This window comes from Mercenaria mercenaria, chromosome 19, assembly GCF_021730395.1.
Source record: "Mercenaria mercenaria strain notata chromosome 19, MADL_Memer_1, whole genome shotgun sequence".
Taxonomy (NCBI): domain Eukaryota; kingdom Metazoa; phylum Mollusca; class Bivalvia; order Venerida; family Veneridae; genus Mercenaria; species Mercenaria mercenaria.
This window is the reverse complement of record NC_069379.1, coordinates 15,926,487-16,055,441: the sequence shown is the minus strand read 5'-3', so window position 1 is coordinate 16,055,441 and position 128,955 is coordinate 15,926,487. Positions and strand designations below refer to the sequence as shown.

At 36.4% G+C, this 128,955-nt stretch overlaps 4 protein-coding genes across 4 annotated transcripts; 2 read left to right on the top strand and 2 right to left on the bottom strand.

The window, feature by feature from the left end:
- Positions 1-2,779: 2,779 nt before the first annotated feature.
- Positions 2,780-15,678, bottom strand: LOC123542376 (uncharacterized). The gene is made up of 3 exons (XM_045328199.2): positions 15,252-15,678; positions 10,761-10,958; positions 2,780-4,121 (listed from the first exon to the last, which is right to left on the bottom strand). The coding sequence occupies exons 1-3, from the start codon at positions 15,661-15,663 to the stop codon at positions 3,523-3,525; spliced, it is 1,209 nt and encodes a 402-aa protein (XP_045184134.2). The 5' UTR covers positions 15,664-15,678; the 3' UTR covers positions 2,780-3,522.
- Positions 15,679-38,129: 22,451 nt separating this feature from the next.
- LOC123542185 (zinc finger protein 184-like) lies at positions 38,130-39,905 on the top strand. Its single transcript, XM_045327884.2, has one exon. It carries the CDS (start codon positions 38,130-38,132, stop codon positions 39,903-39,905), a length of 1,776 nt encoding a protein of 591 aa, XP_045183819.2.
- A 9,700-nt stretch (positions 39,906-49,605) lies between these two features.
- On the bottom strand, positions 49,606-89,317 carry LOC123542895 (uncharacterized). The gene is made up of 16 exons (XM_053530857.1): positions 89,178-89,317; positions 87,609-87,737; positions 86,817-87,029; positions 76,280-76,428; positions 70,923-71,031; positions 69,413-69,570; positions 68,869-68,994; positions 67,788-67,899; positions 66,502-66,662; positions 66,048-66,149; positions 60,337-60,411; positions 54,746-54,869; positions 53,923-54,038; positions 52,465-52,641; positions 51,660-51,978; positions 49,606-50,236 (listed from the first exon to the last, which is right to left on the bottom strand). The coding sequence occupies exons 2-16, from the start codon at positions 87,724-87,726 to the stop codon at positions 50,040-50,042; spliced, it is 2,256 nt and encodes a 751-aa protein (XP_053386832.1). The 5' UTR covers positions 87,727-87,737; positions 89,178-89,317; the 3' UTR covers positions 49,606-50,039.
- A 1,645-nt stretch (positions 89,318-90,962) lies between these two features.
- Positions 90,963-122,138, top strand: LOC123542598 (uncharacterized). Its single transcript, XM_045328524.2, has 16 exons — positions 90,963-91,099; positions 91,906-91,991; positions 92,718-92,924; positions 93,797-94,033; positions 95,404-95,564; positions 101,326-101,448; positions 102,866-102,971; positions 107,231-107,391; positions 111,122-111,223; positions 112,867-112,944; positions 114,149-114,266; positions 116,305-116,429; positions 118,206-118,272; positions 119,816-119,925; positions 121,042-121,131; positions 121,831-122,138. Exons 1-15 carry the CDS (start codon positions 91,083-91,085, stop codon positions 121,120-121,122), a joined length of 1,779 nt encoding a protein of 592 aa, XP_045184459.2. The 5' UTR covers positions 90,963-91,082; the 3' UTR covers positions 121,123-121,131; positions 121,831-122,138.
- The last annotated feature ends 6,817 nt before the right edge of the window (positions 122,139-128,955 follow it).

Genomic DNA, 128,955 nt, shown 5'->3' with positions numbered 1-128,955 from the left:
ACCAGGAAAAAACTTGCCAAAACTCACATCTGCTAATTTTAAAATATAATGATCTAGTCCATTTGTGCAGTTCAAATGTGATCCCACGAGTTCACCACAACTTTTTGTATTCACTTAGGCATGAAGATAATTGACATGGTGGACAAATGTCAGAACTGTTGAAAAAGAACTGTGCAGTTTTACTGCCATGTACACCAAAAATAGATTTTTATGTTTTGATATTGTACAGCCATAAGGTTTTAACAATTTCATTAAAATGCTGCATCATTAAAACAAAGCATCAGAAAAGGAAGTATTAGTATACTTCAATACATTTGAATCAGTGTTCCAAGGACATTTTTGAGTTTTAGGAACGTTTGCAACATACGCATTAGGTTGTTGAATGTAAATTTAATGTTTATTTTGAAGTTTTTATAAATGCACAGGAGCATAGAGAAATGCTGACACTTTTACTTCCAGTGTACCGGGGTATATGGCTGTTGTGAATTCTTTCCCTACTTTTTTTATTTTGAGTTGTTTCCAATTAATAACAATTATACTTGAAAAAAAAAGATCAGATAATTAAACACATACTGGTACATATACTTGTAAATAACACTCTTACTATTGTTCTACCTTATAGATATAATAAGTACAGTATAAATGATTTTATGCTTTGAATTATCATTTTCAGGACATTCTTAATGATAGAACGGTTCTTGTTTTAACTGAGTGCATTTGAAATCATAAACTGAATTAATTTCAGAAATAAAGAAATTAAAGTTTACTTTCTTTTTTCTTGTTTTGTGTCTTTATGCTATGCAAGATAAGTTTATCTGCATTAACTTATTGACCTGCTATAGAAAATTACAGTGCAAAATAGATGGACCTATTTTGCACTGAAAACCCTGGTACAAAGTAAGTCCAAGTCACAAAAGTAATATTTCCATAAAAGTTAAAAAATAATTGTGATTAGGAATGGAATCCATTCATATTTGTTAGTGATATTTCTTAATTTAAGTCAGTTTCATCTTTTTCTTAAGAAAAGAAACAGTTTTTTGCTTCTCCTGTAAAATTTCAAAAAGTGTTTTGGGCCAAGCCATCAATATAACATGTGATCCCCAGGGCATAGATTGAACAATCGTATTAGAGATCCACTAGGTAGCGCTACATACATTTTTTGTACCAAATATCAAAGGCTTAGGACAAGAACATTTTTCCCCCTAAATAAGTCTATATTAAACTTGAGCCCCCTAGGACAGAGCCCTTTTCACACCTGGGGCATAACTTGAAAACTTTTGGTACAGGAATACTAGGCATGGCAACATACCAAATATCAGAAGCCTATGCCTTGCAGTTTCAGACGTTTTATCCTATATACGTCTATGTAAAACTTGAGACCCCGCTCCACACCCCCCCTCCCCACCCCCCCCCCGCCATGACAGGGCCTCTTTTCACCTCCAGTAATAATTTGAACAATTTTGGTAGGGGACCACAAGGCAATACTACATACCTAATATCAAAGGCCTAGGTCTTGTGATTTTAGACAAGAAGATTTTAATAATTTTTTCCTATACAAGTCTATGTAAAACTTGGGACCCCGGGGGCGGGGTCTCTTTTCACCTCAAGGGCACAATTTGAATATTTTTGATAGAGGACCATTAGATGATGTTAAAAGCCAAATATCAATGCTCTACGCCTTTCGGTTTTGGACATGAAGATTTTTAAAGTTTAAAGTCCTTTCAGTTGCCATAGCAAGCAGAGTTCTGCATGGAGCTCAATTTTTTTGAAAAGTTTTGAAAGGGGGCCACCCAAGGATCATTCCTGTGAAGTTTGGTGTAATTTTACCCACTGGTTTTCAAGGTTTTTTTTAGAAAATGTTGATGGACACACAACACACAACGGACATTGAGGGGTCACAAGAGCTCACCATGAGCCTTCGGCTCAGGTGAGCTACAAAGTTGTTAGGAGACGTTTGTACATACAAAAGCCACTTTACATGTACATGCATTAGAGAGAGATGCCAAAATTTTAGAATTTTCGAAGATAGATTGAAATACATTCAACTAAAAGTCTAGACAATGATTTATAAGTCCTTCAAATGACCAAAAATAATTTTACAAATGCAAAATTTATGATAGTTTTGTTTATGTCAGTAACAGAAGTTTTAATATTTGATTTTGGCAACTCTTGCCTTAAGCCAGTTACAAGCAGAGATATCTATTAGTTTACTTCCCTTGCAATTACACAAGTGAGTGGAAAATGAAAACGGTTTTAGACACAATAACATCATAACTTTTCGCTGAAAAAAACATTTGGGACATATTCGTATATTTGATTTAACCTTTAAAACCTGCTTCAAATGTTTTTGTCAGATTACTTATGGTAAAAAATTAACTTAAAATGTACTGATTTGGCTAAATATAATTTTTCTTGCAAACTGAAGTTTCGTCATATTATGAACATAAGAATATGAGCCGCAATAAAGACGTTTTCCCATCTTCGTAACCAATATCGCAATAGCGGAATTAGTGAATTATGACTTCAAACTACAGATATTTATAATCAAGACAGGTTATAATACACTGAGTAAAGCGTTTTAAAGCAATCTTAAGAAATATAGCATTTATTTCCAGATATCTAAAAAATATTTTTCTTTGTTGTCGAACGATCTGGAGGTAAGTCCCTTTAACCAAGCCAGTAATAAAATGAAATACCAGAAGTATTTTATTGTGGTGAAGATAATATAGTTTTGCTTGTATCAAAATGGAACAGGTTTTGTAATACTGGACAGGTAGGATTAGTAAAGACCTGTGCAATTTTATTGATCTCTATAAAGTATTGTTACATCGACTATCAAATTATATCATTAAGGCATTTCAACTTAGGGATAGGAGTATAAATGTTCCTGTATAAATGACACAACACTTTGTTTACACTCTCATGTATATGTATATATATTTGTACTTGCCATTCATTATCTTTTTGCATGTCATTTGTTTAATATGTTATGGAGACAGATGATAAGCTGTAATGCTTAAATCTAAATAAATTATCTGTTCTGTTCTGTTCTACTTCCTATGCCAACATCAATGACCCTTACACTAGGTATACTATAAGAACATGGTCATGAATGAGAATATATACTAACCCATGTAATGTAGATGAAAGCATAAAATATGTGATATGAAATATTGAGACAATGTGACTGGTGCACATAATTCCGATTTACCAAATTGTGGGTATTAGTTTAGAAAAACTCAATTGAAATGAGTTAGTACATTTGCCGGGCATTTATGATTTACATGTTGATCTCTTCCTAGCTGACCTAAAGTCATCCAAATTTGGGACCCTGCCTATTACTGTAACACACACAGAGTATTTACATGAATTAACACACCCTTTTTCACTTTAAATCATGCAGACACCAAAGTCTTTTATAGTGCAGCTCGAACCCACATCTGTGAGAGGTTAATCTAGGTCAATGTGCTGTAACAACCAATACTAATTGCATTAAGAATAACACAACTTGTCGCATCAGAATTATAAATCGTAGATGGATTTAAATGTTATCGCTTGTTTTACTGCTTCTACATCAATTATATCTTCACCTGGCACTTTTGGAAGCCTTTTTTCAGTCGGCAATGGCATGGCATGACACGGAGCCATCACATTGCTCCTATATGTGGGAATATACGACTGAAACACTCTGTGAAACTGAGATGTATACGGCTCTAGACTCTCCGGGGTATCTGAAAGGAAGTATCTGTAATTCAGTGTCAACCATATGAGCACCACAGCGTGTAAACTCAGATTCTTTTCATACGAACACAAGTCCAGGGCACGTGTTTCCAACAGTACATCATTCACACTATCGTAAAATCGGAACACAATTTTCTCTTTGGAAATTCCTATACTTGGTACAAGAAGTTTTCCAGAGTGATGTCTGTTTTGATAAAAACCGAAAACAATAGCCTGCGCTCGCATATGAAATTTCATCTCTAATGTTGTAAGTTGATCAGGGGATGCTTCCGCCTCGGAACTTTCTGACTCATTGTCTGATGAATCAGCGCAATGGCTTACAACTACAGGAACTGCTTCAAACAGGATATCAACCTTCCCATGCCACAGGTTTCTACAACCTGAAACACAAAATAGCAAAATTGAACAAGAGCACCGCCTTGCAGATGCAGACATTCATCTGATTTTTTAGTCTCTGTATATTGTCCTACCATGATTTTCTAAGTCCAAAAAGGGCCATAATTCTTGCAAAAAGCAATGTAGAGTTATGGTACTTGTTGTACAGGGTCAGCTTTTAATGGCGAACAACAGCTCCAAGTTTTAAAGCAATAGCTTTGGCCTTTAAGGGGAAAAGTTGACCAAAACATAAAACTTAACCAAGAAATGTGATATTTTCTAAGTCCAAAAGGGGCCAAAATTCTTGCAAAAAGCAGGATGGAGTTATGTTTCTTGTTGTAAAGAGTCAGCTTCTGATGGTAAACAAGTGTTGCAAGTTTCAAAGCAATAGCTTTGATAGTTTAGGAGAAAAATTGACCTAAACATAAAACTTAACCAAGAATCTGATATTTTCTAAGTCCAAAAGGGACCATAATTCTTGCAAAAAGCAGGATGGAGTTATGTTTCTTGCTGTACAGAGTCAGCTTTTGATGGTGAACAAGGTTGCAAGTCTTAAAGCAATAGCTTTGATAGTTTAGGAGAAAAGTTGACCTAAACATAAAACTTAACCAGGCAAAGCCAACGCCGACCAATAACTCACTTTTTTCCCCCAAAAAAATCAGATAAGCTAAAACCTGTTTACAAGGAGTGTCACTGTCATATTCCATGAAGTGTACATAGCAGTGACCCAGGGCTTTACTCTATGAGTCAACGGAAACATTAAATGGCAAAATTGAACAAGACCACCACCTACGAGTGCCATCACTCGTCTGCAAGTGCTGGACAGTATAAAAGAAAAGAGTTATAGTTCAGAATTTCTAAGTAGAACAAGAGGGCCAAGATGGCCCTAGGTCGCTCACCTGAAAAACACATCATAACACACCATAACAGTGTAAACATGTTTGACCTAGTGATTTCACGGAAAAAAATATTCTGACCAATTATCATTAAAATTGGAGCAAAAACCTTGAGTATAAACAAGTATTTTCTTTGATTTGACCTAGTGACCTAGTTTTTGACCCAAGATGATCCATATTCGAACTTGACCTAGATTTCATCAAGGCTATCATTCTGACCAAATTTCATGAAGATCAATTGAAAAATACAGCCTCTATCGCATACACAAGGTTTTTCTTTGATTTGACCTAGTGACCTAGTTTTTGACCCTAGACAACCCATATTCGAACCTGACCTAGATTTCATCAAGGCAATCATTCTGACTAAATTTCATGAAAATCCAGTGTAAAATGCATCCCCTATTGCATACATAAGGTTTTGCCTTGATTTGACCTAGTGACCTAGTTTTTGAACCCAGATGAAAAATATTCGAATTTGACCTAGATTTCATCAAGGCTATCATTCTGACAAAATTTCATGAAGATCAGTTGAAAAATACAGCCTCTATCACATACACGAGGTTTTTCTTTGATTTAACCTAGTGACCTACTTTTTGACCCCAGATGACCCATATTCGAACTTGACCTAGATTTCATCAAGACAATCTTCCTGACTTAATTTCATGAAGATCAGTTGAAAAATATAGCCTCTATCGCATACAATTTTTTTTGTTTGATTTGACCTAATGACCTACTTTTTGACCCCAGATGACCCATATTCAAACTTGACCTAGATTTCATCAATGAAATCATTCTGACCCAATTTCATGAAGATCGATCAAAAAATACAGCCTCTATCGCATACACAAGGTTTTTCTTTGATTTGACCTAGTGACCTAATTTTTTACCCCAGATGACCCATTTTCAAACTTGACCTAGATTTCATCTAGGCAATCATTCTAACCGAAATTCATGAAGATTAATTGAAAAATACAGCCTCTATCGCATACACAAGGTTTTTCTTTGATTTGACCTATTGACCTGGTTTTTGACCCCAGATGACCCATTTTCGAACTCAGCCTAGATTTCATCAAGGTAATCATTCTGACCAAAATTCATAAAGATCAGTTAAAAAATACAGCCTCTATCGCATACACAAGCTGAATGTTGACAGACGACAGATAGACGCCGGACATTGAGCGATCACAAAAACTCACCTGAAAAGGCCTTGATTTTGACAAAATGCATATCAGAGTTATGGTTCTTGGCATACAAAGTCAGCTAATGATGATAAACAAGTGTACAAAGTTTCATGAAGACTAATTGAACAAGAGGGCCAAGATTGCCCTAGGTCGCTCACCTGAGAAACACACCATAACAGTGTAAACATGTTTGACCTAGTGATTTCATGAATAAAATATTCTGACCAATTATCATTAAAATTGGAGCAAAAACCTTGAGTATAAACAAATATTTTCTTTGATTACCTAGTTTTTGACCCCAGATGACTCATATTCGAACTTGACCTAGATGTCATCAAGGCTATCATTCTGACCAAATTTCATGAAAATCCAGTGTAAAAGGCAGCCCCTATTGCATACACAAGGTTTTGCCTTGATTTGACCAAGTGACCTAGTTTTTAAACCAAGATGACCCATATTCGAACATGACCTAGATTCCATCAAGGCTATTATTTTGAAAAAAAAACAGCCTCTATCGCATACACAAGGTTTTCCTTTGATTTGACCTAGTGACCTACTTTTTGACCCCAGATAAACCATATTCGAACCTTACCTAGATTTCATCAAGGCAATCATTCTGACCAAATTTCAAGAAGATCAATTGAAAAACAACAGCCTCTATCGCATACACAAGGTTTTTCTTTGATTTAACCTAGTGACCTACTTTTGTCCAAAATGACCCATATTCAAACTTGACCTAGATTTTATCAAGGCAATCATTCTGACATAATTTCATGAAGATCAATTGAAAAATATAGCCTCTATCGCATACATAATGTTTTTCTTTCATTTGACCTAATGACCTACTTTTTGACCCTAGATGACCCATATTCAATCTTGACCTAGATTTCATCAATGAAATCATTCTGACTAAATTTCATTAAGATCAATTGAAAAAGACAGCCTCTATCGCATACACAAAGTTTTTCTTTGATTTGACCTAGTGACCTAATTTTTGACCCAAAATGACCCATATTCGAACTTGACCTAGATTTCATCTAGACAATCATTGTGACTAAAATTCATGAAGACTAATTGAAAAATACAGCCTCTATCTTATACAAAAGGTTTTTCTTTGATTTAACCTAGTGACCTAGTTTTTGACCCCAGATAACCCATTTTCCAACTTGGCGTAGATTTCATCAAGGCAATCATTCTGACCATAATTCATGAAGATAAATTGAAAGATACAGCCTCCATCGCATACACAAGGTTTTTTCTTTCATTTGACCTAGTGACCTAGTTTTTGAACCAAGATAACCTATTTTCAAACTCGGCCTAGATTTCATCAAGGTAATCATCTTGATCAAATTTCATGATGATAAGTTGAAAAATACAGCCTCTATCGCATACACAAGCTGAATGTTGACAGACGACAGACAGACGCCGGACATTGAGCGATCACAAAAACTCACCTGAAAAGGCCTTGATTTTGACAAAATGCATATCAGAGTTATGGTTCTTGGCATACAAAGTCAGCTAATGATGATAAACAAGTGTACAAAGTTTCAAAGCTTTAGCTTTTAGTTTCTGAGAAAAGATGAACCTAAACAAAAAATTTAACCAAGAAACTCAAATTTTCTAAGGTCAAGTGATGACAATACCTCGTAGTGTGAACAAGTGTGTACAGAGCAATTTTTATAATTCCAGGGAAATAATTCTGAAGTGCCTGGGCCAATATGGCTAGTTATCTAACTTGGTTGAGGACTACATTTTGTTCAAGTTTGGTGAGGATTGGATGAGAAATATTTGACTTAGAGTGCGGAAAATTGTGTACAGAGCTATTTTCGGTTATTCATGGACCATAACTCTGAAGTGCCTGGGCCGATTTGGGTAGTTATCAAACTGGCCGAGGACTTATTGTCAAACACATTTTGTTCAAGTTTGGTGAAGATAGATGAGAACTATTCAATTTAGAGCACGGACAAGACTTGTGACAGACACACAACACACATGGACAGGAGAAATCAATATGTCTTCCACACCACTGTGTGATGAGAGACATAATAATAATCAGAAAATCAGAAAAATAGCTGAAAAAATGGCACTGTAATTGTAATAATACCTTTAGCTTAACCGAAAAATCAAAAATCAAGCCTGGTAGAGTTATGAGTCTGTTAGAGTCTTGTACACAACATTTCCCTTGATATCCTCCATTCTTGTATGCAGTTTGAACTAGAAAGTGTTTTTGTCACAAAAACATGTCTCCCCCCTATGTATACCTTTAGCTCTGGCGGCAATTTTTTGCAGCGAAGCGAAACGTGTCAGCAATATGCACAACTTGACTTGGTACTGATCACTCCTGTGCAGTTCTGTTGAAATCTGGCCAGCAGTTGCACCTGTGAAAGCCGGACAAGATTTTTCTATTTTTAGATCTTGTGGCCATTTTGTGCAGCGAAGTGGAAAGTGCCAGTGATATGCACAACTAGGCTCGGTACTGATCACTCCTGTGAAGTTTTGTCGAAAACCGGCCAGCAGTTTGACCTGCCTGACAAGCTTAATGCGGACAGAGGGCCAGATGGCAAAGGCAAAATGTCTCCACCACCTATGGGGGCGACATAATAAAACCCATATAATAACTCAACACTTGTAAGACTGGAGTTATTGCAGTAATGCAAGCTATTCAAATTTTGCAATATTATGCTACCTGTGATAACTCTGTGAAAACTGTTATGAGTACATCATATTGAACATTCTAATATGGCTATTACAATGCTTTAATCATCACAACATTGTTATGATGATGTCACGTCAACGTGATATTTAGCGCCATGTACGCATCAAGAAATAGCTCTTTCAAATTTCATGATTTATTTTACTTAATAAAATGCTTTAAACGAAATGTCACATTGCACAAATGATTTGATTAATTTATACATGTATACTGAATTAGTTATTCGCATTGCTGCATAGTTCGCAATAATTTTCGCTCGAACTGAATTCTGCCGCAAGACGTTTTGCCGCTTCCGGTCCTGGCGTGTTTTAACACATACCTACTATTAGCGTCATGCTTGCGCGAAGAAACAGTTCCATCATATCTGATATAAATTTTACAATAAAGAACATATTAGAATCAAAATAATTTATAGCAAAACAGTGCTTTATCACTATTTATACACTCGGGCGGTTATACGTCGTCCAAAATAATTTCACTCGGGCTGCACCCTCGTGAAATTATTACGCCCAACGTATAACCCCCCAACGTGTATAAATAATGATAAAGCACTGTTTTGCTATAAATTATTTCTTAAATAAAAACAAGAGGGTCATTGACCTTAAAGCGCTCACCTGTGTACAAGTCTTCAAGTGTGTTTGTATAAGTACAGAGTTAGGTTTCTTCTATGTTAGCCTATATTATATATATGTCACACACATTTTTGAACCTAGGGCAATAATTTGAATAATTACGGCAGACATTACAAAACTGATATCACACGCCAAATATCAAGGCTCTAGCTATTATAGATTCAGAGAATAAGATTTTCAAAGTTTCTTATATATAAGCCTATAGTAAGTACATGTCAGACACTGGGATGGCCATTTTATTGACCTTAGGGCAATAATTTGAACAATTATGATAGAAAGACAAAAGTCAAACACTTATATCACATGCCAAATATCAAAGCTCTAGAGAAAAGGATTTTTAAAGTCTGTATGTTCAATGAACCGGAACCATTTAACAACTTTGAAAGAGGGCTACCAAGAGATCATTTGTGTAAAGTTTCATCAAAATACATTCAGTAGTTTGTGACCACACCCTCTAGCAGCAATGTTTTTTGACGAATCTGAAAAATTTTGAACAGTATTTGTAGAAGGTCACACAAGGACAATTTGTGTGAAATTATTTTAAAATCAGGCTAACAGTTTTATACAAGAAAATTTTCTACTAATTAGACATAAAGGGAAAAGTGACCACGCCCCTGGCAGCCATGTTTTTTGACGAATCAGAATAATTTGAACAATCTTGGTAGAGGGTCACACAGGAACCATTTGTGTAAAATTATTTTAAAATCAGTCTAGCAGTTTCACACAAGAAGAATTTTAAAGTTTCCACTATATACATAATAGGGAAAAGTGACCACGCCCTCTGACGGCCATGTTTTTTGACGAACAAAGTACATGTAATTTGAAAAATCTTGGTAGAGGGTGACATAAGGACCATTGTGTTAAATTATTTCAGTTTAGGAGATGTCGTTTGAAGATTTTTCTATTTTTAGCTCTGGCGGCCCAAATGGAACCGTTTGAATAACTTTGGTAGAGGATCATCCAAGGAACATCCATGCTAAGTTTCATCAAAATCCATTCAGTGGTTATGGAGGAGATGTCTTTTAAACACAATTGTTGACGACGGACGGATGGACGCACGACGGATACAGCGTGATCACAATACCTCACCATGAGCATTGCTCAGGTGAGCTAAAAATCATTAAACTTCATAAACATAAATGATAACATTCCTATTATGATGAAATAATGAGTACTTGTCAATGTGGCAGAAAGGAAGTTAATTAGACACACTTCAACTTACCAAAGCTGGTATCCCCAAATGTCCCACGGAATTCATCTTTTGAAGAGCAAGGGCACGTTGACAGGCCACTTTCTTCATAACTGTTGTCAACTATGTAGCTTTCTGACGTAGACAGCGGAGCAAATAAATGCTGCGCAAGTCTAACACACCATTCTGCTTCATTTTCTTTTTCATTCCAGTCAAATAAACCAGAAAAATCTGAAAAATATTTTTTTTTTCTATCAGAAATGTATAGATATGGCCTTTTTTTGTGTGCAGAGGTGCTGTTTTGGGGCCATATATGGAAATGTAGGTTGAAATTCTTTGCATAATGCTTAAGTACTGACAATTTATTATACAATTTTTCTGCTATTTTGAAGGTTTTAAAATTACACTGATTATTTAAGTGACTACCAATAATTATTTATTTCGGACAGAATGATCTACAGGTAATAAACAGCAAACATAATACAGTGTATTACTAAAACTCCGACAAAATATAAGCTATGAACACTTTTGCCTCTATACAAGGCTGAAGCTGCATCTGCAAGGCTTGGGAACATACTGTGAAATCATTAATATTCATGGGGGGCTAATTTTCATGAATTTCGTAGTTGAGTCAATCCGCGAAATTTAATCCCAACGAACAAGTAAATTCCCATTCATTTTATGTTCAGAAGGTGAAATCCACGAATTCATATCTCCACGAAATTGCCGTTTTGACAAAAACCACTAAATTTCATGCCCACAAAATTAAATGATTTTACCATGTTTACAGTACAACAGAATACAGTATAACAAAATGCCTTGCCCGAAACATTGCCCTTGCGACATGTGCAAAGCCTGAAATACCCTTGAAACATTCTGACTTGTTTTAAATCATACTTTCAACCTCTCTGTGCTTTTGATTTTCATTTTTGCCCGACTATTGACTCCTGATTTTATCTGTGGCCAAAGTTCATACAATGGATTTGTCCAAAAATTGTGAGAACTGTTAACTTTCCAGTTCTTATTCATCAAGTTACCTTGTGCAAAATCACACGAGACCCGAGACCAAGAGCCAATCAGAACAAATGAATGATGTTAAATTTAGAAGAAATTTTCAAAAACGAAGAAATCGAGAATTTCATTCTTAAATTATTTTATCACCTCATGTCAATCAGGTCATTAAACAGTCTGTAAATAAACTGTATATGCAATTGTTATATTCGAATCAACAATTTCTATGGACTTGAGCTTGTTTTCACAAGTAATTATTGCCTACACTCAACAAAATTCCTAATCGGTCAGTTTTTATTGTATTACTATTTTGTTAATAATGAAAGTATTTACACGAAATTTCACATACCGACATTTAAATAGGTACTGCTGCTAATTATTGAATTATTTTTGACCGACTTACCGCCAAAGTAACTGCTTAAGGCGTTTTGGCCAATTTAGCATATTTTGCACGTGCATGGCATGTGCACCAATATGCACATGTTAATGAACACTTTTGGCATTACTGACAAAAGTTCTACAAGAACAAGAGCTGTCCGTAAGACAGCCAAGCTCGACTATTCGAAATATTGTCCCAGAAGCAGGAAAATATTACGCAAAAAGGTTAAATATCAAAAGAGTTTTAAGTTCAAAAGGGGGCATAATTTGACCAAAATGCATATCAGTTATGGGACTTGCTGCTATCAACTAGTTTTATAACCCCGAAGGCACATGTGAAGTTTCAATTCAATATCTGCATTAGTTTTGGAGATAGAAACTCGCATGTAAAACTTTAACCAGAATTTTCAAAGTCCAAAAGGGGGCATAATTTGCCCAAAATACATGCCAGCGTTATGGAACTTGACCCAGTGAGGTTGGTAATTGATCTAGAAAAAGAAAAAATAAGTTTCAAATCTATATGCCTTTTAGTAATTGCTGTATGTACTTGCACGCAAAACTTTAACCAGGATTTTCTAAGTCCAAAAAGGGGAATAATTTGCTCAAAATACATGTAAGAGTTATGGGACTTGATCCAGTGAGGTTAGTAATTGATCTAGAAAAAGAAAAAATAATTTTCAAATCTATATGCCTTTTAGTAATAGCTGTATGTACTTGCACACAAAACTTTAACCAGAATTTGCTTAAAGTCCAAAAGGGGGCATAATTTGGCCAAAATGAAGGTCAGAGTTATGGGACTTGCTGCTATCAACTAATTTTATAACCCCGAAGACACATGTGAAGTTTCAAATCAATATCTGCATTAGTTTTGGAGATAACTTGCATGTAAAACTTTAACCAAAATTTTCTAAGTCTAAAAGGGGGCATAATTTGCTCAAAATACATGTCAGAGTTATGGGACTTGACCCAGTGAGATTGGTAATTGATCTAGAAAAAGAAAAAATAAGTTTCAAATCTATATGCCTTTTAGAAATAGCTGTATGTACTTGCACGCAAAACTTTAACCAGAATTTTCTAAGTCCAAAAGGGGGCATAATTTGGCCAAAATGAAGGTCAGAGTTATGGGACTTGCTGCTATCAACTAGTTTTATAACCCCGAAGACACATGTGAAGTTTCAAATCAATATCTGCATTAGTTTTGGAGATAGTAACTTGCATGTAAAACTTTAACCAAAATTTTCTAAGTCCAAAAGGGGGCATAATTTGCTCAAAATACATGTCAGAGTTATGGGACTTGACCCAGAGAGGTTGGTAATTGACCTAGAAAAAGAAAAAATAAGTTTCAAAGCTATATGCCTTTATTTGATGGCTGTATGTACTTGCATGCAAAAACTTAACCAAGGTGTGACGCCGACGCCGATGCCAGGGTGAGTAGAATAGCTAGACTATTCTTCGTATAGTCGAGCTAAAAACACATATCATCGTTAAACTGACACAAGAGCAACGCGCCCGAGCTGTCGGAATTATACAACAAAATTCAAAATCGGTCATTTCAATAAATTGTACTTTGGTTAAATTTTAAAAAAAAAAGAGCGCGGATGGTAGATAACCAACGAGTGAAGGTTCTTGTAAATGGAAATAAGGTTACAAATGGAAATAACCATCAAAGTAACAGAACTTTACAAACAAATAACATCAAAATTCTATTGAAATTGTTAAAACAATAACACACTTGCCGTAAATGTGTCCCAGCTGGCAACATTCCGACAGCTCGATCCCATTGCTCTTGTGTCAATTTCACCGTAATATGTGTTTTTCTAGTTGGACTTTCGCCAGTAATGCCAAAATTGTAAACGAATACGAGCATGTTGGTGCACATGCACTGCACGTGCAAAATATCCAATATTAGGCAAAACGCCTAATGCGGTTACTTTGGCCAAGAGTCACCAAAAATAAATTGATAATTACCTGCAGTACCTATTCAAATGTGGGCATGTGAAATTTCGTGCAAATACCTGCATTATTGACAAAATAGTAATACAAATATAAACTGACCGATTAGGAATGTTGTTGAGTGTATTCACAGTGCTACTCTATGAGTAGGGGTGGGCGATATACCGCGGTAGACCGGTTATTGCGATGTTTTTTCCAACGATACAATATTGTGATATGATTTTCGAATACTGGTTATTTTAAAACATTAAGTAACACTAACGTAAACCAAGAAGATTCACCAAAAACCATCCTTTTCTTGCCAGCACGATTCAACTTTGTTTTCATTTTTGTCCCTTCATTTCCGGTGCAGGTAGCAGACTGGTTTACAGCTATTTTAAGGACCCAATTCCACATAATAAAACTAATAAGAAAATTTAGATAAATATAATTTCGTATTTGTCAGCGACTCATTAGTAATTTTTCTATCAACTAGAATTTATTATTCATAGAACAGCGATACCACTTTCCTCGTTTATAATCGGTGAATTAAGCAACCTGTGTTATATGATTGTATCCGTAAACCGAATGTAGTGCCACAAAATAAACTAAATAATATTTTGACGCAGTCTACTTTCGCTTTTGAATATCCGGTTAAGTAATCAACAGTAATAGTATTTGTGTATGACAAATAATAATCTAGTCAAAACTTTTATTTTTTTGTTTACTGGTATTTTTATTTATTGATAAGGTCGAGCAAACACTCGTGTTGTTGATACTAGTCATTTTACTCATTTTTAATTGAATAAATTTGAAAACAGTATGATTCGTCATGTTTTTATTCATTAAATAACTGGTACAATATATCGCAGTATATTGCAATATCCACATACAATATTGCAATATATCGCAATACCAATTTTCATGGCAATACCCACCCCTATCTATGAGATACAGTTACTATAGAATATATAATTATGTGTCAAAGTGGTAAATAAAAGACCGGTATATAAATGCACCAGCTGGTACATAAATGGCAACATCAGTTGTGGGCCACTATCAAGCTGAGTGCAAGGTTCTGTCAAGGCCGCAATATCGCGACAACCCTGGAGTGTTGATTTTTACATTAGTGTATGCACACATAGAATCCATAATTAACATAATAAGGCACTTGGGTCTAACTGGGGACATATAAACACTTGCCATTTATGGTTAAAAATTCTATCAGCCTCTTCAAAGCTCTTCTGGATTCTTCATGTTTTGGGACCCTTTTGTTTTCAAAGAACTCCATCAAAACTGCACATCCTGACTCAAACAAAGAGCCAATATTGATAGTAAATGGCTTTGTTGGGTCGTTGATTTTCATGTAATACTCTGTGAGACAGACAGCACTTCTAAATGACCTGGTCAAATTGGCATTTGCCCCTGTGATTTTCAGTGGGCAGACTATCAGCGGTTCTATTCCACTACCACTAATTAAATCTGTTACGACCCTTATTAAATTTCTGCATTCTTTTTCTTTGTTGGCAAAGTTTGAAAATATGTCTTTCTCTTCTGTTTTCTGTCTTTTAGACTTGCTTTCTGTTTTTTGAAAATTTCCAACATCGTCAGCCATGTTGTTGTTGTTGTGATTTGCAGTTGTTCAGGACTATTTCCTGTACTGTACACGTACTTGTACCGTAAAGGATTTTCTATCTATCAATATATATACTGCATCACTCGAGTATTACGTGACGCTGCGCGCCTGTACAAGAGATAAAAGTAATACACGATGTGTATTGCAAGCATGAAATGCAGTTGATAGTGTTAAAAAAAGAAGGATTTGTAAACAGATAAAAGCAGTTTAAAAACAGGTCTATTATGTTAAGCATCAATTGTGTGCAAGTTTAGTAACACCCTGCTTAAACTGGTTTAGGCCCGGGTGGGGGCTTGCACAAGTTGAGCTGGAAGGGAATTCCAAAGCACTATGGTGGCTGGAAGAAAAGAGTACTTATAGTTATTACAGAGTGTGGGAGTCTTGTTAGACGGGGTGGTGGACTGAAGGAGGAAGTGGTACAAGTGGTTACAGCATCCAAACCGTTCACTATTTTGTAAAACATAAGGAGGCGTGAATCAGATCTCCTATTTTCAAGGGTACGCCATCCCAGCTTGATTTAGCTGATTTAGCATGTTTGTGTCACTGCTGTAAGGGGAGTAATCATGGTTAACCCATCGCGCTGCCCCCCGCTGAATCATTTCGATCTGGTGAATGTTATGTTCGGTATATGGGCCCCAGACGCAGTAAAGATAATCCAGCTGTGGCCTGACTAGAGCTTTATAAGCTAATTCCCGAACATGTTTAAGTTTTCCAGTACAACAAGTGGCGTGTAATTTGCTCAAGAAGGATACCCGAAATCGGACCAAATTTTGTTGAAATTTATGGACTGTGCTTTTCAGGAAAACGGAAACCACTGCGGTCTGTGTGCGATCGCAAATGCCACTGCAGAAGCTAACGGAATAGACCCATGTACTCAAAGGTATAATGTGGAACTTTTGCGAGGTCATTTTTAAAATTCATTGTTTCGAAAAAGGTAAACTAACACCATTTCTTGCCGGGTCTAGGACTCTTGATCATGCAAGTGGTGTTAGATACCCAGCTTATTTAAAAGTATTTTGTACGTGTAGAATGCCGGAAGATGGTTTGTATGTGGTATGTGACAAATGCAAAATATGATACCACCCTGTGTGCAAGGGACTGCATAAAGACGACATACCGGCAGATGACGTACACTACTTTTGTAAAAAAATGTACAGACCCCAAAAAGCAAAAACGAAAATACATGAAAAGAAAGCAATTGTGTATTTTAATATTTGTTACTGTTATAATTGTTAATAAAAATGTCAATCATCAAGATTTTGTGGTCAATGTTGAACCAAATATAAAGAAACTAATCATCGGAAACCTACGAAATGTTCCGTAGATCACCGAGTCCTGTCCGTCAATTGTTACACGGAGCATTCCGTTGTTTGCCGAATACGATCGTTTTTTTTAAAATAGATAGCGTCACGGGGTTTAGTAGCCCGTCACGGAAAATTCAATTTGTCACGGATATTAGGTGTATATGTCATGGATTTATGCCGTCACGGACATCACGGAATTCAAGATTGTCACGGGTTTTAGGTGATCCCAAACTTTTGGGTTTTTGCATGGGATATTTCGCTTAATGAAGTTAAGTGTTCGGGTAGCTTTGGACGTGACTAGATTGATGTGTTTATTCCAGTTAAGATCTGGGGATATAGTGACCCCAAGATACTTTGCATCAGGAACTGTTTCCAATTAAATCTGAAAAGCATATCCCTCGGAAGCACCGAAAACAAGGCAAACAGTGAAAATTGCAGACTTGGTTTGATTGAGTCTGTTCATGAGCAGTAATGGAAAATGCAACACTGCCCACGCCCCCTAGCACCGGCTTAAGCAGTATTCAGTCTTCAAATCTAAATGAGTTGAAATCAATGATCCCGAAGGACCAGAAAATATTAACAACACTCGACTTGGCCATCGAGTATATACTTTGATTTGAAAGGTTTTTTTGACCTTCTTGTGTTTATAACTGTGCATTCTGAGAGATTAAACTCAATGTCCCACTTACTTTCCCAAAACTGTAACCTATTCAAGTCTTGCTGGAGGACGTTTTCTTTTGGAGGACTATTTACAGTTAAATAGACAGCAGTGTCATTGGCGAATAATCGGACCTGTGAAATCAGATTTTCAGGTGAAATCTGATGCTTCACCATTCACAAGGACGGACTGGCGCCTGCCAATCAAGAAAGACTTGACCCATAGCAAAGTGGTGTCCTGGACACCATGTTGATGAAATTTGTACAGAAGTTTCAGATGGTTTACCTTGTCGAATGCTTTAGAGAAGTCCAGAAAGATTAAGTCTCCGTCTGGTGGCCTTGAATTAAGTTTGGAGATAGATCTTCTACTAGTTCGAGTAACTGAGTTTCGCATGACCTTGTGATATAATGGTTTCAAAGAATCCATTTTACCAAATACTTCTTAGGCATTCTTTTCAGATAGCTTTTCGGTCAATAATAAGTCATGTACTTTAAGAATATATTTCGCATTCCTTTTCACACTTAGCTTTACGGTCTAGAAATTAGTCGTGTGCATTAAATGACAGGTTACATTATATCGCCCAGTTAATGCATTGTTCGGCAATGCATGTTTCAAAATTACTAATTGTTTTGACAACTGACTAACTGGATAAATGACAGGGTAGTTATACAACACCCGGTCTTTTGATCACGCCGCATGACTCAAGTCACGAAACATTTCTTTCATAAGCAGAAGTTTTGAGACAAAACTTCAGTATCATTCTGGTACTCAGTTAGGTTAGATGCGTATGTTCGATACAAGCAAAATGAATTAGTTCGATAAAGACCGAGGCAATTAACGTTGAAGTATTATGTCGAAGAATTGAAGTTCTTTTAATAACTGTGAATATGTTAGAAAATTATGGTAGAGAATTATGAAGAAAGACATTGATGTTTATATATTATCTTAGAACTTAGTACAATATTAAATAGTAGATATTATAGAGAACAGTTGTTGTTGTTGCTGATAGCTAGTAGAGTGAACCATTAGACCCTGTTACACCACAACCTTTTCTCTCTAAACCCATGCTGTAGGTCAAAGAAGATATTATTAACCTGGAAATTATGTGTTCCAGTAACATACAAAGAACACAAGTTAAGGAAATAGGCCGTTCATTTGCAGTATTGCTTTTGTCGCCCTTCTTAAATAGAGAAAAGACATTGGCCTTGAACCAGTCAGCTGGGATAATGCCCGTGTCAAGGGACCTTTTCATATTTTCTTTCTTATTCATTTTATAGATAATATCATTCATTGCTACTTTTCTTTCATAAAAGTAAACACCATATTTCTTTCTGTTTTTCTAAAGTAGCGATATAGTTCTTTATTTGAATATAAGTCTCTGAAAATTTGATATGCTGAACAATGTCGCATAAGTGGATTTTATATAAAATAAAGAAGGCAGTGGCTAGGGGTCCGGTAACTTGACCTCTAGACACGGAGTCCAGGTACGGTTACCGGACCTCTAGACAATCCATACAGGCATACAGACACTAAATAGAACTGTGGGGCGAAAAAATGGTAGCAGCATAATGGCGGATACAAATAGTCCTCAGTTTTAATTTTGCTCTGTGGAGCTATTTCCCTATTTTCTTTGCATTTTTTCTTTTTGCTAAAATCACATGATAGAACTATGCAGACATGTATGTAGCATTTTTATAATGAAATAACAACATGGCAATTTGGGGTCTCATTTTAGCTGATTTTGCAGTGAGTGCGTTTGACTGAAAATAATTTTCTTGCATCAAAACATGACCCCCACTTTTTTATTTTCATTTAGCACTGACAATATTCTTAAAAAAAATGTAAGTTACATACATTTAATATGACCCTGGTGTGTGCTGTCGCCATTGGAAATATCAGTTTTATATAATTTATCAATAAAGAAGAGCAGCTATTTAGTGTGTTGTAACCTACAGGTGAGGCTGGAGGTCCGGTAATCAATATGAATACCGAGAATTGTATTTACAAAGAGCAGACTATATTTTAAAAACGGAAAATGATTTCAAAGGTTTGTTCTCGTATTTTTCTTGTACTTGTTTTATATACATGGTAAGTCGCGGGAAACAGAGGTATTTATGGTCGAAGGGAACTAACTGTTTTCCCATAGACTTACATTGTAATGTTTTGGGTTATAGCCATTTCCTTACATTTAAACTTTTGATGCCACCTACCCAGGGTGAAAGAACTATTCAAGACCTAAAAGAAAACAGCCAGAAATATACATGTTGACCATCATTTTTGGGCACTTTTTCACCCGCAAGTCAGTAACCCCCAGTCCGGCAGTTAATTTTTGTTTACATTTCATGAAAATACCAAATCACTAAAACAAGCAAAACTTTCAAACAAAATACACCTTCAAATATTTTTCCTCCATTAATCATGGCTTAGAACTTCAATTTACGAAATAAAACAGTTTTCAAACATATTCAACAGATATTTCACCAATGAGAGACCACTTTACATCTTAAATATTTGTCTCGGAATACCATATACTTTTTCAACCAATCAAAGGCCCTGTTAGTTATTTCCCTTTGACCGATGCTTTAATCCCGGGAAAAATACGATCGCGAATTCGGCAAATAATTGATAGCAGTTTGTACGTCGTAATCAAAAGCGTTTATTGTTTTTCTTATTTTACTTGGGACTGATGAATAAAATAATAAACTTTTAAGTTTATTTCAGTATTTTAAGACATGGATCTTGCTCATGAATTGTTTAATTCATTTTACTGCTAGAGTAAATAAATAGCGGTGATTGTCGGAAATCGCTGTTAAAATTCTTCACTAAAATAGATATGCCACGAACCCGAATGGGATTTATTGTTCCTTCTCAAGGGAATGAACACTTATGGTGAACATGTCACACTTGACTGAGCAGGTAATGGATACAAGGGTATCATCAAAGGCATCCGAATTCCGGTAGGGTGCCGCCATCTTGGACTCATGCATATTCATTACAAACAGCCTCTTTGCCAATGTGTGTTTACGCATCTTTAAGTCAATCTTTAGTGAAATACAACTACGTAATCACAGACCTACAAGAAACAATAATATAGTTTAAATCATATAACTCCTATATCTAACATGTCATAATGTAGAATCGAGATTAAGTAAATGAATAGGAAGTGGCTATTCTTACGGTCCCGTAGGAATAGCCTCGCAGGCTATTCTTACTGCTCTCCAGTAAGAATAGTGAAAATCCCGCAGGTGTCTATTTCTACGGCAGTTTTGTATTACAATACATTGTTCTGAAGTCAATCAACTGATATATTTTCAACCGTTTTCAGAAATTACATGTAGTCACATTTGGTCATTGTGTTACAAATAAAATGTCAGATCTGAATTGATGCAAACATGATGAAACATTTGCATGTATATACACGAAACATAGATCAATAAACTGGTTTAGTTGAAAACACTTGGTCAATATTTTTAGTGTTTCTATATTAATATAGTATGTATTTACATCAGATCTACACCTGTACAACCAACAATCATTTTCCGATTTATTTAGAAGACAAATTTCAATTAAAATAAGTATTTTACACTTACAATAAATTCGTTGTATTGAAGTGTTTGTTTATGTAACAAATGGAAGTAATGAAATGTATGAAATGCGTTATACTAGGGAAATCACTTCCTTTTTTTGCCTTCTCTGGATTTCCTTGAAATTATATCAGTGAAATGAATTCAGTACGATGTGTAACACAAAACTGCCGTAGGAATAACCACCTGCGGTCTTTTCATAATTCGTACAGGAGAGCCGTAGGAATAGACACCTGCGCGCTTTTCACTATTCTTACGGGAGAGCCGTAAGAATAGCCTGTGAGGCTATTCCTACGGGACCGTAAGAATAGCCACTTCCAAATGAATATGCATCATCTACAAATAGACTCCCGCCCAAACATATCGTCAGCTATTATTCTTCTTGGTTGCATTCTTTGCTTCCACAGGATCATTTTACAGATTTTATTTCATATCAACTATATTATTTTGACATTAAGTATAACCATCAAAACATAATACTGTACTGTGAATAGTGAAACATCAGAAGAAGTTTCAGTAACGTCCGGAGTCCCACAGGGCTCCGTCCTAGGCCCTCTTCTATTCTTACTCTACATTAATGACCTGCCTGAAAATCTGATTTCACAGGTTCGTTTATTCGCCGATGACACTGCTGTCTATTTACCTGTAAATAGTTCTGCCCAAGAAAACATCCCCCAGCAAGACTTAAATAGGTTACAGCCATGGGAAAGTAAGTGGGACATGGAGTTCAACCCCTCAAAATGCACTGTTATGAATATAACAAGGTCAAAAAACCCTTTCAAATCAAAGTACACACTCCATGGCCAAGTCTTGGAAACAGTTCCTGATGCAAAGTACCTTGGGGTCACTATATCCTCAGATCTTAATTGGAATAAACATATCAATTTAGTCACGTCCAAAGCTACCCGAACACAAAACTTCATCAAGCGAAATATCCCATGCAAGAACCCAAAAGTTCGAGAAGTAGCTTATAAAGCCCTAGTCAGGCCACAGCTAGAATATGCTAGCTGTGTTTGGAACCCCTATTACATCCAACAAAACATCCACCAGATCGAAATGATTCAGCGGAGGTCAGCGCGATGAGTTAATCATGACTACTACCCTTACAGCAGTGTCACAAACATGCTATGTCAGCTGAGATGGCGTACCCTTGAAGATAGTAGATCTGATTCACGCCTCCTTATGTTCTACAAGATAGTGAATGGTTTGGTTGCTGTGCCACTTCCCCCCCCCCCCCCCCCCCCCCCTATGTCAGCCCCCCATCCCGTCTAACAAGACATATGCATTCCCACTCCTATACTCAGATCCTCACTCCCTGTAATTACTATAAGTACTCTTTCTTTCCAGCCACTTTAGTGCTTTGGAATTCCCTTCCAGTACAACTTGTGCAAGCCCCCCCCCCCCCCCCCCCCCCCTTAATGAGTTTAAGCAGGGTGTGACCAAACTTGTACACAATGCTTAACATGATAGACCTGTTTTTAAACTGCTTTTATCTGTAAATCATTCTTGTTTTTAACACTATCAACTGTAATACACACCGTGTATTACTTTTATCCTCCTATCCAATTTATTTTAAACTTCTTGTACAGGCGCGCAGCTGCACATAATACTCGCAGAGAGGAGTGTCGCAGTATAACTAGATAGATAGTACTTATAATAAAGTAATTCGAGAGTTTTCGCTTGTCTGTTAATGCTATTTGCACGCTACGCACCGTCACCGTATAACAACATTTCAATTACTTCCCTTGTTTATATCCAGAACTGTATAATGCATTTTTTTCACTTTATTGAGCTGTAAAATGTTTCGAACTCTGTAATTTTTTGCCTTTTGATAAGTTGTTTTGTAAGATTCAAGCTGTGAACTTTTTGTACGCATTTTCTCAAACCCATTAGATTGTTGGTGCCGACTTATATATAAGCCCTTTTTCTCCTGGCTTAACTGTTATGCGGTCAATCTTTATGCTTCATTGTGTCCGAAAGGGCAGAAGGACTGTTTTTAAACTTAAACACTGACTGACTGCTTAACTTTTATGGCATAGCTAAAAATGCTATACTAAGTCCAAAAGGGCGGATGGAACCCTATTAAACTTAAATAGAAGACGAAGCTTAACTCGCTAAGCACGGATCTCGGGGTCGTGGTCTAGTTCGAGCCCTGGGCGAGGCGTATGTTCTCCGTGACGATTTGATAAAAGACATTGTGTCTGAAATCATTCGTCCTCCACCTCTGATTCATATGGGGAAGTTAGCAGTTACTTGCGGAGAACAGGTTTGTACTGGTACAGAATCCAGGAACACTAGTTAGGTTAACAGCACGCCGTTACATAACTGAAATACTGAACATTGAAAAACGGCGTTAAACCCAAAACAAACATGACGGCCATATTTCGTTCTGGAGCTGGAAGTATCAATCATGCGATGCAATTTGCATTTGGCAGCACTTTTCTGTCCATCTATGTGAAACTTTAAATTTACAAAGATGTAAACATATGCCCAAATTCCGATCTACGTAATTAGGTGGATTCACGAAATTTTGATAGAATGATGGTCTTTATTATTTATTGTCCGCTGATAATATTTAGGTAGAATTGTTTATCTAAATGAGTTTGATTATTATTATAAGTTAAATAAATGTTTGTGTGAAATAACTTTAAATATTTTTAAAAGATATGAATTCACGTAAACAAAATACATTTTTCATTATTGTTTTATTAAACATCTGTACACCAATAATCGACGCAAAAAAAAAAATTGACTCCATTACGCACTTTACATCCCATTGCGCACCATTGCGCACTTTACTTCGCACTATAGGCATACAGACTCTAAATAGAAAAATGGCGCGAAAAAAATGGTAGTCGCATAATGGCGGACACAAATAGTCCTCAGTTTTTTTGCTCTGTAGAGCTATTTTCCTTATTTTCCTTATTTTCTTTGCAATATTTTTGCTAAAATCACATGACAGATCTATGACTGACATGTAGGTAGCATTTTCATAATGAAATAACAACATGACAAAATTTTTCATGGAAACTTAGATCATACACCACTAGTATAATTTGGGGGTCTCATTTTTTAGCTGATTTTGCAGTTTGTGTGTTTGACTGAAATTATTTTTCTTGCATCAAACATGACCCCTACTTTTCTTTTGATTTTTCTTTAGCACTATCAATATTCTTCAAGAAAATGTAGGTTACAGACATTTTTAAAATGGGTCCTGGTGTGTGCTGCGGCCATTGGAAATAGGTCAATTTTATATAGAATAAAGAACAAAAACTATTTAGTGTGTTATAACCTATAAGCGTAGACTACCAGTTTTCAGTTTCAGTTTATTTTTAATATAAGGCCCATAAGGGCATCTGCATGGCATAATACCATAACAATTTCCACAAAACAGTTCCAAGACAGTTCAAACATATTCAAAATGATAATTCTATCTAAGTGTGACTAGACATGTGTAAAATGATTGAATGTAAAGTTACATTTAATGGAAGGTGGTAATATTACCTTACCTTTTGCATAACATTTTTAAGAAATATTGCAAGTTTTAATAAAACAGTCCTATCCGAGCTTTGAAATTTTTTTGAAAAGATACAATATTGCGTATTCTTAATTCTTTTGGAATGTATTTTTTCCTTTCTGAAATAAAGTGTACACAATCAAAAATATAATGGAATTCATCCCCTATAGAGTTATTATTACACAAATGACAAGTTCTCTGACTAAGATCAATATTATATCTTACACCCTTTTCTACTGGTAATTTATTGTTACGACATCTAAAATGACAAAATGACAAAGCCAAGTCTCTTGGAAGTAAATTAAAATAATTCTCAAAAGTGAAATCTGTTTTAAATATTCTGTAGTTAATACATTTGTTAGATGACTGTAACTGCTCATTCCATTTCTGCATAAACTGATCTTTGATTATTTGCTTAATAATAGTACTAAAATATTTTGGGCTAGGAGCCGACTGATTAATGTGATCGGTCCGAATCAACCACGGTCCGAATCAGACTGTTTCCTAATTACCTCCCCTTTTAAATTGTACACCATTTGTACACATAATTAGGAAAAGTTCTTTTTATGTACAGTAGTAGTTATTTTCTTGTCAGATCATAGGTACACATTGTATTTTTCTACATGCCAGACACTTTAATCCCCAATAAATAGGATGGTTCCAAGTGTTGAGAAAACACCGTGTTGACACCTACTAGACTAGTCTAGGCAGGGCACTAGACAACTTTTGGGGACAGGTACCCATACCCTTAGGAAGGGGAATTGTTCGTTTTTTAAAGACAAAAAGGGGAAGTTTTTAGCCATATATATGTTACTACTTTTCACGCTTATTAATACTGTTTTCAATAATTTCTAACTAATGCAACAGCAACCATCCTTAGAGACACTATAAGTAAGCTGAAAAAGAGTTCATATCTAGTTGTGTCAAACAACCTATTATCAGAGGAATTTTCTTCTGAGAAAGGGGGGAAAAAAACATACTATTTTATGAGGGGAATGGGGCCCATATTCGGCCCCAAGAACGGCCAAACGAGTGCCCTGCTAGGTTACGGATCCCCGTCCGTAGTTCTGGCTACCATAACTTAAGGTTTTTTGTTTGTTTGTTTTGGGTTTAACGCCGTTCTTCAACAGTATTTCAGTCATATAATGGCGGGCAGTTAACCTAGCCAGTGTTCCTGGATTCTGTACCAGTACAAAACCTGTTCTCCGCAAGTAACTACCAACTTCCCCACATAAATTATCAGAGGGTGAATGATTTCAGACACAATGTCTGGTATCACGTTTTGAATTTCCTGTGAATGATGAAAAAACAAAGAACATTCAGTTATGTTATAATTCAACCAAAGGAGCAACAAAAAAGTTTCCTTTGTCTACCAGGAAGGAACAATTAATTCTTTTAGGAAGTGGCTAGGTAGCCGGTTCTAGTCCTAGAAAATTATCTTTGCTGGATTTTACTAGAAATTGAAGTACATGTAGGGTTCACTTGCATTTGTAATATTTAATAGGATTTTATATATTAAAAATGCAATATATGGCCACCATGGATGAGTGTTTGCCTGGAGACTTTTCTAATGAGACACTATGAAATATGTTATGTGAACTCGAAGTCGAAAGAAAACTTTATTAATTACAGAAAATTCTTACTATTGTATAAGAACTGTGATTTTGGAATATACAGATCCCCAGGATCCGGACAAAATACCCTCCTGACAAAACCCCCTTTGCTCATTTTCAGTCAGGGGTGTAACTGTTTTAAGTTATGTAACCTATTTCAGTTATTTTTTCAAGCATTTTATAACGCGTATTAGTTATAAAATATAGATAGCCCAGGTAAGTTATTAAAAAAAAGCCTTTTTACTGTTCTCACAAAGTGACCTTTAAAGTGTAATTAGTAGCAAACTGTGGTTAATCAAATTCTCTTTTAGTCTGATCATGACCTGATGAGCATAATGGGATGTTAAGTGTTTTATAGCTTTAAAACCATTTGCGTAAGACTTTATCAGCCTTGCGTAAAAAAATTTACTGCATAGCTGGAAAGATAAAAGGCCAAGGATTCTTGAAATGATTGCATTAGTCACATTCAAATTGAGGAATTGACACAGGAGGGCTTTGTAATATTTTATGATAACTGAAACAAGTTACGAAAGTAAACGCAATAACTCAAATGAGTTATAAACTGTGATAACTTGAAACAGTTACAACCCTGACTGATTTTTGCATAGGCAGACAAAGCCCCCTTCAGTTTTTAGCTTACCTGAGCAATGCAAGATGTCAGTGGTCTGTCATCTGTCTATCAACATTTAGCTTGTATATGCAATATAGACTGTATTTTTCAGTTGATCTTCATAAAATTTGGTCAGAATGATTGCATTGTAAATATCTAGGTCAAGTTCGAATATGGGACATTAGAGGTCAGAAACTAGGTCACTAGGTCAGATCAAAGAATAAGCTTGTGTATGCAATAGAGGCTGTATTTTTAGCTCGACTATTCAAAGAATAGTCTAGCTATTCCGCTCACCCTGGCGTTGGCGTCGCCGTCGGTGTCGGCATCACACCTTGGTTAAGCTTTTGCATGCAAGTACATACAGCTATCATTTAAAGGCATATAGCTTTGAAACTTATTTTTTCTTTTTCTAGGTCAATTACCAACCTCACTGGGTCAAGTTCCATAACTCTGACATGTATTTGAGCAAATTATGCCCACTTTTGGACTTAGAAAATTCTGGTTAAAGTTTTACATGCAAGTTACTATCTCCAGAACTAATGCAGATATTGAACTGAAACTTCACATGTGTCTTCAGGTTATAAAACTAGTGATAACACAAAGTCCCATAACTTTGACCTTCATTTTGGCCAAATTATGCCCCCTTTTGGACTTAGAAAATTCTGGTTAAAGTTTTGCGTGCAAGTACATGTACCTACAGCTATTACTAAAAGGCATATAGTTTTGAAACTTATTTTTTTTCTTTTTCTAGATAAATTAACAACATCACTGTGTCAAGTTCCATAACTCTGACATGTATTTTAGGCAAATTATTCCCCCTTTTGGACTTAGAAAATCCTGGTTAAAGTTTTACATGCAAGTTACTATCTCCAAAATTAATGCAGATATTGAATTGAAACTTAATATCTGTCTTCGGGGTTATAAAACTAGTTGATAGCATCTAGTCCTATAACTTCGAACTGCATTTTAGCCAAATTATGCCCCCTTTTGGACTTAAAAAATCATGGTAAAAGTTGTGCGTTCAAGTACATACAGCTATTACCAAAAGGCATACATATTTGAAACTTAATTTTTCTTTTTCTATATCAATTACCAACCTCACTGGGTCAAGTCCCATAACTCTGACATGTATTTTAGGCACATTATGCCCCCTTTTGGACTTAGTCTAGAAAATCTTGGTTAAAGTTTTACATGCAAATTACTATCTCCAAAGCTAATGCAGATATTGAATTGGAACTTCACATGTGTCTTCAGGGTTATAAAACTAGTTGATAGCATCAAGTCCCATAACTCTGATATGCATTTTGGTCAAATTATGTCCCCTTTTGAACTTAAAACTCTTGATATTTAACATTTTGGGTAATATTTCCTGCTTCTGGGACAATATTTCGAATAGTTGAGCTTGGCTGTCTTACGGACAGCTCTTGTTCCATTGATCATCATGAAATTTAGTCAAAATGTTTGCCTAAATAAAATCTAGGTCAAATTTGAATATGGGTTATCTAGGGTGAAAAACTGGGTCACCTGGTCAAATCAGAGAAAAGCCTCATGTATGCAATAGGGACTGCATTTTACTCTTTATGAAATTTGATGGATGAAATCTAGGTTAAGTTCGAATATAGGTCATCTGGGGTCAAAATCAGTTCACCGGGTCAAATCAAAGAAAAAAACGTTGTACGCAATAGGGGCTGCATTTTACACTGGATGTTCATAAAATTTGGTCAGTTGCCTTGATCAAATCTATGTAAAGTTCGAATATATAGGGAATATGGGGTCAAAAGCTAGGTCGCTAGGCCAAATCAAAGAAAACATTGTCTGTGCGATAGAGACTGTATTTTTCAAATTTCAGAATGATTGCCTTGATAAAATCTAAGTCAGGTTTTAATACGGGTTATCTAGCGTAAAAAAATATGTCAACAGGTCAAAAGAAAAACATTGTGTATGCAAAAGGGACTGTATTTTACACAGGATCTTGATGAAATATGATCAGAATGTTTGTCGGATGAAATCTAGGTTGAGTTCGAATAGGGTTCATCTTGGGTCAAAACAAGGTCACCCAGTAAAATCAAAGAAAAACTTTGTGAATGCAATAGGTCCTACATTTAGGCAGGATGTTCATGTAATTTGATCAAAATGTTTGCTTTGATGAAATCTAGGTCAAGTTCAAGTATTAGTCATCTAGAGTTAAACACTAGGTCAACAGGTCAAATCAAAGAAAAACTTATGCAGTAGGGGCTGCATTTTTCAGTGGATCTTCATGAAATTTGAACAGAATGTGTTTTGGTGACAGGTAGGTCGATTTCAGATATGGGTCATTTTGGGTAAAAAACTAGGTCACCTAGTCAATTCAAAGACATACTTTTCCTTTGCCAAAGGCCTTAAGGGGCCACATTTTTAGCAGGATATTCATTAAATCTGAAAGCTGTTTTCAGGTGAACGAATAGGACCATTTGGTTCTATTGGTTACTATGAGGGCAAAATCCCCGTCGCTGAATTTTACAAGGACAAAATCCCCTTCTTGTTAGCTGAGTTATTGTGATCGCTCGATGACCGTCATCTGTCTGTCTGTCGTCTGTCTGTCAACATTTAGCTTGTGTATGCGATAGAGGCTGTATTTTTCAACTGATCTTCATGAAATTTAGTCAGAATGATAACCTTGATAAACTTTAGGCAGAGTTCGAAAATGGGTTATCTAGGATGAAAAACTAGGTGACTAGGTCAAATCAAAGAAAAACCATTGTGTAAGCGATTGAGGCTGTATTTTTTAATTGATCTTCATGATATTTGGTCAGAATGATGACCTTGATGAAATCTAGGCCGAGTTTGAAAATGGTTCATCTGAGGTCAAAAACTAGGTCAGTAACTAGGTCATTAGGTCATATCAAAGAAAATACTTGTTTAAACTCAAGAGACCACATTTTTGGTCCAATCCTAATAAAATTTAACAAGGTCAAACATATTTACACTGTTCTTGTGTTTCTCAGGTGAGCGACTTAGGGCGACCTTGGCCCTCTTGTTTTTTTTTTGTTTTTTTTGTTGTTTTTTGCAAGTATGACAAAACCCCCTTTGCTTTTTTTACAAGGAGGACAAATCGGCCTTCATCCAAGTATCAAAAGGGCAAATAAAACATTTTTATGATTTTATTAATACAGTTAATTTCAGATTTAACAATAAAGACAAACACAGACAAATAAATCAGTGTGTGACAATATGTTCAATTTATTTATCTGTAATCCACACTGGGATTTTCTAGCCGTCCTGTAACCGGACGACTAGAACGCAGGCTAGGCGTCGGGTAACAGAACGGCTATTTTTTCGGAACTCCTGTTTTATTTTTTATCCATGTCAAATTTTTCAAGTCTGTTTTGGTGCCCCCGCCCCCTCCCCCCCCCCCATGAGTGGTGGGGGCATATAGATTTGGACTTATCCATACGTCCGTCTGTCCGAAGTTCGTGACGCGCCTAGCTAAAAAAGTATTTGATATAAATTGATGAAACCTTGTACGAGTCTTTATCATGACATGAACTTGCGCACCTCCTATTTCCAGAGTTATGGCCCCTGAAATTTCAAAAATGCACACTTTCACCTTGTGACACGCCTAGCTCAAAAAGTGTTTGATATAGATTCATGAAACTTTGCATGAGTCCTAATCATGATATGAACTTGCGCAACTCCTATTTCTCATCAGGGTCCGCCCCCTATTTCCAGAGTTATGGCCCCTGAAATGGTTTAAAATGCACATCTTCACCTTGTGACGAGCTTAACTCAAAAAGTATCACATATTAATTGATTAAACATTGCATGAGTCTTTATTATGATATGATCTTGCGCACCTCCTATTTTTAGCTCGACTATTCGAAGAATAGTCTAGCTATTCTACTCACCCTGGCGTCGGCGTCGGCGTCGGCGTCGGCGTCGGCGTCACACCTTGGTTAAGTTTTTGCATGCAAGTACATACAGTCATCAATGAAAGGCATATAGCTTTGAAACTTATTTCTTCTTTTTCTAGGTCAATTACCAACCTCTCTGGGTCAAGTCCCATAACTCGACATGTATTTTGAGCAAATTATGCCCCTTTTGGACTTAGAAAATTTTGGTTAAAGTTTACATGCAAGTTACTATCTCCAAAACTAATGCAGATATGATTTGAAACTTCACATGTGTCTTCGGGGTTATAAAACTAGTTGATAGCAGCAAGTCCACCATAACTCTGACTTTCATTTTGGCCAAATTAAGCCCCCTTTTGGACTTAGAAAATTCTGGTTAAAGTTTTGCGTGCAAGTAACATACAACTATTTCTAAAAGGCATATAGATTTGAAACTTATTTTTTCTTTTTCTACATCAATTACCAACCTCACTGGTCAAGTCCCATAACTCTGACATGTTTTTTGAGCAAATTATGCCCTCTTTTAGACTTAGAAAATTTTGGTTAAAGTTTTACATGCAAGTTATTATCTCCAAAACTAATACAGATATTGATTGAAACTTCACATGTGTCTTCGGGGTTATAAAACTAGTTGATTAGATCAAGTCCCATAACTCTGACCTTCATTTTGGCCAAATTATGCCCCCTTTTGGACTTAGCAAATTCTGGTTAAAGTTTTGCGTGCAAGTACATAAAGCTATTACTAAAATGCATATAGATTTGAAACTTATTTTTTCTTTTTCTAGATCAATTACTAACCTCACTGGATCAAGTCCCATAACTCCTGGCATGTATTTTGGGCAAATTATGCCCCCTTTTGGACTTTGAAAATTCTGGTTAAAGTTTACATGCAAGTTTCTATCTCCAAAACTAATGCAGATATTGAATTGAAACTTCTCATGTGCCTTCGGGTTATAAAACTAGTTGATAGCAGCAAGTCCCATAACTGATATGCATTTTGGTCAAATTATTCCCACTTTTGAACTTAAAACTCTTTTGATATTTAACTTTTTTGGGTAATATTTTCCTGCTTCTGGTCAATATTTCGAATAGTCGAGCTTGGCTGTCTTACGGACAGCTCTTGTTTGTCTGCCTCCGCTCCTTACTTTCAGAATTATGGCCCCTGAAAATAGTCAAAAATGCACATTTTCACTTTGTGACGCGCCTAGCTCAAAAAGTATATGATATAAATGGATAAAAACTTGCATGAGTCTTTATCATATTTTTAGCTCACCTGTCACATAGTGACAAGGTGAGCTTTTGTGATCATGCAGCGTCCGTCGTCCGTCCGTGCGTCCCTAAACTTTGTTTGTGACCACTCTAGAGGTCACATTTTTTGTGGGATCTTTATGAAAGTTGGTCAGAATGTTCATCTTGATGATATCTAGTTCAAGTTCGACACTGGGTCAAGTGCCTTCAAAAACTAAGTCAGTATGTCTAAAAATAGAAAAACGTTGTGACCTCTCTAGAGGCCATATATTTCACAAGATCTTCATGAAAATTGGTCAGAATGTTCACCTTGATGATATCTAGGTCAAGTTCGAAACTGGGTCATGTGCGGTCAAAAACTAGGTCAGTAGGTCCAAAAATAGAAAAACATTGTGACCTCTCTAGAGGCCATATATTTCACAAGATCTTCATGAAAATTGGTCAGAACGTTCACCTTGATGATATCTAGGTCAAGTTCGAAACTGGGTCACGTGCCTTCAAAAACTAGGTCAGTAGGTCAAATAATAGAAAAACCTTGTGACCGCTTTAAAGGCCGTATTTTTCATGGGATCTGTATGAAAGTTGGTCTGAATGTTCATCTTGATAATATCAAGGTGAAGATCGAAACTGGGTCACGTGCGGTCAAAAACTAGGTCAGTAGGTCTAAAAATAGAAAAAGCTTGTGACCTCTCTAGAGGCCATATAATTCAGGAGATCTTCATGAAAATTGGTCAGAATGTTCACCTTGATGATATCTAGATCAGATTCGAAAGTGGGTCACGTGCCTTTATAAACTAGGTCAGTAGGTCAAATAATAGAAAAACCTTGTGACCTCTCTAGAGGCCATATTTTTCATGGGATCTGTATGAAAATTGGTCTGAATGTTCATCTTGATGATTTCTAGGTCAAGTTTGAAAGTGGGTCACGTGCCTTCAAAAACTAGGTCAGTAGGTCAAATAATAGAAAAACCTTGTGACCTCTCTAAAGGCCATATTTTTCATGGGATCTGTATGAAAATTGGTCTGAATGTTCATCTTGATGATATCTAGGTCAAGTTCGAAACTGGGTCACGTGCCTTCAAAAACTAGGTCAGTAGGTCAAATAATAGAAAAACCTTGTGACCTCTCTAAAGGCCATATTTTTCATGGGATCTGTATGAATGTTAGTCTGTATGTTCATCTTGTTGATATCAAGGTGAAGATCGAAACTGGGTCACGTGCGTTCAAAAACTAGGTCAGTAGGTCTAAAAATAGAAAAACCTTGTGACCTCTCTAGAGGCCATATATTTCAGGAGATCTTCATGAAAATTGGTCAGAATGTTCACCTTGATGATATCTAGGTCAGATTCGAAAGTGGGTCACGTGCCTTCATAAACTAGGTCAGTAGGTCAAATAATAGAAAAACCTTGTGACCTCTCTAGAGGCCATATTTTTCATGGGATCTGTATGAAAATTGGTCTGAGTGTTCATCTTGATGATATCTAGGTCAAGTTTGAAAGTGGGTCACGTGCCTTCAAAAACTAGGTCAGTAGGTCAAATAATAGAAAAACCTTGTGACCTCTCTAAAGGCCATATTTTTCATGGGGTCTGTATGAAAATTGGTCTGAATATTCATCTTGATGATATCTAGGTCAAGTTCGAAACAGGGTCATGTGCGGTCAAAAACTAGATCCGTAGGCCGAGTGGTTAAGGTCGCTGACTTCAAATCACTTGCCCCTCATCGATGTGGATTCGAGCCTCACTCGGGGCGTTGAATTCTTCATGTGAGGAAGGAAGTGGGTCACGTGCCATCAAAAAGTAGGTCAGTAGGTTAAATAATGAAAAAAACGTTGTGACTTCTCTAGAGGCCATATTTTTCATGGGATCTATATGAAAGTTGGTGTGAATGTTTATCTTGATGATATATAGGTCAAGTTTTAAACTGGGTCAACTGCGATCAAAAACTAGGTCAGTAGGTCTTGAAATAGAAAAACCTTGTGACCTCTCTAGAGGCCATACCATTGAATGGGTCTTCATGAAAATTGGTCAGAATGTTCATCTTAATGATATCTAGGTCAAGTTTGAAACTGGGTCACATGGCTTAAAAAACTAGGTTAGTAGGTCAAATAATAAAAAAAACTTGTGACCTCTCTAGAGGCCATACTTTTCATGGGATCTGTTGGTCTGAATGTTCATCTTGATGATATCTAGGTCAAGTTTGAAACTTGGTCAACTGCGGTCAAAAACTAGGTCAGTAAGTCTAAAATTATTAAAATATTTGACCTCTCTAGAGGCCATATTTTTCAATGGATCTTCATGAAAATTGATCTGAATGTTCACCTTGATGATATCTAGGTCAGTTTCGAAACTGGGTCACGTGCGGTCAAAAACTAGGCCAGTAGGTATAAAAATAGAAAAACCTTGAGACCTCTCTAGAGGCCATATTTTCACCTTGATGATATCTAGGTAAAGTTGAAAACAGGGTCATGTACCTTCGAAAACTAGGTCAATAGGTCAAATAATAGAAAAACCTTGTGACCTCTCTAGAGACCATATTTTTCAATGGATCTTCATGAAAATTGGTCAGAATGTTCATCTTAATGATATCTAGGTCAAGTTTGAAACTGGGTCACATGGCTTAAAAAACTAGGTTAGTAGGTCAAATAATAAAAAAAACTTGTGACCTCTCTAGAGGCCATACTTTTCATGGGATCTGTTGGTCTGAATGTTCATCTTGATGATATCTAGGTCAAGTTTGAAACTGGGTCAACTGCGGTCAAAAACTAGGTCAGTAAGTCTAAAATTATTAAAATATTTGACCTCTCTAGAGGCCATATTTTTCAATGGATCTTCATGAAAATTGATCTGAATGTTCACCTTGATGATATCTAGGTCAGTTTCGAAACTGGGTCACGTGCGGTCAAAAACTAGGCCAGTAGGTATAAAAATAGAAAAACCTTGAGACCTCTCTAGAGGCCATATTTTCACCTTGATGATATCTAGGTTAAGTTCAAAACAGGGTCATGTACCTTCGAAAACTAGGTCAATAGGTCAAATAATAGAAAAACCTTGTGACCTCTCTAGAGACCATATTTTTCAATGGATCTTCATGAAAATTGGTCAGAATTTTTATCTTGATAATATCTAGGTCAAGTTCAAAACTAGGTCACATGAGCTCAAAAACTGGGTCACTATGTCAAATAATAGAAAAAACGACGTCATACTCAAAACTGGGTCATGTGGGAAGAGGTGAGCGATTCAGGACCATTATGGTCTTCTTGTTAAAGTTATGGCCCTGAGAGAGTAAAACAAATGCACATTTTCACCTAATTATATGCCTTCCTCAAAAAGTATTTGATGTAAATGCATGAAACCTTGCTTGAGACATAATGTGACCTTGCACACTTGGCATTCTTCTTGAGAATCTTAGCACTTATTACAGATCTCGAGTTATGGCTCTTGAAATAGCCAAAATAGTGGATTTTTATCTCGACTATTCGAAGAATAAGTAGAGCTATCCTACTCACCACGGCGTCGGCGTCGGCGTCACACCTTGGGTTAAGTTTTTCGTACCAGTCCACATTTTGACAGTCTTTTGAGATAAAGCTTTGAAACTTTCAACACTTGTTAACCATCATCATGGCCAGTTATAGGCAAGAGCACATAACTCCGTCAAGGATTTTGGCTGAATTATGGCCTCTTTTGACTTAGAAATCATGGTTAAGTTTTTCGTACCAGTTCATATTTTGACAAAGTCTTTTGAGATAAAGCTTTGAAACTTTCAACACTTGTTTACCATCACCATGTCCAGTTATAGGCAAGAGCACATAACTCCATCAAGGATTTTGGCTGAATTATGGCCCTTTTTGACTTAGAAATCTGGGTTAATATTTCGTACCAGTTCATATTTTGACAAAGTCTTTTGAGATAAAGCTTTGAAACTTTCAACACCTGTTTACCATCACCATGTCCAGTTATAGGCAAGAGTACATAACTCCATCAAGGATTTTGGCTGAATTATGGCCCCTTTTGACTTAGAAATCTTGGTTAAGTTTTTCGTACCAGTTCATATTTTTTGTAAAGTGTTTGACATATGGCTTTGAAACTTTTATCACTTGTAGGAAAGAGAACATAACTCTGTCATCTATTTTGGCTGAATTATGGCCCTTTTTGGACTTTGAAATTGGTTCTGTTTTCATACAAGTCCATGTTTTGTCAAATCTATTTGACATACGGCTTTTAAACTTTGAACACTTGTTTATCATTATGATTTCCATCTGTAGGCAAGAGTACATAACTATTTTGACTGAATTATGGCCCTTTTTGGACTTTGAAATTGGCTCATATATTGCCATTTAGTGCAAGACTTATCGAAATCAAAGTAATACAGGAACATTGTTTGTCTAATCAATTTGTTTCTTTTTTCTGAATATCCGTGGAAATATTTTGACCCCATTCTTCAATCAGTTCTTCGAATAGTCGTGCGCGAAGTCATCAGACAGCTCTTGTTGTTTGTGATGCTCATAGCTCAAAAAGGATATGGCCTAGAATAATGAATCCTTTTCATAAAATGTTTGTTGAGGCTATACCCCATTAAGACTGCAAACATTTGAATTATTTCCCCTTATTTGTGACAAATGTAAAAGTGGGGGGCATACCCTGTGTCCTACAGACACATTCTAGTTGACAAAAGACACGTGTGGCGTGCAAAGTAGGTGAGCACTAACACATTTCAATTTAAAAGTACTTTGTTCCATTTCAGACATCAGATGTTATATCGGAAGGAAAGAAGACAATTTTACATTACAGCAAGTTTAAGATGTCGTAATGCCTAGTTAGGATAGTAGCTTTCTTCGGCAGAGATGAAGATTTTTTGCTACATGACAAAAACCTCGAAAGTAGTGACAGGTTTCCAGAGAAGAATTATTAATTAATACAAACATTCATTCAAACATTAGCGATATAACAACCGAGCAAAGTTGCTGCATACAGAGCCTAAAAATGAGACTTCAGTTGAACAAAAAGTCCAGTTTGAGTCACACATACACTAATCTGAACTATGGGATATTTCAGTGGAACAAAAAAGTAACAGACATAAACACACGGTAGAAATAAGTGATATTGATGTGGAGCAATCATCCAGTTCAGTCACATACTTTTCACAATATACATGTAGTGCCTTTTTTGTGGAGCTAATGTTCAGAAAAGTCGTATACACCTTTTAGAATAAGATAACATTACACTGGAGCAAAAATTAATTTCAAATCAGATACACTTTTCAGAATTAAATGATATTTTAGTGGAGAAAAAATCCAGCCAACGTCAGATACACTCTTCAGAATTAAATGATATGTCAGTGGAGCAAAAATCCAGCCAACATCAGATACACTCTTCAGAATAAAATGATATGTTAGTGGAGCAACAATCCAGCCAAAGTCAGATACACTCTTCAGAATTAAATGGTATGTCATTGGAGCAAAAATCCAGTCAAAGTCAGATACACTCTTCAGAATTAAATGATATGTTAGTGGAGCAACAATCCAGCCAACGTCAGATACACTCCTCAGAATTAAATGATATGTCATTGGAGCAAAAATCCAGTCAAAGTCAGATACACTCTTCAGAATTAAATGATATGTTAGTGGAGCAACAATCCAGCCAACGTCAGATACACTCTTCAGAATTAAATGATATGTCATTGGAGCAAAAATCCAGTCCACGTCAGGTACGCTCTTTAGAATTAAATGATATGTCAGTGGAGCAAACATCCAACAAACGTCAGATACACTCTTCAGAATTAAATGATATGTCAGTGGAGCAAAAATCCAGCCAACATCAGATACACTCTTCAGAAGTAAATGATAATATTATGTCAATGAAGCAAATATCCAGTCCACGTCAAATACACTCTTCAGAATTAAATGATATGTTAGTGGAGCAAACATCCAGTACATGTCAGGTACACTCTTCCGAATTAAATGATATGTCAGTGGAGCAAAAATCCAGTCAAAGTTAGATGCACTCTTCAGAATTAAATGATTTAACAATGGAGCTAAAATCCAGTCCACGTCAGGTGCACTCTTCAGAATTAAATAGTATGTCAGTGGAGAACAAGTCCAGTCAAAGTCAGATACACTCTTCAGAAATAAGTGATATGTCGGTGGAGAAAAAGTCCAGCCAAAGTCAGATACACTCTTCAGAATTAAGTGATATGTCAGTGGAGAAAAAGTCCAGCCAAAGTCAGATACACTCTTCGGAGTTAAGTGATATTACGATGGAGAAAAACTCTGGTCCAAGTCAGATGCATTCTTCAGAATTAAGTGATATTACGGTGGAGAAAAAATGGAGTCCAAGTCAGTTGCGGAGTCCAAGTCAGATGCACTCTTTAGAATTAAATGATATTACTATGGAGCAAACATCCAGTCCAAGTCAGTTGAACCCTCCAGAAGTAAATGATAATATTATTATATCTGTTGAGCAAAAGTATTACCCAAGTTACATAGGCTCTTCAGCAGCGACAGGTGTGCATAATTCAAGTTTAAGTCAAATAATTTCTACGGATAAAGACAACAAGAATAGTGTGATAGCGGATGGGAAGAAGTTGGATAGTTCTTTATTGCCTCCGAATGACATTAAGTTTTCCTTGAAAACAGATTCAGGCTTAGAAATCTCGGCAAGACGGAAGAGAAACTATAGATGTGATAGTTGTGGGAAAAGCTTTGAATACGAAAGTGTTCTTATAAGACATGTAGCAACTCATTTGTATAAAACATCTAGACGATTCAAATGTGAATTTTGTGAACTATCATTTTCTGTTCCAAGGAGATTGAGAGATCACATGGTTAGTCACACAGGAGTTGTTCCTTTGGATTGTAAATACTGCAAAGAAACATTCACAGATGAAAGTAAATTTAATGATCACATGAAATTACATGATGGTTATAAGAAATATTTTTGTAAAATTTGCAATAAAAGGTTCGGGAAAATCGGTCTTCTTGCAAAACATAAAAAAGTCCACTCAGACATAAAACCTCATGTATGTGAGGTCTGCCAGCGTGCATTTAAACATAGCTACCATTTAAAAAGACATCTTAGTTTACATTACAAAACAGGACCAGTCGTTTGTGATATATGCAAGAAAAAACTTTCAAGTAAAGATACACTGAGATCCCACCATATTAGATGTCATGGCGATTTAAAGAAAGATTACGTGTGTGACCTTTGTGGGAAAGCATTTTTGTGTTTTTCACATGTAACAAGACATATAAAGTGTCATCTTGACTTCAAAATTTACTCGTGCAATATGTGTGATGTGTCGTTTGTAGAACAGTCAAGTTTGAAACTTCATTTAGTAGTTCATAACAAAAACAGACCAAAGAGTTTTGTTTGTGGCATTTGTGATAAAAGTTTTAGCCAACAAAATGTCTTGACTGAACATGTAAAGCGGCGCCATGCAATGGAAAAAGATACGGAATGCAAAGTGTGCGGCAAATTATTCAAGAAACACAATCTAGCTAAACATATGTCAAGGCATTCTCAGTATAAACATAAGTGTGATGTATGTGCAAAAAAATTCGCAGTATCTGGCGATCTCCGTAGACATATGAATATTCACACTGGAGAAACACCATATGTATGTCCATTCTGCAAAAAGGCATTCAATTGCAGCTCAAACCTATCCAGACACAAACAGTACTATCATACACCAGACAGAAAATTTGTGTGCAAAGTTTGTGACAGAAATTTCAAAACATCCAGTGATTTGCATCAACATAAACAATCAAAGTTTCATAAACAAACAGTTGATAAGCTAGAGAAATGAAGCCAGTAGTAGTATAACGTCAGTTTTTCTCTTCAATTTGTATAAAACGTGTGATTATGCACGAGTAGCAACCTAAGACCATATTTTGAAGTAATGCATTTTTGTTAATGATTTATTGAGCTTATTTATAAATTTGTTCGGTTTAACATAGCACCGACACAGTTATAAGTCATATGGCGACTTTCTAGTTTTTGATGGTGGAGGAAGACCCCAGGTGCCCCTCCGTGCATTATTTCAGCACGAGCTGGTACCTGGGTTGAACCACCGACCTTCCGTAAGCCAGCTGGATGGCTTCCTCACATGAAGAATTCAACACCCCGAGTGAGGCTCGAACCCACATTGATGAGGAGCAAGTGATTTGAAGTCAGCGATCTTAACCACTCGGCCAACTGATCTTCATGAATTTTGGTCAGAATGATTGCTTTGATAAAATCGAGGGCAGGTTGGAATATGGATCATCTTTAGTAAAAAACTAGGTCACTAGGTCAACTAATAGAAAATCCCTGTGTATGCGATAGAAGCTGTATTTTTCAATTGATCTTCATAAAATTTAGTCAGAATGATTGCCTTGACGAAATCTAAGTCAGATTTGAATATGGGTCATCTGGCCTCAAAATCTAGGTCAGTAGGTCATATCAAATAAATACTTGTTTAAATTCAAGAGACCAAATCCAAGAAAAAACTTGTGTATGTGATATAAGCTGTATTTTTCAACTGATCTTCATGAAATTTGGTCAGAATGATTGAATTGATAAAATCTAGGTCAGGTTAAATGATGGGTCATCTGGGGTCCCAAACTAGGTCACTAGGTCAAATCAAAGTAAAACCTTGTGTATGCGATAGAGGCTGTATTTTTCAATTGATCTTCATGAAATTAGCCAGTATGATTGCCTTGATGAAATCTAGGTCAAGTTTGAATATGGGTCATCTGTTTAAAGTAGGTCACTAGGTCAACACAAAGAAAATCTCTGTGTACGCGATAGAAGCTGTATTTTAAATTGATCTTCAAAAATTTGGTCAGAACGATTGCCTTGATGAAATCTAAGTCAGATTTGAATATGGGTCATCTGGCCTCAAAAGCTAGGTCAGTAGGTCATATCAAATAAAATACTTGTTTAAACTCAAGAGACCACATTTTTGGTCCAATTCTAATGAAAATTGGCCAGAATATTTTTTTCCATGAAATCCCTAAGTCAAACATATTTACACTGTTATGGTGTGTTTCTCAGATGAGCGACCTAGGGCCATCTTGGCCCTCTTGTTTCAAAATTATGCCCTCTTTTCGACTTAACAGTTTTGGGTTAAGCTTTTGTATCTGGTATCTCAGTATCCACGCATGGGAAAGAATTGAAATTGTGCACACTTGTTCACTCTCATGATATGACATGCATTGCAAAGATTCAATAACTCTTCTTTGCATTTTAAAAAAATTATGGCCCTTTTTAAACTTAACAGTTTTTAGCTCGACTATTCATAGAATAATAGAGCTCTCGGACTCACCCGTGCGTCGGTGTCCACGTCGGCGTCCCGATTTGGTTAAGTTTTTGTATGTAAGCTGGTATCTCAGTAACCGCTTGTGGGAATGGATTGAAACTTCACACACTTATTCACTGTGATAAAATGACTTACATTGCACAGGTTCCATAACTCTATTTTTGCTTTTTTTTACAAAATTATGCCCCTTTTCGACTTAGCAGTTTTTGGTTAAGTTTTTATACGCCCGTTTGAAAAACGGGACGTATTATGGGAACGCCCTTGGCGGGCGGGCGGGCGGGCGGCGTCCACAGACTTTGTCCGGAGCATATCTTCTACATGCATGCAGGGATATTGATGAAACTTGGTACAGTTGTTCACCATCATGAGACAGAGTGTCATGCGCAAGAACCAGGTCCCTAGGTCTAAGGTCAAGGTCACACTTAGAGGTTAAAGGTCAAATTCAAGAATGACTTTGTCCGGAGCATATCTTCTACATGCATGGAGGGATTTTGATGAAACTTGGCACAGTTGTTCACCATCATGAGACGGAGTGTCATGCGCAAGAACCAGGTCCCTAGGTCTAAGGTCAAGGTCACACTTAGAGGCCAAAGGATACAAGAATGAAAATTCAAGAATGACTTTGTCCGGAGCATATCTTCTTCATGCATGGAAGGATTTTGATGTAGCTTGGCACAGTTGTTCACCATAATGAGAGGGAGTGTCATGCGCAAGAACCAGGTCCCTAGATCTAAGGTCAAGGTCACACTTAGAGGTCAAAGGATACAATAATGAAAACTTTGTCCAGAACATATATTCTTCATGCATGAAAGGACTTTGATGTAGCTTGGCACAATTGTTCACCATCATGAGACGGAGTGTCATGCGCAAGAACCAGGTCCCTAGGGGTAAGGTCAAGGTCACACTTGGAAGTCAAAGATACAAGAATGACTTTGTCCGGAGCATATCTTCTTCATGCATGGAAGGATTTTGATGTAGCTTGGCACAATTGTACACCATCATGAGACGGAATGTCATGCGCAGAAACCAGGTCTCTAGGTCTAAGGTCAAGGTCACACTTAGAGTCCAAAGGTCAGATACAAGAATGACTTTGTCCGGAGCATTTCTACTTCATGCATGGAGGGATTTTGATGTTACTTGGCACAATTGTACACCATCATGAGACGGAATGTCATGCACTGGTCCCTTCTTTTGAATTACTTCCCTTTGCTGTTACTTTAAATAGCTTATATTGTAACTTTTTCATTACAAGTCGTAGGGAAAAATGGAGACCACTATTCTGTAGTACAACATGCATGTTACATCCAATTCTGAGGTGTATTTTGAGCTATCTCTACCTGATAAGGATTTTTGTGTGGACTTGTATTTTTTTTTCTTTAAAGATTAACTTCCCTTAGTTGTTACTATAAATAACTTTCATTGTAACTTCTTTATAATTGACCGTAGGGAAAAACCAAGACCTCTTTTCTGTGGTACAACATTGATGTTATTTTCAAATTTTGGGTGTATTTTAAGGTATCATAACCTGGTAATGATTTTTTTTTTGAAGAATTACAATAATTTCTAAAAAAAAAAAAAAAAAAAAACATTCTAAACAACTAGAAAATTAAAATTCCATTTGCAAATACAGCTGCTAAAGTAAAGAAATTTGCTGTGACGGGCGTATATTGTGACATTCTGGCACTCTTGTTGTATTTAAGCTGGTATCTCAGTATCCATTACTGGGAATGCATTTTAACTTCACACACTTGTTCACTGTCGTAATCTGACATGCACTGTGCAGATCCCATAACTCTGTTTTGCATTTTTTCAAAATTATGCCCCTTTTTCGACTTAGCAGTTTTTGGTAAAGTTTTTGTATATAAGCTGGTATCTCTGACTCAGTATCCACTAACGGGAATGGATTGAAACTTCACACACTTGTTCGCAGTCATGATCTGACATGCACTGTGTAGGTCCCATAACTCTACTTTGCATTTTTTCAAAATTATGCCCCTTCTTCGACTTGGCAGTTTTTGGTTAAGCTTTTGTATGTAAGCTGTTATTTGGGTATTCATTAATGGGAATGGATTGAAACTGAACACACTTGTTCACTGTCATGATATGACATGCAGTGCAAAGATTCAATAACTCCACTTTGCATTTTTACAAAATTATGCCCCTTTTTCAACTTAGAAGATTTTGGTTAAATTCTTTTATGTAAGCTGGTATCTCAGTACCCACTAATGGGAATGGATCGAAACTTGGTTACTGTCATAAGCTGAGAAGCACTGTGCAGGTTACATAACCTTGTTGTTTTGCATTTTTACAAAATTATGCCTTTTTCGACTTTGGTATTAATTCAATTGACACGGCTGTCGAATAGTCGAGCGTTGCTGTCCTCCGACAGCCCTTGTTTGTTAAATTCTTTTATTTAACCTGGTATCTCAGCACCTACTAATGGGAATGATTTAAACTGCGCACACTTGTCTGTCATGAGCTGATAAGCACTGTACAGGTTCCATTACCCTGTTTTGCTTTTTTTACAAAATTATGCCCCTTTTTATACGCCCGTTTGAAAAACGGGACTTATAATGGGAACGCCCCTGGTGGGCGGATGGACAGGCGGGCGGCGTTCACAGACTGTCCGGAGTATATCTTCTTCAAGCCTGGAGGGATATTGATGAAACTTGGCACAATTGTTCACCATCATGAGACGGAGTGTCATGCGCAAGAACCAGGTCCCTAAGTCTGAGGTCAAAGTCACACTTAGAGATCAAAGGTCTAATTCAAGAATGAGTTTTTCCGTAGCATATCTTCTTCATGCACGGAGGGATTTTGATGCAACTTGGCACAGTTGTTCACCATCATGAGACGGAGTGTCATGCGCAAGAACAAGGTCCCTAGGTCTAAGGTCAAGGTCACACTTAGAGGTCAAAGGATACAAAAATGAAAACTTTGTCCGGAGCATTTCTTCTTCAGGCATAGAGGGATTTTGATGTAACTTGGCAAAAATGTTCACCACCACAAGACGGAGTGTCATGTGCAAGAACCAGGTCCTAGGTCTAAGGTCAAGGTCACAGAGGCCAAAGGTCAGATACAAGAATGACTTTGTCCGAAGCATTTCTTCTTCATGCATGGAGGGATTTTGATGTAACTTGGCACAATTGTACACCCTCATAAGACGAAGTGCCATGTGCAGGTCCCTTTAGAATTACTTCCCTTTGTCGTTACTATAAATAGCTTATATTGTTACTTTTTCATTACTTGTCGTAGGGAAAAATCGAGACCACTTTTCTGTAATACAACATTCATGTTACATCCAATATTGAGGTGTACTTTGACCTATCTCTACCTTTTTTTCAGGATTTTTTTGTCGACTTACAATTTTTAGCTCACCTGTCACATAGTGACAAGATGAGCTTTTGTGATCACCCTTCGTCCGTCCGTGCGTCCGTCAACAATTTCTTGTCTGCACGATAGTGGTTTCATTTATGATTTTATTTTAACCAAACTTGCACACAACTTGTATCACCATAAGATCACGGTTCCTTTCTTGAACTGGCCAGATCCCATCATGGGTTTCAGAGTTATGGCCCCTGAAACGGCCAAAATTAGCTATTTTGACCTTGTCTGCACAATATCAGCTTTATTTATGATTTGATTTTTACCAAACTGGCACACAACTTGTATCACCATAAGATCTTGGTTCCTTTCTTGAACTGGCCAGATTCCATTATGGGTTCCAGAGTTATGGCCCCTGAAAGGGCCAGAATTAGCTATTTTGACCTTGTCTGCACAATAGCAGCTTCAGTTATGATTTGATTTTAACCAAACTTGCACACAACTTGTATCACCATAAGATCTTGGTTCCTTTCTTGAACTGGTCAGATTCCGTTATGGGTTCCAAAGTGATGGCCCCTGAAAGGGCCAGAATTAGCTATTTTGACCTTGTCTACACAATAGCAGCTTCTTTTATGATACGAATTTAATCAGACTTGCACAAAACTTGTGTCACCATAAGATCTCGGTTCCTTTTCTGAACCGGCCAGATCCCATAATGGGTTCCAGAGTTATGGCCCCTGAAAGGGCCAAAATTAGCTGTTTTGACCTTGTCTGCACAATAGCAGCTTCATTCATGATTTGATTTTAACCAAACTTGCACACAACTTGTATCACCACTTGGTTCCTTTCTTGAACTGGCCAGATTCCATCATGGGTTCCAGAGTTATGGCCCCTTAAAGGTCCAAAATTGGCTGTTTTGGCTTTTGCAGCCATATAGAGACTTCATTTACGGTTTTATTTGATACAAACTTCCAAAATATCTTCAACAACAATAAATCTTTGATTCCATGACAAATCAGATCCAATCGTAGGTTCCAGAGTTATTTTATATCTGATAACTTCCCTTGATTGTAATCAAAATGGATTTATATCAGTAAGTACTTATAGGACATATTTGAAATTTCATTATTGCTATTAGGTGGACTGAGACAATCAGGGTAGATAACTATGGACTGATTTTATGTCAAATTACCTCCCTTTATTTCAGATTAAAATGGGTATGTCTCCATAACTAATGAAGATACTGATCTGAAATTTCATTTATGTCAACAGATTTATTTGGCAGATCCTTCTTTTGTTCACTTTCAATATATTTTTTTTTAATTACTTCCCTTTTACGTTACTATAAATAGCTTATTTTTAGTAACTTTTTAATTATTGGCCGTAGGGAAAAACCGAGACCACTTTTCTGTGGTACAACATGGATGGTACCTCCAGTTTTTAGGTGTTTTTTGACATATCTATACCTTGTAAGATTTTTTTTCTTTTTGGTTAAATTTCTTCCCTTTGTTGTTCCTGTCCTTTGGACTATTTTTTCTGAGGACCTTCTTGCCCTCAAGTGCAATGATAACAGGTGAGCGATATAGGGCCATCATGGCCCTCTTGTTGTAAAGATTAAGTTCCCTTAGTTGTTATATTGTAACTTTTTTTATAATTGACCGTAGGGAAAAACTAAGACCACTTCTGTGGTACAACATAGATGTTACTTCCAAATTTTAGGTGTATTTTAAGGTATCTCTACCTGGTAAGGAGTTTTTTGTGGATTGAGAAAAACAAAAGAATTACAATAATTACTTAAGAACCATTTTTGTATTCATTCAGTTGACAAGGTTGTTGAATAGACGAGCGTTGCTGTCTTCATACAATTGTTAAATGTTGTCTTAAACCATAACCCAGAGGTTAGATGTTTATTATATGAGCCGTGCCATGAGAAAACCAACATAGTGGGTGTGCGACCAGCATGGATCCAGACCAGCCTGCGCATCCGCGCAGTCTGGTCAGGATCCATGCTGTTCGCTAACAGTTTCTCCAATTCCAATAGGCTTTAAAAGCGAACAGCATGGAGCCTGGCCAGACTGCGCGGATGCGCAGGCTGGTCTGGATCCATGCTGGTCGCAAACCCACTATGTTGGTTTTCTCATGGCACGGCTCATATGTTTATTGCTCTAGTGGTTCTCTACCAAGATTGTTCAAATCATGACCCGGGGGTCAGAATAGGCCACGTTTGGGTGGACCCTTGTTTTACATAGACACGAAGTGGTCATGTGAGTAATTGTGATCGTCCGTGTGTCTAGTCGTCCGTAGTCAAAATTTGTATTTAAACGACATCTCCACCAAAACCACTGAATGGATTTTGATGAAACTTGACCATGATGTTCTTTGGGTGGTTTTCTACCAAAATTGTTCAAACAGTTCAGCTTGGTTGCACATTGGGGCTGCCAGAACTAAAGTTAGAAAACAAAACTTCAAACGACATCTAATCCAATAGTCCGATTTTGAAATAATTTTACACAAATTGTCCTTACGTCATCTAAGATTGTTCAGATTATACCGATTCGTAAAATTATGGCCGCCAGAGGACGGAAGACTTGATGGACACAAGACGCAAAAATCCGGTTACCAGTCAAAAATGCAACAGTGCTGAGGCAAAAAAAAACACAAAAAAACAACCTATTCTTGTTCAGTCGAATTACTATAAAGATAAAAAAGTTTTATGAAAGGTTTTGGACTCGGATGCAATGTTTACAAATTAATGCTTTTTTGCTTACCTGAGCACAAAGTGTTCATGGTGAGCTATTGTGATCATGCTGTGTCCGTCTTTCGTTTGTCAACTTGAAGTCTTCCGTCCGTCGTCAACAATCGTGTTTAAGCGACGTCTCCGAAACCACTGAATGGATTCTGATGAAACTTAGCATGAATGTTCTTCGGATGGTCTTCTTCCAAAGTTGTTCAAACGGTTCCGCTTGGTTGCTTATAGGGGCTTCCATTGACACAAAACAATTGTCGGACGAGCATAAATCATAGTTAAGTGCATCAAAAAGGAAATTAAGAATAAAAGCAAACCAAAAAGCGTAAGTTTTATCAGTAAAAGTTTATTCTTGTCTCAGAAAAAAAGTAGTGACAAAATGTTTACGAGTTAACTTTCATATAAATGTCCAACTAAAAAATGGCCAATACATGATTGCAATGAAATTCATGCCGGCCTCCATGTAAAGTGCGGACGTATATTGGAAACATATTACGCCATTTGCTGCTTGTGGTTGTAAATATTATAAATTATTGTCAGCTTCCGGTTGAAGCGAAAGGAGTGGTTTTGATAAACTGTATTATCAAAGTATGTTGAATTATTTTTATATGAAATAACTCCATCTGTATTAAATGCGTTCGAAAATAAGATGATTCGGCTACAATATTTAGTTGATAAAAAACATAACATAGAGGCATATATAATAAGAGTCATTATAACCGTAGCCCGATCTTGGATTTTGTAGTTGGCTCTCGTGGATTTTGGAAGGTCGGATGATACTCGGCGCTTGCGCGCCACGTGAGAACTGATCTGACAGAAATCCGCACGAGTCGAATACACCATCCCTGATCAAGCTACTGTTATAAAAAAACGTATTATATCCCACGCGCTAAAGAATCTCTGAAAACAGCTTTTTGCAATGAAATATCTTTGGAAACTGCTAGTTAACGTTCATTGCCTTAATAAATAATAGTATTAGAAAAAGTCAAAACTACAAAAAAAATTACAACAAGTCATTTAATTTCTACATCAGCTTTCTTCAGGGTTTAAAACAAACATATCAAAAGAAATACGAACCCCCACCCCTGTGCTCCCACAAGCGTTATTGAAAATTCGCTATCGTGTTAATGATAAATATGCTACTTTTGCTTGAATGAATAACTTGGATAATTCGCCAGAAGCGATACAGACGCGGTTCCGAAAAATTCAAACATAATTTAAAACATCAAAATAATTTTCCTACTTTTTCATTTAACATCGGTCAATATTACTTTGGACTTCCAAGACGCAGGGGTGGATATAGGATTTTGTGTTAAGAGGGGGCGTAAATATTTGTAGTGTAGAGCCAGTAGGATGGGGGGAATCTGAAAACAATGGATCAATCTGGTGCATTCTGGGCGCTCTGGGGTACTTTATTTGGTATTGACAAAGGACAGGTTTTGTGACAAAATCAACACAAATAATATGCAATCTTTAGTCATGTTTTGTCAATTGTCAGACTTATTTTTGCGCTAGTATTTCGGAATTCCTTAGCCTGATTTCTGAGGATTATTTGTGGGAAGGGTTTACCTAGGACTATTGAACATAAAAATTGTAAAGAGCTTTATAGGAGCTCGTGCAAACATTGTCCGATTTAATATGTGCGAGCATAGCGAGCGAGGAAAAACCGCAATTTTTTTCACCCAGAACAAGAGACAACTTAACTATGCGATAGAGACAAAAATACACACTTTATATTTTTGTCCCAGAACAGAGAACAAATGACAGAAGAAAAAATGCATATTTTTTACCCAGAATAAATGAAAAATTATCTATGTGAGCGTAGCGAGCGAGAAAAGAATCTTATTATATATTTTTCGGCCAGAACAAGACAAATTACGTACACCAGCGTAGCGAGTGAGAAAAAAATGTATATTTTGCACTTGTTTTACCCAGAACAGAAGACAAATTATTTATGCTCCGGCGATTTTAGAGGGGGCGCCCCCTCTGGATCCGCTAGTGAGACGGTCAACAAAAATGTTTCCCTCGAAAAAAATTCTAATGTTTTGCATCTTTGGGGGTTTTTATTGACCCACTCTTCCCTTGCTTTCAAATGCTTTGTATTGGATAAACACAATTAACTGTATAAAAGAGTAACAGTTTCTCTTGTTGATTCACATTAAATGTCATTTTAAGAAATAAAAATATACAAGTTTCACACAGTCACATGGTCTTACTTTGTTACTGCATCTAAAAAATAAATGAACTAACTCCTTGTAGCAGTTCTATTTATTCCATATTGTTATAACATTTGGGGAATAGTATAAACAATGAGTAATGCCCTGCCCAACTGGCCCAACTTACAATTTAATACAATACATCTTCCATTAAGAGCCCACTAAAGAACATGACAAAAAGGGGTGTCTTAAGAGTTGGTCTATTTGTTCTTAAGAACACAAAGAAACTGAAAAGGGGATCTTTTAATGCAAGTGGTCTCTATATAGATATAGTCATCTAGCAAATTTGTACAAAATATTAAAGTTCCATCTCGTGTATCCAATGTAAAATCCTACGAATTGTAATTTTTATCATCACCATGTATTTGTTATTTCATTTTTAGCACTACTATAGGCAACGTTATCAATGCCAGCAGAACTGTTTTGCCCTCGAACCCTAATCCTTCCGCTCCGTTTAAGGTAAACTACCAACAGCACCGCCAGTACTGCTGCAATTATAGATCCAATCACAACACCGGCGATACTCAGAGCACGGGTTGACTTGTCCGACGCTGAAATTGAAAAAAAAGACAAAGAAATGAAACACATTTATTTATTTTTTTTTTTTTTTTTGGCTTTTGATTTTTAATTTAGACTGAATTCAATGGAAATACTTTCAAATGTGTTTTATTACACACATTGATCTACCTACTGCGCTTGAACACCTTTCTTCCGGGTCCTGGGGAAACATTTGTTTCCATGTCACGCACTATACGTCTGGGTTAGCCTGAGCAAAAACACGTATGGAAAAAAGTCTCTCCCGTAAACCTGCTTGAAACATGCCATACTGAAAGACGTGCACATCGTTCAATATGCCATATCATATTCACAAATGTCACATTACAATAGGACCTGGTGTTCACTTTCCTTTTGGTAACTCCACTTACGATGTAAATTGTACATTGTATTTCAGCTCGACTATTCAAAGAATATGTGGAGCTGTTGGTCTCACATGTGCGTCGGCGTCCCGATTTGGTTAAGTTTTTGTATGTAAAAAAATCGTCCGGAAATTCTTTACATGTTCCAGGTCACTATGATCTTGACCTATAAACTACTGACCTCAAAATCAATAGGGTTCTTCTGCTGGCCATGACCAACCTCCTTATCAACGTTCTTTAACCTAGAGCCAAGCGTTCTCAAATTATAAACCGGAAGCCGTTTGACTTTTCCGGGTCAATGTGACATTGACCTTTCACCTGCTAACATCAAAGTCGAAAGTAATTTATGATTTTACACCTGTGTACCAAAATTATTTAAATCTGCAAAGCATTTCATTTGGTATTATCCGGAAATCGTGGGAACCAACGGACGGACGGACCGGCCGCTCACTCCTAAATATAATGATAGAATAATCGGTTTGATTCTGTCCATTTATATGCGTTATGATATGTGCACCAGACATCGTTTCCCCTAGTCTCGGTTGAAGCTGACGTCAGCAACAAAATAACAGTGAATAAAACGGGCATGCTATCTAAGGACCGGAAATATAATAAAAACAGACTTAGAATATTGTTTTAAAACAACGGGATGTTTGCTTAATTAATATATTGATTTATTTATCCTGTTGGGCTATAACATAGAATGGTACTGTGAAACATGTATAAAATATAATTGAGCCGTGCCATTGGAAAACCAACATAGTGGGTTTGCGACCAGCATGGATCCAGACCAGCCCGCGCATCCGCGCAGTCTGGTCAGGATCCATGCTGTTCGCTTTCAAAGCCTATTGTCATTGGAGAAACTGTTAGCGAACAGCACGGATCCTGACCAGACTGCGCGGATGTGCAGGCTGGTCTGGGTCCATGCTGGTCGCAAACCCACTATGTTGATTTTCTCATGGCACGGCTCATATATTAAAAATGTTATGCAACAAAGAAATAATCGATTCCCTAATTCAAAAAGAAAGCAGAAATAAAGAAACTTATGCATAATTACATTGCGGTTTCGAGCCTTCCACTTGCCCTGTTCCTGTAGTTTTCTGTCCACCGGTTTGAGGTGAAACTGTCTTAGATTTAGACGACGCCGTGGATGGTTTAGGTTTAACTGTTGAAGTTGACGGTTTAGATGAAACTGATACAGATTTAGATGTTACTTGGCCATTTGATATTGATGAAGAAGACATTTTTGAGGCAGTACTTGGTGTTTGAGAAGTAACGGTTGCTTCTGTAGTGCCTTCTGTTGTTATAGCCGGTGTTGTAGCGTTACTGTACGTTATCTCTATCAAGCTTTGTGGATCAGCTTGTAAATAAGTTCCCTTTAAAAGACAAAACAAAAGAAAATACATGATACAAGATACATGAAATTTTGTTTTAATCCAGTTTTATAAAGAATTAAACAGTAGCTATATATATATATATATATATATATATATATATATATATATATATATATATATATATATATATATATGAAAGCTTTTTACCGTCAGAAATAGTTACAAACAGAAAGACACTTCTTTTGCATTTTAAACTAAAAAAAATAACATTACGTAATTGTACAAGTGTTTCGATTTATGTGCCTGTTGCTGTGGTATTTATTTGGTTAGTTGCTATGGTAATTATTTGATTGTTTACATTACAATATATGTCACTAGTTTAGTTTTTTTTCTTTCTTCCTTTTCTTATTTTTGATTTGCCGAAAGAATACACGCACTATGCAAACTTATAATTTTTTTGTTGTTGAAAATGATTGCAATTATTAATCTTTGAATAATATATGTTCTAAATTCAGATTTTCTTACATATTTGAAGGCACCACCGCTTAGCGTCACTACAAACTGGTTATTTTGTATCATACTGGCGAGAGTGCTTGCGGCAAAATCCAGTGGTGCCTCCCGATGTGGCGTACTGCCGTCTCCTATGTTGGGAGCAACATCTAAAATCTCAAACGTTACACATACTTTCTCGGCGACGAGTACCTACAAAAGAGAACGATTGTAAATATGAAAATTGACGCACTGGACAGGACTGGACTGTGAACTCTGGACTGGACCGGTGGACCGGCCATCTATGAGAAACATATTTTATAGGTTAGCAAAAATATGAGTGCCAGGCCAGCAAATGACAAAACATTAAATTGTCACGTGATACAGCTAGGTAGCCTAGTGATTAAAACATTGTTCGTGTACTGTAAACCAAAAACACTCAAGTATTCTTTCCTCCATATTTGAATAATTTGCTGAGTTTATCATTTACTTGCACAGAACAAGTCGGCATTTTGATTATTTGTTATGTTTTATAGCGGCATACCTGATATATTAAGGTTAGGGTTCAGAAGGTGTATTTTGTATCATGCACTATTCATAAATAGAATACGAAACTTACTTTTATAAGCGACTCTATTCCAGCATATATATATAAAGAACCTAAATCTGGCACGGACAAGTTTTAGGATCAGAAAAAGTAAGTATTTTGTATCATGCACTATTCAACAAGAATTTCTAAGACTTTCTACGCCGGTTCATTTTGATTCAGAAGAAGCAGTATTTTGTTTCATACACTATTCAACATTCTGATATGCTCCTTTGTTGAAACACGTTACGCTAGAATGACGTCATGTAAACGTGCGGTGAAGTCAAAAGTTTTGTTGCGACCAAGAAAGAGTGCAATTATATTTCATCTACTGTTTTAGATTAAAGGCATATTAGAAGTGAAATTATTTATAGCAAAATCGTGTTTTAACACCATTTGAACACTCGGGCAGTAATACGGCGTACAAATAATTTCACTCGGGCTGTGCCTTCGTGAGATTACTACGCCCGACGTAAAACCAACCATCGTGCATAAATGGTGTTATTTAAAGCACTCTTTTCCTATAAATTATTTCTTAAAAAAACACGTTACTAACTAAAATGTATGAACGTCGGATTAGTAGTTAATACAGTAACGTTTACCTGCAAATTCGCGCCAAAGATTGATGTCTTAAGTACCGCGGTTACATTTACCTGCAAATTTGCGACATAGATTGATGTCGCAAGTACTGCGGTTACATTTACCTGCAAATTGGCGACATAGATTGATGTCGCAAGTACTGCGGTTACATCTACCTGCAAATTGGCGACATAGATTGATGTCGCAAGTACTGCGGTTACATTTACCTGCAAATTGGCGACATAGATTGATGTCGTAAGTACTGCCTTTATATTTACCTGCAACTTTCCGACATAGATTGATGTCGTAAGTACTGCGGTTACATTTACCTGTAAATTTGCGACACGAATGGGTGATACACCTGTTGTAGATATTATTGACTGTAGGACGTAGTATTTAAATACCAGATCGTTTGTGCGGATCTCGTCTTTCACTGCATCAGTCGCTAAAAAATCAAATGTATATCAATAGAAAAAAATAAATCGCGAAAATGTGTGCAATTTTGTAACGTTTACATAAACATGTGATAGAAATCTTCATCCTTAGAACATAATGTAAATAGTCGATGCCATGAAAGTCTGTCGTAAGTCTAAAACATTTACTTCATTTATATATGGTCAGACACTGTCACTAACTTCAAACAAACGTATAAGTATGTTGTAAGAATTTCTCTACACTACAAACGTTCATTGACTAAGCTTGGTGTCATGACATTTCCTGGTGAATAGCGTTCCAGACACAAAATAATACCTTTTTATATGCATTACGAAGCCATATTTCTTACAAATCTTATTCCGACGCTGTCTACCTCAGCTTTCCTTACCCTGCTAAATTTCTGAAATGGACTTGTCCATCATTCAATTCGGGCAATACTGTTTATTGTTTGAAGGGTTGTTCATTGAACATTTAATAACTGGATAGCGGATGCCTGCACTGAGCACAAACGCAGAATCGCTTGCCGCCAGCAGGTAAGATTAACTAACAAATCAAATTGCAACAGACACATTTAAATTTCAAGCTTTAAAAGACACGATTTAATGCAATATATTTTGAGCCAATCTGCCTATACCACACTGAAACTTACAGGTTTTCCAACACATGTGACTATTTTAAAAACTGATCGCGAAATTATATGACATCTTTTTATATTACCTTGTAGCATAAATTGAAACTTTCTTCTCTGTTCAAATTCATAGCAGCTGCTGATGTCGAATTTCAGAAGATCTGGTTTAGATTTTTTGAAGTTGTAGATACTGTACTGATAGTGTAGTCCCCACTGAAATATAAATAACACTTGAATACGGAAACGAAGTAAAGCCCGTACTTAACTGTTTTATATAAATTCTATGTAAATCGGTTTGTTTGATTATCCAAACTCGACACGACGTTGCAAGTAACATTGAAAAAAAAATTTTTTTTCCTACTATTCTAGAAGTTGTCCAGATAACGTTATAAATAAAGTATAGGTGAATTTTGTCAGTATGAAACAACCAGATTTAGTGGGGTTCAGCCTTTATGCTTAAACAGTCTAGGGGTGTCACGATAAACCGGTAGGCCTATACCGGTATATTGCAATATGTTGCCAAAACTGTACTGCACCGCGATACGCACCTAGAAACACTATATTGAGTCTTCATGTTGTAATTAGAGTTATGTAGAAACCCAGTATCACTATTTGTTTCGTAAATCTAAGCTATCATTTATTAGAATACGAATATCAAATGTCATATCCCAGTTTTTCATTCCCACATTAAATGTTATTTTATATGGTACTTCTGCTCCAACAACATCAGTCCATTGTAATATTTTTACTACTGTTCAGCGTTTAATTACGAAAACAAGAAGATTTTGATTTAAAGACATATTTCATATTCTAATTAAAAGATGAACATGTGACGAGGGCGATTAATTCATCTACGTTCGTCAATGTCTGAATCATTTCCGGTGTAAACGAAAGTAGAATTTTTGCGAGACGCTGATGATTTGAGCTGGCTTACTGATCATTTTGAACGAGTATTCGAATATTCGTTCGAAAGGTCGACCGAATATTCGAATATCAAAAATGTTATTTGTTGCCATCCCTAAGATATATTAGATATATGTTACACGGTGGCGATACCCTGGGTATGCAGGGGTGCAAAATGGCGGCGGAAGCTCTCGATTCAGGTAACATTTTTCATTATTACTGTCTTAATACTTAACCAATTTTAACGAATTAAAGACGAGTGCCCGCTCATAAGAATACTACACCCTCGGCTATAAAGCTTAGGCTCCTGAGTTTTGTTGTTTTTGTGAAAAGTGCAACGGCGCATTCTGATGGAAAAAATGCAACTGCTATGTAGGGGGGCATTTTTATGAAAATGACTAAACCAACTATCCCCGTGTGTTTCGAAAAACGGCTTGTAGGGCGGAACCGGGCTTGACATGTTCCAAAGCTGCTGTAGAACTTTATCAAGTGAAATCGCCAGTTTTCAGCAATTCCGGGCGATTGAAAGGAAATGCTATGTGGGGGAGGTGTTTTCATTATGTTATGTGGGGGTGATTTTGACATGTGGGGGTGACTCAAGTTAACTGGCTGCTAAAGACACGCAATAATACGGACAAATAAAGCCAGCGAAAAATACTTTTAACTGTTAGGGCATATTATATGTCAGTATATATTGTGATGATGTCCGTCCGTTCGTCTTTGCATGTTTCTTCTCATACATCGTTGGCACTAGAAACTTGAAACTTGATCACGATTCTATGGCATTTGGAGAGTACATTTTCATACGACACCTAGATATAAAGCTATAGGTGTCATAAGGGGCCTGGATCTATTATATCAAATTTGGCCATAACTTGTTCTAAATTAGTACTTTACCAATTTGGCTAATAATCAAATAACAACCTTGTTGACAAGATGTTCAATTATATTTTTTAATATTTGACCTTTACCTATATTTGACTTTTCACCTTTACTTTTTAAAGTCGGAACATAGTCATTTTGATGTCCATCTGATATTTGACATCTACTGTTTAAACGCTAAAAACAGTTAGTTTGCTGAAATGTTTTTTATTACTTCACACATTTGACTCATATTCACAAATACCATTCTTGTGACAATGTGTTCACTTTGATGTATTTAAGTGTGACAATGTCCTTCATTTTACTTTGATTTTTGCGTTTAAAAATCGGAAATAATTAAATTCCCCATAACCTTTGTCAGATTTTATAACCAACTTGGCTGTAATGTAAACTGAACAATCCATGCAACAAAAAAGCGGCGTATATACGCGATGGTATCATTTGACAAATTCTAGTGATTTATTGTAGTCTTCCTTTAAACACATTGTGGCTACGGACGAAAACACATATTACTTTAGGCAAGTCAATAAAACTACAAAATTACCAATAGTAAGTCATTTATTGTAATGTTACATAGTCAATACTATAATATCAAAAGTTGTAATCGCTTTACATTTCCAAATGAATGCAATTCTGTTTCAGTATTGCTATTATACGACAAAGATTGTCTTTATTTAATGAAGAAAACGCTTCACGATCTCGTTTACCACCGGTGCAAATGTCATGTGAGATAGTAAAATTTAATTTGAAATACAAATGCTGTTTCAGTAAGACTTACCCCGACGTATATTACTAAAAACATATTATATCTCCGTTGCCGCTGTTGGATTTTTACGAATTTTGCGACCGGGTTTATATCAGTTGATCGGCTGCATCTCCACAACCAGGAACAGCGGTGGTAACATTCGTAAAAACTCTTTTAAAGAAATTTGAAAAAATATTAAAGGTGGCATTAGAAATTGTATTGTACTGAAATATAGGCATGACAGTTGAAACTTAAAATATTCTATGGTTCTAAGTGGTTAACCAGTTGTCTGAATAACGATTTTAAACATATTCGATATCGCTATCTTCCGCCGTTCGAACAAAATTTTGATGGGTCAAACTCGTTCACATACACAGGCTAAATTTCAAATATACAACAATTCGGTTTGAAATATCATGCTACGATTTTGACTTTCACTATATATTTCTACTAACACGTTCTTCTTCGTTTTTTTTTCAAAGTTAAAACAGTTAATCAGAAAAACATTGCTGTCACGGCACTCGAAGCATCAAAAACAAAACAAAAATATTTGGTAGGTGGGGCATGGAGTAGGCTATAAGTATACGAGAAAACTAAAAAAAAACAAGATGTGTTTTTGAAGCACAATGCCCCCATATGAAGCTGGAAAAAGAGCTATGTGCTTGACGTGTAAATGTGTCAAAACGAAGACCAAGGTCAAATGTTTATTTACCAATGTAATGGGCATGTACATTGTACAATGAATGGGATGTGTGAATATGGAAGGATTTCATAAAGAAATGAAAAAGTAATGGTAAAACTTAAGAAATTTTGTGTTTGGCCTCGAAAAAGTTATCTTGAATGCCGAGTTCATACTTTTAAGCGAGGAGAAGCATGTGTGAGTTTCAAATAGCGGATCTCACGTATGGGAAAGTCAACTGTTCTGAATATAATTATATCCCTTAACACAAATTATATATATATATTCAATGTATCCTCGAGATCCAGTTAACTTTCAGAGAGAGAAAATATAGCTTCTCTGGTCCCAATCAGTTATAAAGACTAAAAAGTCACTACTGATTTGTGAGACATGAAAACAGAGATTTGAGTATATATATGCAAATGTTGAACCAGTACGAATGTGTAGTACAATTCGGGCTCGTATATAAAGCAGTATCGAAACAGATCTTATTGGGTTAGTGGACTTGCTGTGGCATGTGCGTGTTCGTTTGTACTGCTAGGCGCTTTGCCGTAATTGGTCTGGTATATTGTGGTGGTGATTTAGTTCGTATTAATTAATTCTCTCTACTATATATATATATATATATATCAAGAAATGAATCATTCATTAGCATTAATTTGATAAATAGGAAAATTGCCAAGTGTCTTACCGTGAAAAAGTTATCCTGAAGGTCATTGTGTCTATATATCAATGTAAAGGTAATATGACAATGAGTAAAGTATGTGAGTTTCAAAGACATCAATTAAGAAATGAATTATTTATATGATATGTTTACGTTTGGAGACAGAGCCTGAGAGAGAGCAACAAAAATATTGTCCCTGATGTAACGGATACGGGGATAAAAACACAGGGAATATTATCAAAATACAAGTACGAATCTGAACGGACGGAGTTTTACAGTCTGTTCCAGAGATATGTACCTAAATGTGTCCGTAGAAGGCATTTATATGTTAAATTCACATCCACCTTGAAATGAAAAATTCTTGAAAAGGTTTTTTTCCACTGAGATAATTTCTTTCCATATTAAATATACTTTATATATCAAATGATCATATCACTGCGAGCCTCTAGCAGCCTAGCAGCCAGTTCAGTCACCCCCACATGTCAAAAGCACCCCCACATAACATAATGAAAACACCTCCCCCACATAGCATTTCTTTTCAATCGCCCTGAATTGCTGAAAACTGGTGATTTCACTTGCTAAAGTTCTACAACAGCTTTGGAACATGTCAAACTCGGTTCCGCCCTACAAGCCGTTTTTCGAAACACACGGGGATAGTTGGTTTAGTCATTTTCATAAAAATGCCCCCCTACATAGCAGTTGCATTTTTTTCCATAAGAATGCGCCGTTGCACTTTCCACAAAAACTACGAAACTCAGGAGCCCAAGCTTTATAGCCGAGGGTGTAGTATTCTTATGAGCGGGCACTCGTCTTTATTTCGTTAAAATTGGTTAAGTATTAAGACAGTAATAATGAAAAATGTTACCTGAATCGAGAGATTCCGCCGCCATCTTGCACCCCTGCATACCCAGGGTATCGCCACCGTGTGTTATGTTCACCGTGACCTTCATTATCAGAATCAACGGATTTTTTTCTGTCGATTTCGTGGCTGCGATTTACTTTTTTTATAAATGATATAAACATTTCAATGGATTGATGATCTAGCTAATTGCTGTGTAGTTTGTGAAGTTTTACTGAAGCGAGTTCATCTTCTTTCCGTCTTTTTTTTAACCATACCATTGGCACCAGAACATAAAGGAACTGCCTCTGTACATGTTATACACTAACCCTAGTTATTCTAGGTTCTTATAGAATACCTAAGTGTAGGGTATAACATATACAGGGGAATTTTCTGTCTGTTCTGGTGCCAGTAAACCATACAACTGGTTTACTAATTGCCCATATGGGAAAATTAGACCCACCGATTTTTCGCACCGGTAAAAATATTTTATATAGCCCAGTGAAGGGGCCCTTTATATAGTGTCCGTGATGCTGTGCAGGATACCTAACGATTATAGTTCATTTGTGCGTATGTTTCAATTACATATGTATTTCATACGGATAGGCCTATATGTCAGCAAATTTACTGAATATAAGTAAAGGTTGTTTCTGGTACAGAATCAAGGAACTGATAATTAAGATAACTTACAGCCTTAAAATGACGAAAATACTGTTTAAACGGCGCTGAACTAAAAACAAAACAATACAAGAAAGAACTATTTTCTGACCGCTATACACCCATTATCACGAGTTTACAAACTGCTGAGGGAGAATGATTCGCATCAATAGAGCAAGGCGATAAAGTCCGAGTAACAAACCGGAAGTCATACGATTGCAATTATAATGGCTCTTTCACAAATTACCTTGAATGATCTTTAAACATTATAATTTCGTTTTGGTGTGGATATTGATTGAAAAATTTACTTACTTTCGGATAAGTCACCCTCATCTGAACAGGTATTTTACCGTTCTCTTGTCCGGCATTTATGTAATTCCATTCCGTCTAGAAAAGATACAGATATTTTTCATACAATAAGAAGACATAATTTTAAAAAGTGATGAAGAAAGTCATCGCCGTCTGTTTCTCTATCTTAAAGTTGTATTCATCCGCCCGAACAATTTCAGACTTATGACCAAAAAGCTGTTAGAGGCGCAAATTTTCTACTTGTCATCGGACGTCTACGATTTATTGGGACCACCGTCACATGTTTCATGAACACATTTCACTAAAATGTTTGGAATGAAATTCTGATTTTGTTATTTATCTTATAATTTAGACGTCTCCGTGTATCACTGTACACACTTTATAAAAATTAAAGTAAAAATCTTATGAAAATCACATTCTATGAGATATTTAAAGCTAAAACCAGTTTTGGCGTGTATGTTTGGTTTTGACATCTTTCAAACAATTTTTCAGCCATATATTGAGTTTTCAACGTGTAACAGCGAGAAAAGTGTCCAACTTTTTGATATTGCCTAGCTGAGACAAACAACAAATAAACACATACTATCTAAGTAAATGTGTATTATTCTCGGCTCAGTAATTTCCATTGGATACAACCGAAAATTTAAGTGCACGTGGAGGCTTTAAACACGTAATATTTTTTAATATAATTGAGCCGCGCCATGAGAAGACCACAGGCCCGTGTCCAGGATTTATTTGCTGGGGGTGGGGGGGGGGGGGGGGGGGCAACCTGGGGTGGGTTCGGGAGGGGTATCCCCTCCGGATGTCGAAAATATTTTAATATGACACATGAAAAGATGCATTTTCCTGCTACCTGAAACACCTTTAAGGATACAATAGGGTTATTATAACAGTAGCTTGATCTGGGATGCAGTATTCGGCTCGAGTGGATTTTGCCAGATCGGATCTCACGAGGCGCGCAAGCGCCGAGTGTGACCCGACCTTGCAAAATCCACGAGAGCCGAATACAAAGTCCCAGATCCAGCTACTGTTATAATGACCCTTTTATTATATACCTTTACCATTTTGATTCTTGTTTTGTTCTTGAACGAAATCTTCAATGTTTATCGATATTAAATGGAACTTAGTGAAGTTTTTATGTGCGCTATTTATAGAAATGTGTCGGGTCATGCATATTAATGAAAATAGTCCGGCAGCATACAATACGGAAGGTACAATACGGAATTTAAAACGTACAATACGGAATTTTTGTCTGTCTGTTCATATTTAATTGTAAAATACAAGCCGATTTTTTACAGAATTTATATAGGTATATAATAAATGAATGTATTATATATTTAAGGAAAAGTCTTTTTTTTTTAATCATTTCATCAAGCCTTTTCAATGTATGTATGATTGTACAGTCACAGTGTATGGACTTCATTTTTCTGTATGATACCCAGGTCTCAGTGTATTGGCTCTGATATCTACCAATCCAATGTATAACCAGCTACCAGTAATAAAGAAGCTAGTGGTTTGAAAATCAACTTTATTTATCATAATAAAACAAACTATATGATTGTCAGCAATAATTATACTACATTTTAATCAAATGAATAAAATTTCATTCATTCTGCCCTTTTCATTCAATCATAATATAAAAAAAAACTTTTGTAAAAAAATAATATGTGTAATTTCACTAAAAAGAAAGTTATCAAAAACTGCTCAAAATTGATACACAAAATGACATGATTTGTAGAAAAATGATTTACTAAGTTTACATTAATAATAAAATAAATAAAAACACAAATATATTTTTTGAACTTTTTCTGCATTTCTTGTGTTCTAAGCAAATATAATGAAAAAAAAATTGTTGAAGTTTTAAGATGATTGATTTATTTGCAAAATGGCCAAATGTTTTTAGATTTCCAACAAAACAAAGTATTATGACAATTACTATTTACATCATAGATTTCAAATGACAATGAACTCTTAACTGTACAAACTATAACATCACAGCACATATTTTTATGTATAAAACCCCTCATAAGTAACGAGTTTTAGATGCGTTTTGTAAGATTTACTGAGAAACTACTTTTAAAACCATGACCCAATAGAGTAAAATTGATACAGTAGTTAATACAATGCCGTACAATCTCATGTATCGGGCAACCTCAATGGTCAGTTGTTTCTCCACTACCCAATCAAGTACCGCGTTTAAAAAGCAAGCGATCTAACTTGTAAGATCCGTATTTTTATGTTGATCTTACATTCTTTCGAGTATATATATATATATATTTGTAAGATCGGTACTTTAAAACGCAACAGGTCAATATACTTTTTTAAAACTATCCTAAACACAGAGATCTTGTTTCGAACTTGTTTGAACTCTATGTTAGGGAAAGTTTGTTTGTTTTTGTGTTTTTCAAAAACAATACACAATATAATGCTATCCATATGTACGTGTACTAAGACATTTCATTGTAATCTATATATGATATAGACATGTCTATGATGCATTGCTGAACGTAAAACCCTTCATATTTGTATGTCATGTTATGTTACCTGTTGTTGAAAACATAAAAAAAAAAAAAAAAAAAAGATGGATTTGGTTCAAACTAAAAAAAAAAAGCAAGCGATCAATGTAGCACTGTAACATGCCTGGGGCTAATTTCCACTACCGGACACGGTTTTATGGCTCTTTAGCCTGTGTATTGCTGTCAAATCAAGCCAATTGCACTGGTGTATAAATTTGTTCATTTGAGGGGCCCATAGTAATAAAAATCGTAACTAACCAGCCAGCTTGGGGGCCCGGGCCCCCTGCCCCCCCCCCCCCCCCCCACCTGGACACGTGCCTGGACCAACATAGTGGCTTTGCGACCAGCATAGATCCAGACCAGCCTGCGCATCCGCGCAGTCTGGTCAGGATTCATGCTGTTCGCTTTCAAAGCCTATTGGAATTAGAGAAACTGTTAGCGAACAACATGGATCCTGACCAGACTGCGCGGATGTGCAGGCTGGTCTGGATCCATGCTGGTCGCAAAGCCACTATGTTGGTTTTCTCATGGCACGGCTCATATTGTTATCCACCGCGAAGCGGTTTCAGTCTATTACAGGTCACAAACAGGTGAATAGTTTTCCCTATATATTCCATATAAAAACTGACATTTTTAAAGAGCTACCAAACATAGCTAGAACCATTTCAGAGAACAAATCCTCACCTCATTTAAAAGAATTATGATAAAACATCTGTAAAATGAAGAGAAAGGTAGGAGTCATGTATCTTCTAAGAGAGATTTCTCTTGCCACAATTCCTTACTGTAAAATCCCATCAAAATCACACTACTGTGACCTGGATCGAAGCACTACTCATATTGAGCTTCACTTCACCAAATACAACCTGCTCTCCCATTTTTCCTATCAAAATGTCAAAAATACATCCACAATGAAATTTAAACATAAACTAGCATTAATTTAGACCTCTGTTGCCATGCCAAGTGAAAAAATTAGTGTTCAAGAACCTGTCCTCCATTACACGACAAGACAAGATGGCTCCTGCGCTGGTTCCTTTACTATATAATATAGTTAGGCATTCAGTTGTATTCTGGAGACTGCGAGAATATCAATAATGACAGTTTTCACTGAAGCAGATTATCCGCCGTTCTATTTCCACACCACTTTTATTGATTATTTACAAATATACCGACATAATTTCTATGTTAAAGTTCCTAGTCAGGTTTAAAGCGGCATGCCTACTTTTTACAATGAAAAACGAAAAACGTTTGTCATGCTTTTACTCCAGGTAAACTGTCTCGATTATAAATATCTATATTTTGTAGTCATTATTCACTACTTCAGCTATAGCGCTATTGGTTACGACGACGGGAAAATGTCTTTATTGCCGCGGCCGTCCCCGGGGTTCGATTCCCGACGCGGTGATCTTTTTTTCTTGATTTGGATTTTTTAAAATTTTTTAGAAACAAAAATTCATATTCTAATGTTCATAATATGACCAAAACTTCAATTTGAAAGAAAGATTGTTTTAGCCAAATCACGAGGCATGCTGCTTTAACAATCATTTCAATGCACATGGTGTAAGAAACTATATTAACTTATACATCTTTGAAAAGCTCAGATCGCAAGCTTTTTGTTTGTGTATATCTAGAGAACTATGACACACTTGCAGTTTAAAAATATCATTTTCTATAGCTATTGGTACTTTGCGAAAAGGAACGGAACGAGGGGCACCATATGGGGGAAAATAAAAAATCAAATTTAAATTTTAAAAATCAAAATATTATAGTAAATTACATGAACCCTGTATAAACATCAGTTCTCGAATGATGTATAATGTCCTATGAAACTAATGATATGCAAAACATCAAGTGTGAAACAAGTTTTGTCTTGTTTCGTTCCGTTACGCAAAGTACCATTACCCACACAGGTATTGGTACTTTACGAAACGGAACAAAAAATAAAAAAATAAAACCCTATCTTTTCTTTGATAAACATTCATAGTAGTTAAAAGCATAACACTGAAAGATTATAAATGCATTCATCTGTTAACAAGCGCAATAGTATTTGAAGTAGAGCAACCCTATATGACGTACCGGATATATATCAAGTCTTGTAAACATAAACTGTCGAATGATGTATAATGTGATAAAACTCATGATACGCAAAAAACATAAAGAAATAAAATAGATTTAGTTTGGTTTCGTTCCGTTTCGCAAAGTACCAATACCCACACAGGTATTGGTACTTTGCGAAACGGAACGAAACGACAAAGTTTTAATTTATTTACATGAAATATTTCAGGAATTCATACCTAATAATCGTTTATGTTTGCGTGTACAATAATGGTCGAGCCTGGATCTGCAAGTCATTATTTTCAAGTAATTGGCGACAGCTTAACAAAGCCATAATCGGAAATTACTGGTACCATGTAACACACTATAACTATGTACATACATACGTACTTCATCCGATATGCCTGAAATATGGAGCCCCTCGTTCCGTTCCGTTCCGTTTCATTTCGTTTCGTTCCGTTTCGCAAAGTACCAATAGCCTTTTCTATAGGTTTTTAGCGTTAAGTAACGTTTATAAATATCTTTCAAACTGTTAAATGTTAATTTGAATAAAAAAGACATGGATCTAATATTTCTATCATCTATATTCTCTTTGTGAATATTAGTGTTTTTAATGAAACAAACACTGTATTTCTGACTAGTTTCATTATAGTTAATTTTAATTAAGCCTATGAATGGTTGCCTTGCACAGCTCATCAGTGTGGTTGCCTTGCACAGCTCGTCAGTGTGTTTCAAGACTCTTGGTGGTTTTAGTCAGAGCAGAATTTCTAGCATATAATAATGTAACATTGATGCAAATGGTTTGAATGTTATACTGTTTCATGGAAGTTACTTAAACTGTTACAGCGGAGTGGGTTATTGCACATCAAATGCGGGTTTCAACCTTTCTGTGCTTTCAGCGATTTGATTTTAAAACCGCGATTTATTTCTTACCTGTGTGCTATGCCTGTCTAACTTATTTTTGCACAGTTATTTTTGCCCCCATCTCCTAGTTACCGATTGTACTTACGCCAACATTAATTCGCACCTACTGGATGTACGCATGCATAGGAGCATAGTATACCCTCTAAAGGTTAGGGTTAGGTTTAAATAGGTTTCATAGTGTACATTCAATGTGGGAGAGCTTATGTTAACCGTTCAACTCACCGTTGCAAAATACCATTCCCACGTAGTGTTGGTTGGTAAGGAAAAGGGGAAGTCTGACCTAACTGCCACCCAAGAATCACAGTCGATCCCGCGATTGTTTTTCTGCAACAAGATATTGTTTAATGGATAAAAAGGACAACTTTTTCCATCATTCATAACACTGAAATGACTAATTTTGCTGCAAAAATAGACCCGTAATGACAATCGGCAAATGACGGATTTTCCATATTAGATTTCGGCCTTTTCCGGTATTTTCCGATGTTTACAGAAATCCATGTGCGCCTTGAACCGGAATTACGTGCCCCTTGAACTAGAGTTACGTGTGCATTATATTAAATCGGGTCAGTATATGTCAATGATATATATACGTGTTACGTTGATGGCGGAGCACGGAGGCAACCATTTTGAAAATTTTTATTCAAGAAATACTAGATCTTATTTGTAGAAATCTTACAACGCCTTCATAGGAGACATTTTTGACGTCTAAATAGAAAAATTCCCTCGAGTTCCGAATTCTGACTGTATTGGGACCACTTGTTCGGTCGTCAAAGTCTGAGATCTCGATTGGTCGGTAGCTGCAGTTTCCACGTGCCCTGTCGGTAACGTATGCTACTCCTATAATGAAAGATTTTTTTTAAAATTATTTGTGTTAAGACACCTACTTAAATGGTAACGAATTGTCTTTAAAGAAATTAAGATAATCACGATATTTGGTTTATATTTGATACAGTCAAACAATGTAAACGGTCATTCTTCGCCCTCTCTTTTAATCTCCATCTGCACCTAACAACCATTTCATGTTATTGTTTGTTTTAAATTTAATCCTGTTTTCATAAAATCAAAATAAAAGAAGGCATTTATTTTCTCATCTTTTATTCCGGGAACATTCTTTTTTCTATCTATTTTTCGTCATTCTATCTTTTCTACAGAAACATACGGCTGTTATACATACCGTCTGTTTTTAACAATAGTGGTTTCTGAAGGGGTTTCTAAACAGAAGGAAAAGTCGGATATGCACTGACTCAAAGAAGTTTGACTAAGTTCTATAAACGTTCACGGTCCTGAGTTACAATATCTGCATAACGTTATAAATGTTAAGGAAAATCATTTAAAGCCCTGCTCCACGGCTGTTCAAATTCTATTGTGTGTATGCAACCCATTATTACTATAGGTAACAGTTAACGACCACGCGCCACTCTTTAGCACGCAAAACCACAGGTATTTTCTATAGAATTTTTATAAAATAGACTCTATTTTGACAGGCGTCACTGTTCATAGTCAGGATTTTCATGCTTTTTCAGTGGCAATTTAAGGTTAAAAGGTAGGACTGGAGCAGGTCTTTAAGAAGACTTCTGTTACATCAAGTAAGATTTTAGACCTTGCCATCAATGCGGAATAAGGAAAATCGATTCAAGCACTCACTTATTTTACAAAACAATTACTCGTCTGCAGGACTCATTAGTTCTTTACACATCATGCCAACCAATTGAATATATATAAAGGCCTTTAAAATACAGCGACCCATTTTATTCCATTATTCAATGCAAAGTTGGTCCCTGCCACTAAAAGGCAAAGAGAGTGTTACGTAATGCCTGGGCCAAGACTGTAAATGGTTGGTTACTTTATTGGTAGGAGTAATTATATTACCGTGACTGCCTATTCTTCCCTGAAATAACAATCGAATAGTTGCCTAACAACAGATTATCAGTCATGAGAGGAAAGTAGTTCCGGACGACTTACCAGTATTGAAATCATGAATTTCGATGAGATCATGCATGCCATATGGGGAAAAGTCATCCGTCTGTGGAGTGTATTCGAACATAACAAGTTTCTGGGAGTAGTAATATGTTTCCTGAAACAACAGCATTAGTCTTAATTCAAGGCATACAAACACAAAATAGGAAAATGTCGCGGTAAAAATAGTAGTCGCATAAAGGTGGAGTCAAATAGTCCTTAGTTGTTTTGGCTCTGTAGAGCTATTTTCTTTACTTTCTTTGCATTCTTTTATGAAATCATATGACAGATCTATGCTTGACAATGTAGATGCCATTTTCATAATAAAATAATTACAGACATTAATATACATGTACACAAAAAAGCAGATACAGGGTATAATTGCCGCAGTGTGATTGACAATCATTCCATTAACTATTGGTTTAAGACTTCAGCTTCTCATACTTACATGTAATTCTTACTCCTGCTTGTTAACAAACTAAACATCTTGAGTATTTAAGCAGACGAGAAAAAATCATTTCAGATGAAATGCTATATACATGTACATTATTCAGCTTTGGGAAAAATCAACAACATTAAAACTATAGCCATACGTATCAGGTTTGTTTTGCTTTAAATGTAACGGATTTCTTTTACTAATGTTTACAATATGTCATTTCGGTACCCTACCGATTGAGTTACAGGGTCGCCTTTTCGGTAACATGTTTTCCGACGTTAAAAGTGAGCTCGAAGAGCATGCTTGTTCAAGAATCAAACGTGCATGTAGGCAATAATATCACACATATATACAGTGGTTTATTTTAAACTTTTGCCGGAAGATAACACGACGCAAATGGCGGTGAGAAAGTATTTTCTCAGCAGTGAAGAACGTATATCATCCGATTGCTCAAAATTATACATTACTGACAAAAATTCTAAAGAATCGTTTGCAAACGGTCTAGATCTTTTTAGATGCACGAAGCATTAAAGTTAAGCCAAAATATAACTGTCACATCCTCATATGACTTACTATACAGCACGGAACTACATTTTGTAGTCATTTCATGTTTGGTGTTATCAGTCCTACAAATATATAGCGCATATTTACCTTCATGAAGGAGAGTGTCATGTTCGTAGTCTCAAGGACTTCTGTTGTAAAGGAAAATGCGTCTTGAGGAACAGTCGGAAATGCTTTTGTCAACTTCCGGCCTGGACACTGTAAACCCGAGGGTGTCTAAAGCGAAAAGTCGGAATGAAATAAATAATCTAAACATATCAAAACAGGCAAATACGAATTTCAAAGTACATGATAAGGGCAGTCTCCTTTTCAGAGTTGCGGTTCCTTAAACTGACTTGTAGAGAGTCAAGTGTGTTAAAGACTGATCAAATGCAATAATATAAGCCTATTTTATCTGACCAACATACCAGGAAAGCTGGACATCCATGAATATATTTATTTAAATCTTTATCGATATAGAGCGAATAATAAAAAGGTAAACTTAAAACTTAGCAGAGGAACCCGACTGCAAAAATATATAAAATGGTGTCAATGATATTTAAAACAGAAACATAAACTACACATGCATTTTTCTTATTCTTTTTTTTTTTTCTTCTTTTTTTCTCTTTTTCTCCCCATAAACATGTATTATTACCTCAAATACTTGTTTCTCAGTGGCATCTAAATAAGGTATGAAGTCGAAAAAGTTGTAGTAGTGCTCAAAATTGTGTTTCCCGTTTTGATAGGATATGCCTTTCACGTGGGCTTGCACTGGTACCTGGATTCCTACAGCCGAATTCCACGTATTCTGAGCTACAGATATATAAGAACATATATATATATGAAGGCTACTATGGCTTGGCGATGGTTTAAAAAGCTAAAGGTTTTCAGCAACAACGGCTACTGAAGTGCATTTCGCTAATCTCGCAAGATTTTTCAGTAAAGTCCAACTATAACGAGTCCTGAATTTTCTTTCTGAACTACAGCATTGTATCTGCAGTATCAGTGTTGTTTCCAGTTTACGGATATACCAGCCATCAAGGGTTTACAGTATTACTTGGCACATTTTTTTTTCTCATGTTGCATCGACACCCAGATAAGGTCAAGGACACACATGGAGGTCGGAGGTCAATGGGTTTTTTTCCTGCCTGGTCTGTAACTCTGTCATCCATAAAGGAATTGTTTTTAACTTGGCACAAACCCCTAAAATTTGTATTAAGTTGAACTGTCATGCGCAGAAGCCAGACCCCAAGTTGAAAGATAAAGGTCGCACTTAGAATTCAAAGGTCAATAGTTTACTATTTTCTTTCCGGTTAATTTATCTGTCATCCATAGAGGAGTTCTATTAGTTTTGGGTACAAATCTTTCCAATCACGAAACGATATGTCAAGCGTAACACGTTCAACTCTATCGGGAAGGCCAAGGTCACACTTGAGGGTCAGCAGTCAATAGTGTTTTCCCCATCTGGTTCATAACTTTGTCACCATTCAACTGATTTCAAATATTATTTTTCCTCGTAATGATTCCAAGTGTCCTGCACAACATGCCTGAACTTAGGTCAAAAATTAAGGTTATACTTGGAGGTCAAAGGGCAGTAGGTTCATTTGTCGTGTCACGTTCGTATGTCTGTCATTGATTGCGATATTTCAACTTTACGTCACACACATATGTTAATCAGAACACTCAAATTCCTATCTTAAAGGTCAAGTTTATATTTTGGAGGTTTAAGGTACCTTAACTTGTGCTGTCTGTAAAAATTTCGTCTATGTATGGAATTTTAAATAATTTTGCAATAGTATTCAACATAACCACCTTATATGCCATATGGGCGAATTAAAAATGTTGGTGTATATTCTATAGAGATATGATGGAGTATCTTTACATTTTTTCTTTTATTTCACCGCTAATTGGTAAGAACAGAAATAAAACATGGAATGTTCCTACACATTGCATTCCAAAATACCGTCAAGTGATCAGAATTTGGATTTTCCGATAAATATTTAGAAGTACGGTCTGTATAGAAAATAGAAGGAGAATAATTAGGACCTTCGTCAGAAGTATCCTTGTTTTTTTTGTTGTTGTTGATTGTTTGTTTGTTTTAAAGGATCCGGTAGCGAAAAGTTTTACTGTACTAGTCTACTGCAATATCGACAAAAAATTCTTACCAGTGAAGTACCAGTCTACTATCATTGTAGCATCCATACTGTCCCAGTACTGACAGGATCGCCACCAATCCACCTGAATGTCTCGAACCACGGTCCTGCCCATGTACACCTTCATTAAATGAAACATGTGCAAATATACGTGCTTCCACAGACACATGGGGTCAGAACATAAACACAACATCCCCCACACCCTACACACACCCTCGTCCGCCCCTGCAACCGTGAAAACACGTACTGAGCATGGTTGACGATCATTAAACGGGCTTTGTTACGATTTCAGCATGTTTTAAAGCGGCATGCCTCCAGATCGTTGGACAACATTTTTTGTTTGTTTTAGATATCTTGAAATAAATGCTATTTCTTAAGAAGGCTTTAAAACTTAATTACTGACATACTTTATGTTACGGAAACAAATGAGAAGTTGCTGTTTTTACTACTTTCTACGATGAAAATCGAAAAGCGTTTGTCACGCTTTACTCCATGTAAACTGTCTCGATTATAAATATCTATTGTGTCAGTCTCACTATACCGTATAGCGATAACGGACACCAAACGTATAGAAAAAATGCGGCAGAAAGTTATCCGGTGGCGAAAGTCATCTCCCGCTGCTGCTCGGTGCTCTCGCGATCGGTGTATGGGGCGCAAAAAACGCACAATGACCGCAAGTTTAACGCACATATACAGGACGAATACCGTTCTATTACCGGATATGGCCGAACTAGTAACGGACTTGTACCGCGTAAAACGTAAGCGCAACGCATGAGAAACTGACAAAACGTTCTTGTCAGTTATCGTCCGTTGAACATACGTTACATCCGTTGCAAGTCCGGTAGTAGTCCGGTCGTGAATCAGGTCCACCGGACAAGAACGGATGCAAACCGGACAAGTACAGAATAGGGAACGCACGAGGAATGAACAAAACGCATAGGGAACGCACGAGTAACGAACAAAACGCATATCAACGCATTGCTACCGTACATCTAACAGACAATTTTGTCCTGTGATGTACGTTCTAAATTTTGAACATGCTCAAAACCTTCCACCGGATGGAACGGACGTCGCCGCATGAGAAACGGGAAAGAAACGCATGCGAACGGACACGAACGGATTGAAAATTTTGCTATACGTTGGACGTCCGTTAATGCTATACGGTGTAGTGTGACTGAGACTTATATTTTGAAGTCATTATTCACTACTTCAGCTATAGCGCTATTGGTTACGATGACAGGAAAATGTCTTTATTGCCGCGGCGGTCCGGGGTTCGATTTCCGACGCGGTCATCTTTTTTTCTTGATTTGGAACTTTTGAAATATTTTTGAAACAAAAATTCATATTCTAATGTTCATAATAAGACCAAACTTCAATTTGAAAGAAAGATTATTTCTTAGCCAAATCTGGAGGCATGCTGCTTAAAAAATGCACTTATTTACTATCAATGCTCTTTGAAAGTAAAGATTGGCATCTGTGAAACTGACACTGGGAACACCTCCTTGCACTACCCAACGCCCGTGTCATAAACCAGGTGCTAAAACTAATACGCTTATGACTAAAAGAGCATTGACTGCAAAAAAAAAAAAGAAGAGTATTTTTGAAACATACTGAAATCGTAACACAACCCGTTTTATGACCGTCTTTTATGCTTAGTACGTGTTACTAGGTAATAGTTGACAGGACCAGAGGATATGATGCGGGGCGGGGGGAGGGGCGTGGGGCGATGGGGGTGCGGATGATCTGACCCAAGTGTTTGTGGACGGTTTATGTTCACATGTGGACTTTAGCCTGTTTATCTACCCCTCATCGACGTGGGTTCAAGCCTCACTTGGGGCGTTAAATTCTTCATTTGAGGAAGCCATCCAGCTGGCTTACGGAAGGTCGGTGGTTCTACCCAGGTGCCCGCTCGTGATGAAATAATGCACGGAGGGGCACCTGGGGTCTTCCTCCACCATTAAAGATAGAAAGTCGCCATATGACCTATCATGTGTCGGTACGACGTTAAATAAAAAAAAAAGAAAATAGCCTGTTTATTTACATTATCAGGTCTTCAATCAACCTGGCAGGGCGGAGTTTCGCGACGGTCCACTGCATTATTGATATAGACAACTATCCTATCCTGACACGTAAAGATTGACTGTGACTAAAAGTAGATCTGGTGCGCCCACTAGCACCAGATCAGAAAGAAAATGCCATTACCAACTTTTAGTAACATCGATCTATCGGAAAATCGATAAATTTGCCTATATGAACAAAGAAGGAATAAATCACTTAAACTTAAATAAAAAAAGTTCTATTTGGAAATCAAAAATTCGATACCCCACAAATTAAAGTTTAATTTATTCCGGATATTATGAATATTTATTTTAAAAAATATTTTAATATTTGGTTGGTCCTTTTTTACTTTAAATAGACCCACCTCAGTTCATATAGACTCTGTAGGAAACGGGTTAAAAAAATTGACTTTTTCAAATATAACAGATAAAATGAGATATTTTCCGCAAATAATCAAAAATTCGATACCCCTAAAAATGTAGAAAAATTATTCAGTTTTCGTTATGTGTAATTTGTTTTAAATTTGATAATGGTTTGTTTGGTCCTTTTTGCATTTTAGTGTGTACAGTGAAAATTTCTTTAAAAATCCGGCTTTTTCCGCCGTTATCCGTAAGTACTCGGAAGCTGTTACGGAAAATATTGTCGTCTGCTAGCCTGACTTTGTCGGTTCAAGTTGTTATAGCTCAAAGCCTATGAATTGTAGGCAACTTCACATCGATAAAAAAAAAAACAACTGAGATTGTAATAAGACAAATTAAAACAAATTAATTGTTGAACTCAGAAACGCCGAAACCTAGATCTGCTGTCGTTTAAAATAACGCTATGGAGGATTAAGTGTTCATTCGCATTTATAAAATATACAAATGCTTTTAATTTTCATCGCAAAAAAGATACTTAAAGCAACTAATTCTCATGTGTTTCCGTAAAATATAGTCTGTCAGTAATTGAGTTTCAAAGCATTCTTAAGAAATATAGCGATAATTAATTTCCAGATACCTATATTACCTATATTATTTTTTGCCGCTTGTGACTTTTTTATTGCCGCGGCGGTCCGGGTCCGATCTCCAACGCGGTCATCTTTTTTTCTTCATATGGGATTTTTTTGAATAATTTTGAAACAAAAAAAATCATTTTCTATTATTCATAATATGACCAAACTTTAATTTGAAAGATAGCCTTGATGAACTGATAATTCTGCTTCTTTCCGAATCTCCTTTGTATATATTATTCTGTATTCTTAAATTAATGCATGTTTTTGGTACATTCTTAAGTCATTCGTTTAAAAAATTGCGATATCTATTATTTGTTTTAGTCCCAAGATTGCACACAATCACATCAAGCATAAAATAATTTAATTGTAACAAATATCTTAAAATTACACTTTGACTTTTATTGTGTATTACAATATTGCCTAGGGGTAAACAGTATCCGTTCAGTGTTGTTTCAAGCCGGGTCATAAAAAATATGTTACCCCACTTACTACAAGTGATAGGTATTTTTATGGTTTTTGCGTTTTAATATATTTATTTCACTTTCTTCTGTCTTTATATAGTCTTTTCCCTTTCTTTCAGGAACTTTGTTTTTACGATTTTTACACTTATTTCATGAATCGTATGACAGTACAAATTTAGAAGTCTCGTCGTTAATAGAGTTGTTCCGTAAATATTTACTGAGTAAAGATCTTGGCCCAAATTTCACGAAAAAACTTATTTATTCTAAAATTATGATTTAGTTAAGTCTGCTATTCTAAAATTGAGATATTGATTAAGTTATTGTTATTTAATGTTGATTTTTTCCTGTAACGATATATTTATAGTTAAAGTATACTATGGTAGTAGTATTTGTCAGCAGTACCTATTCAAGTCACGCAAATATGATATTTCTATTTAGGCACGATATAAGAAGCTTAATCCTTACCATGCTAAATTACAATAATAAACTTGTCAATCTTTCAATTTGGACATTACTATGAAAAGGGTGCATACCAAAAAGTTACTGGCTGAATGGCAGACAGTGCAGATGATGATCAGTCTGCACATCCGTGCAGACTGATCATGATCTACACCGATCGCAAAGGAAGAACAAATCGTGTCCAGAATGGTAAGGGTTAAGTATTTCCTTTTAAAGGTATAAGTTTTATTTCTATATTTCTTTTTCTTTAAAGCGACTGGTCTCCAAATCGCTCGACAACAAACATACTTTTTAGATATCTTGAAAAAAAAGCTACATTTCTTATGAAGGCTTCAAAACTTAATTACTGACAAACTTTATGTTACGGAAATACATGAGAATTTGCTGTTTTACTACCTTTTACGATAAAAATCGAAAAGCGTTAGTGATTTAGAATTTTGAAAATATTTTAGAAACAAAAGCTCATACTCTAATGTTCATAATATGTGAAAGAAAGCGCGTATAGAGGAAGTATATACGCTTTTTAAATATTTTAGATAACATGTTCATATTCATGAATATTTATTTTATTTACAGACAGTTTCCTGTGCATAAATATTTCTTTTCTGTAAATAGATATATGTTAGCATGATGTTTCATGTATTAAAAAGAAAGTAAATCTATGTGTTCGATGTATAAAATGTAACGATTTCTAAATATTTCAGATAACATATTCATATTCTTAAATATTACTTTTATTTGACAATTAATAAAGTATTATATAATTTCTCGATTTGTTCCGATTTTCACTTTAATAATTATTAAAACTTCATTCAGGTATATCATATAGAAAACCGCCCGCCTGTAAATGCATCAGATAATGACCAAAGCTGTTAATTATCGATTTTTGCCACCGTGTTACTACAACAACAACGATTAGTACGGAAATCAACGAATGCGTCCGGTAGCGATGATATTGGATTATTGGTTTTATTGATTTTTATGATAGGTAGATCTGCCCCGCTTTATCGGTTTAGAGATGTTACTAAAAGTTGGTAATGCTTCGTATGTGTTATACCCTACTCCTAGGATTCTTATAGAATACCTAGGCGTAGGGTATAACACGTACGGAGGCATTTTCTTTCTGGTCTGGTGCCAGTGGGTGCGCCTATGATATATTACAGTACGGATTCAAGCAATTTGAAAAGAAAGTATCTTACATATATATATTTTGTAACCATAGTAATCCTAACTCTAACCTTTAGTCAGTGTATTTTACATATTATACACCAAATGCGTGAGGACATGCAAGTTTGCGTATATTTTGCCGTGCGCGCCGATGATAATGATTTTCGTGACATGCGCAGAACGACTGCTCCAGGCTCCGGATGTAATGAGAAACATCGATAAAGATTTCTTACCTCATTAATCCCTTGACCACTAAAACGTAGAGCTTTGGCAGCAGAGAAGATATGCCCTGTACCTCCCGGACCAGTTTTGCTATAGCCAAAGAGAAGTCGCTGACTAGATGTACTCAGGTCTTGAACAAAACACCGGCCAGGCATTGAAGCTACCGAATAAATTAAAAGAAAAACAAAACCAAAATTAGATCTGCAAAATAAAAGATGCCCATGTTTCTTCCCTTATATTGATAATGAGGAAGGTTCGAGTCAAATGGTATTACCGTTATTGAGCTGGAACTTCTTCAGTGTCCAACTGACCTTACACTTATTCGTTCTTCCGCGGATAATATTGCGCTCCTAAAGTCGCGCAATATTACCGCTGCAGAACTCATGCATATATCCACATACAAAGTTAATAACCTATAAACAAAAACACGTGAGGTCATCTACTGACAATCATATCGTAGTAACGAGAAAAGATCTGGAATTAATAAGAAAAGATGTCACAATTATGAGAATAGGTAGACGACTACCTACTTTTTGGACTGGTCATGATCACAGGGTTCTTGTCATTGAAAACGGTTTCCACTCAATAACTTTAGTTTAGTTTAAACATATTTATTCCCAAATAGTTAACATATACATTGATACATAGTCATACAGTGAATATTGTAACTTAGGAAAGGATAAGAATGGAAGACTAGTCTTATAGAATTCTTCTCCTTCGCGGACAATTAACTTGTAGACATACTATAAATTTGTAGCTAAAATGGGACTTGAAAGAAAAAAAAATGTTGTCGTTATGTTATCTGAAAACAAATGTACAAAGATTGTCAGTTCAGTATTTTTGTTAAAGAAAAATAAAGACGAAAAAGGGTTAGTAAAAGAAGATAGAGTTGTTATAAAGTGAAGTAATAATAATGAAATGATATCTATTGCGTTATAGTCTTACTATAAATATAAAGATAGAAGTGTTGAAGTCTGTCTTAAAGAAAAGGGTCATTTGTCTTATAAGAATCTCTTGCTGTCCGATATGAAGGACTGTACGTAGAAGAATATAGTCATGTTATCCTGCTCAGAAAGGGATGGGTTACCAAAAAGAACAGTATCCAAGTCAATATCAAAATTCCGCAGATTATTAAGAAAATCGTTCCGGCAATCATTGTAAAGTGTACATTCAAAGAAAAAGTGATGATTAGTTTCAATATTGCCACATTGGCATAATGGAGTAGGAGAAATATTTCTAAGGAACAAGTGATAATTCAGTGCACTGCATTTAGTACGGAGACGTGTATGGAGAACCTGAGACTTCCTGTCCCCAGCGTAATAGTACAGTGGTGTACGTCGCTTGTTTAAGTTTAAGTTTCGTTTAAATGAAGACAGTGTTTGGGAGTTGCGAGTATCAGGGTTAAGCAGGTTCCAATCACGTATAGTTGAAGGCAAAAATGAATTGAAATAAAGTGTTGTTCTTGCGGGTATACCGTGGATGTTGTCTGAGTTTCTTAAATTGTAGCGTGTGTCACCTGAGTCAGGAACGAGAGAAGACAGATATGTGGGGGTCAAATTCGACTTCATTTTAAAGAACAAGATGAGTCTATGTTTATAGCGTCTTTCTGAGAGAGTTTCCCAATGTATTTCTCTTTGTAGATTTTCTATTGAGATGAGCTTAGTCACACCAGATGCAATGCGTGCACATTCATTTTGAATTTTATCAAGTTGGTCCAGTTCATATTTTGTACAATTGCTCCACACCACATCAGCATATTCAAGTAAAGGTCTTATGAAAGAGAGATATACAATTTCAAGGGATCTGCGATCAAGCGAGAATTTCAATTTGCGCATAATGTTAACCCTCTTCCACTGTTTTTCTAAGATGTAGTTGATTTGAGGATGCCAGGAGCAATCACTTGACAAGAATACACCAAGATGTTTGTGGACAGTTACTTCGGGTATGTATTGATTATACATTTGAAGAGGAGGGTGTGGTTGACCATTTCGTTTTCTTGATACCAACACCGTTTCGGATTTGGAAGGATTAAATTTGACGAGCCATTTATCTGCCCACGAAGATATTGTTTGAATGTCAGACTGAAGAAGACCTGCCGCTGTATCTGGTTGTTCAACTATAACGTAGAGACTTGTGTCGTCAGCAAAAAGGTTAACACATGATCTTATTTCATCAACAATATCATTTATGAAGATAAGGAATAGTAAGGGACCAAGGATTGATCCTTGGGGAACGCCAGCTTTTACATAAGCCCAGTTTGATTTAACTCCAGGAAGGACAACTCGTTGACGTCTGTTAGAAAGATAATTTTCAAACCAATTAAGGAGAGGACCTGTAATTCCAGCATGTTTAAGTTTACAAAGTAGTCCTCTGTGCCAGACTTTGTCAAAGGCTTTGCTGATATCGAAGAACACCACACGTACCTCAAGACCGTTATCGAGGGCTTTGCAGAGAGTGTCATATATGAAAACAAGTTGGTTGACTGTTGAGTCACCTGGAATGAAACCAGATTGCACTGGAGTAAAAAAACGAGAATAACTTTGAAAACATTATTAATTACGAGATTTTGTTTCATTATTTCTAGAACGAATGACAGATATTCAACAGATGTAATATTGTTATGTGACTCGATATCGCATTAGTGCTTCCACAACTTTACTTTTCAAGTAATAAATACTAGTATGGTATTGTACAATTTCAAAATAAGAGAATTATTTCGCTAATTTAGGAATACATGCTCTCAAAACTACGGAAGAGCATTAGCGCCAGGTGTATGTTATTTATTAACTCGAAATTTCGAGTTTCTTACTCGAAATTTCTATTTGATATCTTGAAATTTCGAGTTACGTATCTTGAAATTTCGAGTTTGTTATTAAAATTTCGAGTTATTTCGAGTCACATGTCTCGAAATTTTGAGTTAATAACTACAATGTGTCGATCTAAAGTCTAGTATTGACTATATAATTCCAAATTTATTAATGACCAGAATTGATTGTTTTTAGATGGTCTCTTGAAACATTGTCCTTTTTATAATTAATGTGGAAGTTGCGACCATCAACGACATTTTCTTTTAATAAGGTTGACAAAATGGTTAATTGTAATGTCACCATCTATATTTTCAAAACTTTAAAGAGGTTTACTTGCATTTATATACCTGTGGCATCAGGGAAGTATGCAATAAAGAGGTGTACTAGTATTTATATGCCTGTGGCATCAGGGAAGTATGCAATATAGAGGTGTACTAGCATTTATATACCCGGGGCATCATGGAAGTATCCAATATAGAGATGTATTAGCATTTATATACCTGTGGCATCAAAGAAATGTCCAATAAAGAGGTGTACTAGTATTTATATACCTGTGGCATCAAAGAAATGTCCAATAAAGAGGTGTACTAGCATTTATATACCTGTGGAATCGAAGAAGTAACCAATAAAGAGGTGTACTAGCATTTACATACCTGTGGCATCAGGGAAGTATCCAACATAAAGGTGTACTTGCATGTATATACCTGTGGCATCAAAAAAGTATCCAATAAACAGGTGTACTAGCATTTATATACCTGTGGCATCAAAGAAGTATCCAATAAAGAGGTGTACTAGCATTTATATACCTGTGGCATCAAAGACGTTTCCAATAAAGAGGTGTACTAGCATTAATATACCTGTGGAATCAAAGAAGTATCCAATAAAGAGGTGTACTAGCATTTATATACCTGTGGCATCAAAGAAGTATTCAATAAAGAGGTGTACCAGCATTTATATACCTGTGGCATCAAAGACGTTTCCAATAAAGAGGTGTACTAGCATTAATATACCTGTGGAATCAAAGAAGTATCCAATAAAGAGGTGTACTAGCATTAATATACCTGTGGAATCAAAGAAGTATCACATGAAGAGGTGTACTAGCATTTATATACCTGTGGCATCAAAGAAGTATCCAATAAAGAGGTGTACTAGCATTAATATACCTGTGGAATCAAAGAAGTATCACATGAAGAGGTGTACTAGCATTTATATACCTGTGGCATCAAAGAAGTATCCAATAAAGAGGTGTACTAGCATTTATATACCCGTGGCATCAGGGAAGTATCCAATAAAGAGGTGTACTAGCATTTATATACCCGTGGCATCATGGAAGTATCCAATAAAGAGGTGTACTAGCATTTATATACCTGTGGCATCAAAGAAGTATTCAATAAAGAGTTGTACCAGCATTTATATACCTGTGGCATCAAAGAAGTATCCAATAAAGAGGTGTACTAGCATTTATATACCCGTGGCATCATGGAAGTATCCAATAAAGAGGTGTACTAGCATTTATATACCTGTGGCATCAAAGAAGTATTCAATAAAGAGTTGTACCAGCATTTATATACCTGTGGCATCAAAGAAGTATCCAATAAAGAGGTGTACTAGCATTTATATACCTGTGGCATCAAAGAAGTATTCAATAAAGAGTTGTACCAGCATTTATATACCTGGTGCATCAGGGAAGTATCCAATAAAGAGGTGTACTAGCATTTATATACCCGGGGCATCAAAGAAGTATCCAATAAAGAGGTGTACTAGCATTTATATACCTGTGGCATCAAAGAAGTATTCAATAAAGAGTTGTACCAGCATTTATATACCTGTGGCATCAAAGAAGTATCCAATAAAGAGGTGTACTAGCATTTATATACCTGTGGCATCAAAGAAATATTCAATAAAGAGTTGTACCAGCATTTATATACCCGGGGCATCAAAGAAGTATCCAATAAAGAGGTGTATTAGCATTTATATACCCGGGGCATCAGGGAAGTATCCAATAAAGAGGTGTACTAGCATTTATATACCTGTGGCACCAAAGAAGTATTCAATAAAGAGTTGTACCAGCATTTATATACCTGTGGCATCAAAGAAGTATCCAATAAAGAGGTGTACCAGCATTTATATACCTGTGGCATCAAAGAAGTATCCAATAAAGAGGTGTACTAGCATTTATATACCTGTGGCATCATGGAAGTATCCAATAAAGAGGTGTACTAGCATTTATATACCTGTGGCATCAAAGAAGTATCCAATAAAGAGGTGTACTAGCATTTATATACCCGTGGCATCATGGAAGTATCCAATAAAGAGGTGTACTAGCATTTATATACCCGTGGCATCATGGAAGTATCCAATAAAGAGGTGTACTAGCATTTATATACCTGTGGCATCATGGAAGTATCCAATAAAGAGGTGTACTAGCATTTATATACCCGTGGCATCAAAGAAGTATCCAATAAAGAGGTGTACTAGCATTTATATACCTGTGGCATCATGAAAGTATCCAATAAAGAGGTGTACTAGCATTTATATACCTGTGGCATCATGGAAGAATCCAATAAAGAGGTGTACTAGCATTTATATACCTGTGGCATCAAAGAAGTATTCAATAAAGAGTTGTACCAGCATTTATATACCTGTGGCATCAAAGAAGTATCCAATAAAGAGGTGTACTAGCATTTATATACCCTTGGCATCATGGAAGTATCCAATAAAGAGGTGTACTAGCATTTATATACCTGTGGCATCAAAGAAGTATTCAATAAAGAGTTGTACTAGCATTTATATACCTGTGGCATCAAAGAAGTATCCAATAAAGAGGTGTACTAGCATTTATATACATGTGGCATCAAAGAAGTATTCAATAAAGAGTTGTACCAGCATTTATATACCTGTGGCATCAAAGAAGTATCCAATAAAGAGGTGTACTAGCATTTATATACCCGTGGCATCATGGAAGTATCCAATAAAGAGGTGTACTAGCATTTATATACCCGTGGCATCAAAGACGTTTCCAATAAAGAGGTGTACTAGCATTAATATACCTGTGGCATCAAAGAAGTATTCAATAAAGAGGTGTACTAGCATTTATATACCTGTGGCATCAAAGAAGTATTCAATAAAGAGGTGTACTAGCATTTATATACCTGTGGCATCAAAGAAGTATCCAATAAAGAGGTGTACTAGCATTTATATACCCGTGGCATCATGGAAGTATCCAATAAAGAGGTGTACTAGCATTTATATACCCGTGGCATCAAAGACGTTTTCAATAAAGAGGTGTACTAGCATTAATATACCTGTGGCATCAAAGAAGTATTCAATAAAGAGGTGTACTAGCATTTATATACCTGTGGGATCAAAGAAGTATCCAATAAAGAGGTGTACTAGCATTTATATACCTGTGGCATCAAAGAAGTATCCAATAAAGAGGTGTACTAGCATTTATATACCTGTGGCATCAAATAAGTATTCAATAAAGAGGTGTACTAGCATTTATATACCCGTGGCATCATGGAAGTATCCAATAAAGAGGTGTACTAGCATTTATATACCCGTGGCATCATGGAAGTATCCAATAAAGAGGTGTACTAGCATTTATATACCTGTGGCATCAAAGAAGTATCCAATAAAGAGGTGTACTAGCATTTATATACCTGTGGCATCAAAGAAGTATTCAATAAAGAGGTGTACTAGCATTTATATACCTGGGGCATCAAAGAAGTATCCAATAAAGAGGTGTACTAGCATTTATATACCTGTGGCATCATGGAAGTATCCAATAAAGAGGTGTACTAGCATTTATATACCTGTGGCATCAGGGAAGTATCCAATAAAGAGGTGTACTAGCATTTATATACCTGTGGCATCAAAGAAGTATCCAATAAAGAGGTGTACTAGCATTTATATACCTGTGGCATCAAAGAAGTATTCAATAAAGAGGTGTACTAGCATTTATATACCTGTGGCATCAAAGAAGTATCCAATAAAGAGGTGTACCAGCATTTATATACCCGGGGCATCAAAGAAGTATCCAATAAAGAGGTGTACTAGCATTTATATACCCGGGGCATCAAAGAAGTATCCAATAAAGAGGTGTACTAGCATTTATATACCCGTGGCATCATGGAAGTATCCAATAAAGAGGTGTACTAGCATTTATATACCTGTGGCATCAAAGAAGTATCCAATAAAGAGGTGTACTAGCATTTATATACCTGTGGCATCATGGAAGTATCCAATAAAGAGGTGTATTAGCATTTATATACCCGGGGCATCAGGGAAGTATCCAATAAAGAGGTGTACTAGCATTTATATACCTGTGGCATCAGGGAAGTATCCAATAAAGAGGTGTACTAGCATTTATATACCTGTGGCATCATGGAAGTATCCAATAAAGAGGTGTACCAGCATTTATATACCCGGGGCATCAAAGAAGTATCCAATAAAGAGGTGTACTAGCATTTATATACCCGGGGCATCAAAGAAGTATCCAATAAAGAGGTGTACTAGCATTTATATACCCGTGGCATCATGGAAGTATCCAATAAAGAGGTGTACTAGCATTTATATACCTGTGGCATCAAAGAAGTATCCAATAAAGAGGTGTACTAGCATTTATATACCTGTGGCATCATGGAAGTATCCAATAAAGAGGTGTATTAGCATTTATATACCCGGGGCATCAAAGAAGTATCCAATAAAGAGGTGTACTAGCATTTATATACCCGGGGCATCAGGGAAGTATCCAATAAAGAGGTGTACTAGCATTTATATACCCGGGGCATCAGGGAAGTATCCAATAAAGAGGTGTACTAGCATTTATATACCCGTGGCATCATGGAAGTATCCAATAAAGAGGTGTACTAGCATTTATATACCCGTGGCATCAAAGAAGTATCCAATAAAGAGGTGTACTAGCATTTATATACCTGTGGCATCATGGAAGTATCCAATAAAGAGGTGTACTAGCATTTATATACCTGTGGCATCAAAGAAGTATTCAATAAAGAGGTGTACTAGCATTTATATACCTGTGGCATCAAAGAAGTATCCAATAAAGAGGTGTACTAGCATTTATATACCCGTGGCATCAGGGAAGTATCCAATATAGAGATATACTAGCATTTATATACCTGGGGTATCAACGAAGTATCCAATAAAGAGGTGTACTAGCATTTATATACCTCGGGCATCAAAGACGTTTCCAATAAAGATGTGTACTAGCATTTATATACCTGTGGCATCAGGGAAGTATCCAATATAGAGGTGTACTAGCATTTATATACCCGGGGCATCAAAGAAGTATCCAATAAAGAGTGACTAGCATTTATATACCTTTGGGATCAGGGAAGTATCCAATATAGAGGTATACTAGCATTTATTTACCTGGGGCATCAAAGAAGTATCCAATAAAGAGGTGTACTAGCATTTATATACCCGTGGCATCAGGGAAGTATCCAATAAAGAGGTGTACTAGCATTTATATACCTGGTGCATCAAAGAAATGTCAAATAAAGAGGTGTACTAGCATTTATATACCTGTGGCATCAAAGAAATGTCAAATAAAGAGGTGTACTAGCATTTACACACCTAGGGCATCAAAGAAGTATCCAATAAAATGGTTTATTCTATATCTATTTTATCTATCCAATCGTTGTTTTCACTGGCAACACGTGACCGTACAATATATTACCTTATTGGACGTGCGTACAAAAAAAAAATCCCTGTATTTTCCGTATTTGGATGGTTCGAAAAGTCCCATGTTAAACATACAAACAAAGCCCGAAACGCGTGAAAATGTTCCGAATGTAAATCGTTTAAGGTAGGCGCTCTATGTAGTCACAGAGTAAGATTATGCGTCTTAATTGAAATGAGGAAGGCAGAAATGAATCATTTTTAATTTTAACTACAAAAATAAAAATAGAATAAAAAGGCTATTTAACACTGAACTGAACAATACGAGCTATATTTGGACTCGTGCATAGCTGGGAAAACCATACTGGACTCGCCTAGCGGCTCGTCCAATATAGTTTTCCCAGCTGTGTATTCGTCCAAAATCCAAATATATCTCGCATTTATATATCTGGTGAATCAGCGAGGTATCCAATAAAAAGGTGTGCTAGCACTTATATGCCTGGGGCATCAAAGACGTATCCAATAAAGAAGTGTACTATCATTTATATGCCTGGGGCATCAAAGACGTTTCCAATAAAGAGATGTACTAGCATTTTATATACCTGTGGCATCAGGGAAGTATCCAATAAAGAAGTGTACAAGTATTTATATACCTGGGCCATCAGGGAAGTATCCAATAAAGAAGTGTACAAGCATTTATATACCTGGGCCATCAGGGAAGTGTCCAATAAAGAAGTGTACTAGCATTTATATACCCGGGGCATCTGGGAAGAATCCAATAAAGAAGTGTACTAGCATTTATATACCTGGGGCATCAAAGACGTTTCCAATAAAGAGATGTACTAGCATTTATATACCTGGGGCATCACGGAAGTATCCAATAAAGATGTGTACTAGCATTTATATGCCTGTGGCATCAGGGAAGTATGCAATATAGAGGTGTACTAGCATTTATATACCCGGGGCATCAGGGAAGAATCCAATAAAGAAGTGTACTAGCATTTATATACCTGGGGCATCAAAGACGTTTCCAATAAAGAGGTGTACTATCATTTATATGCCTGGGGCATCAAAGACGTTTCCAATTAGGAGATGTACTAGCATTTATATACCTGGGACATCACGGAAGTATCCAATAAAGATGTGTACTAGTATTTATATACCTGTGGCATCAGGGAAGTATCCAGTAAAGAAGTGTACTAGCATTTATATACCCGGGGCATCAGGGAAGAATCCAATAAAGATGTGTACTAGTATTTATATACCTGTGGCATCAGGGAAGTATCCAGTAAAGAAGTGTACTAGCATTTATATACCCGGGGCATCAGGGAAGAATCCAATAAAGATGTGTACTAGTATTTATATACCTGTGGCATCAGGGAAGTATCCAATATAGAGATGTACTAGCATTTATATACCTGTGGCATCAGGGAAGTATCCAATAAAGAGGTGTACTAGCATTTATATACCTGGGGCATCAGGGAAGTATCCAATAAAGAGATGTACTAGCATTTATATACCTGGTGTATCAGGGAAGTATCCAATAAAGAGGTGTAATAGCATTTATATACCTGGTGCATCAGGGAAGTATCCAATAAAGAGGTGTTCTAGCATTTATATACCTGGTGTATCAAGGAAGTATCCAATAAAGAGGTGTTCTAGCATTTATATATATGGGGCATTCATATATCTGGGGTATCAAAGAAGTATCCAATAAAAAGATATACTAGCATTTATATATCTGTGGCTTCAAGGAAGTATCCAATAAAGAGTTGCACTAGCATTTATATACTTGGGGCATCAAAGAAGTATCCAATAAAGAGGTGTACTAGCATCTATATACCTGTGGCATCAAGGGTGTATCCAATAAAGAGGTGCACTAGCATTTATATACCTGGGGCATCAGGGAAGTATCCAATAAAGAGGTGTACTAGCATTTATATACCTGGTGTATCAGGGAAGTATCCAATAAAGAGGTGTAATAGCATTTATATACCTGGTGCATCAGGAAAGTATCCAATAAAGAGGTGTACTAGCATTTGCATACCTGGTGCATCAGGGAAGTGTCCAATAAAGAAGTTTACTAGCCTTTATATACCTGGGGCATCAGGGTAATATCCAATAAACTCATTGGTGCCGTAATCATACCAGGCATCGAACCTTACATCCATGTCTGTCTGATGTATGTACCCACGGTTGTTCACGTCATCGAAGTATTCGTGCATTTGTCCTGTTTTATTCTTATTTCTAAGAACTATCTCCACTCGACATTGAAACTGATTTGTTATATTTGGCTTTTGTACTGCTGGAGCTAGAATGGAAAATGAGAAATCGTGCATGTCTCTTGAAACTTTGCAAACATGCCCTCCCCCCCCCCCCCCCCCCCCCCCCCACCCCAAAAATCTCACCTTTTTAGACACATAACCATACGACGAATAATGCTAGCTCTAACAGTTTTTTTTTTAAGATAATGGACTCATAATGACATTCGGTAATTTCCGTGCCATTACGTATCCTTCCGTATATGATTTCGGGATCCTTCGGACATAACAGAAAATTATTTTTCATTACAACCGGAAAATGCCGAAATCGCATTCGGAGAGTACGTAAATGTACGGAAATTGCCGACTGTCATTGCGGTTATAATACATAAATCATACTTTATTTCCTCGATACTTATTAACAATACCCATAATTAAAAAACAGAACATAAACAAATTAAAGAATTAACGTTGTATAAATCATATAACATTAAACACCGAGTATAATACTTAAGTCTTGATCTGATCATTTCAAAGCATGTTGTTTAAGATTTTCTGAAACTTATTTCATTTCCATGAATGAAAAAGAAAATGAACTGTCAAATAAAGCTGCAAAATTGCGAACTTACTAAAAGATGAAGGTTGAATCGTCGTACAAATAGAAGTATCTTTTCCATGAGGTGTCTGTGAAGCTGTTCCTATGATCATAACCGCCAGAGCTATAATCTGTACCAAGTACATGTACATGTCGACAAAATCTGTGGAAAAAAGAAGCGTTATAAAATTGGCAGACAAATCCTCACACTCTTCTACGTTTATTACACCGTTATAATTTGACCATTTTTGTTTTGCAAACCCCAAGTCGTGAAAAATTTTGAAAACATGTTTTTGTTGCAAGCCTGTATTTTGGCCACATACATTGCTAAAATGTTCAAAACTCAAATAATTTATTTTTTTTTCTTGACAGGGTTATGAAGAATATGATTTGTAACAGTAATGGCCCAACTGATAATAATAATAATAATAATAATCATAATAGTAATGATAATAATAATGATGATGATGATTTAAACTACAACTATTTAAGACAAATATTAAGGAAGTGGAGCCGTAATGGCATTCGGCTATTTCCGTGCGGTTTCGTATACTCGTGTGTTACTTCGACATTCTTCGGTCGTAAATATAGCTCATACGAGTAATAGTTTCTCTGACAGTCGGAAAATGCCGAAATCATACGGAAAAAAAACGTAATTGAACGGAAATTGTCATTAAGGGTCCTTTAACTTAATTCAGCAAAGACCTAAATTGTCCCCAGTCATCTTGTAGTGTAACTGTATTGTTCCTGCATTTAATAAAAATAAGTTTCACGAAGTTTGTATGTGGGTGGGGCAGGTGGGGGCAGGGGGGGGGGGGGGGGGGGGGTAAAGTAGGTCACTAGGTTATGGCGGCTCCTTATTACATTCCTGTATTGAACGATCATGCCCGGACATAATGTCGATCTTACTTTTGCGTTGGGCTCGTTTATGTGATCAAACCATTTAGCCAATTCCTAATATTCCACGGACTGTCTGTTCATAATACTATACCCGCAATATTTGTGCATGAAAAATGTTCATATGATATGTTCTTACATTTAGTTGCAGGTTATGCAGAAATTCAAAAACAAAATCTTCTTTCTGTGATATGAATTTCAGTAATTTTAGAACCATACTGATATTCTTGCTTGCTTCCAAAATCATGCACGGAAATGCAAGTCATCTGTAGACACTGACACATATATAACAAACACTATTCTTTCCGTTTTGAAATTGCGAATGTGCCATACTTAATGTAGGTGTCGTGATTTCATTTTGACTCACTCTCAAATTGATATTTAGGGACAACGTTACTACACTACGGACAGTTGATAATGACCGATTTACCACATCATTCATTCGTTTAGCCTAGGTACCCTTAAGTATTTGCTGAAATATCGGTCGCCTTCCTCAGTCATCAAAAAGGTATCGAAAATCACCATTGAACCTTAGATACCTCAGTTATTTTCAAACTTAATGACAAGCAAGTAAAAATATATTAAAACAAGCAATCTTTACGAATAATCAATATTTTTTCCTATTAAGATCTACATAAATTCTCACGAAAATCATCAAAGTGGTAAATGAATGAAAAATTATCAAAATAAACTGTGAACGACTTACAAGATCCTCTAGTAAAGAAAAGCACGTTAGTATCCCCAAAAGCTACCTTGTATTATCACAAGATATGACCAATTGATAAAAATAAAACTAAAGGTCAATTTTAAACGTTTACACATGGGAGAGGCTGACTTTGTTTATTAAATATTAGGAACACTTATGATATTTCAAGTGCGTAGTTGTTAAACATAACAGGAGCGTATAGTGGTATAAGTGTCAGCTGTACATCCCGGAGGTCGTGCGTTCGAGCGTTCTACAACCCGGAGGCCGTGCGTTCGAGCGTCGTACAACCCGTGGTATAAGTGTCAGCTGTACATCCCGGAGGTCGTGCGTTCGAGCGTTCTACAACCCCGGCGGAGGCCGTGCGTTCTAGCATTGTACAACCCGGAGGCCGTGCGTTTGAGCGTTCTACAACCCGGAGGCCGTGCGTTCAAGCGTCGTACAACCCGGTGGCCGTGCGTTCGAGCGTCGTTCAATACGGAGGCCGTGCGTGCGAGCGTCGTACAACACGGAGGCCGTGCGTGCGAGCGTCGTACAACCCGGAGGCCGTGCGTTCGAGCGTCGTACAACCCGAGCGTCGAACAACCCGGAGACCGTGCGTTCGAGCGTCGTACAAACCGGAAGTCATGCGTTCGAGTGTTGACGAGGACACGGCCAAATCTCTTCAAATGACTTCGGCTCTTACCAGGCAGCTGGTTCGGGTTTATTCTTAATTCAAGCTCAAAACTGTCTTTAAAATCAAACTCAAATGAAAAAAGAAGTTTCAGGTGTGTTTTATATGGGTAGCAGCCATACATTCTTTAGCATTTGTAAAAAGTTCATTTGGAAGAATGTACTCAAGTAATAATGATAGCATACTCGGCTTATCTAAATCCTTTCATGACATAACGAAACCGGCAACACCTCTTATGTCACCTAGTACAGGCTAACATGATAAAATATTCCAACTGAAGTCAAATTCAATTTTTAAAGGTGACCTTCGTGCTGATGAACTATAAATTCGATATATATTTCTACATGATTTTCAGTTAGGTAAAAGGCTAGGCACTTAAGAGCCCTTTTCTATAACTGAAATCCGATAATTCCATTATGATAAAACATATTTTAGATGAAGGAAATTCAATTTAGACCGCTCACTTGTAAATTGTAAAAGGATTGGGTCAGAGATATGCGTTTGCATAAAGCAAGTATCAGACAGTATTTAAAACAAGAATTTGACATTAAAGGGACATACTGATTTTGTTCATAATGTGGGTTACAATAGTTCAAAGACTTGCTTTTTTTCGGTAATGTATTCCACACACATTTGTTGGAGATTTGAATATTCGATTCACATAGTAGAAAATATTATTAAATTTATTTTTATTACCTCCCGTTATGGTTCTGGACATATAAATTCATGTGCTTTTCTTACCATGTCATTATGTATACTCTCTACTGGGGAGAGTTCATGTTCCTGTTGAACATAAAAATTAAAGCCATTCGGGACACGGAACATTAAATTTAAGGTGTTTTTTCCCTGAATCCGCATGTTTAATTACTTGTAAGTCAAATTCCGTTTACCACGAATTAATAAAGTTCGTATTTGTAATATAAAATAGGGAAAGTCAACCATATTAATACATTCAATTGAATATTTACCTTTTTCCGGCCAGTTTGGTATAAACAATTATTATTTCATAAAAGACATTTTTAAACATTTTTTTATAGAAAATATCGCTTTAATTGTAACAAACTGTATGCATGCCGCTTTAAATAAACGGATAAAGCTATGACAAATGATAGACAGTAACCGAAGAGGATGGTTTTCAGATAACGTAACCGATATCTCAATTTGTGAATGGACATGTATGGTACAGACTGATTTGAGAATTAAATGAATTTCAAGCCATTGATAGAGAAAACAAAATGAAGGATAAAATATTGTAAGTAGTTATTGTTATTTTTTCATAACTGTCTTTCAGTGAGGGGACAAGTAATAACCTGGATAAAAGAAATATGTATACGTAGATTAAAATCATAACTTTGAACTAAAAAGTAATCGAATGTGTTATGGGACATATTATGAAGAGTACAACATTACATATAAAATCGTGACGGTCTGTGGTATCTCCAAATGTCTTTCAAACTTTCACATCTGAAGACTTTATCATTACGCCAACCATTTTCCTATATGTATAAAAATTTATTGTTACCCATGTAATGTTATGATGTTACACCTCTCAAAAAAGCATGTGTCTAAAACATGAAACATATATAACGTTTTCTGCCAGTAAATGTTAACATTACATTGTTACATCTCTTTAAATAGCCCATAAGTCTAAAACATTGATATTACCTTTTCCAGTTAAATTATTAATATCATTTTTTTTTTTAAATATCATAGTTTGTTTCTTTTTTTCATTCTTTCATCTGCTTTATATTAAGATATAATAAAATAATAACTACATGCATCTGAGTGTGGTGAAGAATCTTGATATCTTGGTATGTGACTTTTGGTGTAATTAAACAACTAACATACGTCCCCATGACCAAGAAGTGTAGCTAAAACGCAGTTAGGTATTTGGTGATGCAGACAAGAGTCGGCCGCTCTCCAGATTTCAGAGACCGTAGCGAAACTAAAATTTACCCGGACACGTCCTTGCTGTGAGACGGGCAAGCTTTTATACTGTAGAAAAAAAGCGAATTAATTTTACTACATGTATATGTTTCTTCAAAATATTCTTTTCAGCGCACTATTTCTCTCAACCTGCCTAACATACATAGCTGGACAACCGGATCCATCTGTCTGCGTTGGACAAACTCCTGGACCAAACGGTAAGATTAAAAGGGACCGTATGAAAATCTAAGTCTTAGATCATGTTTGTTGAACATTTAGATTTTCGTTTAACACAATATTGTCCCTCAGTATTCTACCAGTGTAATGACGGTCAGTTAAGGTAATTGCCTCGTTATGACATTCGACAATTTTCGTTCGTTTACGTATCCTCGTATTGCTTTTTCCGGCCTTCTCCGTCTGCTAATGTAGTTCATATCAGCAACCAACCGGAAAATGCCGAAATCGTATTCGGGGGAAAACGTAATCATACGAAAACTGCCGAACGTCATTACGGGTCCATTACCTTAACCTACCTAGACCACTCTCATTGCACTAACCTGTGCATTTTGGCCGACCTAAAATTACAAAACGTTGCAATATTTTCATGAGTAAATCTTGCAAATGATAAATGAATTATTGCTGATGTACTCATTATTAGAAAATCATTCAATAACGAAGACTTACGCTGAGATTTGAAGTAATACAGTTATTGTATCGTGTCGTCATTTTTGTTATGACTAAATAATCGAGATACAGTCGAACTCGACGGGAACGGCAAAATTTGTTTGAGTTATCGGTAGTTAGAGCAATTGAAACTTATACATTATATAAGGATTTTGTCGGGACCTGGCGAAGAGTTTGAGCAAAAGTTGGCATTCGAATTATCCGAGTTCGAGTGAGCGATGTTCGATTGTATAAACAAGCAACACTTTATTTTGTTCCAGATCCACAGTTACCACCAAGCTTGCCGAGCGTGTTCGAGGTGCACGTGGAAGCCAATATTAAAAACCGGAACTACACTTCCGAGTACCATATCTGGTACGACCAGGTCCATAACCAGGTGGCTACTCGCGTCGACAATGGTGGCAATAAAAGTGAGGACCTGTACAGATTTGACACAAACGAGTTTTATCACGTCGACAGAGACAACGGTATGTCCAGGTTTAATTGTCAAGATCGAATGTTTTCGTTTGATATATCAAGACTGTTTGAAACAGCTCTAGCCAAGTTACAAATTCAATAAAAGAATCTTCATTCTTTGGATCAAAGAAATTTTTCAGTTTTTTTTTTTTTTTGCGGGGGGGGGGGGGGTCACAGTTTTTATTTGTTACTCCATGATAATATGTACGTTTATCTGTTGTTAAGATATTAAAAGATATTTTGTTGCTTTAGCGACGTACAAAAATGCATGAAAATGGAAAGAAAAAAGTTTACTGTGCATATACGAGAAAATGTTTAGGAAAGAAAAACGAAACTAAAAAAGAAAAAGAAAAAAGAAACTTGGTTAAATCTGATATTTTTAGTTCTTTATGTTTCAGTTTATACTAGCAACATACGGTAATACAAAGTGTTATGTTGAAAACTTTTATATCTAGGTTGTAGCTTATCATTTTATATATCAGTAAGAAAGAAAAATCAGAACCAAACCTGAACTACTTACGCAGATATTTAGAATTACCGACCACTACCACATTGTGCATCTTACATCGGATTAAGGCAAATTCCGGCAAAAAATAAGGGCGACAGTTTTTTCGCAGCAAATAGATTCTGTTTGGTTAAATGATATATCAATAGACATATTATTTGTTGTTGTCTAAGCATTACTAGTACTTCCAGTGTAAAGTTTGTTAGAGGAACATTTTTCAAAATGGCGGATCTCGTAAAGAAAACGCCCGTAGAAGTTCATTAGTAGATCACCCTACCAGTAGGGAACTTACAGTGCTGGGTAATAGTTTTGTTTTAATCTGTTCTGTTCAGTAAATTTCCTTTGACCTCCTGCATATCCTACGTTTTTATATTTCAGGCGTGTGTATTGTGCAGCCTTTGTCTAAATCGCCACAACTGTTCCTCTTTGGTACAGTTACAAGCGACATAGCGACAATGAAAACGCCAAACCAATTCCTTCATTTCAACGAGGCAGATATTCATCAGAAATGGATAAATCAAACTGTAGTTCGTGGCATCACGTGCAATTTGTGGCGTTCCTGTTTGTACTGGGAGAACACGAAAACAACGATGGTCGTGGATTGGTACTTTAGCGGTAAAATTGATAGTTTACGATGATACTTACCTCCCCTGTTTAAACGACTGGTACTGGTTCTCCAGCGAAAAAAGTAACACCCGCCCCCCCTTTCGGTACCATAGTTTATTTCTCTTTCCGGTAGCTGCTTAGTAGGTCACCATACACTAAGTAGTGATTCCTATATATTCTATATAAAACTGACATTTTTAAAGAGCTACCAAACATAGCTAGACCCATTTGAGAGAACAAATCCTTACCTCATTTTAAAGAGTTATGATAAAACTGATATGAAATGAAGAGAAAATTAGGGGTCATGTGTCTTCTTAGAGAGATTTCTCTTGCCACATTTGCTTACATTAAAATCAGCCAAAATCACTTTCTTGTGACCTAGAAGTACTACTCATACTAAAATTCTAAAATTGAGCTTCACTTCACCAAATGCAACCTTCTCTCCCAATTTTTCCTACCATGATATCAAAAATATATCCACAATGCAATTTAAACAAAAAACAGCTTCAATTTAGACCTATGTTGCCATGCCAGTTAGAAAATTAGTGTTCAAAACCCTGTCCGCCATTACGCGACTAGGCCAGATGGCTCCGTCGCTGGTTCCTTTACTATTGTTAAGCCTAGTAACTCAGACGATACGTTCCAAGTTTGATCAGTAGTTTTGTAAAAAAATGAGCCGCGCCATGAGAAAACCGACATAGTGGCTTTGCGACCAGCATGGATCCAGATCAGCCTGCGCATCCGCACAGTCTGGTCAGGACCCATGCTGTTCGCTTTCAAAGGCTTTTGTTATTAGAGAAACCGTTAGCGAACAGCATGGATCCTGACCAGACTGCGCGGATGCCCATACTGGTCTGGATCCATGCTGGTCGCAAAGTCACTATGTTGGTCTTCTCATGGATAGTGATTAGTTCAAAGGTTTCAACTCGCGAAAAATAAGCACATCGTCAAGATACAGATAAATTTATACCCTTTAATACTTTCATTTTCTAGATAGTAGATATTCTTTTTAAAATATCCTTAAGCAAAGCAGTCAAAGTTTCAACTGTCCTTGCACTTTGATTATCATGTAATGTTTTATTCTTTTAAGTTTTAATGTCACGCCGGCAAAATGGAAGGTCATACGGCGACTTTCAGGCTTTTACGGAAGTAGACAACCGGACCTGATTCCATCACCTGGGTAGAACCACTGAACTTCCGAACGACTTCCTCACGGAAAAAGTCTACACACCAAGCGAGTATTCGTTCCCATGGCAACGAAGGACAGGTGATTCAATGCCGAAAAGGTCAAGGTATACTTTCGTATTTAATTTATCACAAAAAATATAACTTTTTTTTATTAAATCAACAAATCTTATACGTGTGACATTATTTTACAGTACCAGTTTGGACAACAAGCCGACTGTCACCTCAACTTCCGGTGCGAGCGCATGTTTATGGCTCCACCGTAATGCCTAAGGGTACGACAAGGCTATTTGATCATATGTATGAGTTTTCGGACTTTAATCCTAAGCCAGACAGTCATGACACTGCCTATCAGGTAATTATAGACTCTGTTAGATTTTTACGTTAACCCTTATCCTGTAGAATTTCTATAATGAACTTGTCCATCTTTCAATTTGGACATTACCATTAACTGTTAAAAGGGGTGATTACCAAGAAAATACTGACTGAATAGCGAACAGTGCAGATCTTGATCAGACTGCATGGATGTGCTGGCTGAACATGATTTGCACGGGTCGCAGAGGCAGAATAATTCGTGTCCAGCATGATAAGGGTTAAGCTTTAGCCTACTGGTGTCAAGTGGTTTTGCCTGACCAAGATCAGCCTGCACGGACTTTTTTGAAACATGGACAAGCCCATTTTAGAAATTTAGCAGAGTAGAGGTTAAAACGCTCACAGCAGCAGCTGCTGCAACAACATTAACACACCCATCATCGGCAGCCATAACGACAACCAGCACCATTATTACCACAACCACCAGTACAGTCATCATTACCACCATCACCACCACCACTTTTATAACCACAACCGCCAACATTATCATTACCATCACCAGCCCAAACACCCGCTATACTGCCATCTCCTTCACAGTCATCATCAAAGTCATCACCACCATCATAATAACTACCACTACCATGATAGCCATCAGTACAACCACAATCACTAGCACATACACCATCAACACCAATCAAAACATCATCAGCATCACCACCATCATTATCATCACCTATGCCATTACAACCATCATCACCACCATCACAACAACCACCATCATCACCACCATCACTTTATCATTACCATTACCACCTCATTCACCAACATACGACCAGTATAACTATCGCACTCACCAACACCAGAAGAGTCATCTTTATCATCCTCACCACTCCCATTAACAGCACTACCACCAGCGCGATGAGCACCATCACCAACATTACCATCAAAATAACCACCACCGATATAATCTCCATCATCACAAGCTGAACAACCACCATCATCACCAACACGATCACCACAATCATCTTCATCACCACCACCACTGTCACCACCATCAAGTTTACCAGCCCCATCTACACCACCACCAGCCCTATCACAAATGCTTTAACAAAAATTATGTTTCGAAACTGCCATGAAATAGTTAAGTAGATATCAAGATAATATTTGAAACTTTCCAGTAAAGCTTTGCATTATTTTTGGAAACAAAGTCGAAACAAATTATATTTTCCAGAAAACTTAAGTTTATTGAGATAAATTTTTCAGATAGGTTTGAAATATCAAGTTATTTTTGCAAGTATCGAGATATCTATCTCGCCGATAAATGGAAGCAGTGTGCATCTCGATGGGAAGAATGCGAAAGAATGCAAAGTGCCTCTTTATTATCCCCACGCCAAAGGCGAAGGGGATATTAGAAATGCTCTCCGTGCGTGCGTGCGTGCGTCCGCAACGATCTTTGTCCGGAGCATAACTCCAAAAGTACTGGAGGGATTTACTTCAAACTTCATACACTGATAGAACACATTGGGAGGAAGTGCAGTGTGCAAGAACAATAACTCTACCTTGCCTATTTTTTGAGTTATTCCCCTTTATCATATTTTCATAAAAAATTTTGTCCAGAGCATAACTCCAAAAGTACTGGAGGGATTTTCTTCAAACTTCATACACTGATAGAACACATTGGGAGGAAGTGCAGTATGCAAGAACAATAACTCTACCTTGCCTATTTTTTGAGTTATTCCCCTTTATCATATTTTCTTAAAACATTTTGTCCGGAGCATAACCCCAAAATTATTGGAGGGATTTTCTTCAAACTTCATACACTGATAGAACACATTGGGAGGAAGTGCAGTGTGCAAGAACAATAACTCTACCTTGCCTATTTTTTGAGTTATTCCCCTTTATCATATTTTTATAAAAAAATTTGTCCAGAGCATAACTCCAAAAGTACTTGAGGGATTTTATTCAAACTTCATACACTGATAGAACACATTGGGAGGAAGTGCAGTGTGCAAGAACAATAACTCTACCTTGCCTATTTTTTGAGTAATTCCCCTTTATCATATTTTCTTAAAACATTTTGTCCGGAGCATAACCCCAAAAGTATTGGAGGGATTTTCTTCAAACTTCATACACTGATAGAACACATTGGGAGGAAGTGCAGTGTGCAAGAACAATAACTCTACCCTGCCTATTTTTTGAGTTATTCCCCTTTATCATATTTTCTTAAAAAAATTTGTCCGGAGCATATCTTCTTCATGCATGGAGGGATTTTGATACATCTTGGCACAAATGTTTACCACCATGAGGCGGAGTGTGTGCGCAAGAACCAGGTCCCTAGGTCTAAGGTCAAGGTCACACTTAGAGGTCAAAGGATACAAGAATAAAAACCTTGTCCGGAGCATTTCTTCTTCATGCATAGAGGGATTTTGATATAACTTGGCACAAATGTTCACCACCACGAGACGGAGTGTCATGCGCAAGATCCAGGTCACTAGGCCTAAGGTCAAGGTCACACTTAAGAGGCCAAAGGTCAGATACAAGAATGACTTTGTCCGAAGCATTTCTTCTTCATGCATGGAGGGATTTTGATGTAACTTGGCACAATTATACACCATCATGAGACGAAGTGTCATGCGCAGTTCCCTTCTTTAGAATTACTTCCCTTTGTTGTTACTTTAAAAAGCTTTTATTGTAACTTTTTCATTACTAGTCGTAGGGAAAAATCGAGACCACTTTTCTGTAGTACAACAAGCATGCTAAATCCACTTTTGAGGTGTATTTTGACCAATCTCTACCTGATAAAGATTTTTGTGTGGACTTGCAATTTTTTTTTTATTTTTTTTTTTTTTAAAGATTAACTTCCTTTAGTTGTTACTATAAATAACATTAATACTTTCAGACACTAACTTGCCAGGAACTTTAGCCTTCAATTATAATATGCCCGGCGGGGGGATTAGCCATGTCTAACATGGCTCTTGTCTATATGAATTTAGACCTCTTTCGCACTCACCTCTCGATTTACGCGCACAGTATCGAGATAATTATGTATATTATAGCACTAATTTTTTCAGGAATCTTTCGACTAATAAAATAATCATTTCAGACTTATTTTTAATATGTTTTTTTCCTTGTATCGCGATAAGTACTAGTATCTAGCTATCTTTTGGTCGAAATATGACACCATACATTTAGTGGGTCTTTAACCCTTACCCTTACCCTGCTAAATTTCTATAATGAACTTGTCCATCTTACAGTTTGAATAATGCCATTAATTGTTATAAGGGGTGTTTAAATAGTAAAAAACAATTTGTTTATTGTCTAAATACTTTGTTACGATGTAAGATAGTTATTTATCTATCTTATCAAAGCTTTACCGAGAAGATATTAACAAATGTTGGGAAACACATTAATTAAAGAAGGGCCTAAATTGTTCACCTGTCTTCATGTAGTACAGCTGTTTCTTGCATACCAGTCTGGGACTTCTGGTGATTTCACCGGTGCTGGAAAACTCCATCTTACACCTCGGGATATAAGATGACTCTCGTGCTGTAAACGACGTATAACGAACTGTCTTTATAGTAGATTTGTGTTACTGGATACAAATCAAATACCTTGATAGATTCTCTTTGTTCCTTATAACATATTTCTCGATTTTACGGAAAAAAACAACGTTTCACTGCAGATGATAAACAAAACCGGAACTATTACGTTGTTTTCGTCTTTGTAACCTCATTACGTATTTCCTGTTAACGGACGTAAAGTTTCCGTGCTTTGTTAAGATGCTACTATAAGAAAAAGTGCTATGAGAAAGTCATTTGTTTGACTTTATATTTACTTTTATTGGTTGAATATGGCTTGCAAGAAAAAGATTCAATCACTGGCGGTTACAGATGCAGATGGATATATCCGGCTCTCGGCAGAGCCTCGTTACCGCCAAAAACAGTCGAGCCGGATATTCTCATCTACACATACCACCAGTGAAAAAATCTTATAATTTTACCACTATCATCGGAACGATTTTCATGAAGTTTGTGTGGGGAGGGGGGATGTAAGCTAAAAGGTCTTGATAGGTCTTTAATGTGTGATGTTATGGAATGTCGGTATGGTGACCAACCAGTGACAAAAGAGAGTTATAGATTGCATACCTACATACATTCGTGTATGTGTAATCTTTTATTACATGTTCTAGGGTGTGTAGAACCATACGAGCGCTGTTAAAAGATAACATAGACTTTGTTTTTAGCTTTTCTATACTTTGATGAAGCAAAAGATTTACCATCATGATTCGCATTTTTTCTACTAACTTCACTGCAAATTTAACATGGTTATGATCATGCAGTTAGAAATTACACCCCGGCACTTACACGAACCTGGCGCACGGTGATAATATTTCAACGACGTTAAGGATATAGGAACAAATTGTTTCTAATGTTAAGAATTTTCCCATATAATACTCTGTGAGCTTGAAGAACATTAGTTTTCAAGACAAACAAGAGAAGGAAAAAAAACACAGGTCACCGAACTCGTTTTAATTTTATAGGGCATTTTCTTCACCCACTGTTGCATTTCTGAAATTTTGTAAAATTGAAAAAATGGTGGTACTTAATTATAAAACATATAACATCCCACTTAATGTTATAGGGATTTCAGGTCTTACATGTTAATATGAATACAAGGTGATGTCAGTATTACATAAGCATAAATGTCACTAACAAATCTCTTTTATTTTTACACGTTGACATAATTACCCCACCCACTTTAGTTTCAATGGAAAAAAACGTATTTAGATCTACAAAAAATTCTGGCATTAAGATTTTCAAAATATTTTGCAGCTTTAATGACACACAAAAATGCTTCAAAATGGAAAGGAAAAAAGTTGGAGTCACCGTGCATCTAAGAGTTTTATTAAGAAAAACTGTTAAAAACTGGTGAATTTTGATGTTTTTTGTTCTTTTTGTTTTAATTTATATTTCCTTAATAATATAAAGTGCTATCTTGAAAACTTTCATTACAGTTGTAGCTTATCATTATATGTATCAGTCAGGAAAATATCAAAACCAAACCTGATCTACTTTAATAGATATTTGAAATTACCTACCCCTACCCCATTTTAAATCTTACGTCAATTTTAGGCAAATGCCAGCCAAAAATAAGGGTGAAAATTTTGTTTTCGCAAAAAGTAGAATCTATTTGGTTAAATTGTACATTATTAGCTATATTTTAATTATTTAGCATTAATTTTTGGCAAAACTTTTGTTAGAAAGCAATATTCGAAGAAATATTTTTCAAAATGGCGGATTATGTAAATTTCTTTTATTACTTTTGATGAGCAATGCCTTAATCATAATAAGTTATTTTGTTACTCGCTTAGTTTAACGTTGTTTACTCCCGCCTCCCACCTCTGAATGATGTCATTCTTTAGGTGCATGTCGCCTTGACGTGTTGCCGTCTTTCAGCGTACATAAACGTTCGAATTGAAATCATAACAGATGAATAAGCTACTGCACCGGTTTTGCCTAGCTTTGGTAAATAAAAATTTCTACGCATTTAACTTATAAACAAAGATGTTTAAAAAAATGTATGATCAAATAACAAAAAAAAAAAAATAAAATCTAATTACAATGAAATAAATCACATTGCACTATAAACAATATGCTTTTGACAGCAAAACTTTATGTTGTTTTCGAACAGCCCTCGTAATTATGTGAAACATATTTTTGCATCTATGTGGTCGATAAAGTTGGACAATTTTACGAATAAAAAAATGTGTAAATCTCATTCACGATTTTATATTTATTTTACAGACCCCTGCCGGTGTGTACTGTCAAGGGGCGAAAAATATTAAGCCGCTGCCGACGCCGTCATCAACGTTTCATTTCTCATCGGAGATTATCGCCGACACCGACAAAACCGTATCTGTAATTAAGGTATCTATAAATATATCTGATCAAAGTATCTGTAAATATTTGTAATTAAGGTTAATAACTCTCAGCTTTAAGTACATGTAATTAAGGTAATTATTAACGTAATTATTTTTCAATTTGGACAGTACCATTAATTGTTAAAAGGGGTGCTTATGGAAAAGATACTGACTGAATGGCGAACAGTGCAGATCTTGGTCAAACTGCACAAATGTGCAGGCTGATCATGATCTACACTGGTCACAAAGGCAGAATCCATCATGGTAAGGGTTAAGATATCTAATATATCTATCTAAAAAATTAAAATTAGATAAAGTTGTGTATACTGTATAGATATGTATCGACCAAGTCTTGATGCTGGGGATCTAATTATGACGTCTGTCAGGGTATTGACTGGAAATAAATTTTACCATCCATTCAAGGTAGGGACTTTCATCGACTTTTCGTATGAAATTAGAAATCATTTGTTATTTTCCTGATGATCTGTTTAAACGTGATAGATATAAGTACTATGGCTGATTAAGGATATTTTGTTGCGTCGCTTTGGCGTACTCGTTGCTTATATAGAGTATTTCTTTGTGTCGTCTTGTCGTGCGCGTTAACACGAAGCCGCCTCAATAGCTGAATGGTAGAGTGTCCGCTTTGAGTGCGGGAGGCCGGTGGTTCGATTCCCGGCCGCGTCATACTGAGGTAATAAAAAATGGAACTGATAGCTCCCTTGCTTGGCACTCAGTATTAAAAAGATTGTACCAGGAGGTTAGAAAAAACCGAGGTAAGTATCTGTTACTGGATACCTTGTTTGTCGCACAAGAGCTTTGTAACTGTTGTTCTCTGTTTATCATATGCGACGTTAAACAAAGCTTACCTTTACCTTTACTTCTACCTTTACGCTTTAACGAAACATGGAACGCGACAGAAAGTGACATTTTAATTCGTGCTGGCTCACGCGCCATCAGCAAATATTTCGTGTTGGCGTGTTGTTGCCCGCGCCAAGACGATGTGAAATGTTTCGATGCCTCGCGTTGGCGTGCCCGCTAGGACGGCACAACAAAATGCACTACATAGCCGCGCACGCCAATGCGGCGTAACGAAACATTTTATTTCGTTTTCGCGAAAGCGTTAACACACCAAAACAAAATCTTTATTAATAGTGAGAATGCCAACGCAAAATAACATTTTTTTTTCTGTAGCGTTCTATGTTTGACTATGTCACGTTGTTAATTTCGTCTTGTCACGTTGGTGTATGCGCCAAAACGACACGCAAACCTTTCAAAATCTCGCTATAGCACGTTGGCATGGGCGCCAGGACGACAGAACGAAATGTGCTGCAAAAGCTCATGCACGCCAAAGCGACAGAACGAAATGTCTCGAAAAGGCCACCATATATTAGTAATATATGAAAACCTAAAAGATTTATTTGTAGGAATGGTACGACAGGGACCTGAACCTTATCCGGTACGATTACATCCCAACAGCTGACTCGGGGTATGGGTTAGTGCCATTGACACAGGTCCACGATTTTACCACAGGTAGGTTTTATCTTAAAAAAGCAGGTTTTCAATGACACGCATAAGGATATGGGTCACACGAAGAAATAATTTCGAACGAACCCTGGTAACAGATTTGAGAGCGAAGTGTAATTAGTTTATGGACAATTTCTGTGTTATCGTTGTCACTGAAAATAAAAATAGGTACGAATTTGACATGTTGAGACGTCTGCTCAAAATTGTAACTTATTTTTGACAATATAGTGTAATTCGGGCTCAAATAAAAGACAACGATAGAACAGATTATATAAATAGCATGGTGAATCTAATGTCATTTTTTACGTAATTGTCACGGATGTCATGACGACCCATTGTTCTATTAGCATAGGTCTCTGTCTATGTACAATTTGATTTATGACCAAGACGCTTTCTTTATCTAATACTAATACATGTCTATGATGTAGGAATAATACACTTTTGGCCAGTTTTTCAACTCTAGCACTAAGAAAGGATTAAACTAGTATTAGTTAAGCCATGGCTCAACCTTGTTTTCTAACGGATTTTTACTAATACTCGGCGGGTATATTTGCGATGTATTAGCTAAGCCTTGGTCACACACTATGAACATGTAGAAACAATCATCGTACAGTTTCGCTGTATTTTTACATATATAAAACGTATTACTTTAGTGATTTACTACTTTCGAAAAAGAAATTCTCATAGAAATCATAGAAAAAATACAAAGACACATTAAAACACAAAAACACTAGCGCCCGTCTAATGAAAAAAAAATGCTGGAAAAAGGTGAATTTAATTCAAGGTAAGACTACAAGCATTCCTATGTTTGCTCATTGTCTTATTGTTTTCATTATTCCTAAATGTTCCACCTTTCATGTACAAAACACGTGCAATATGCACTTGTAATTAGGAATGCATTTGTAAATTTAAATTAATAGTATAGGTACTCAAACTGCACTTGCAAATGCATGAATTTCGAAATCCACACGTCATTGAAAGGAGACGTGTATATGTAGACGTGCGTATCCATATATATATGTTCAACTACATTTTTTTTGCGTTACATGTAATTATTATTAATTACATGCACTTATATACTTATGCTTGCACAAATATTTGAAACGTGTACAAACGTAGCGAATTTAGTAAAGTTAAAATTGAAGAGTTGAATCTGTTACATTTTTAGCTCGACTTTTCGAATAAAAAATAGAGTTTTTGCACTCGCCCCAGCGTCAGTGTCGGCGTCGGCGTCGCCGTTGTTTTAAGTTTTTTTTATAATGTAAAACATATCTAATACTAGCTTTACTGAGACGAAATCTATCCAAAAGTCCAAATCGTCGTACATAACGAAAGGGTTTGCTCAGTCCCGCATCATTCCCTCCCTCCTCAACATTTCTGCTTTAAATTTATGCTAGAAATTTAAGTCCATATCTAAATATTCCGCCTCCATCTTTTCTTAAACCACCTATGCCCCAGGTTTAAAATAACAATAGAAAGATAAGCCATTGCTGACAACGCTTAAAGTAGAAAAACCCAATCGAAGGTTTAACTTTTGTCGAGCCCCGTTATCCACGTGCTGTCTTAAGCGTTGTAAATATATCCGACACGGCTTAAGTCGGAGCTTAAGTCTTTACTTAATAGTTGAAAAACTGGCCATTTTTGTGTTTGTAAACATCTGCAGAATCCCGAGGGATTGGTTGATACCAACGTATCACGGGGGATTGGTTGGTGCCTAAATGTAGTAGGTAAAGGGTACCAACGTATCCCGAGGGATTGGTTGGTGCCTACGTCTAGTAGGTAAAGGGTACCAACGTATCCCGAGGGATTGGTTGGGGCCTAAGCCTAGTAGGTAAAGGGTACCAACCTATCCCGAGGGACTGGTTGGGGCCTAAGCCTAGTAGGTAAAGGGTACCAACGTATCCCGAGGGATTGGTTGGGGCCTAAGTCTAGTAGGTAAAGGGTACCAACGTATCGGGTACCAACGTATCCGAGGGATTGGTTGGGGCCGAAGCCTAGTAGGTAAAGGGTACCAACATATCCCGAGGGATTCTGGAGGCGTTATAACACGAAATGTGCATGTGCTAACCCTATACTTGCCAAAAGGCTAGAAAATTCTTACATTGTCCATCAACATAATTGAATGTCCGTTAGATGCGTAGGAATTTCAGTGTTGATTTATAACGTTGAAGTCATTTCTTACTGGATATCTGCAATGGGGTCGTAATCCAGTTACGCTTTGCCATGGAACACGCGCGTATGTAAAAAGGTTAAACAGCTCGTGAGCGCGAGGGTCTGTCTACTCTCCTGTTACCCCCTCCACCTCCCAAAAAGAGTAAAAGAAAGAAATAAATAAATAAAGAAAGAAAGAAAGAAAGAAAGAAAGAAAATGCCATGATTCCAGTTTATCTGTTAGTAGCAGTTGTATCTACGAACAAGATGCAGCTATGCCCCGTATAGGCTAAACTGAAAGTTTTGTTTCCGGAGAAATTGAAAGGTGACTTAAATCTTCGACTGTCCGGATTTAAAACGTTTGCGCGAAGAAAAAACACCATAACTACGGGAATCATTCTATCAAACGTCCACGCAAGTATTTAATTGCATAACTGTCAATTTCCTTTATAAAGTTCTGAATGAACACCTGTTAAATGATTTTTACAGATTCTGGTAATTACATTAGTGAGAGAACTTGTCACTCGGGTATGAATTCCACATACGTTAACTGAAAAGCGTTATATAACTGTTTCTTGGCAACCGAAATGCTCTCGTTTACTTAAGAAATAATAAGTTCCGAAGTGTGGTTTATCGTAGAATAACCCGTGTTTTCAGTTCTTATGCGTAAGAATATATCACGAAGGCCGTAGGCCTGAGTGATATATTGTTTCGCATAAGAACGAAAAACTAGGGTTATTCTACGATAAATCACACTTGGGAACTTGTTATTTCGACTCTAACTCGACACACTAGTATCAACAGTGTTAGAAAAGATAGTAACTACTTTTTATGAACGTGCTACGCACCTTGGTCGGATGACGTCATTGCACGCGAGTGGTTTATTGCAGAATAACCCGAGATAGATTTTGCTCTACATGTATGTAGGTTATTCGCTGGTCGTGTTAGAATGATATTTTAAATATGCCTCACATGTATCGCAAACGAATTTTCAATAAAGAAAATGTCAAAGTCACCATCATATTCATGATATTTCTAAGCCATCACTCTGTCAAACTGTAGACAGAAATCTGTGACAAAGTAAAATGGATCGTCATGAAATCCGTGACATTTAAGAAAAAAAATGGAATCAGGTGTACTTTACTGTTCATATAATCTGTTCAATCATAATCACTTTATTATAGACCTTAGAATTATTGTCAAAAATAAGTTAAAGAAATGAACAGGCCCCGTGTTCACAAAACATTTTTCAGTCTCAACTGAGTTTGAGTTTGAAATTTTAATATCAATTTTACTAAAACTTCAAGACTTAATTCAAACTGAAATTGACCATCACTACTGAAAAGTCATTTGAAAATTTTTATTAACTTGAAATTTAGTTTTAAACATGCTATTTAGATATAAATGACAAATGAAGTTTCATTATCAAACTCAGCTGAGACTGAAAATGTTTTGTGAACACGGGGCCAGACGTATCCGTGTGTGAAATTCTAACCTACTTTTGTTTTCAGTGGTGGCAAATAACCCAGATAGAAGTTGTCCTAAAGCTGAAACCTGTTACACTTTGCTCACAAAGTATCGTCAGAAATTATCGCGATTCCTAAACGTGAATGAGAATGGGAATTTTATACCACAGTCACACATACGGCGCAAATAGCTACGTCTAGCTACGGATAGAAACGTAGCAACCCGTATCGATCCGTACCTGGGCCGTACAGATTGGTACGAATTGATACGGATTACTACTTTAAGGTACGTCTCAGGTACGTATCAATACGGATAGATACGGATTACTACGTTTTTATCCGTGGCTAGACGTAGCTTTCCGCGCCGTATAAGTGACTGGGGTATAAAGAAAAATAATCAGCTGAATACAATAAAAGCTTGCACACGGTTGAATAAATACCGAAAATGGTTTTGAGTGCTCTTTGACACTTATCTAATTTAATACATTATTCTGGTCATGTTTTCTCAAACTAGATATTCGATTTGCTGTAAATTGTGTTTCGGATTCAGTGACGTATCAATGAAATATTATTTCGTTCAGTATCGATTTCATTTTTATGTATACAGGGTGTATTTAACTTTTTCTCTTTCTCTATATATAAATATAGGCGTGGCATACATAACTGACGCATCTAGGGGAAACTGTACGGCGAAACCTATTTCTAATAGCGGTTTTGACGCAAAAAACGTAGACCCAAGCCATGTGAGGATACGAACCTCGAACGAATTCTTCTATCTTGATAAAGGAACTTATATATATGAAGGACAGGTAAACTCCAGCAGACATATTCTTAATCATACCCAGAAATCTAAGTCAATTTGCTGGCTTATTGGCGAAATTGTCTCCCTTGAAAACAGCTTATCGAGTGTATCGATTAGCCAGTATCGGTCAATTTACGCCTATTGAAATATAGAAGGGAAAAAACTTTAACACATCAAATGACATCAAAAGCATTATCTGACAATATTTATTAAGTTATTGAAGTAATCTGCAATATTTGCACTTTCTTTCAATATAATTTTTAATAAAATAAGATATGATCTTCTTGCTTCCATAAGCGTTTGAAATAAGTAACTATTTTTGATCCCGAGTTCTACTGATTTCTGTAGGAAATGACAGATTTTCAGCTTTCCATGGTGTTTTTAAATGATATATTCTCATATTTATACTCATCTCACAACATTTATTAAGTTATTGAAGTAAACTAGAAAAGTTAATTTTTCTTTCAATGAGTCTGTCTTTAAGTTATTTTTATGTCTTTTTGCTTCCCTCAACCTTTGAATTTCACTGATTTTACTAATTTGGAAAATTTTGCCCGTCTTAGTACACGTGTACTGATGACACCGGATAAACAGGTACAAGTCTCTGAATTAGATATCTAATTCCGTGTTTGATGTCATTACTGTGTCAGATTAAATAAAAAAAAGTGTTATTTTGAATTACATGTTTAAATATAAAATATTTATTTTTTAATCAATTTAATACTAATTTTCTCCAACTCTACTAGAATTATTCATTGCAACGTAACATTCATAGCATGAAGTTGATATAGAATATAGAACTACATGTTCATAGTTAAGCTTTAATATTGTACGTGTAAAAAGAACACATGGACAGTGAAAGTAATATTTAGTTCAAAACATACATTTGCAGTTTACTCTTTTTTTTCGAGTTCCCTCTTTTTCATATACTTCATTTATAAGCAATAGGAAAATAAAAAAAAAAACATATTATTCGGCTGCAATTATTGTAATTATTGCATATCTGTACATGATAAAATCCAATCAAGTATCACTTTCGCATTGACATATAAAATGCTGACATCTCGTATTTCTGTTTATTATGGTAATTAATTGGATTAGTGTCTGATTGTCTGACATGCCCCGCGGCTAGGGACAATTATTACGGCTCTTGTCTAAACACCTATAACTTAAAATCTAAATTATGGATATGAAGTTACAAATTTTATAATTCATATTACCGTTCAAAATCGAAAGTTACATCATTGTAAAGTAAAATGCATTAATAGGCCACGGATCCATAATATAAAAAAAAACTTTTTAAATTGAAAAGACACTTTTTTCAAGGAGACCCGAAATACACATATATTTTGCCCTATATGAAAAATACTTATATAGAAAATACGCTGAGTACTGGGAATAACATCATCATGATTTTTAGCTCTTTATTTCAAAATTGTCGGGAAGCATGTCACATGCTTCCCGACAATTTTGAAATAAAGAGCTAAAAAATTGTATTTTATACGTTTTGGTTTGAAACAAATACCACATTATCACTCAAAACCACAATTTTGAAGACATTGCAAATATTATGCATATCAGATATATACATGTGCGTCGATCTAATTCCGTGTTTGTAAAATTAAGTAAAAAAAAATATTTTAAATTACTTGTTTGAATGAAAATCTGCGAATTTTAAAAAATATATTTTTCTAATTCATTAACTTTAAATTAATGATTCACATATATTTTTGCCCTTAAAAGATATAATCAAAAGATTAAATACGTATCTAAAAGTTACGCTGAGTAATGAGAATAACCTTCCCGACTCTCAATTTTGAAACAAAAACCCAATTATCGTTCAAAATCACCAATTTGAAGAAATTACAATGTCATGTATTCTGCAAATAGCCTCGGGGAGGTATAAACTCCGCTTGTGTAAAAAGTTTCATTCCGTGTCGATGCAATACCCCTAATTAACAAAACCAGTGTAGTGTGTCAAGACTATCAAGATAGTTAAAATGGTATAAAGGGAAGCAATCAAATTTAAACAATTTGGCTTAATAATCAAGGGACAATACTCTTCAAAACACGGTCTCATTTCTGGACATGACTACTAAATTTCTATAATGAACTTGTCCATATTTCGATCGGACAGTACCATTAACTATTAAAAGGTGTGCTTACAAAAATAGATGCTGACTGAATGGCGAACAGTGAATATCATGGTCTACACTGGTCAGAAACACAGACAAAGCTTAGAATAAGCGGTAAATATACAATTCATGTCTGTGGTGTGGGGGGAAGGAGGTAGGGAGTAAGTAATGAAACGTTATTTTCACTGTTTTTAGATTAATTTGATAACTGTTATCCAGTTACCTGGTTACCTGCATCAGTACGGGAAACTGGACAAATTAGAATACTGTCAAATACTGGCGATACTAGTAAAACCCTAATACGACTTTACCCTTAGTAACAGGTATTTGAAAAACTACATGCTCTTAATCGTGTATATCAATTGGTAGTCTGCCTTAAATTCTTTGACGCAAGTTGCATTTGCTTTGCTCAGTCGTTCCAGGAATTGTCCTCCTTTTAGTTCCCAACCAGTTTTTTACCGTAAGATGCCTTTGGTTATCCATCCCCTCAACCTCGTCTGTCCGTGCTAACGAGAGCATACTTAAGTAGCTAGCAGGTTAGGGTTAGGACTCTTTGTTTCTATGATAGCCACTCGAAAAATTCGTATGTGTGGCTATTTTTTTACGTAGCTGACAATTAACATTGTATAGCCAAGGACGTATCATGCCGTTAGAACGGACATGCGTCAGTCCGTCAGTCAGTCACATGAAGTGGGATCCTGCGATACCAGATCTGTCCGTTTCCCGTCTTACTGTCCATCAATCTGCCGTAAAAAAAAATAAGACCCTCGGTTAGATTCAAACAACAGCATATATAGGCCTAACTATACTAAAGGAACCAGCGTGGGAGCCATCTGGTCTAGTCGCGTAATGGCTGCCAGGTATTTGAACACTAATTTTTCACTTGGCATGGCAACAGAGGTCTAAATTGAAGCTAGTTTCTGTTTAAATTTCATTGTGGATGTATTTTTGACATTTTGGTAGGAAAAATTGGAGAGCAGGTTGTATTTGGTGAAGTCAAGCTCAATTTTAGTATGAGTAGTACTTCCAGGTCACAGCAGTGTGATTTTGATGTCAGTTTACAGTAAGCAAATGTGACCAGAGAAATCTCTCTTAGAAGATACATGACCGCTACTTTTCTCTTCATTTTATATCAGTTTTATCATATCTCTTTAAAATGAGGTAAGGATTTGTTCTCTGAAATGGGTCTAGCTATGTTTGGTAGCTCTTTGAAAAAGGTTAGTTTTATATAGAATATATAGGGAAAACTATTTACGCTATTGTGACCTATATGGATTATATTTGGAGAATTCTTCCGTTAAATTTCAATACAAAATGACAACTCCTATGACAACAAATCGGACAAATGTCCCTTCTAGTAGAGGACTTTTATTGCTGAGCAATATTCCTGTTTGATCTTGCTTGCAGTATAACAACGACGTGTGGATAGCCCAGAGGAATAATATTCCTGTTTGATCTTTCTTGCAGAGACAGGTACGAGATATAACAAGCGACGTGTGGATATCCAAAGGGAATGATATTCCTGTTTGATCTTTCTTGCAGTGTAACAAACGACGTATGGATAGCCCACAGGAATGAATTTCTGTTTGATCTTTTTTGCAGAGACAGGTACGAGGTATAACAAGCGATGTGTGGATAGCTCAAAGGAATGACTGGCCGATTCCTGGTGCGGGTAACTCAACGTGGGAATGGTATTTTGCATCAGTAAAGAACATTTATTTATTTATTGTTATTTATTTATTTATTATTTATTAACAATAAAATTATCATACTGTTTTACTGCGCGTTAAATAAATAGTCTTGGTAGTTCCCTATGTTACATAGAGGTTAATATGCAGTTTTGAATGCCTTTATAGTTCAAAGTTTTCTGTAAAGACTACATATATGTCTATGTTCTCATTACGGTACACATGAACAAATTGACTTGAAGGTCAAATATCGCTCAACTGACTGTCTCACACAGGATGATTCAGTATCTGATATGACCTAGATTTTTTTTAACCTTTAGCATGCTAGATAAATTGTCGTCTGCTGGAAATGTCGTCTGCTAAATTTGTAAAGTTCATTCAATTTGCTCCAAAATTGGAAGAAATATTTTCAGAGTAGCAAACAGCTTGGAACCTGATCATACGCCGATTTAATCGGCGTCTGATCTGGTTCCAAGCTATTTGCAAAGGCTGTTAAATTCGCCTGCAGCAGGCTAAGGGTTAAAAACAAACATTCTGACCATGTTTTATGTTATATAGGTGGAGTATTTACAAAATGTTTCAGTGATCTAACCTAGTGACCTAGATTTTTATTCACAAGAGTTATCCATGTTACATATTTGACCCCGATTTGAAACAGACGTACTTTTACCAAGTGTCACTGAGAGACTTATAGTTACATGGTGTTTTACTTTAGATATTCTAGCTTCAGATTTAGCTAAGATTTCATTGAGTAAAACATTGAAAGTTTCACGAAGATAACCAAATATGACCTCATAGAAACAAACATTTTGAAAAAGTTTCAAAAAACCAAGTTGAAAAGTTTTGATATGATTCAACCCAGTTATCTAATACTAGTAATTAACTTTCAGGTTACCCAATTTTTTATTTTACCTATTTTCAAAAAAAAAAAAAGAAAAGAAAAAATGTTATTCAGGCAACATTCTATCAAAAAAAGACGACTAAGTAGAAAATATTGTCTCTAGAGTGCTGACAATTTTTAACGACTTATTGAACTAGTTATAATTCTGGTCTTAATTCTAATTGTCATGGAAACATATTGAATGTTTATTATGGTAATTAAGTATGATATTATGCGCGTGTAAATTTCCGAAGTGTCGCGGAATATTTGCAGAACTTCGCTTTGCATTGGTCTAAACACGTCACATGACGTTATTTCCTTTTCCGTCTTTTTTTTTTTTTTTTTTTTTTTTTGTCAATTTCAGTAAGCTATATTTGCCCGATTACAGGAAATTCTAGAATCTAATAACATAAATGATGCAATACGTTAATTCTATATATGCATGTAACATAGAACTTACATACTTTTACTTTGTTTCTATCTGAATAAGATGTTTAAGGTAGTGGACCCGTAATGACAATGGTTAATTTCCGTTCCTTGACGTATTCTCCGTATGCGATTTCGGCATTCTCCGGTTCTTTCCGTTTATGGCCGCGGGATGCCGAAATCCAAACTCCTACGCAGTGATCTCCCTTGCCGCTTCGCTCATCAATGAGCGAAATGGCAAGGGAGATCACTGCGCAAGAGTTTGTCCGAAATCCTGTACGGATGATACGTAATCGCACGGAAATTGCCGATCGTCATTACGGGTCTACTACCTTAAAACCATATCATTTCAGGCAAACTATTCTGCTAATCAGCAACAAACGTTAACGTTTGGTATTCCCGTGCGAATGGTGTTGGATGCCCCCGGACTAGTAAGTCTCTTATTCTTTAAAGAAAAAAATAAGATCTGTTAAAACCAAACCGAGAAATGAATGGGAAGAAACTAATGTCAAACCACAAAAGGGAAACAACTGTTGTTAAATCAAGACAATAGAAATTATTTTAACCTTTACCCTGCTAAATTTCTAAAATGGACTGGTCAATCATTCAATTTGGGCAATACCATTTATTATTTGAAGGGGTGTTTGCTGAAAATTTACTGACTGAATAGCGAACAGTGAAGACCATGATCAGCCTGCATGGATGTGCAGGCTGATCTTGGTCTGCACTGGTCGCAAAGGCAAAATCATTTGCTGGTAGCAGGCTAAAGGTTAATAACTTAAAAATCTGTGGAAGGGAATTTTGCTCTGTCATCAAAGGATGTAAGTTTTCATTATCCTCAGATATAAGACTTATCAACTGTCAGAGTTACAGCCCTTTTCGTCATTCTGTCACTTAACTGTCAGAGTTACAGTCCTTTTCATCAATCTATCACTTAACTGTCAGAGTTACAGCCCTTTTCATCATTTTGTCATTTAACTGTCAGTGTTACATCCCTTTTCCTTTTCATCATTTTCTCACTTAACTGTCAGTGTTACATCCCTTTTCATCATTCTGTCACTTAACTGTCAGAGTTACAGCCCTTTTCGTCATGTTTTTCATTACATCAGTGCAAATAAGTTCTTAAACTGCACTGTCTTGTTCTTTTCCGCATGATACGAGCAACAACTCGACGTAAATAAAAGATGGAGAACAAGCATATGCTTAAGGCATGAAGGTAGCAATTCGCCGGATATGCCGGAATGTAGTCCATATCAATATATAGTGCAATTTTCCCGCCTAGTAAAGGCCATTTTCATGCCAGATATAGTGAGCTTTATAGATGCTTGACTGTAAAACGGAATGTCTGCGGATGATTTTAATCTACGTTATAAGTCGTGTTTCAGTCACGTGACCATGTTTCACCGCATTATTTTTTGATTGCCTAAAAACAGACCCTCAAGACATGGGTAGTCTCGCAGGAAGTGAAAGACTAAAAATGCTGGTAAAAATGTTATAAATTGTTATTTTTACATAGAAAATATATGCGGAGGCATTTAATGCCATCTAACCTTTAACCAGGGGATAAAATAAACTATTAACAGAAAGTTTACAAATCAATAATTACAGTTTCCATAACGTGATCAACTTTTTCAGGAGAAGTACATCTACAATATTTTTGACTACAGTGAGAAAAGGCCAATGATCTGGTCCTACGACATCAGTAATTGTTTCAACTACACTGAGCGACGTGACTTCTCTTTCAAATTGCAAGGTATTATGCCATTTCCGGTAATTATGACGTTAAGTCATTATTTAAGAAATAATGTATAGAAAACCCGTGTTTTAACGTTATTAATACACGTAAAGATGTTGTACGTCCGCGAAATAATTTCACGAAGGCGTAACCAGGGTGAATTATTCTGGCGACGTTTAACCGATTTTGGGTGTATTAATTTAGGTAAAACACGACTTTGCTATATATTATTTCGATTCTAATATGTCCTTAATCTAAAACAGTAGATAAAATATAGTAGCGCTCTTTCTTGGTCGCGACAAAAACATTGACGTCATCGCACGTAAACGTGACTTCATTTGAACGTAAGCGTGTTTTAACAGAAACAACATATTAGAATTTTTCTTCGCGAGATAGGGATGAAAAACGGACTAAATGTATAAGAGTTATGAAATCCGAGGGTTACATATGAGCATTAAACGAGAACAAAATAAGATCCATTGTTAAGTTTAAGCTAATTTTTCAGATAAATTGTTTTTGTGGGCAGCGAAGCGTGACCTCAGATTTATTCTACAATGTATATATATTTAGGAAAAGATAGGGTCGTGTATTTGTACTTCAATCAAGTTTTCAAACTGTAAGTCTATGAAAAAATCACAATTTATATAACATTTTTACGTACAAAAATATTTCTACCGTGTACATTTTAATGAAACTTATAAAAGTTCTATATTTACATGCTTAATTAAATGAAACATATATATGATACAGGTCTTCATGCTCATTTCTTAAATATTTGCCCATGATGAAAGGGATGCGCAAATTTCAAGCTGAAAACGATCATTTTTTTCACGTGTCAACATGTTTGTTTATATATGTTAGATCTTTTAAAAGACTAGAAAATGCTACTTAAAAAAATGTTGCCATTTAATCGTGATTTGTTCGGGCTTTATTTTATGCTTTTCGGATAAATGACGTTACATCATGACTGAAAGCTTTCCCCTTAAAGGCTCGTAATGCCTTTGTCTAAAATATGGCTGCCACATTTTCCGTTATGAACATAAAATACATTAATTTCTTGTTAAAACCTATTTCTAATAATTATTTTCTTTAACATTTGTTAAAGGCTTGTATATTGCTGAAAATACTAGAATGTTTTATTGAATCTATTGTTTTTTATTACCTCCCTTTAATGTTCTTACTATAACAGTTCATGTGCAATATCAAAAATAATGTTTTTTAACCCTATAAGTACGCATAACATCTATCTGTTTCATCTTTTTTTTAAGATAAAAATTTAAAGCATTATGGGCCTTTAACTGATTGAGAAAAAGGTGAGAGCCAGCTGTGGATGGAATTTCGCGGTATTTAAACCGGAAAAGGATGTTCCCAAAAAACATCTAAGTGGAGCCACAGTAACACGTTTTCCGTGATCAGGGGTACGTGTGTGTGTGTATGTGTGTACGGGGGGCGGGGGAGGTGGGGGAAGATGGAGGGGGGATCAATCTAACCCACTTTCGGGTCCATAAAACTTTAACTGAGGACTTTAATTAAATATTTTCTGTGAATATTGCCAAAATATATTCCACAATGTAAAACTGTTCTGACTTTCGAATTTAATCACGTTCTTGTAGAACAAATATACCGTGTTTTCAATTTTCAGTTGGCCAAAGTCATGCTTAAAGTTTTCAACTCTAAAAAGCTAAATCTTTTTCCATATTTGAGATGTGGACATTTTGTCCATGGCCTGTGACCTTGACATTCGAGCTACGAACCTGCTATGCTCTTCGTTATTATGCTTTATTTTCGTACAAACGTCTGTCAAAATTCCTTAAATCTTGAATAGTTTATATATATTTTATGACTTGGATATGAAATGTAGAGGATAGAGGCATGCGCAGAAGGACTGTGCGCATAATGTGTTCGTGACATTCGTATAAATTTGCGCGTGAAGTTCGTTAATTCGGAATATCAGTGCCAGATTTTCAGTAAATGCGAATCTTTACCCTCTGCAATACATTTGTTGACATATTTAATTACCCGACTTCTTACCGGAAATTGAACTATTGCATTATAGGAAGTTTCAGAGACTTAGTCTATGGCAACATGGAGTTATTCCGGTATGCTGTTCTCAGGCCCATAGTCCATGCGGGTTCCACCAATAGTTTGACACTGTCAGCACTTAGAGTTTACAACATTCAGGTAGAGAACAATACATTATAAATGTTAAGCGGGTCGGACAGTGGTTCTAAGCTGCTGAGTCTGCACGTGTATAAATATGGGCATTACTTTTCTTTCAGAGTCATCTGTTTGATTAGTAACAAATGGTCGGTAAATGTTTAGGTTAGAGACCATCAATTGTTTTCCCATAGACTTCCATTATAACATTACCGCGTGTAAGGCCTTCCATAAATCGAAACATGTATATCTAATCACATGTTTTTCAAGAACTACCTTAGTTCCACCAAAATATCGGACGCCAAACATATGAATAGTGATACATGTACTTTATTTAAGTAATATACATGTTTATGAGATGACCCCCTGTTTACATCGTTGGCATGGCGGGAGAAATTTGTTTGAAAAAAGTTTTTTTCCAGTACACATAAAATGTAGCAAATTTGCCAAAATGTATAAATGAAATACTGTAAATGCAGTAAAAAAATCTCATTGTTTAAAAACAATAATCACTTCTTGGGTTGGTTTACATGACTGACCAATCAGAACGGACAAACATTACCTTATTCCCAGGTAAACACTTAATGCCTCATTTCCAATAAGTATCCTGTACCTTTTTTAATTGGTGGTCTCTGACCTATAGTTAAAGAAAGTCATCGGCACAGAACAAGCCGTCTCAAATAACTAAAGCTACTTAATGCCTTCGTTCAACTTAGTCCTACTTCGATTGCAGCGACAATTGTTTATTTGACTGATAGTTGCAGTGCAGCAAGCGCATGCGTAGACATGTTGATTGACATGTCCCAAAACATGGTCATACCAGTGGTCTATCGATAGCAGTTCAGGAACTAGTAATTTGTATCGGTGGATATCTTTGGCTTACACATTTCCCATGTGAGGATCGCCACGTTTTTTCAACAGCAGTCACGGACGAGGGTCAACCAGTCGAAATAGACTTAAAAATATAACTGCTGCATTGTCTATAAAATGAGGCTTGGGATCACAGACGAGATGCTTAGCTAATGGTTGAGAAATGAGCCGTGCCATGGGAAAACCAACATAGTGGGTTTGCGACCAGCATGGATCCAGACCAGCCTGCGCATCCGCGCAGTCTGGTCAGGATCCATGCTGTTCGCTAACAGTTTCTCCAATTCCAATAGGCTTTAAAAGCGAACAGCATGGAGCCTGACCAGACTGCGCGGATGCGCAGGCTGGTCTGGATCCATGCTGGTCGCAAACCCACTATGTTGGTTTTCTTATGGCACGGCTCAAATAATGTTTGACATTCTAAATTACGACAGGAGCAACGCCTGTAGCCCTGCAATAATGAGTTTGTAATTTTCGCAGTTCCCTCGACTCGAAACTAGCATTCAAACATATTTCCTCAGAACATGAGGGTGTTTGTGTTCTTTATCGGTTCCAAAGACATAGAAATACGAACACACAAGTCTTAATCAAATTACATTAGAAAAAAAATAATTTAAAGTCATTTTTTTCATTTATTTGCACTCCGCTGCGCAGGTATGTTTTTTTTTTCTAGCCACTGCAATCAAAACGTCTCACTGAAATGTCAAATAGTTTGATTAAATTCATTAAATTCAAAATTTCTGAGAATATCGTATGTTAATTGGATCAGTTTTGTAGCATTTCTGGTTACTAATAGAGGTATTTTGACTTTGCCTTAAAAATGAACTGGTCGAGCGTGATTTTGTTGTTTCATGTTTGTGACGCCTGTTTAATATTAACATATTTGATTAGGACCTTTAGTTAAAATAATGTAAATGATGTTTTTTTTTCCAGATTGATTATCAAGATGACAACGATATTATCGTACAGTTCACTTTATTAGACAAAGCCCCGCTAGTAGGTTAGTACTGATATAACAGACTTTATCATTAGTTATTTGGTTTGTTAATGGCCTTCTATGGAAATTTGTTTTACCTCTCTCAAGATTCTAGCATTTTCTATATGTCTTTATAGGATCAGTAGATTTTCATGTCGTTCTAGGTCAAAATATGTGGTGGGTAAAACAAATCAATTATAGGGTTTGTTAGTGACTCTCCACGCCTCACCCCGAATTATCATACTGACCCCACATATTTCCATGGAGGGTCACTACCTAACCCCTCGCCCTCCATTTGTCATACTGACCCCACATATCTCCATGGAGGGTCACTACCTAACCCCTCGCCCTCCATTTGTCATACTGACCCCCACATATTTCCGTGGACGGTCACTAGTTAACGCCTCGCCCTCCATTTGTCATACTGACCCCACATATTTCCGTGGAGGGTCACTAGCTAACGCCTCGCCCTCCATTTGTCATACTGACCCCACATATCTCCGTGGAGGATCACTACCTAACACCTCGGCCTCCATTTGTTATACTGACCCCAATATCTCCATGGAGGGTCACTACCTAACCCCTCGCCCTCCATTTGTCATACTGACCCCACATATCTCCCGGGAAGATCACTACCTAACCTACCTCGTGCCTACCATTGTGTTATTTAACTGACCCTGCAATACCCCATTGGAGGGTCACTACTAACCGCCTCGCCCTCCATTTGTCATACTGACCCCACATATCTCACGTAAGATCACTACCTAACGCCTCGCCCTCCATTTGTTATACTGACCCCAATATCTCCACGGAAGATCACTACCTAACGCCTCGCCCTCCATTTGTTACACTGACCCCACATATCTCCACGGAAGATCACTACCTAACGCCTCGCCCTCCATTTGTTATACTGACCCCTACATATTTCCGTGGAAGGTCACTAACAGCTAGCTAACTGACTAAATATAATAATGTAGAATCAGTATGAGAAATGGTGGTAGAGGCGTTCGCCGAGCACTAGCCGAGTACCAATATGTACCATGGTGAAACCCACACATTTCCAAGAAGGGTCACTAACAAACCCGTTAATCAATTTGATTTTCGACCTTATGTTTTTAGCATTACCGTAAATGAAAATCTACCGACCGTCCACAGAAATACAGTGATTCCACCCTGAAAGTGCTAGAATCTTGTGGAAGGTAGAACGAAGTCTTATGGAATTCCTTTAATGCGCATTATACTTTCATCAGTAGGAGCGCTATCAGTTGAACGCAATGGCTGTCTAATTTTGGAATAATAAAAAAAAAAATATGGCTGTTTTTTCAGCGAAGTATCTTATCAGCCTGATGACAGTTAAAAAGTCCAAAAAATTTGAATCCCTCAATGAATTTGATTGTTTTCAATAGAAGGAAGATGGTAAAGTTCACTCACTTCTACCGCGGGAACGGTAATACACAGATTTAAAAATAACTTGTAATGTTTGAAATAGAGACAAACGATTTAAAAAGCGTAAAGTAGCGGAATAAAATGTGTTCTAACGCGGTAATATGAATTATTCAATTTGTAGGTGATGTAAGTAACCCTATGCAAGAAAACAGCCTCGATGTGGTGGCGAAGTCTATTTCCGATGCCATAAATAGTGGGCAGCTTATTGTACAATTGCAAGCTCCAAAGATGGTTTGTAAAGATTAACGGAAATTGTTACGTTTGTATGGTGTTCTGTTAGGTCCGCCATTTCTGCGGAATCTTACGATGCGATGCGACGGCTCGATAATACATGTACGATGCAAAAACGCAAAAACACAATGCGAGACTGTAATTTTATTATGGCGTCTTTGCATTGTTTTATCACTATTTTGCTTCTTCGTGTTATGGCACTAATGTCCTTGCGAAGGGGCGAAACAGCGATGGCCCTAAGATAACACAGTATGTACGCATCACAATATTTATGGCCGTCTGTCTTAAGAAGCTGGAGAAAACCCTGTGAATTTAAACAATCACCGTCCCGTCCCATCTCGTCCCCCGTCTCATCCTGTCTCGTCCCTATGTTCTCTTCTGTAACAACTAAAACTAGAGTTACGTATGTATATTGCATGAAAACAATAAATTTACATTTTGTATAAAATAACTGAAATACATTTGGAAAATACGTATGATCATTCAGTTGCAATACAAAATTAGTCGTAACCACCGGTGAGTATGGCAAGGGTGAATTTACCGAAATCAAATCAGAAATAGAAATAAAAAAAAATATACTGTGAAATCATTAAATTTCGTGGGCATTAAATTTCGTGGTTTTGGTCAAAACGGTAATTTCGTGGGGATATAATTCGTGGATTTCAATTTTTGAACATAAAATGAATGGGAATTTTATTTGTTCGTTGGGATTAAATTTCGTGGGTTGACTCCCCCACGAAATCCACGAAAATTAATCCCCCACGAATATTAATGATTTCACAGTATACACTTGTGTAATTAAACCGTGCATCGTGAAATCGCGGTACTCCGTATGTAGTAATTATTATTACAGACTCTGAAATGCGCGATGTGGTCATAAAATACAAATATATTTTACATAATTATGTAATTTCTAGTAGGGATTCCGTCTAGTTATTTCTCGAAGCAAAATTCCGCGAAAGAAATACAACTACTGTGCTATAGTACTATTAGTCAGTACCCCGAGTTAGAATAGCGCAGTTCTCGGTGAAATTCCTCTTTTTCTGTCGAGGAATTTTCTACGTGAGCTGATCTGTACCTACATAGACTGTTTAGACGTCTGTTTATTATTTACAGGTTAGCCTCGTTGCCAAACCCTACTCGTTATCGCCTGGTCATTATCATAGGCAGATAATTGACAACAGGAGTTTCCGGTAGCAATCATTAGTAAGTACCTTCTTACTGTTTCCCGGCTCCATTTGTCTTGCAAGCACGGAAGCCTGAAACAAGTGCTTTATACGATGATTCTAGCGATTTTGGTTAGTTTTGAGTTTAGCGTCAATTTCAACTATGTTTCTAATTTTGCTTAAATTCAGTTTTGCCTTTACTTGTGAATGGATAGTTATTAAAACTTAAAACCAATATTTACTATGCAAAATTTGTGAAATTTCTAAAATGATTCTTTTTTTCGAAATTTTGATTTTGTCAATTTTTTACAATCGGAAAGTACATTTTTGGCCGTAAAATTGATATCAGTAAAGTAATAAAAATGACATCAATAATGATATTAAAAAATAAAAAAGATCCTACGATACCTTAAAGGCACTGACTTCCAGATTTGGCTAAAGATAATCTTTCTTTCAAATTGAAGTTTGGTCATATTATGAACATTAGAATACGATCGGAGTTTTTGTTTCTAAAATATCTTTAAAAATTAAGACAAGAAAAAAAGATGACCGGATGACCCTTCGTTCGATTTCATTGGCAGGTCACGGCAAAATCCATATACATGTATCATCTTTATTGTTCGATCGCTGGAACTACCGATAACTCGAACAAATTTTTCCGGTTCAGTAAAGTTAGAGCGAACGAAGTCCGACTGTACCTATATTCTCTAATAAGAACTAAATGGAACTTTTATTACAGGTGCTGTGGTGTATGTCTGGTCTAACAGATGTTCGTTTTCGTTATTCAAGTGGACGCTTCATATATCTTCTATAGGAGGCAAAGCAGCATATGTTGACACAAAATATATTTTTATAATACATGTACAGGCATGACATCTACTGTTTATTCCTTCTCTCTGGTGCAAGCCTATTCCATGATTTATTTTTAAAAATAAGACAATGACATTGATATTATACAACCGTCTAAAGAACAGTGGTAGGTAAATCTCGGCAAGACTTTTATTTATTAATTGTCATATATTATCCGTTGTCAATGTCAGCGGGTTTTTTAAAATAAAATTTAATGTAGAAACTGTTTTTATCATTGCGTTACATTATAACGAAAATTTATCTCTTAGGGGCCTCCGTGACCAAGTAGTTAAGATCACTGACTTCGAATCGCTTGCCACCCACCCCTCACGTTGTGAAAAGTACACTTTCTTGGCAAATATGAATACCTTTGGAACTTTCTGACATTGTAACAAAATGTGTTTTATGGTCGTGACCCAATAAGATAAGTTTCTACAACATTACAAACATTGTTGCCTGTGACAAAAGCTAGGGAGGTTGAAGTTTCATAGCGTCCAGAAACAATAGTTGAGACTCAGTGAGCAAATGGTTAGGATCTCCTTGAGCGAATGGTTAGGGTCTCCGTGAGCGAATGGTTAGGGTCTCCGTGAGCGAATGGTTAGGGTCTCCGTGAGCGAATGGTTAGGGTCTCCGTGAGCGAATGGTTAGGGTCTCCGTGAGCGAATGGTTAGGGTCTCCGTGAGCGAATGGTTAGGTACTCCGTGAGCAAATGGTTAGGGTCTCCGTTAGCGAATGGTTAGGTACTCCGTGAGCAAATGGTTAGAGTCTCCGTGAGCAAATGGTTAGGGTCTCCGTTAGCGATTGGTTAGGGTCTCCGTGAGCAAATGGTTAGGGTCTCCGTAAGCGAATGGTTAGGTACTCCTTGAGCTAATGGTTAGGGTCTCCGTTAGCAAATGGTTAGGGTCTCCGTGAGCGAATGGTTAGGGTCTCCGTAAGCGAATGGTTAGTGTCTCTGTGAGCGAATGGTTAGTGTCTTTGTGAGCTAATGGTTAGAGTCTCTGTGAGCGAATGGTTAGTGTCTCTATGAGCGCATTGTTAGGGTCTCTATGAGCGAATGGTTAGTGTCGCTATGAGCGAATGGTTTGGGCCTCTGTGAGCGAATGGTTAGTGTCTCTATGAGCGCATTGTTAGGGTCTCTGTAAACGAATGGTTAGTGTCTCTATGAGCGCATTGTTAGGGTCTCCGTGAGCGAATGGTTAGTGTCTCTATGAGCGCATTGTTAGGGTCTCCGTGAGTGAATGGTTAGTGCCTCTATGAGCGCATTGTTAGGGTCTCCGTGAGCGAATGGTTAGTGTCTCCAGGGTCAATGAGATTGAATAACTTGCCCGTCAATACAGTGAGTTTAAAAGCCTCGCTTGGGTTATAGAATTATCTCGTGTGAGGCCATCCAGCTGGCTTACAGAATGTCGATGGGTCGGCCCCCAAGTTCCCGTGCATGCATGAAATAATTCCCAGAACGGTACAGTTGATGTTCCTGTACCATAAAATAGCTGGAAATCGTCATGGCTTATTTGTCGTTTAACCCAACTAAAAAGGAAACGATATCAATTGAGAGATATAATCACAATACAATCACTTTTATTTAATGGACGCTTCTTTAAAACTGTTTTGTTTGTAATAAATAAACAAATTAATTTCACAGGTATACCTTCACTGATAGAGAGAGACAAACACAATAGCCCGATATTACAAAAGCTTGTAATGTCGTGTGCGGTCATACCTACGTTGAGTCGTATGCGGATGCGTTTTGTGAAAGCTGAAAAGATTAACTAAAAGAAATATATCTGTCGTATGCAACATATAGTAATATTTGCTCTGTAAAAAATAATTTCTTACTCCAAATTGATAACGTCATCCTCCCCTAAACACTTAACCGATTCAACAGTAAAGCCCCTCAAATGGTAGATCAAAGCTTAATACACACAGATAAGTTTTCAAGGCCAGATCAAGACAAAAACTTAGGTCAAAGTAGTTCGAATTACTAAGGCTTTGTAATGTCGTGTTTGGTCCTCATTTACGATGAGTCTTATACGAAAGATGAAAGAAATCACCCAGTACCATATATTTTTCATATGCAACGTATAGTAACATTTGCTCTGTAATTATTAAATGCTAAATTGATACCGTCGCCCTGCCGAATAGGCGGTGAAACCCCTCAAATTGTAGATCACAATCACAATTTCAAAGATACATCTTCAATGATAGAGAGTGACAAACACATAAGTCACAGTAGCCTGATATTACAAAGGCTTGTAACATCGTGTGCGGTTTCTACATGCGTTGAGTCGTATACGGATGAGTTTTGTGAAAGCTGAAAAAAAATCAACCAGTGAAATATATCTTTCATATGCAATCTGTAAATATCAATTTGTTACTCTAGATTGATTTCGCCATCCTCCCCTAAATACTAAACCGATTCGGCAGTAAACTCCTTCAAATGATAGAGTCAAATGCTTAATACCCAGATAAGGCATATCAGGCTTGCGATATCGTGTGAGGTCCTCATTTGCGTTGAGTTCTGTTCTGTAGGCCTACGGATGATTTTGTTAAAGCTGAAAGAAATAACCCAGTACCGAATATTTTTTCATATGCAACGTATATTTGCTCTGTAAATATTAAATTTTAATCCAAATTGATACCATCACACTGTCCTAACCAAAAAACCGAGTCAGCAGTGAAACCCCTCAAATTGTAGATCACAATCTTAATTTCAAAGATATACATTGTATATTCAATGATAGAGAGGGATAAACACATAAGTCACAGTAGCCCGATATTACAAAGACTTGTAACATCGTGTGCGCTTCCTACCTGCGTTGAGTCGTATACGGATGCGTTTTGTGAAAGCTGAAGACAAATCAACTAGTGAAATATATCTTTCATATGCAACTTATAGTAACATTTGCTCTGTAAATAATAATTTGTTACTCCAAATTGATACCGTCATCCTCCCCTAAACACTGAACCGATTCGGCAGTAAAGCCCCTCAGTTGGTAGATCAAAAGCTTAATGCACACAGATATGTGTGGTCAAAAACTTAGGTCATAGTGGCCCAAATAACTAAGGCTTGTAATGTCGTGTTTGGTCCTCATTTGCGTTGAATCCTACACGAAAGCTGAAAGAAACCACACAGTAACAAATGTATTAAATATGCAACGTATAGTAACATTTGCTCAGTAAATATAACCCACATCTTCTTTCTTTCTTACCGCCTGCCATTTTTTGTAACTGATCACTACCAAATTAAATGTAAACCTACGCAGGTCTAGTCACAACCAGTCTAACGGGGAAGGAGATTCGTATGTGTGTTTGGGGTGGGGGAGAGAGAGGGCGGGGGAAAGGGATGAGTGATACTGCACAGCTCGGTATCACTTCGGGAAAAGACTCAGTCACACCGAGTTTACTCATGATTGATTTTAATCCTAGTTTGCTTTTGACATGTATTTTACGCTTCATCTAATACCAATGCACTATAGTCTCAGACATACCTATCGGCAGGCCATTCTCTAAAAGTGTTCAAAACTGCTCAGTTATTTTATTGTCGTTATCGTTATCAACCTGCAACTGAAAGATACAAAACATTGCTAGTAGTTGAATAATTATGAGAAACCACTTTTACTCTATACTCCTTCAGGAAACATATTCAAGTTTGTGTAATTTGACCTATAGGTAGTGGACGCTTAATGACCATCGGCAATTTCCGTGATGGGTGCACGGATTAGCTCAGTGGTTTGCACGCTGGCTTTCCAATCCAGAGGTCCGGGGTTCGATCCCCGACAGATGCCTCAGGAATTTTCAGAAACGCTTTTCAGTGTTTCCCAACCGACTAGAGGTGTACTGGTCAGAAACCCAGGCAATCCTTGCGTGTATCGGTGCTATTATGTGAGGCACGTTAAAGAACCAAGGGGTCTGTTCAAAAAGAGCTAGGGTCTGGTACCTACAAATTAAGAACATCCGAAAATGCTTAACAAAAGCAGCCACTGAAATTTTAGTTTTGTCTCTAGTTATTTCACATCTGGATTATTGTAATGTCATACTGTATGGTGTAGCTAACTGTGAAGTGCGTAAGATGCAACGTATTCAAAACATGTGCGCAAAACTTGTCCTTAACAGGAGGAAATTTGACTGTTCTAAACAAGCATAGTACCACTAACATTGGTTGCCGGTGAAAGCAAGAATTGAGTTCAAGATACTCTCTTTCATGTATAGCTGTCACACTGGCAGAGCACCTCTGTACTTAACATTATTGCTTACAGAGTATATTCCTAGTAGACAAGGTTTGAGATCGTCTGAAAATTCTGAATGTTGTTATGTTGTTCCATAAAACAAGTGCAAAACATTTAATGATAGAAGTTTCTGTACTATTGGTCCAATGAACTGCGGTTAGAACTACGCAAAAGTAAATCACTTGACACATTCAAAAAAAATCTTAAGACACTGTATTTCAGAGATTTCTCGGCATTGTTTTAAATTTTTGATAACTGTTTATCATGCGAAAACAGCAGGTGATAGTTCTTAAAATTTTGTAAAAGGTTTTTACATTTCAACATTTATATCTTCAAGGTTTGTTTAATAAACGCACTTGTTGGTAAGGCTGTATGGGTAGGGAAGTGTGTAGTATTTCTTTCTGAAATAGTATATGATGGCACCATTAACCGGGGAGGGGGGGGGGGGGGTGAACCTCTATATGCAGCCCGTCTGGGCGTACCAGATGCTTTAAGCACTCGTATTGGCAATAGGGGTAAAATGACCTCAAGGGGAGGGATGCGATCAGGACTGTTTATTACAATAAAGCTGTTGTTATTATTATTATTGTCAGTATTAATATTGTTATAATTATAACTATTATTATCATTATTATGTACAACGCAATTGAATATATCATTGTATAAAAATAGGCGTTTAATCAAATTATTCAGTTTCAGTTTTTTTGGTACCCGGATTCCCTTGTATCTGAATATCAGTCTCTTCAACTAGTCTGCACCTGTCAGACACTTGTATATATACACGTAGATTGCACTTGTAAATAAAGCACTTAGTGAGCACAGTTCATATAAAGAAAATACCTCTCCGGAGGGTGCGCCTATCCAAGATGGGGAAACTACCTGTAATACATACATACGATGGCAATCGGCAAATTCCGTGATGGCAATCGGCAATTTCCGTGATGACAATTGGCAATTTCCGTACGATTTGTTATTTCGGAATTATTCGGTCGTAAATGTAGTTAATACTAGTAATAGTTTCTGCAACAACCGGAGACTGCCGAAAGCGCATACGGGGAAAACGTTATCAAACGGAAATTATCGATTGTCATTATGAACGTCAACTACTACCATACCGTTTAATTGTGTACTCTTTGAATCTTTAAATATGATTACGGGCCAAGCCAGTTAATTTGGCAAGATGAGTTCGATCTCTAGGCGGGACACATGTTTCCAGTGACGAGCATGTTCTATGGAGAAAAGTTGTCAGTTACTTGCTAAGAACAAGTCAATACTGGTCCAGATTCAAGGCATACTGAAACCATAAATGGTGAAATGGTCATCTGAAATACTAGTACATGTATTGTTGAAAAATGGTAAACGTGGTGATTCAGTGCTACTACGCCGTACTACGCACCAGGGCACTAGAGTTCGATCCACCGCTCATCACATTATGGATTACGACTTTTCCTAAAAGAGTCCAGTGTATATGTGTTTTGATAAGCACAGTGTTAGATTCACCTGATCTTTATAAACCTTTATCCCGCTAAATTTCTAAAATGGAATGGTCCATCATTCAATTTGGGCAGTATCATTTCAAGGGGTGTTCACTGAACAGCGAACAATGCAGACCATGATCAGACTGCACGGATGTGCAGGCTGATCTTGGTCTGCACTGGTCGCAAAGGCAGAATCACTTGCCTCCAGCAGGCTTAGGGTTAACATGATTTTAAAGGTCGCCGAGGGTGGTTGTAGGACCTTAAAATAGTAATAATAATAATACAATAAATAATGATAATAATAATGATAATAATTATTATTATGATGATGATAATAATAATAATAATAATAACCCTATTATATTAATAATAACCCCATAATAATAATAATAATAATAAATAATAATAATAATAAAGCAATTTCAAAATTACAAAATTATATCTATGTAAAATAAAATAATAGACTTACACATTTACCATTTTTTTACAATGTACGCGTTCAGACAAAGTTTAAGTTTATTTGATATTTAACATAACGGTCTAAATTTAAATCCATATATACATATCGTTTGAATATTTAAAGCGGCTGGTTTATAGATGTTTGGTAAAAAAGGATACCTACTTACTTTCTTAACGCGACCTTAGATTTCAAATCATAGTCAATATAGTACTAACATTAATCAGATAAATAGGTTTTGACTCTTTAATTACCAGAGACTAGTTTGTTCCGGGCATGAATTGTAAAACCCAACACGATAAATTCAAGCTTTCACATTTACTGGTGTCCATCTGCAAAGCATCTTTCCAATGTCCATGCATGTTAAAGCTAAACTACAATTATTTAAAGACCCACTACAGTTTAACTGTATTCTTTTGTGTTTCCGCAATGGTAATTACATGTATACATGATTTATATGGTAAGAAAATAGAAATTCAAATATTTAGTTAGAGATTGACAATGGCATATATTAGGCCAAGACAATGTATTTAGTGCTTTAATATTTTATTGAATTAATATAATATTTACCGGATTTTTGTTGTCAAAATACCGCTTTAATCAAACATCGGCTGTCAATTTTTTAATATCGACATTTATTTTCATTTCGAAATTAAGTTTATCACTATGAAGTTGATGCGGTTTGAAACACTTATCAAATTTTATTTGATATCTTCTATTTAGTCAACATTCTATAACAGATCAAGCTTTCGTCATATAGGATTTTCGAATTCATTCATTTAATTTCTTTGAACTTAATCTTCTTTCGCTTGTTTAAATAAGATAACTTTATCTCAAATTTTAAGAAAAAAATC

What these genes read in the sequence shown, in the direction of transcription:
- LOC123542185 (XM_045327884.2), top strand. Translation starts at nt 38,130, where the DNA reads ATGGAGCTAAAATCCAGTCCACGTCAGGTGCACTCTTCAGAATTAAAT.
- LOC123542895 (XM_053530857.1), bottom strand. Translation starts at nt 87,726, where the DNA reads ATGTACATGTACTTGGTACAGATTATAGCTCTGGCGGTTATGATCATA. An exon ending in ATGTCTCCTATGAAGGCGTT is followed by an intron (nt 66,150 to 66,501) that starts GTAAGATTTCTA and finishes ATCTTGTTGCAG; the next exon opens with AAAAACAATCGCGGGATCGA. An exon ending in GTTTCAATTTATGCTACAAG is followed by an intron (nt 54,039 to 54,745) that starts GTAATATAAAAA and finishes TTGATTTTTTAG; the next exon opens with CGACTGATGCAGTGAAAGAC.
- LOC123542598 (XM_045328524.2), top strand. An exon ending in GGGAATGGTATTTTGCATCA is followed by an intron (nt 111,224 to 112,866) that starts GTAAAGAACATT and finishes ATATCATTTCAG; the next exon opens with GCAAACTATTCTGCTAATCA. An exon ending in CTTCTCTTTCAAATTGCAAG is followed by an intron (nt 114,267 to 116,304) that starts GTATTATGCCAT and finishes ATTGCATTATAG; the next exon opens with GAAGTTTCAGAGACTTAGTC.
- LOC123542376 (XM_045328199.2), bottom strand. Translation starts at nt 15,663, where the DNA reads ATGGCTGACGATGTTGGAAATTTTCAAAAAACAGAAAGCAAGTCTAAA. An exon ending in AGAATTTTTAACCATAAATG is followed by an intron (nt 10,959 to 15,251) that starts GCAAGTGTTTAT and finishes AATATTTTTCAG; the next exon opens with ATTTTTCTGGTTTATTTGAC. An exon ending in ATTTGGGGATACCAGCTTTG is followed by an intron (nt 4,122 to 10,760) that starts GTAAGTTGAAGT and finishes TTTGTGTTTCAG; the next exon opens with GTTGTAGAAACCTGTGGCAT.